This window comes from Haliotis cracherodii, unplaced genomic scaffold, assembly GCF_022045235.1.
Source record: "Haliotis cracherodii isolate W230 unplaced genomic scaffold, xgHalCrac1.p SCAF_19, whole genome shotgun sequence".
NCBI lineage: Eukaryota > Metazoa > Mollusca > Gastropoda > Lepetellida > Haliotidae > Haliotis > Haliotis cracherodii.
In genome coordinates this window covers 11553938-11698116 of record NW_027266274.1, presented here as the reverse complement: position 1 = coordinate 11698116, position 144179 = coordinate 11553938, and the positions used below count along the sequence as shown (strand labels likewise).

The following is a 144179-nucleotide window of genomic DNA, read 5'->3' as shown; positions in this document are numbered from 1 at the left end:
CTGTGACGCTAGCGCTGGTGTTATTAATTGAAAATGGGAAAATTACACACAGTGACAATGCTTTTAAAAACCCACACGAAATTTTCTTTATCTAAAATCCATTCAATTATTTGATGTGATGTTCGCGCTAGGACCCTGTATTGAAAGCAATAGTGCAGGGACGTCACACAATTAAATATATATATGGACTTTTTGTATCGACACTATTTTACTGAATTTCTCAAGTGCCATATCCAGATATTCCATATGAGACGTAGAAGCCATCGATTAGGTTTACACTGCTTTCACATATTTGATACTGATATTTTCGAATGTAAGTGTGGCGGTCCTACCAGTGTATCGAATTAATGCTGCGGGGGTTATTGGTTAGAGTGATGTCATTGATCACTTGTGGCCTCAGCAGTGTGTTAAGAGGCCTCAAATCCTCACCAATCAATGGATGCAGACTTTCGTGGATTAAACAAGATATTGTTGAGGCGAGGGGCGAACTTGTTAGATGAGATGTTAAGTCAGTGAGTGAGTATTGTTTTGTGCCGTTTTTAGCAATATTCCAGAAGGAGGAGGGACACCGGAAATGGGCATCACTCATTGTACCCATGTATTAACATGGGTCTTCGGCACGACGAGCCAGACCGCCTCCGTGGTCTTGTGGTAGAGCGTCCGCCCGGAGAGCGGAAGGTTCGGGGTTCGATCCCCGGCCGCGTCATACCAAGAGACGTTAAAAGATGGCACTTGTTGTTACCCTGTCTGGGGTCGGCATTAAGGGGCTAAAACAAGGACTGGTCGGCTCGGAGTTAGTATACTGTGTCTGAGTGGGGTATTGATGTTAAACTGCGGCATGGTATCTCAGTGAGCTAGCACTATAAATCGGCATCAGTCCGGACTAGTACAAGCAGACACACACACACACACACACACACACGTACATGCACGTCGCTATATAAGTGCAATAATCTTGGACGCGACGTTAAACCCAATTTCACCTCACCTCACCTCACCTCATGACGAGCCAACGCTTTAACCACTTTGTTTGTTTGTTTGTTTGTTGTTTAACGCCGCAATCAGCAATATTCCAGCTATATGACGGTGGTCTGTAAATTATCGAGTCTGCACCAGACGACCCAGTGATTGACAAGATGAACATCGATTCACGCAATTGGGATCGATGACATGGATCAACCAAGTCAGCGAGCCTGACCCCCCGATCCCGTTAGTCGCCTCTTACGACAAGCATAGTCACCTTTTACGGCAAGCATGGGTTGCTGAAGACCTATTATACCCCGGAGTCTTCACGGGTCTGTCACACAATATGCTTTGAAGGACACTGTTGGCACTCCTGGTATCGTCGGAATCGTACAATCGAGACTGCTCTTGGCGGAGATTGCTATGAATATGGAACGAGTTTTGTCGCTTTTAACGGCATCGTCCATATCAGTTCAGACGTTGCTAGCTGACAGTGAATCGTAAAATGCTCACTCAATAATTCCAGAAAGGGATTTCAGGGCTGAATAGGCCCACATCACCCAATCGCTAATGAAAATATGGTGGTTACAATCTGGCTGACTGTCAGCACACAAAACACCCTATTGAGGCAACCGTACCATATAACGCTTACACCGAACACAGGACAATGTTAATCATTACGTGGCAAAAGTAGCATCTTTCAGATGATCGGTACAATGGTTGCCCAATACAGAGCTCCATCACATCAGCTTCTTCTTTGATCCCCCCGATCACAGTCAGCATCATATCAATAGCGGTGGCTTCATCTAACCTTCGTGGTCAGGCTCGCTGATTTGGTTGATACATGTCATCGACCCCAATTGCGTGGATAGATGCTCATGATATCAATCACTGGATTGTCTGGTCCAAACTCGATCTTACAGACCGCCGTCATATAGCTGGAATATTGCTGAGTGCGGCGTTAAACAACAAGCCAATCAACAACCAACCATACCTTGGAAACAATTGTAGGCATGTCTCATATAAAAAAGATATTCATCAGAAGTACATTAAAGTTGTTTCAGAGTGTCGTACAGATTGTCGGTTTTGAGATAGACCGGTTCAGTGACGATGTTTAACGATGATGGGACATGCCCGGTGCGAGTGAGGGACTGAAGTATGGTGCTTTCGAGAACACATGGTGTTATCACTGATTTTCACTGGTCCATTCATATAATTTCCACGGCTATTTGACCTTTACGCCAAGTGGAATGTTTTGGCAGAAAATCTAAGCTGGTTATTCTCTTGCATTGATAGTTTATTATATTTAGCAGTCAGCAGAAGTCAAGGCATTCTCTAAATAACTGGGGGCGGTCGGGTAGCCTAGTGGTTAAAGCGTTCGCTCGTCACGCCGAAGACCCGGGTTCGAATCCCGACATGGGTACAATGTGTGAAGCCCATTTCTGGTGTCCCCCGCCGTGATGTTGCTGGAATATTGCTAAAAGCGGCGTAAAACCATACTCACTCACTCACTCTGAATAACTGAGCCGGGGTCAGACAAACCAATTGTCCAGAGCGGGAGCAACTAACAACGTATGAGGTAACATCATCCAGTCAGTGCCGAGTTTCACAAAGAGATCGTCGGATCTGCAGATGGGTTAGGTCTCTGTCAAAGTATAGGCTATGATCACTTTGTGGACCAAGGTAAAGGCTAAAATTTGATCATGAGGTTCAACCAATCACTATTGTTGATCACGAGGTTCAAACATACACTATTGTTGAAACTCTATCCGCCCATTGTTGCCATACTTGTAGCTTATAAACTTTGTTATCGCTGCTTTATGTCTGCTATAATGCGACGTTAAATTTCAACTCACTGACTCAATTCATCGCAATACTGCGCACACTCAGCTCTTATAATAAATCATGAATGACCCACAGCCTATGGACCATTCAAATATTGGAGACACCTTAAGACCAATGAGGTTGTTGTCGAGTAAAATTGAACCAAAACGTCGGAATGAAGCCAGTTTGAAATATTTGAACCGACTTCCGTTGTTGTGAGCTACAAACGAGCATGCTGTAGTAAAGCATGCTCTTTTCCATCGTCATACGATTCTTGCTCCAAAGTTTTTTATTAAGGTAATAACATTCAATAAATAAAAGCGACTAAACTCGTTCCATATTCATAAGAAATCGCCAAGAGCAGTCTTGATTGTACGATTCCGACGATACCAGGAGTGCCAACAGTGTCCTTCGAAGCATATTGTGTGACAGACCCGTGAAGATTCCGGGGTAGAATAGGTCTTCAGCAACCCATGCTTGCCGTAAAAGGTGACTATGCTTGTCGTAATAGGTTACTATGCTTGCCGTAAAAGGTGACTATGCTTGTCGTAAAAGGCGACTAACGGGATCGGGTGGTCTGACTTGGTTGATACATGTCATCGATCCCAATTGCGTGGATCGATGCTCATGATGTCAATCACTGGATTGTCTGGTCCAGACTCGATTATTTTACAGACCGCCGTCATATAGCTGGAATATAGTGGCTTTAAACAACAAACAAACAAACGTATTGTGTGACAAGATTTCCGAATTGGTTGTTTAAGAATTAACGTAAACGACTGAAATATTAGATAACTCAACCTGAACATTCTCAGTCATACGTCTGATTATGTGGCTCCAAACATCCAAAATGTGAAAAAAAAACATTCCGTATTTATCTCTTGCGTTGTTGTTCCCTGATTTGATGGTGACGTTGCCCTTCGTGAACAGCTGCCAATTTTGATGATTTTCACCTCTTCAGTGTCGTTAGGTCAAAATGCACGTCATTGGCGACCACACTGACTTCATTTTTCCATAATGGTACGGACTAGATGTAACTACACCTGATAGATGAAGGAAGTCGAGCCATGTGATATCGCAGTTGTTCTGTGTACTGACGTCTATGCGCTGGAATTACCATTATTTGAAGACCTGTTTAAATTTAGATGTTGAGCGTTGCTGCTGTCATGTTTGCACACACAGTAGCAAGAAAACCTAAATGTGTATGCACGGAAATATCAAGAATACTATGTGTGGATATATATCTTTCTACCACGACATTGCTAAAGCTCTCAGTTATAAATTAAAACACTAAAAGTTGTCGATTCAGTGAGACGACCTCTAATATCAAAACACATTATTAGGTTTATCTACTAAAAATCCATGCGCAACCCGATTGTCAACGATTTAATTTTGATCTGTAAAAAGAAAGAAAACTGTTGTTTCTTTTTTTACATTTAAATACATATTTAACGAGGAATAAATAAAATACCACACACATCCTCGTTAGGTATCATTTTTAGGAAAGTTTTTTGGGTTTTTTTACGAAAGCGACAAAGGTTGCCCATTTGTTAAAAACTTCTCTTTTAGTGAAATGAGTGTGGTATTTATTTATTCTCGATGTTTTTATGCAGTTCAGCTAACTATACCTAAAATAAACGTGTGGGATATCTAATGTGGATGTTTAAAAAAATCGAATTTTATTTATGGTCAAGAAAAGTACACTTGATCTTTCTCAACTTTGTTGTGATTTACTGCAATTCACTATCATAAATTCACAATCGAACCAGACAGATGTATCACAGTTCCGATTTATCATGCGTTTATTTACCGCTTGTCAAATGAAGCAAGCATTTAGTGTCATGAAACTCCCATCCTGGTCGTGTGGGAGATCATTACCAGTTACAAGCAGAGCCAAGTTTGTGTTAGCAGTGGTCGTAAAACCTGCTGCAAAACGCAAATCTAAGCACCACTTTGGATTCCTTTGAAGTTGAATCCGTAAAGCTAATGAAACAGAACAAGCTGCCATTTCAAGAGAAAACTGTTTTGGATATAAGGTAAAAAGAATATCATGTTTATCATATCTCTATTTTATCTCCAGCGTGAACGCTGGGCAACCTTTTTTATCTGGCGTGAAGGGATGAGTGGGTGAATGATATTAAACACAGCAGTCAGCTATATTCTGATGTTATATGAATATTATACCGTCAACGCCAGACAATAACCAGTCTCGATTATCCGACGAAACAGATTCCATTGGGCGTAAGAGGCAAAAGAGCATCGAAAACTACATGAATGAATTGATCACTGAAACTCAGTGATGACAGCAGGTGTTCGCATAAAGGTTAACCTTGTCCTCCAGTACTGTTCACAGAACACATATCTATTGCACATAACAACATAATTGGCATTAATATTTCACTTTCATCCATACATTGAGCATATATAAAACGTGTCTTCGTGATGTTTACACTCATCAGTGTCCTCAGCCGAGATTCGAGGACCCTGGAAGCCCGACTGGACCAGACAATACAGTGATTGACATCATGAGCATCGATCCACGCAATATGCTGGGATCAATGACATGCATCAACCAAGTCAGCGAGCCTGACCACCCCATCCCGTTAGTCGCCTCTTACGACAAGCATAGTCGCCTTTTACGGCAAGCATGGGTTGCTGAAGACCTATTCTACCGCGGATCTTCACAGGTCTGACCAGAAGAACTTTCCATGGCATTGCTATTGCATGGACACAAAATATCCCCCTAACCAGGATCATCAGTTGAAATCGTACTATGGACTTCAAAGAAATGTGTTGTGTTTGTGAAATAATCGCTTATATTCAATTCTACCATGAATTTGGAATTTACTCGATTCTGATTGGTCAATCAGAGGCTATCAAATCACAATAAACCCCCTCTGATTGAAACAGCTGGTTTGACGGCTGCATCACGGAAGCTTATATTCATAGAATAGTACTATTTTCAGTCATTGCCGGTAGGCATATTTCAATAACTATATCTACAATTACAGGTTACAAAATGCACAGATGCGGTTACTACAATATTCAAAGGATGTGTGGCAGAGCGAAAGCCTTGCAAAGCTTGCTTTGTTTTCTTTAGGGATGCTCACCTCATGTTAGCTTACCAAGTTGCCGTGCTTATATGCTTTCAATGCCTGTCATATGTTCGAGTGAAGTATTACGGTGTAAACAAACTGCTTGAATATAAACAGCACCATATTTTGTTCGGTGATTCCGTAATTCAGATCGATAACCCACTCAAACAACTGAAATCAACCCATGCCGCTTCAGTCAGTATATTTAATTTGCTAACACCAACGCGTTTTATTTAGTCATGGTAGAATGGAGATAAACATGTTGTGTTTTCAATCATGTATAGCTAGGTTACCTGTAGATTAAACAGTCCGGACTGATGCCGATTTATAGTGCTAGCCCACTGAGATACCATGCCACAGTTAAACATGAATATACCCGTCTCAGACACAGTAATACTGAGCACCAGACAGGGTAACAACAAGTACCATCTTTTAACGTCTTCTGGTCTGACGCGGCCTGGGATCGAAACCCAGTCCTTCCGCCCTTATATTGCGACGTGCATGCACGTGTGTGTGTTTGTGTAGCTGCTTTACTAGTCCGGACTGATGCATGAGATACCATGCCACAGTTCAACATGAATACCCCACTCAGACACAGTATACTGACTCCGAGCCGACCAGTCCTTATTTTAGCCCCTCAATGCCGAGCGCCAGACAGGGTAACAACAAGTACCATCTTTTAACGTCTAATGGTTTGACGCGGCCGGGGATCGAACCCGGTCCTTCCGCTGTCCGGGCGGAGGCTCTTCCTCTGGACCACGGAGGCAGTATTCAAAGACTACCAAGTCTTCATGTAAAGGATGAATTTGTCCAAGACTATCCGCAAAAAAATGTTGTGATTGACGGTAAAGCTCACAATAGAGCCTAATAATACATTCAACGACCATTTCTGTTTAGGAAGGAAGTGAGTTGGGTTTAACGCTGCTTTGAACAGTATTTCGGTTATATCACGGCGTGCCGGCTAAATGTGGGAGACGTTTACCACTTCGGTGAATCCCACGAGCACGGGCCTGGTGCTGACGAACCTAGAAACATAATCGCAGCGAACCGATTCGTTTCTAGCGCGCCTAAGGAATACAACTCTACAGGTTACACACAACCAAATGTTTTCCCATAGACTTCTATAGTAACGTTATTTTTTTTTTAATAACTAAGCATTCTATTACCTGTACATGTGTGCACAGTTTGGCCTTAGAGCAGCAATAAAAAAATAAATAATGACTAGCTTAGCCAGCCCTTTTTCCGAGTACCGGAAGCTAAGCACACCACCCCCAGTTTCGCACCAAATGTCACCTACTTGAAAATAGCTGTGGTCATTCAGCATAAGTCATCATGTTGAAAAAGACAGTACTAAATATACAAAAACATGGTCAGTTTTAATAACTGGATGGATGTACATTTGAAAGACATAAAAATCTTACAGAATATCCTCCAATCACAGCCTGCAGATATCTCTCGATCTGCACTGAAACCGCACTGTCCAAACTGGTTCTGATTTAGTGTAGTAGAACCTTCAAAGTAAACTGCGGCGCCCTAGACGACTTGGTCACCCGTGCTCGCGTTTAGCCAGTGGAAGTGAGGTGAGACATGAGGTGAAACTCACAAGTACATCCGTGAGCAGACTGCGGTAGAAAGTCATCATTTCATATTCAACTGCCCTGCATATGAAGATGTGAGACAAATTAACTTTATTTGTGTTTTAAAAATATCCTACCTGATTTTCATTGACCCATTCATATAATTTCCACTGCTATTTTGCCCTTTCCGCCAAATGGAATCGGTGAATTATCAAGACTGGTTATTCTCTTGCATTGGCGTTTTATATTTACCCAATATATTCGGTGATATATACAGAAACAAATTGTATTTTTGTTAAATATTTACCTAGTATATTCGTACCTTGACTTTTTCATGTTATGTGGGTCATGTGGGCTCGAATACAATAAACATCTTGAATCTTGAAGCGTCTTGGATCTTAAATCAAAAGATCATCCAGTGATCTGAAAACAGAAGCCCTCTCACGTGTTGAATTGGACAGCATACAGTAAAGGTCTGTAGTATCGACATTTCGTTTTTGTCCACATAAAACCATTTGAGTTGCATTTACCTACAATTAGCCGTTTGAACTGCCTTAAACCCTATTCATGGAATCGTTTAATAGCTTTGAATAGGGTATTAGTTATCTCACGGCAGTAACGACCACAGGTCCTCGCACGGCAAGTGAGACAAGCTTGAATACCTCAGACCAATGATCCCTGCACGGCAAGTGACGCAAGCTTACATGTCTCAGACCAATGATCCTTGCACGGCAAGTGACGCAAAGCTGCAACGCCTTAGACCTATGATCCTTGCACGGCAAGTGAGGCAAGCTTACATGTCTCAGACCAATGATCCTTGCACGGCAAGTGACGCCAAGCTGCAACGCCTTAGACCTATGATCCCTGCATGGCAAGTGAGGCAAGCTTGAATGCCTCAGACCAATGATCCCTGCACGGCAAGTGATACAACGCAGCAATGCCTTAGATCAGTGATCCTTGCATAGCATGTGACGCAAAGCTGCAACGCCTTAGACCTATGATCCTTGCATGGCAAGTGAGGCAAGCTTGAATGCCTCAGACCAATGATCCCTGCACGGCAAGTGACGCAAAGCTGCAACGCCTTAGACCAATGATCCTTGCATAGCATGTGACGCAAGCTTAAACGCCTCACACAAATTATCCGTGCATGGCAAATGACGCAAAGCATCAATGCCTTAGACCAATCGTCCTTGCACGGCAAGTGACGCAAGCTTACAAGTCTCAGACCAATGATCCTTGCACGGCAAGTGATGCAAAATTGCAACACCTTAGACCAATGATCCGTGTACGGCCAATTTATGTAAGCGCTGACTGTCGTCAAATCCAGATTTTCGTCTAGGCAATATGTCCTCTCAGGGGAACGGGGCTCTGGCCAGAAATCAAAAATCGAATCTGACCTGTTTCCCTATGTCGACCCATTTCTTTTCTGTAATAAGGAAGTACTTTTATCAGAATCACCAATGTAAGGTAACAAGGTAGATTACAAACAAGAGACAGAGCAAATTGTAAGAGAGCTTATGCTACATTGAATCCCAGCAGAGCCTTAATCAAGAGTCGTTTCAGTCAGCCGCTAATTACCCTCTTGTTTAGCGACGAGTGGCAGCTGTGACGGCGTGGCATGTCTGAGATGTCTCTAGATATAAAGATGAATCTGTCGCCGATGCCGTTGTGTTCGTTTTTCTGACACGTGTCTAATTCCCAACAAAAGAGAACCACAGTAGCCCTCGCCCACGTGCCAGTGTGCCAGTTCTTTGATGAATTCAGGTCTTCGTTAACCGAGTTAATTTCCTACCACTAATACCATCGATCCGATCTATGCCACTTTTCACATGCTACAAATGAATCTTTTCCATGAGAGTCATGGTTTTCAGGTGTGCTCACACAAAGCTACCCTTACACTAAGACTATCACAGCGTCCATCCCCACACAAGCTCTCCTAGTCACAGCGTTCCTTTTACTTTGTGGCAGGACATGTGCCAAGAGGCTGTGTGAACGGCTGATACTGTACTGGTGCTGTGTCACTAAAAGTAAAATTGTGGTGGATGAGTTTCTGCTATACAGTGTGTATTTTATTAAATTCTATGAATCTGTAAACACAAAATCGTGCACAGGATGCCCTGCTCTGTGGCATCATGCAACAGACAATTGTACTATTTTCTGCAAATTATGCGAGTGGCGAATGCTACCTGTTGAGCAGAACCTGCTTAACCTTTTCGCGAAAACCCAGTGAAAATCACTCCAGTGACATCACTGATTTTCAGTTATCCATTCATATACATTTCATCCCTCTTTTGCCTTTTAAGCCCAATGGAATCTGTTTCAGCAGATAACTGAGACTGGTTACACTCTGGCGTTGACGTTTGATAGTTACTTGTTACAAAGGTTAATGCACACATTCCTTAAAATGACGGTTTCAGATATTTGCAATGTACTAAAGAAACAATTCTTGTGATACAAACCCCCAAGCCATTAAAAACTCATCAAGATTATTGGAAGTGTTTTATCCAGTGTAGAAAGCTCAGTTATATTCCATCTGTAAGATCAGTGACAACTTTAGAACCTTAACCCTCACTGGTATTCAAAACGAAAATCAAAGAATTGTGGAATCATTGTGTCAGCCATGAGGTCCCTCTATTCTCATTCTTCGGACCAAAACGGTTAAATGAAAGCAACAAAGCCCTTTCCCATGATTGAGGAAATCTCCGACAAAAGCAGTGTCCATTGTACGATTCCGCATAAGAATGTATGTATGGATCACTATCAAATAGCGCTGTTCGCGGAAAGGTGAGCGTACCATGCAATGGTAAATCAACTGTTCACTTGAAAAAATAGGCGTCAAATTTCGATATGGGCTTCACATGTCTTCCATAAAACATTTTGAAAGCTTTACAGAGGCCTTAAATGCTGTAACTTTGGATAAACAACATTTCAACAGAAGACCTATGACGCTCTTGGAAAAATCTTCGTAGAAAGATCACGCTTGAGTGTACCTCTAGTACCGTGAACTGTAGACACCAAAGATAAAGCTGCTGAAAATTGCTTGACATAAAGAGAAACTTGAAGCAATCCCCCTTCTTTGTCGTGTAGGATGTGGAAAAATCAAATGTTTTGAACTTGTTCTTTTCGGAGATTAAAAAACCAAAGCTAATCCGTTGCGTTTGAGAATCAACATACTTACTGTGAAAATGTAGAAAGTCCCTTCATTGGTTGTATTAAGGATTAAGTTAATCTCTGAGACAGGGATTTGGTTGAGCGTTTCCTGGACCCTGCATTATATATCTGTACGGATTACCATGTAGGTTTGGAATCCAGTACAAGAGAGAAACTTGTGCAGAATTTATAGTTAAGTTAAAAGTCGATAGTGCTGATGCATGATTTTGACAGATGTTATCGTTGGTAATAGGGAAGTGACTTGAGATTATATATGTGATCATATAACGAGCATGTTGGCAGCAGTGTGATGAGTCTTGGCAGCCACATGAGTTTACACCATGAGCTGCCAAGTCTACGTTCTCCAACACGTTCCTGTAATTGAACAACTTGGGTGAGATGGTATTTGCATTGGAAAATAATACTGCTGGGGTTTCTTAGCATATAACCTTTAGGGAAACTGATTTAAAGTTTAAAGTTTAAATCTTCAATTACATTATTGCTTTTCTAAATATCAAATTCGAGAGGTCTTTTTACTGATTTAGTGGAGAGTTTCAAAGAAATATCAAGATCTATTGTCTCTTGTTGATACAGTGTGATCGTACTGTCAGTGTATCCATCCATCAGGAACAATTGCAGAATTCTTTCAACGAGACAGGGTACCGTCTTGTTCTTACCGTCTACGGTCCCAGTGGTTGTTGAAAGTTGGTTGGTTGGTTTGTTGTTTAACGCCGCACAAAGCAATATTCCAGCTATATGACGGCGGTCTGTAAATAATCGAGTCTGGACCAGACAATCCAGTGATTAATATCATGAGTATCGATCCACGCAATTGGGATCGATGACATGTATCAACCAAGTCAGCGAGCCTGACCACCCGATCCCGTTAGTCACCTTTTACGACAAGCATAGTCACCTTTTTACGGCAAGCATGGGTTGTTGAAGACCTATACTACCCCGGAATCTTCACGGTTGTTGAAAGAGGGACAACATATCTTCCAAATATTTTTTCAGGAAATCCAATATCCCTTTGTCACTTTGTTCACTTTCCCTGAAAGGAAATCCGCGGAAAAACAGTATCATTCAAATTGATTTTTAAAGTTTGTTTACGTAAAATTAATACTTCTGGAATAATTAAGTCAATAAGGATTCCGGGACATAGATCTACTCAAAACAATGAATTCACCATCAAAATACGCAAAACCTGTGAAGATCTGGGTTAGAAGAGGTCTACAGCAACCCATGCTTGCCATAAAAGGCGACTAACAGGATCGGGTGGCCAAGGTCGCTGACTTTGTTGAGGCAGGTCATCATATATCAATTGCGTAGGCCGATGCGCATGCTGTCAATAACTGGATTGTCTGGTCCAGACTCGATTATTTACATCCCGCAGTAATATAGCTAGAATATTTCTGAGTGCGGCGTCAAACAATAATCAACACCATCAAAAGACGCATTATAAAGACAAGGTGAGGTGAAATGGTGTTTAACGTCGCGTCCAAGATTATTGCACTTATACAGCGACGTGCATGTACGTGTGTGTGTTTGTGTGGCTGCTTGTACTAGTCCGGACTGATGCCGATTTATAGTGCTAGCCCACTGAGATACCATGCCGCAGTTTAACATGAATACCCCACTCAGACACAGTATACTGACTCCGAGCCGACCAGTCCTTGTTTTAGCCTCTTAATGCCGAGCGCCAGACAGGGTAACAACAAGTACCATCTTTTAACGTCTTTTGGTATGACGCGGTCGGGGATCGAACCCCGGGACTTCCGCTCTCCGGGCGGACGCTCTACCACTAGACCACGGAGGCGGTCTCATAAAGACAAAGTGCTATAATAAGAGGCTTATGAAATTATCAATACCTATACAGACAGGTCATACAACAGAAGAATATTCAGTTTCCACAATGAAGGGTTTGGTGCCATGTTATGCAGACTGAAGCCGAATACGACTCAACATAGTATACACAGGCATGCATTTATTGAGATTCATGACTCATGAGTCTTCACGTAAAGAAGAAAGCAGTACGACGGTTGGTCATATTTGAATTTTAATCGAATGAAGAGATTTATGTTCGTTTTATAAACGTCCTCTGCAAGACACTGGTACATTTTGGGAGGGTAACCTTTCAGCAATGCATTTTATCAGAACTTGAAGATGGTGCATTCAGTATACGTATTTATGGCCATAGGTCGTGGCGACATTTCTTCAAACAAACTTTAGTTACATCTGTTAGCTCCATTCAAAGATACGCTGCAACCCATTTGAAAACACGAGTGTGGTTTTAAGTTGAATAGGCACGTTGACTGGACTCTTGTATACCTACCCGATGTATGTTATGTAAAGACGACAGACACACGGGCAAGAAGACTATCGAGTGAATTGACACACTTGAAATGAATAATGGAAACATAAAATTAAATAAAAATTATACCAAGAACTTTCTGGGCAAACTTGTTCGGGATGTAGGTATAGTCATGTTGCCTAAAACAGTATATCTATGTTCCTTATATTGTAGTATTGACGGCTTAAATAAACTCTACCATAGTTTTAAATCACTATAAATAAGAAAGCCACAAAAGATAGATGCAAGTAATATGTATTAAAATCTCGACGAAATCAACGAAACAAATGACAGTCATACACATCTAAAATTGATAAAGCTCATTAACACGTCACATTGATAGCGTGTATGGCCACCCCCTTCTGCAAGATACGCAAACATTCTCCGGCGCACAGAATAAGTAAGTCGACTAATGACGTCACGTGGGATACGTCGCCGTTCTTCTTGGAGGGCTTTGATCAGTTCTCGTCGGTTGTCTGGAGGATGTGGTCACTGTTGGACACGGCGATCAATGACATCCCAGAGGTTTCTATTGGGGACATGTCTGGAGAGCGTGCAGGCCACGGCAAAACGTTGACGTTGTTGGCTGCAAGGAAGTTCTGTACGATTCGGGATGTATGGGATCTGGCGTTAAAGGACACCACTGGCAGCTGTTGTAGAAATGGTAGGACAATCGGACGAAGAATGTCATCCATGTAACGCTGAGCTGTCACATTTCCGTCAACGATGACCACTGGCGTTCTCTCCTGTCCACAAATTCCTCCCCACACCATAACATCCACCATACGGCACGACCTCCTGAACGCAACATGCCGCCGTCCGTTCTCCCCTTCGGCGGTAAACACGATGTCTTACATCAGCTCTGAACAGACAGAAACGGTTTTCATCAGTGAAGACGACCCTCTACCAGTCACGTCGTTGCCAACGACGTACAGTCCGGGCCCATTTCGATCTCTGTTAATAACTGTAAGCCCCTGAGCCATGAGGCATCTTGCCACTGTCGATCACTTAACCATATTCCCAAAGGCATTGGTGGCTGATGACGTCATTGTCGATTCCGGACATGCAAAGTACGCAAGTACCGGTCTTCATTGGGCGTGGTTAACCTGGGTCTGCCTGTTCTTGGCCTGTCTGATGTCTCTCCAGTCTGTCTGTAACGTTGCAACACGGAAGAAACCAAACGTTCTAGAAATGTGGGCATGGATGGCCTCCATCTGCATCATACCCAGGGCCAGCTCGCGTTGTTCGGTTGTCGATCGTAGCATTTTTGTGGGTTTTTTATCAAAGTGAGTGTCTGACATGTTGTTCGTATCATTTATATACCCTTGTTGCACGTGTAATTTCGGCTGCCCAGTCGGCACATATTTTTCATTTTTTTTGCATTTCCTACAAATAAAAAACGTGCCGTAGACGTGTATCACTTTCTGCATAGAGTATTGTTGTGTTTGGACTATGTGTTTTGCATTGATTTAACTTGTGTTTTTAAATGTTTGCAATTTCATTTTTTAAGTGGTAAAGTTTCTTTTAGCTTTCAGTATGTATCCACATCGGTTGTACTGTTTCTATATATGAAAACTCGTATGATTAAAATATCAATAAATTGGTATATCTACACGTATACTTGTATATCTGTGACAAAAAAACATGAGTGTCAAGGTAACAGACCTACATTCAGGGATCAATGTAACATTATAAAGATGACATCTGTTCTCAAAAGGGAGAGATGCCCTCCCTGATTAGAATAGGTCCGAAACGATAATTGATTCTCGCAACGGAAGGTCAGACTCAAAACTTGATTGCCTGGCATAGTACCCCCCGGCATGGGACGTTGCTCTTGCATTCTTATGAAGGAATCTTTCACGGTGTACATACATGTCAATATATACTGTATGTATTTCTCATGAATAACGAAAGTATAAGATAAGAGAAAATACGCCTTCCATAATCGTCCATATAACGATTCCATATAATCCTAAAACCATCGATCCCCGGCCGCGTCATACCAAAAGACGTTCAAAGATGGTAATAGTTGTTACCCTGTCTGGCGCTCGGCATTAAAGGGCTAAAACAAGGACTGGTCGGCTCGGAGTCAGTATACTGTGTCTGAGTGGGGTATTCATGTTAAACTGCGGCATGGTTTCTCAGTGGGCTAGCACTATGAATCGGCATCAGTCCGGACAAGTACAAGCAGCCACACGTGTGTGTGGCTGCTTGTAATAGTCCGGACTGATGCCGATTTATAGTGCTAGCTCACTGAGATACCATGCAGCAGTTTAACATGCATGCACGTCGCTATATAAGTGCAATAATCTTGGACGCGACGTTAAACCCCATTTCACCTCACCTCACCTAAAACCAAAACCTGTATAAACCAAACGGACACACAACCAAGTAACTCAACACTATAAAAATTGTTACAGTAAAACAAATTGCTGAGTCCAAAATTTTCGAACGAACTACAAGCCTTTGTCCAGCATAATAATGATGCCAGATTCTGAAATATTTTGATATCTCTCCGCAAAGAAACTTCATTTAGAGCTCTTGCAAAGAAACACATCATACCCACTGTTACTGCACGTCAGCCTTTGGCATTTTCCTTTTCTGCGTTTTATTAGGGAGCGCGATTGAATCCTATCTAATGAGCATTTGATAACTGTGTAAAGAAAACCCAGCAATCAGTTATAGGTTCCTGTTACTAACCGCTGTGTCATCATTGATTAAGTTGGCGTCAAAACTGATTTTCGGTTTCCATTCATATAATTTTCACCGCTGTTTTGCCTTTACGCCCAATGGGATTTGTTTCGGCAGATTGTCAAGACTTGTTTTTTTCTGACATTTCATATTTAAAAAAAAATTGCAAGTGTCATGATTATGCATAGTGTCAAATAAAAACGACAACCCCATTTCCATAATTCGAAATTGTCATACGATTCATGCCAACATTGTACAAGCAATCACTTCCTGTTAAGTGAATATTTCGAATTGGACAGTCAGGGTTTGACCTTAAACATATCATTGCTTGCTGGAACAGTTTGATTTTAACTATGAACTGTGGGATCCAAAAGGAGAGAAACTTTACGAAGTGTAACGATGCTCTCCTTGTAATGGGGATTGCTGGGGATGGAGAACTATAGTTTACAGAAGCATAATGTTTGTAAAGATGGATATTTCAGCCTTTCGCAATGTGAGTGAGTGAGTTGGGTTTAACGCCGGTTTTAACAGTATTCCAGTTATATCACGGCGTGTCAGCTTAATGTGGGAGGAATGCCCAAAGTGATGCAGGTCTCAGACGTTTACCACTTCGGTTTACCACGAGCACGGGTTTGTGCTGACAAACCTAGAAACATAATCGGGGCGAACCGGGTTTCGAACCCACGATCATAGGTTTCTGGCGTGCCCAAGAGACGCAACTCTGCACAGCGAATTGCGGTGCCTTAGACAACTGGGCCACCCGTGCCCCCTCGCAAATGTGCTGTAAACGTCTCGGTCAATACGGAAGTTGCCACAGTGTTTGAGATTTGGCAAAACACTTCACTGTGGCACCAGCAATCAATATACTTGTTCAATATGAAAACTTCGGAGAGGGGTGAATAAATAAGTTTATCATATGATGGGTAGATTTCTCGGCAGGATAAAGCCAACGGATAAAAACGACCACCGTTGGGGACATAATTTATGCTGATAGAGATGCAAATATCAGTTTAACAACACGAGATGATAAAAGTTTAAACTTCAGAGTCGTATTACTTATCTTTTCATTCGTTAACCTTTTCAGTTTATGCACAATCATAAGCAGTGTTTCAGAGTAAAAAACTACATGTGACCAAGGATGCGTTGTAAAGCGCAAATCGCTTGCAAGCGATGTACAGCGATTCGCCATACAACAGTGCGCTAACTTTCAGCCGCTTGCAAGCGAAACAATCTCTGGCTGAGGTCGCTTCGTTCTCAAACCAAAATGGCGGCTTAATTTGACAGCGGAACAAGAAATGCTTGACTGTATCAACGACGAAATGAACAAAGGCAGCTAACACCCCATCATCCTCAGCCTGCTTTACAGCTTCAAAGAAGTCATAAATTCCATCAGCTCGTCGTCGAGCCACTTCTATTACGTTCTTCATTACGTCAAGGCAGCCAAGCGCTAGTTGCGCCGCCATTTTGGAAGAGTGCGCAAGCGCTTCGAACTGTTGCAGACACCGGATGAGCGATTAATTTGCTTTCGCTTAGCGGTTCGTGGCTTGCAACGCGTCTCAGCTTCAGAGGCAGAGTGGTTATCGATGTCATTTGATGGTGACGCCATGGTAAACGATGACATCACAATGATCGGCAAAACATTGTCATATAATTTCATTGTAGGGATAACTCCAACGCTATCGCCTGATCTCACCCAAGTGATATCTCCTGTGAAATATTTGTGTAATGCATGAAAAGCAATCATGTCTGCCATGTACTATCGACTTTTGTCAGATATTTCTTATGAATAAGGTAAGAGTTGTTTTGCTTTTATATCCATGTTATGCAAGACAATAATAGATCCTTAGCCCCATATGAATAATATGTGGACTTGCAAGAGTCTGTTGATCCAGGCATAAAGAAGACATAAATACGCCGGTGATAAATACTTTTTTTCGCCAAAATAGCATGATTTGTAGCGACATACACTTATAGCTAAAAGAGACTTGTCTGAATTTGCATATCAGCGTGCCCCATTGGCTGGAATCGTTGGTCATATTTTCAGTCACCGGTTTGTTTGGTTCAGACTCGATTATTTCATTTGTTTGTTTGTTTGTTTGTTGTTTAACGCCGCACTCATCAATTTTCCAGCTATATGCTACGGTCTGTAAAAAATCGAGTCTGGACCAAACAAACCAGTGATTGGAATCATGAGCATCGATCTACTCAATTTGGATACGACGACATGCATTAACCATGTCATCGAGCCTGACCATCCGATCCTGTTACGACAAGCATGGTCGCTCGATTATTACACACTGGATTGTCTGGTCCGGACTCGATTATATACAGACCGCCTTATATAGATGTAATATTGATGAGTGCGGCGTTAAACAACACACAAACGAACAAAGGATTATTACAGGTGACGGTGACGTAGCTGTCATAATGCTGGCTGCAGCGTAAAACAACATTCACTCGCTCACTGTTGTAAAGGATTCACATAATATATCCAAAGAGATAAATTGTGCGGTCCCCAATACCATGTTCCAAGTGATGCAAGATCATACAACCTTGACCCTATCCGTCACCATTATACACAACTGTACGGGACGTAGTTGAACGTTTCCTGCGATTATTGATTATTGTGTCAACTCCCACAGCCGTAATTCCGTATTAGAAACGCACTCGCAGAACCCCTTCATCACAGAATCCCCTCCATCACAGAATCCTCTCCATCACAGAATCCTCCCCATCACAGAATCCCCTCCATCACAGAATCCTCTCCATCGCAGAATCCTCTCCATCACAGAATCCCCTCCATCACAGAATTCTCTCCATCACAGAATCCCCTCCATCACAGAATCCTCTCCATCACAGAATCCCCTCCATCACAGAATCCTCTCCATCACAGAATCCCCTCCATCGCAGAATCCTCTCCATCACAGAATCCTCTCCATCACAGAATCCCCTCCATCACAGAATCCTCTCCATCACAGAATCCCCTCCATCACAGAATCCTCTCCATCACAGAATCCTCTCCATCACAGAATCCTCTCCATCACAGAATCAACTGACTCCACAGAACACCCCTGACCAGAGGTTACCAGCAGCATGTCAGCCTACAGGTTTACCCATAGACAGAACTGATGGATTGTGTATGGTTTTACGCCGCTTTAAGACAAAATTCCAGCAATATTACGGAGGGGGACACCAGGAAAGAGCTTCACACATTGTACCCATGTGGGGAATCGAACCCGGGTCTTCGGCGTGACGAGCGAACGCTTTAACCACAAGGCTACTTCTGGGTGCATCGCTGGGGAACAAACACCTATGGTAGAGCAGGACATTCGCACCCTTTTCGCGAAAAAATAGTGTTATCATTGATTTTCATTGATCCATTTATTATTTGGCCTTTTACGAACAATGGAATCTGTTTTACATTTTATAAATATTACCACACACATGTATTCCATAAAATAAAGGTTGCGGGCAGTGTTTGTATTGTACTAACCATATAACGTCAATGCCAAAGAATAACCAGTCTCTATTATCTACCAAGAAACGTTTCCAGTGATACAAGGACCGCCTCCTTGGTCTACTGGTAGATCGTTCGTCCGAAGAGCGGAAGGTCCGGGGTTCGATCCCCGGCCGCGTCATACCAAAAGACGTTAAAAGATGGTACTTGTTGTTACCCTGTCTGACGCTCGGCTTTAAGGGGATAAAACAAGGACTGGTCGGCTCGGGGTCAGTATACTGTATCTGAGTGGGGTATTCATGTTAAACTGCGGCATGGTATCTCAGTGGGGTTGCACTATAAATCGGCATTAGTCCGGACTAGTACAAGCACACACACACACACACACACACACACACACACACACACACACACACACACACACACACACACACACACACACACACACACACACACACACACACGTCGCTATGTGAGTGCAATAATCTTGGACGTGACGTTAAAACCCATTTCATACCACCACACCTCCAGTGCTAGAAGCTCCTAAGCCGTGCAATCGTCATACAGACAGTTGGAAGTGCTTTATTCATGGTAGAATGCGTAGTTACTTTCTATATGCAAGATAATATACATTCATCAACTAGAACCCTCGTTCTCACTGGGTAATCAACATGAAAATATAGAAATTGTGGAATCGTTACGCCTTCTCGATAATGATAAGTTCCCCGTCCTTCGCAAACACATTAACAATAACGACTTTCTCGTATGTGTGTGCGTGCATGGTTGCATGCTTGTGTGTTTATGATTGTATGTGGGTGAGTTCATGGTTGCATGTTTGTGTGTTTATGATTGTATGTGGGTGAGTTCATGGTTGCATGTTTGTGTGTTTATGATTGTATGTGTGTGAGTTCATGGTTGCATGTTTGTGTGTATATGATTGTATGTGTGTGCGTTCATGGTTGCATGTTTGTGTGTTAATGTTTGTATGTTTGTTTTTTATGGATGTGTGTTTGTGTGTTTTATGGTTGTATGTTTGTGCGTTCATGGTTGTATGTTTGTGCGTTCATGGTTGTATGTTTGTGTGTTTATGGTTGTATGTTTGTGTGTTAATGTTTGTATATTTGTTTTAATGGTTGTATGTTTGTGCGTTCATGGTTGCATATTTGTGTGTTTATGATTGTATGTGTGTGCGTTCATGGTTGCATGTTTGTGTGTTTATGATTGTATGTTCGTGCGTTCAGGGTTGCATATTTATCTGTTTATGATTGTATGTTTGTGTGTTTATGATTGTATGTTCGTGCGTTTATGGTTGCATATTTATCTGTTTATGATTGTATGTTTGTGTGTTTATAATAGTATGTTTGTGTGTGTATGGTTGTATGGTTGTGTGTTTATGGTTGTGTGTGTGTGTGTGTGTGTGTGTGTGTGTGTGTGTGTGTGTGTGTGTGTGTGTGTGTGTGTGTGTGTGTGTGTGTGTGTGTGTGTGCACAGACTTCTGTCCAAAGTATATTTTATCACATGATTCATATATTTTAGTCGCCACTTCTTTGCAAATATCAATCATTATTGAAAGGTACATGGGGGTTAAATCGAGGTGATTTGAGGTGAAATGGGGTTTTCCTCTGAAGCATATCTCCAGTTTATCGTTGTCAAGGGTGGAAGCACTCTGGCATTTAACTTGGTAGATATATAGCTATATATAAAACACGGTGTAACATCGATGTGTGTTTGCACATATGTCCATCAGTGAATGCGGATGATAGGAGCTGGTAGTTTTGAAGCTGGCTGTCAATCATATTTTGAAGATTTGTGTACAAATCTAGAATGAATCGTTGTCTTGTAGTTGAAGTTACTGATGAACCACCATTTTCTATTTTCCCATTTTCAATTATTTTGACATCAAGAATTGTAGAGATGTTAAAAATTATTCTCAGTATGCTTCTGGAGAGTGCACAGCGAAAGAAATGAACCAATCATGCTAAAATTGCATCAATTTGCAAATATTGGTTTCTGTCTCCCAACTGAAATGGAGGCATTGTTCGCCACCGAGCTGTTGTGTGGCTGGCATTTCCAAACAAGAGATTGCAGCTGAACTTACATCCAAGCTGCCACTTCTGTAAATGACTTTACAATTCAAGAGAAGCGACGATGTTGGTGCAACGTGTCTGTTCACACAGGCCCTTGACCAGGTCCTCAATCAGTTGTTGTATTACCACTGGGGGCATACTAGCAAGCCCCCAACATTCAGTACGATAATGACCCTTTCTGTCTAACTGGAAATGATAAAATCCTTTTTAAAAATCATAAGAAATCTCGTTTCGTTGTATGATTACGACGACATCACAAGCATGTGTTTATCAATCATTATCAAACAGTGATGACACCAGGTGTTCGGCGCGGTCGGGTAGCCTAGTGGTTAAAGCGTTCGCTCGTCACGCCGAAGACCCGGGTTCGATTCCCGACATGGGTACAATGTGTGAAGCCCATTTCTGGTGTCCCGCGGCGTGATTTTGCTGACATATTGCTAAAAGCGGCGTTAAAACATACTCACTCACTCACTCACTCACTCATTCACTCACTCATTCACGAAGTGTTGATCGTATCATGTCCACCGTTGGCATCCGGCAGAAACACATGCGCGCACCCGAAAAAACACGGAAACAAAACGTTAAGGCAAGAGAATAACCAGTCATAATTTTCTGCCGAAACAGATTCAATTTGGCGTAAAGAGCAAAATAGCTGTGAAATCTGGGATGGTACCAGGTGTTTGCGAAAACACAAGCCAAAGCAGGGAACTGCAGCGGACACTCTCCCGCCACCAACCCCGAAAATGGCCATCACATGTCTACCACCAAACTTCCTGAAAGCCTCAAGAAGCCCCCCCCCCCCCCCCCCCCCCCCCCACCCACCCCCCCCACCCACCCCCACCCACCCCCAAAACGGCAACCCCAATCAAACAACCCTTCAGCAAGACCCGTACGACGTTCCCCGAAGCACCCACACAGAGCACGCCCGAAAGTGACTTTTTATATGATTATTAGGTGTTACTTTAAGCAAGCCTGTAGCATAATTTGAAAGTATAACCAAATGATTACTGTCTGTACCTACGCCCTCATCAATATTTAAAAAAAAATAATCATCTTTTTGGCCTTATCAGTGCATCTCGTGTTTTAAAGCTTCAAACCAAGGATCATTTTACACTTGTCGAAGGGGTACTCAAAGTACGTGATGTAGACTACCAGTTGTCGGACTTTCATTTTTGTGGAAGCCTCGTTGGCTGAATGGGTTAGATCGCTGACTTTGTGTGCCTTTATGTGCTGACTTTAATGTTTCTAGATTTATCAGCGCTGTTATAGTGCAAACTATTTCAATATTATTTTTTTTATTTATATATGAAACTTCATTTATCTAAAATACCTAATTGTTTCGATATGTTTCCAAATTCTTTTCCCATTTGTCTGGTTAATGAAAACAGCAAACATTCGGCGTATCCCCTTTAATCATACCCCCACCCCCACCACCCCCACCTAAGGGTAATGTGTGACGGTGAGGGTTCGGGCGAGGGTTCGGATGTGATTGAACGGATGTCAATGAGGGTTTGGATGTGTCTGAATGAGCGGGTGTGTTTGCGTGGTTTGCGTAAACTGCTGTGAGTGAAGGCCTGGATGTGGGAATGGCCTTGATGTGGGAATGGATGTGCACATAACATTCATCAATAGGGGACGAGTCTTTTGCAGGTTACGGAAAGGGGCGAGTGGTGACGAATGTCTCTACTGTAAACGAATCAAATTCATCCAATGTTCTGAACCCAACCATCGTTGAAATGATGATGAGTGCAGAGGTAAAAAGAAGCATCAGCATCCATACAATTATTGGTTAATGAATCAAGAAAATGTTACTACAAAAACAAGTAACTTTTTTGATAGGCATTTAGAAGTTGGAGTACTAAGTGAGTTAAAGAATTTATGGATGAACAACTTCTTTATTACAATTAAGAGCGATGTTTCGGTGTAGGTTCTAACACCGTTATCAAGCAAGTGATATACAGAGTGTGGTTGACAAGTATATATACAAGTGGGAGGCAATGTTTATACAGTAGAGTAGATATTGTTATACTGGAGCAGAGAAGCATGTTATGTATTTCTTACTTACAAAACAAGTATAGGAAGATGAAATAGAAACGGATGTACATATTTAAACCAGACCAAGAGGACACACGAAATGGACATTGCCGGATCATTCTTTGTAACCAACCAAAACCAGCTTAATGTGTCTCCCGACAATATGGACAAGAACCGATATCGGCAGCATATTCGTGCTTTTGATGCGTCTTGAATACTGGTGTTTTAAATATGCCTCACGATGGATGTCAAATTAAGGACAGCTTAACAAACCTGATCAAAGAAACTGGTAGTGGAGGCAAGTTCAAGTCATCTCTAGATACATTGTCCCTGAGGGCAGAAGTTGATACTATACGGTGCATCGGAAATATTGCAGCCACATTGCGACACATTCCTTTATTCTCTTTTGTGTCTTTGATCTATGCCTGTTGAAATGAGATAGTTTACAGATGTACAAATGATGTGTGTATGGACACACGTCAACAAACAGCAGTGTACAAGTTGGATATAAGGCAATTAAAAGTATGTTATAACGTTCATTTAATATTTTGTACTCAGTGTCGTCCCCTCGGGACAAGAAAGGATGTAACCAATAGCCTCTTAGATTCCATCTTTGTCTGTAACAATTAATATTGACATTTGTCATGCGTGATAAAAGATTACCGTAACTATTGAACGAGTCTGTTCCCAATTAGATGCGCGTTTATTTAGAGACATATACATAGGGATACTTACAGTCGTTCCAACACACACACACACAAAGGCACACACATACATACACAGAGACTGGAGACACACACACGCACACACACACACCTACACACAGAGACACACATACACACACAAACACCTGGACACACCTACACAGAGAGACATACATACACACTCAAACACCTAGACACACCTACACACAGAGAGACACACATACACACACAAACACCTAGACACACCTACACACAGAGAGACACACATACACACACAAACACCTAGACACACCTACACACAGAGACATACATACACACACAAACACCTAGACACACCTACACACAGAGAGACACACATACACACACAAACACCTAGACACACCTACACAGACAGAGGCACACATACACACACAAACACCTAGACACACCTACACACAGAGACACACAAACACCTAGACACACCTACACACAGAGAGACACAAATACACACACAAACACCTAGACACACCTACACACAGAGACATACATATACACACACAAACACCTAGACACACCTACACAGAGAGAGACACACATACACACACAAACACCTAGACACACCTACACACAGAGACACACATACACGCACAAACACCTAGACACACCTACACACAGAGAGACACACATACACACACAAACACCTAGACACACCTACACAGAGAGAGACTCACATACACACACAAACACCTAGACACACCTACACACAGAGACATACATACACACACAAACACCTAGACACACCTACACAGAGAGAGACTCACACACACACAATCTAAACACACACAGTCGTCTAAAGCGCCGCAATTCGCTCTGCAGAGTTGCGTCTCTTGGGCACCCAACTCTCTCATCAAGCAGATATTATTACACGATTCACATCATATCCTGCATATATCCTCTCATCACTTGGTTGCAGTCATTCCAGCAGATTGATAACGGCGTAAGCATCCAAATCGAAACGTCCAGAATGCAATATCCATGAAACTGTGCGTTGTCTCATTTGCTGACCAACTTCTAGAATGCCAATCAAACAAAGACCATTTTTGCTTGTTTAAATGAACTTCCTTCTAGTAAAGTGATTATGACTTTTTATTGTATTTCTACAACGACCAGTACTTTATTACTGAATGTCGTTAGTGACCTTACCTGGAAATCACTTAAATCTAAAATTGTAAAGTAATAATATCAGCAGCGTCGATAAACATAAATAACATTGTAATCTCATATCATCTACCCTTAGGCGCAACATAACCGAATTTTAATCTGTTTGTTTGTGGATTTTCTAGTAATAACGCAACCATTAACTTACTATCAATCCATTATATAGTTTGACAAGGTGATGTCCAAATTGAAACGCACAAGTCTCAGTCGATGACCGCAAAATAATCAAATAATAAAGTCCACGTTAGTCCATCATCTTCTTTATATCAGTTTCATACATAGTACTTTCGCTGTCTCATGACAGCTCTTCAGTGTTACATTTACCTCATTTTTGTATATATATATATATATATATATATATATATATATATATATATATATATAAATATATATATCATACTTAACACACAATTTTAAGTTTACAATAAAAAGTCAACACAATGGGTCACAATACAGGGCAGCATCAATAACTGACAGGGCCAAGAATTATTGTTAGTGGGTTCACGAATGTTCCGAATATTGATACTGTTGAGTATCTTGATAGAGACCAGTCTCCGTTCTTGAATCAGTGATAGTGATATAAGCTGGCAGGTTTTGATGTTATAGGTATCCAAACTGCACATGGTAAGTATATTAGAAACAAGTCTTGCCTTGAATCACTCCTGTGTCTGTTTTATTTAGGTACCGCCAGTCTTCTTGACACAGACCGTCCCTCTCAGAAACTTCTAGAACGATCAAGTCTGTCATGGTCATGTTTACAACAAGGGCGGGTAACTCTAATTCGGATACAAAACCATTCTTCAAAATTCCACTCGCCGCCGCTGACCGTTGTTCAAATCTGGCCACGGCAGGACTTGATATTTTGTTATTAGTTGTTCAGTCCTTTGCTACTACTGACAATTACTGCAATATTTTTACAACGGTCTCTACTGCCAGTTATTTTACTTACAGAGGTGAGGTGAAATGGGGTCATTGGATTATTGCACTCATATAGCGACGTGCATGTACATGTGTGTGTTAGTGTGGCTGCTTGTACTAGTCCGGACTGATGGCGATTTATAGTGCTAGCTCACTGAGATACCATGCCGCAGTTTTAACATGAATACCCCATTCAGACACAGTATACTAACTCCGAGCCGACCAGTCCTTGTTTAGCCCCTTAATGCCGAGCGCCAGACAGGGTGACAACAAGTACCATCTTTTAACGTCTTTTGGTATGACGCGGCCGGGGATCGAACCGCGGACCTTCCGCTCTCCGGGCGGACTCTCTACCATTAGACCACGGAATACGAATACAAAGAGCCATGTTTTCCCGTGAAGATCCGGGGAAGAATAGGTCTTCAGCAACCCATGCTTGTCGTAGAAGGCGACTAACGGGATCGGGTGGTCTGGATCGCTGACTTGTTTGATACATGTCATCGATCCCAATTGCGTGGATCGATGCTCATGATGTCAATCACTGGAGTGTCTGGCCCAGACTCGATTGTTTACAGACCGCTGACATATAACTGGAATATTTCTGAGTGCGGAGTGAAACAACAAACAACGACAACAACGACAAACCAACACCAAATACTAGAAACTCGGAACTAAAAGGAAAATCACTCAATCAGCAACCATTTCAACCGAAATCTTTTTTTAAAAAGGAGTTATATGTATATGCCAAGACATTATCTGAGGAGCGTGCCCTCAGCATTAAAACATTGCCAGCCAAGAAGCACTGGTTTCTCCAGAACGTATGATCAATCGGACATGCTTCCAACCTCTTTTCACATTTCAAAAAGACAAGAATTGATTGATTCGTATTGATGGAATTCCGTCTACATTGCTTACGTTAGTGATTGCACAAGACTATCATCTTAGGTATAAACTGTTCACATATCTATGTATGATAACACGATGGTGCCGGTGAGTCTGGTGTTGTCCTAGTTTACAACGGCAAATGACCGTACAGTGTAATCACATTATTCATAGAAAATATACCATGTCAGCTCAACCCTTTCATGATGGCGCAGCATATTAATATCAATGGACTAGGTATTCGATTTGAAAGGGTACCCATCAATGACATATTACAACTTGCTGGCGCTTCCGAAGAAGCATTGTATGTAACAAGTTCTTAGCAAGAAATTCTCACATTATAAGATTACTGGAATCTTGCAGAGCCATCTCAAAAGACCTTGCTTATGCGTGGGCGAAACACGTTTGGTAAATGCCTTCATGACGAGAAAATTGAGATACGTGTCGCTGTCATACATAAGTCTTCACTGCCAGGTGCATGGTTTGGCCAGACTTGCAGGCCACGGAATATCTTGGCACTTTTTGTTTGATCACAATACAAGTGTGTTCGTTGTTGTTTAACGCCACACTCAGCTACATTCCAGATTTATGACGGCGGTCTGTAAATAATCGAGTCTGACAATCCAGTGATTGGAAGCATGAGCATCGATCTGCGCAATTGGAATGCGATGACATATATCAATCAAGTCAGCGAGCCTGACCACTCCATCCCGTTAGTCGCCTCATCACAAGCATAACTGCTCTTATATTCATGATCTAGTTAGAGTCTCACACTGGACTCTGAATGGTAGAGATTTCTAAATACAATACGACACCTGTATATAAATTGTACATTATATATTCTAAAACTGCATTGTATATATTGTATGTATTGTACCTCTTATCCCACAATCTGTGGCCTTGGCTGCCGTACATGAAAAGTAACTTAACGATTATACGCATGCCTGGGTGCAGAGATCGTTTGGTGAATCGATGCTCATGTTATCAATCACTGGATTGTCTGGTCCAGACTCGATTATTAACAGACCGCCGTCATATAGCTGGAATATTGGTGAGTGCGGCGCTAAACAACAAACAAACAAACAAACATTAATCGTTTGATCAAAGAACTTGGTATACGTGGCATCAACTAATGCCACATATAAGACCAGCGTGTTAACTGATGAAGAAATCTCCCTAAATCCTGCATCAGCACTATCAACGTTTGACTTGATTCTAAAACCGGACATGTCCATTCCTCTTTTGCACTGGATTCCAAAGCGACATAAAAATCCGTGCAAGGAGAGATATATTGCTGAGATTTTTTTATGATTATGAAAATAGTTCTGCCAATTTTATTCACAATTTTCGCAAACTTTCGTTATAAGATGAAAGCCGCATTTACCCCGGGCGATCTGGTGCCGCCTTGTGTGGGATCGACCATTACATCTCGTCGTAGGCCGCAGGTGTTTTACGATTAATACAATCCTCAACTTTGGATAACACAAATGGATTGCTTGACGAAAGCAGGCTCTCTTTTTGTATTATGGATATCCCAAAATAATACTTCAATTCTGGTTATTACAAAACAGCATGTAACGAAACAATTGCGAAACGTATATTTGTGACGCTAAAAATATAATGGTTGGCCTCCTTGTACCCTTAAAAAGGTAGGTTCCAAGTATGGCTAAGTGTTCAGGGTGTAAGAAAAGTCGCTGATTGAATAGAGCCTGCAGTGTAACAAATACGGTAATTGCAGTGTTATGTTTCTTCTGGGTAATGTGAGTTCCCGTGGCCCTGCAATCTGAGAAGATTAGCAATATGTGTTTGTGCAGAGATTCACGAAACATAATCCCGTAGTCATCACTTAGATAAGTAGTTAACATTGATTGAAGTACAGGGACTGCTCACGACGAGAAAATAACATATATGCTTGATATAGTTGGAATCGTACAATCGGAAAGGGTTTTGTCTCTGAATATACTACTCAACTTTTGATAGGGATAACCTTTGTTTGTTGTTTTACGCCGCAAAAAATCCAGCAATATTCCAGCTATATGACAGCGGTCTGCAAATAATCGAGTTTGGACCAGACAAACCAGTGATTGACGTCATGAACATCGATCCACGCAATTGGGTTACGATAACATGCATCAACCAAGTCAGGGGCGCTTATTACGTCGACTACGGTAAATGTCATAGTTGAAACTGATAGATCTGAAATCTGAAATTTTGTAATTTCGTGATGTCAGCAACAGTATTACCTTCGTCACGGCTTCTAAAAACATATGAAAATCATCTCGCTCAGCACAATCGGTTGTTTTTGTCGGCTTACATCAAATGTGATCGATTCGCCAAATTATAACCCTGTGTGAAGCTCACGTGCTTTAATGAGTATCACCTTCATGAGCTGCGATGACAGAAATCTGATTTGAAACTACCGTTATATAAATAACAGAGAGTTGTGAAAAAAGTAAATTTTACGTGGGTGTATATGTTGCAATGGGAACGTTTATGTCAACGTAGGAGGATGATCTAATTAATATCTGTTCTTTTGCCAACACCAAACAAATTGTCAACTGTTGCCAACTTTTATGCGTATATACAGAGTTGAGCGGACGGTGTTTTCTTTTGGTTTCAAGGAGTAAAAACTTTCTGTACAAATTAAATCAAACAAATGTTGCTTCACCCGAAAGTTTTCGGTGAAGTAACTCTCTTCTCATTCAACTTTGATTCGAAAACAACCTGTTTTGTGTTGAAAGACGTTAACAGACTGACTAAAGAACTCACGGAAATGAAAAAAAAATGCTTTTCTCAAATTAAAAATCGACACAAAGTGTTACGTAGCTGTAAATACGAAATAACAAAACAACTCGAAAAGTACTAGTCTGGATTTGCTAGTTTGATCTCAGTGAACAATACAAAATGTACTTTACAGGAGGTAATTTGTCGGCACTTTCAACATTCAAAAATAAAACTAAGTCCAAATTCAGATAGCAGAAACAAACTATAGGCATTATGCACCTGTTCTCACCTGTCGTCAAGGTGTCATAGGTCACCTTGATCTGCTTACACCTGGTTATGCCCTGTTTCACAATAGTCTGTTTTATTCACATTTTTACACACTTTTACGTGTAAAAAGGCATAAAAACATTTGATACGCTGTATTTGTGCCACGGCCCAATTAGTACTAATTTAGTTGTTTGAATATTTACATATTTTGTATATTAACTGCATTTATTTAAGATCTGAGGTCGAAAAAACAGGTTTTTTTCATTTCCGTGAGTACTTTTAATACGTGTGGCTTACACAATTTACATACTTTATTGACACACCTGAGATGTTTTTCATGTGAACGCAGAGTAAATTTACATATACGCACGTATGTATAGTTACACATGTGTAAAATTACTTACGTTAGTAATTGCTGTGCATGCGTAAAAGGCGACTGCTTGTCGTAAAAAGGCGACTAACGGGATCGGGTGATCAGGCTCGCTGACTTGGTTGATACATGTCATCGATCCCAATTGCGTGGATCGGTGCTCATGATGTCAATCACTGGATTGTCTGGTCCAGACTCGACTATTTTACAGACCGCCGTCATATAGCTGGAATATTGCTGAGTGCGGTGTTAAACAACAAACAAACAAACAGCATGTGATCGGGGTATTAATCAAAGAACAATACAAAGACACAAATCCTTCTATTGTAGCAAGCGGGCGGTCGGGTAGCCTAGTGCTTTAAGCGTTCGCTCGTCACGCCGAAGACCCGGGTTCGATTCCCGACATGGGTACAATGTGTGAAGCCCATTTCTGGTGTCCCCCGCCGTGATATCGCTGGAATATTGCTAAAAGCGGCGTATAACCATACTCACTCACTCACTCTATTGTAGCAAAAAAACAGCTATAGGCAACGAACCAGTTCAGAAGTCAAGGCCGTTGAGGACCGACTATTTCTAATAATGAGGTGAGATGTCGATGGGAATAAATCGGTAATGAGATCATTGCTGTGACTTGTAACTGGTATATAAATCTCTCAATTACCCCAGTGTTAATAAACTATCTCGTTGCTGCCAGGCAGCGTTGATGCCATATTCCGTACATTGTTTATCATACCTTGTTAATGACGTGAAGAAGGCGCTGCCAGGAGCCATAAATCGTAGACACAAAGCAGGAATATGGCGGGGGTTAGAAGAACTTGTTCATTACTTGTGGTTGTAAGATCGGCTGCAGACAAGCATACTCAGTTTTTCGACACCAGGTGTCATAGATGTTTTTAACGCCGCACTCAGCAATATTCCAGCTACATGGCGGCGGTCTGTAAATTATATCGAGTCTGGATCAGACAATCCAGTGATTGATATCATGAGCATCAATCTACGCAACTGGGATACGATGACTTGCATCAACCAAGTCAGCGAGCCTGACCGCCCGATCCCGTTAGTCGCCTCTTACTACAAGCATAGTCGCCTTTTTCGGCAAGCATGGGTTGTCAAAGACCTGTTCTACCCCGGATCTTCACAGGTCTCGAAAAGGTAATAATGATTCGTAGCTACATAACCTGATTGTGACACGTACGTAACGTTACGTGATATTATCAATGACAATTAAAGTAGTTTACAAACTTTTAAATTTTTAAAGTGGAATTTACAAGTTTGTATGATGAACAAATGGATAGTTCGAACATGTTTGTTATAATGAATGGTAGTTTCGGTGTAGATACAGACCGCCTCCGTGGTCTAGTGGTTGCCTATTACATGTCATGGCGGAATTAGCGCTAATCGTCTCGCTGTTGGTATGACGCTTTAATGTGCATTTGCCATCATTATTTATTTTGCGCTGAATTAAGGACTGCTGCTCCTGTTTCTACTATCTGGCTCTGATGCTCAAGATGCCACAATGTTTCTATTGTGAGTTATGCTCACATCCAGGAATTGATTTAGTTCGGCGTTGATTAAATTACGTATTTGGTAATTGCTCACGATGAAGAACTTTGACTTTTATTTGATTTATTCCATCGCCTTAGGTCAAACTGTGCAAACTTATTGCTATCCACTTCCTCATAAATATCTTCTCGGTGTTATGATAAGGGTTTAATAACGTTTCTAAAACCTGACATGTCCATTCCTCTTTTGCACTGGATTCCAATGCGACATAAAAATCCGTGCAAGGAGAGATTTTTTTATGATTATGAAAATAGTTCTGCCAATTTTATTCACAATTATCGCAAACTTTCGTTATAAGATGAAAGCCGCATTTACCCTAAGCGATCTGGTGCCGCCTTGTGTGGGATCGACCATTACATCTCGTCGTAGGCCGCAGGTGTTTTACGATTAATACAATCCTCAACTTTGGATAACACAAATGGATTGCTTGACGAAAGAAGGCTCTCTTTTTGTATTATGGATATCCCAAAATAATACTTCAATTCTGGTTATTACAAAACAGCATGTAACGAAACAATTGCGAAACGTATATTTGTGACGCTAAAAATATAATGGTTGGCCTCCTTGTACCCTTAAAAAGGTAGGTTCCAAGTATGGCTAAGTGTTCAGGGTGTAAGAAAAGTCGCTGATTGAATAGAGCCTGCAGTGTAACAAATACGGTAATTGCAGTGTTATGTTTCTTCTGGGTAATGTGAGTTCCCGTGGCCCTGCAATCTGAGAAGATTAGCAATATGTGTTTGTGCAGAGATTCACGAAACATAATCCCGTAGTCATCACTTAGATAAGTAGTTAACATTGATTGAAGTACAGGGACTGCTCACGACGAGAAAATAACATATATGCTTGATATAGTTGGAATCGTACAATCGGAAAGGGTTTTGTCTCTGAATATACTACTCAACTTTTGATAGGGATAACCTTTGTTTGTTGTTTTACGCCGCAAAAAATCCAGTAATATTCCAGCTATGTGACAGCGGTCTGCAAATAATCGAGTTTGGACCAGACAAACCAGTGATTGACGTCATGAACATCGATCCACGCAATTGGGTTACGATAACATGCATCAACCAAGTCAGGGGCGCTTATTACGTCGACTACGGTAAATGTCATAGTTGAAACTGATAGATCTGAAATCTGAAATTTTGTAATTTCGTGATGTCAGCAACAGTATTACCTTCGTCACGGCTTCTAAAAACATATGAAAATCATCTCGCTCAGCACAATCGGTTGTTTTTGTCGGCTTACATCAAATGTGATCGATTCGCCAAATTATAATCCTGTGTGAAGCTCACGTGCTTTAATGAGTATCACCTTCATGAGCTGCGATGACAGAAATCTGATTTGAAACTACCGTTATATAGATAACAGAGAGTTGTGAAAAAAGTAAATTTTACGTGGGTGTATATGTTGCAATGGGAACGTTTATGTCAACGTAGGAGGATGATCTAATTAATATCTGTTCTTTTGCCAACACCAAACAAATTGTCAACTGTTGCCAACTTTTATGCGTATATACAGAGTTGAGCGGACGGTGTTTTCTTTTGGTTTCAAGGAGTAAAAACTTTCTGTACAAATTAAATCAAACAAATGTTGCTTCACCCGAAAGTTTTCGGTGAAGTAACTCTCTTCTCATTCAACTTTGATTCGAAAACAACCTGTTTTGTGTTGAAAGACGTGAACAGACTGACTAAAGAACTCACGGAAATGAAAAAAAAATGCTTTTCTCAAATTAAAAATCGACACAAAGTGTTACGTAGCTGTAAATACGAAATAACAAAACAACTCGAAAAGTACTAGTCTGGATTTGCTAGTTTGATCTCAGTGAACAATACAAAATGTACTTTACAGGAGGTAATTTGTCGGCACTTTCAACATTCAAAAATAAAACTAAGTCCAAATTCAGATAGCAGAAACAAACTATAGGCATTATGCACCTGTTCTCACCTGTCGTCAAGGTGTCATAGGTCACCTTGATCTGCTTACACCTGGTTATGCCCTGTTTCACAATAGTCTGTTTTATTCACATTTTTACACACTTTTACGTGTAAAAAGGCATAAAAACATTTGATACGCTGTATTTGTGCCACGGCCCAATTAGTACTAATTTAGTTGTTTGAATATTTACATATTTTGTATATTAACTGCATTTATTTAAGATCTGAGGTCGAAAAAACAGGTTTTTTTCATTTCCGTGAGTACTTTTAATACGTGTGGCTTACACAATTTACATACTTTATTGACACACCTGAGATGTTTTTCATGTGAACGCAGAGTAAATTTACATATACGTACGTATGTATAGTTACACATGTGTAAAATTACTTACGTTAGTAATTGCTGTGCATGCGTAAAAGGCGACTGCTTGTCGTAAAAAGGCGACTAACGGGATCGGGTGATCAGGCTCGCTGACTTGGTTGATACATGTCATCGATCCCAATTGCGTGGATCGGTGCTCATGATGTCAATCACTGGATTGTCTGGTCCAGACTCGATTATTTTACAGACCGCCGTCATATAGCTGGAATATTGCTGAGTGCGGTGTTAAACAACAAACAAACAAACAGCATGTGATCGGGGTATTAATCAAAGAACAATACAAAGACACAAATCCTTCTATTGTAGCAAGCGGGCGGTCGGGTAGCCTAGTGCTTTAAGCGTTCGCTCGTCACGCCGAAGACCCGGGTTCGATTCCCGACATGGGTACAATGTGTGAAGCCCATTTCTGGTGTCCCCCGCCGTGATATCGCTGGAATATTGCTAAAAGCGGCGTATAACCATACTCACTCACTCACTCTATTGTAGCAAAAAAACAGCTATAGGCAACGAACCAGTTCAGAAGTCAAGGCCGTTGAGGACCGACTATTTCTAATAATGAAGTGAGATGTCGATGGGAATAAATCGGTAATGAGATCATTGCTGTGACTTGTAACTGGTATATAAATCTCTCAATTACCCCAGTGTTAATAAACTATCTCGTTGCTGCCAGGCAGCGTTGATGCCATATTCCGTACATTGTTTATCATACCTTGTTAATGACGTGAAGAAGGCGCTGCCAGGAGCCATAAATCGTAGACACAAAGCAGGAATATGGCGGGGGTTAGAAGAACTTGTTCATTACTTGTGGTTGTAAGATCGGCTGCAGACAAGCATACTCAGTTTTTCGACACCAGGTGTCATAGATGTTTTTAACGCCGCACTCAGCAATATTCCAGCTACATGGCGGCGGTCTGTAAATTATATCGAGTCTGGATCAGACAATCCAGTGATTGATATCATGAGCATCAATCTACGCAACTGGGATACGATGACTTGCATCAACCAAGTCAGCGAGCCTGACCGCCCGATCCCGTTAGTCGCCTCTTACTACAAGCATAGTCGCCTTTTTCGGCAAGCATGGGTTGTCAAAGACCTGTTCTACCCCGGATCTTCACAGGTCTCGAAAAGGTAATAATGATTCGTAGCTACATAACCTGATTGTGACACGTACGTAACGTTACGTGATATTATCAATGACAATTAAAGTAGTTTACAAACTTTTAAATTTTTAAAGTGGAATTTACAAGTTTGTATGATGAACAAATGGATAGTTCGAACATGTTTGTTATAATGAATGGTAGTTTCGGTGTAGATACAGACCGCCTCCGTGGTCTAGTGGTTGCCTATTACATGTCATGGCGGAATTAGCGCTAATCGTCTCGCTGTTGGTATGACGCTTTAATGTGCATTTGCCATCATTATTTATTTTGCGCTGAATTAAGGACTGCTGCTCCTGTTTCTACTATCTGGCTCTGATGCTCAAGATGCCACAATGTTTCTATTGTGAGTTATGCTCACATCCAGGAATTGATTTAGTTCGGCGTTGATTAAATTACGTATTTGGTAATTGCTCACGATGAAGAACTTTGACTTTTATTTGATTTATTCCATCGCCTTAGGTCAAACTGTGCAAACTTATTGCTATCCACTTCCTCATAAATATCTTCTCGGTGTTATGAAAAGGGTTTAATAACGTTTCTAAAACCTGACATGTCCATTCCTCTTTTGCACTGGATTCCAATGCGACATAAAAATCCGTGCAAGGAGAGATTTTTTTATGATTATGAAAATAGTTCTGCCAATTTTATTCACAATTATCGCAAACTTTCGTTATAAGATGAAAGCCGCATTTACCCTAAGCGATCTGGTGCCGCCTTGTGTGGGATCGACCATTACATCTCGTCGTAGGCCGCAGGTGTTTTACGATTAATACAATCCTCAACTTTGGATAACACAAATGGATTGCTTGACGAAAGAAGGCTCTCTTTTTGTATTATGGATATCCCAAAATAATACTTCAATTCTGGTTATTACAAAACAGCATGTAACGAAACAATTGCGAAACGTATATTTGTGACGCTAAAAATATAATGGTTGGCCTCCTTGTACCCTTAAAAAGGTAGGTTCCAAGTATGGCTAAGTGTTCAGGGTGTAAGAAAAGTCGCTGATTGAATAGAGCCTGCAGTGTAACAAATACGGTAATTGCAGTGTTATGTTTCTTCTGGGTAATGTGAGTTCCCGTGGCCCTGCAATCTGAGAAGATTAGCAATATGTGTTTGTGCAGAGATTCACGAAACATAATCCCGTAGTCATCACTTAGATAAGTAGTTAACATTGATTGAAGTACAGGGACTGCTCACGACGAGAAAATAACATATATGCTTGATATAGTTGGAATCGTACAATCGGAAAGGGTTTTGTCTCTGAATATACTACTCAACTTTTGATAGGGATAACCTTTGTTTGTTGTTTTACGCCGCAAAAAATCCAGTAATATTCCAGCTATATGACAGCGGTCTGCAAATAATCGAGTTTGGACCAGACAAACCAGTGATTGACGTCATGAACATCGATCCACGCAATTGGGTTACGATAACATGCATCAACCAAGTCAGGGGCGCTTATTACGTCGACTACGGTAAATGTCATAGTTGAAACTGATAGATCTGAAATCTGAAATTTTGTAATTTCGTGATGTCAGCAACAGTATTACCTTCGTCACGGCTTCTAAAAACATATGAAAATCATCTCGCTCAGCACAATCGGTTGTTTTTGTCGGCTTACATCAAATGTGATCGATTCGCCAAATTATAATCCTGTGTGAAGCTCACGTGCTTTAATGAGTATCACCTTCATGAGCTGCGATGACAGAAATCTGATTTGAAACTACCGTTATATAGATAACAGAGAGTTGTGAAAAAAGTAAATTTTACGTGGGTGTATATGTTGCAATGGGAACGTTTATGTCAACGTAGGAGGATGATCTAATTAATATCTGTTCTTTTGCCAACACCAAACAAATTGTCAACTGTTGCCAACTTTTATGCGTATATACAGAGTTGAGCGGACGGTGTTTTCTTTTGGTTTCAAGGAGTAAAAACTTTCTGTACAAATTAAATCAAACAAATGTTGCTTCACCCGAAAGTTTTCGGTGAAGTAACTCTCTTCTCATTCAACTTTGATTCGAAAACAACCTGTTTTGTGTTGAAAGACGTGAACAGACTGACTAAAGAACTCACGGAAATGAAAAAAAATGCTTTTCTCAAATTAAAAATCGACACAAAGTGTTACGTAGCTGTAAATACGAAATAACAAAACAACTCGAAAAGTACTAGTCTGGATTTGCTAGTTTGATCTCAGTGAACAATACAAAATGTACTTTACAGGAGGTAATTTGTCGGCACTTTCAACATTCAAAAATAAAACTAAGTCCAAATTCAGATAGCAGAAACAAACTATAGGCATTATGCACCTGTTCTCACCTGTCGTCAAGGTGTCATAGGTCACCTTGATCTGCTTACACCTGGTTATGCCCTGTTTCACAATAGTCTGTTTTATTCACATTTTTACACACTTTTACGTGTAAAAAGGCATAAAAACATTTGATACGCTGTATTTGTGCCACGGCCCAATTAGTACTAATTTAGTTGTTTGAATATTTACATATTTTGTATATTAACTGCATTTATTTAAGATCTGAGGTCGAAAAAACAGGTTTTTTTCATTTCCGTGAGTACTTTTAATACGTGTGGCTTACACAATTTACATACTTTATTGACACACCTGAGATGTTTTTCATGTGAACGCAGAGTAAATTTACATATACGTACGTATGTATAGTTACACATGTGTAAAATTACTTACGTTAGTAATTGCTGTGCATGCGTAAAAGGCGACTGCTTGTCGTAAAAAGGCGACTAACGGGATCGGGTGATCAGGCTCGCTGACTTGGTTGATACATGTCATCGATCCCAATTGCGTGGATCGGTGCTCATGATGTCAATCACTGGATTGTCTGGTCCAGACTCGATTATTTTACAGACCGCCGTCATATAGCTGGAATATTGCTGAGTGCGGTGTTAAACAACAAACAAACAAACAGCATGTGATCGGGGTATTAATCAAAGAACAATACAAAGACACAAATCCTTCTATTGTAGCAAGCGGGCGGTCGGGTAGCCTAGTGCTTTAAGCGTTCGCTCGTCACGCCGAAGACCCGGGTTCGATTCCCGACATGGGTACAATGTGTGAAGCCCATTTCTGGTGTCCCCCGCCGTGATATCGCTGGAATATTGCTAAAAGCGGCGTATAACCATACTCACTCACTCACTCTATTGTAGCAAAAAAACAGCTATAGGCAACGAACCAGTTCAGAAGTCAAGGCCGTTGAGGACCGACTATTTCTAATAATGAAGTGAGATGTCGATGGGAATAAATCGGTAATGAGATCATTGCTGTGACTTGTAACTGGTATATAAATCTCTCAATTACCCCAGTGTTAATAAACTATCTCGTTGCTGCCAGGCAGCGTTGATGCCATATTCCGTACATTGTTTATCATACCTTGTTAATGACGTGAAGAAGGCGCTGCCAGGAGCCATAAATCGTAGACACAAAGCAGGAATATGGCGGGGGTTAGAAGAACTTGTTCATTACTTGTGGTTGTAAGATCGGCTGCAGACAAGCATACTCAGTTTTTCGACACCAGGTGTCATAGATGTTTTTAACGCCGCACTCAGCAATATTCCAGCTACATGGCGGCGGTCTGTAAATTATATCGAGTCTGGATCAGACAATCCAGTGATTGATATCATGAGCATCAATCTACGCAACTGGGATACGATGACTTGCATCAACCAAGTCAGCGAGCCTGACCGCCCGATCCCGTTAGTCGCCTCTTACTACAAGCATAGTCGCCTTTTTCGGCAAGCATGGGTTGTCAAAGACCTGTTCTACCCCGGATCTTCACAGGTCTCGAAAAGGTAATAATGATTCGTAGCTACATAACCTGATTGTGACACGTACGTAACGTTACGTGATATTATCAATGACAATTAAAGTAGTTTACAAACTTTTAAATTTTTAAAGTGGAATTTACAAGTTTGTATGATGAACAAATGGATAGTTCGAACATGTTTGTTATAATGAATGGTAGTTTCGGTGTAGATACAGACCGCCTCCGTGGTCTAGTGGTTGCCTATTACATGTCATGGCGGAATTAGCGCTAATCGTCTCGCTGTTGGTATGACGCTTTAATGTGCATTTGCCATCATTATTTATTTTGCGCTGAATTAAGGACTGCTGCTCCTGTTTCTACTATCTGGCTCTGATGCTCAAGATGCCACAATGTTTCTATTGTGAGTTATGCTCACATCCAGGAATTGATTTAGTTCGGCGTTGATTAAATTACGTATTTGGTAATTGCTCACGATGAAGAACTTTGACTTTTATTTGATTTATTCCATCGCCTTAGGTCAAACTGTGCAAACTTATTGCTATCCACTTCCTCATAAATATCTTCTCGGTGTAATGAAAAGGGTTTAATAACGTTTCTAAAACCTGACATGTCCATTCCTCTTTTGCACTGGATTCCAATGCGACATAAAAATCCGTGCAAGGAGAGATTTTTTTATGATTATGAAAATAGTTCTGCCAATTTTATTCACAATTATCGCAAACTTTCGTTATAAGATGAAAGCTGCATTTACCCTAAGCGATCTGGTGCCGCCTTGTGTGGGATCGACCATTACATCTCGTCGTAGGCCGCAGGTGTTTTACGATTAATACAATCCTCAACTTTGGATAACACAAATGGATTGCTTGACGAAAGAAGGCTCTCTTTTTGTATTATGGATATCCCAAAATAATACTTCAATTCTGGTTATTACAAAACAGCATGTAACGAAACAATTGCGAAACGTATATTTGTGACGCTAAAAATATAATGGTTGGCCTCCTTGTACCCTTAAAAAGGTAGGTTCCAAGTATGGCTAAGTGTTCAGGGTGTAAGAAAAGTCGCTGATTGAATAGAGCCTGCAGTGTAACAAATACGGTAATTGCAGTGTTATGTTTCTTCTGGGTAATGTGAGTTCCCGTGGCCCTGCAATCTGAGAAGATTAGCAATATGTGTTTGTGCAGAGATTCACGAAACATAATCCCGTAGTCATCACTTAGATAAGTAGTTAACATTGATTGAAGTACAGGGACTGCTCACGACGAGAAAATAACATATATGCTTGATATAGTTGGAATCGTACAATCGGAAAGGGTTTTGTCTCTGAATATACTACTCAACTTTTGATAGGGATAACCTTTGTTTGTTGTTTTACGCCGCAAAAAATCCAGCAATATTCCAGCTATATGACAGCGGTCTGCAAATAATCGAGTTTGGACCAGACAAACCAGTGATTGACGTCATGAACATCGATCCACGCAATTGGGTTACGATAACATGCATCAACCAAGTCAGGGGCGCTTATTACGTCGACTACGGTAAATGTCATAGTTGAAACTGATAGATCTGAAATCTGAAATTTTGTAATTTCGTGATGTCAGCAACAGTATTACCTTCGTCACGGCTTCTAAAAACATATGAAAATCATCTCGCTCAGCACAATCGGTTGTTTTTGTCGGCTTACATCAAATGTGATCGATTCGCCAAATTATAATCCTGTGTGAAGCTCACGTGCTTTAATGAGTATCACCTTCATGAGCTGCGATGACAGAAATCTGATTTGAAACTACCGTTATATAGATAACAGAGAGTTGTGAAAAAAGTAAATTTTACGTGGGTGTATATGTTGCAATGGGAACGTTTATGTCAACGTAGGAGGATGATCTAATTAATATCTGTTCTTTTGCCAACACCAAACAAATTGTCAACTGTTGCCAACTTTTATGCGTATATACAGAGTTGAGCGGACGGTGTTTTCTTTTGGTTTCAAGGAGTAAAAACTTTCTGTACAAATTAAATCAAACAAATGTTGCTTCACCCGAAAGTTTTCGGTGAAGTAACTCTCTTCTCATTCAACTTTGATTCGAAAACAACCTGTTTTGTGTTGAAAGACGTGAACAGACTGACTAAAGAACTCACGGAAATGAAAAAAAAATGCTTTTCTCAAATTAAAAATCGACACAAAGTGTTACGTAGCTGTAAATACGAAATAACAAAACAACTCGAAAAGTACTAGTCTGGATTTGCTAGTTTGATCTCACTGAACAATACAAAATGAACTTTACAGGAGGTAATTTGTCGGCACTTTCAACATTCAAAAATAAAACTAAGTCCAAATTCAGATAGCAGAAACAAACTATAGGCATTATGCACCTGTTCTCACCTGTCGTCAAGGTGTCATAGGTCACCTTGATCTACTTACACCTGGTTATGCCCTGTTTCACAATAGTCTGTTTTATTCACATTTTTACACACTTTTACGTGTAAAAAGGCATAAAAACATTTGATACGCTGTATTTGTGCCACGGCCCAATTAGTACTAATTTAGTTGTTTGAATATTTACATATTTTGTATATTAACTGCATTTATTTAAGATCTGAGGTCGAAAAAACAGGTTTTTTTCATTTCCGTGAGTACTTTTAATACGTGTGGCTTACACAATTTACATACTTTATTGACACACCTGAGATGTTTTTCATGTGAACGCAGAGTAAATTTACATATACGTACGTATGTATAGTTACACATGTGTAAAATTACTTACGTTAGTAATTGCTGTGCATGCGTAAAAGGCGTCCATGCTTGTCGTAAAAAGGCGACTAACGGGATCGGGTGGTCAGGCTCGCTGACTTGGTTGATACATGTCATCGATCCCAATTGCGTGGATCGGTGCTCATGATGTCAATCACTGGATTGTCTGGTCCAGACTCGATTATTTTACAGACCGCCGTCATATAGCTGGAATATTGCTGAGTGCGGTGTTAAACAACAAACAAACAAACAGCATGTGATTGGGGTATTAATCAAAGAACAATACAAAGACACAAATCCTTCTATTGTAGCAAACGGGCGGTCGGGTAGCCTAGTGCTTTAAGCGTTCGCTCGTCACGCCGAAGACCCGGGTTCGATTCCCGACATGGGTACAATGTGTGAAGCCCATTTCTGGTGTCCCCCGCCGTGATATCGCTGGAATATTGCTAAAAGCGGCGTATAACCATACTCACTCACTCACTCTATTGTAGCAAAAAAACAGCTATAGGCAACGAACCAGTTCAGAAGTCAAGGCCGTTGAGGACCGACTATTTCTAATAATGAGGTGAGATGTCGATGGGAATAAATCGGTAATGAGATCATTGCTGTGACTTGTAACTGGTATATAAATCTCTCAATTACCCCAGTGTTAATAAACTATCTCGTTGCTGCCAGGCAGCGTTGATGCCATATTCCGTACATTGTTTATCATACCTTGTTAATGACGTGAAGAAGGCGCTGCCAGGAGCCATAAATCGTAGACACAAAGCAGGAATATGGCGGGGGTTAGAAGAACTTGTTCATTACTTGTGGTTGTAAGATCGGCTGCAGACAAGCATACTCAGTTTTTCGACACCAGGTGTCATAGATGTTTTTAACGCCGCACTCAGCAATATTCCAGCTACATGGCGGCGGTCTGTAAATTATATCGAGTCTGGATCAGACAATCCAGTGATTGATATCATGAGCATCAATCTACGCAACTGGGATACGATGACTTGCATCAACCAAGTCAGCGAGCCTGACCGCCCGATCCCGTTAGTCGCCTCTTACTACAAGCATAGTCGCCTTTTTCGGCAAGCATGGGTTGTCAAAGACCTGTTCTACCCCGGATCTTCACAGGTCTCGAAAAGGTAATAATGATTCGTAGCTACATAACCTGATTGTGACACGTACGTAACGTTACGTGATATTATCAATGACAATTAAAGTAGTTTACAAACTTTTAAATTTTTAAAGTGGAATTTACAAGTTTGTATGATGAACAAATGGATAGTTCGAACATGTTTGTTATAATGAATGGTAGTTTCGGTGTAGATACAGACCGCCTCCGTGGTCTAGTGGTTGAGCGTCCGCCCGGAGAGCGGAAGGTCCAGGGTTTGATCCCCAGCCGCGTCACACCAAAAGACCTTAAAAGATGGTACTTGTTGTTACCCTGTCTGGCGCTCGGTATTAAAGAGCTAAAACAAGGACTGGTCGGCTCGGAGTCAGTATACTGTGTCTGAGTTGTGTATTCATGTTAAACTGCGGCATGGTATCTCAGTGTGCTAGCACTATAAATCGGCATCAGTCCGGACTAGTACAAGCAGCCACACACACACGTTCATACACGTCGCTATAAATTATAAGTGCAATAATCTTGGACGCGACGTTAAACCCCATTTCACCTCATCACCTCCAGTGTAGATACCAACGATGTTCTGTAAATAATCGAGTCTGGACCAGACAACCCAAGGGTTGATATTATGAACATTGCGCCACGCAGCCCGGATACGACGGCACTTATCCACCAAGTCAACTCTTTATAGAAGTGTCATAGCGACTGATTCACGACTACCATTGTCTGAAGTACATTTGACTCCAAAGGCAAATTACCCTGTAGCCATGTCTCCATAACTTAATTATCATTAAGTTTTAGTCGCTAATACCCGTTGTTAATCCTCACCAACATATCATTGTATATTGCCTGACAGCCATCCTGGGCTGCTATATCACTTTCCGTTCATTACTGTTATTAATAGTATGACACACACACACACCACCACCACCCCACCCCCACCCCACACACACACACCCCCACCAACCCACCCACCCCCACACCCCCCACCCACCCACCCACCCACACCCACCCACCCCCACCCCCAAGTTCCATGTCCAGAGCAACGTCATTGTCGTTCCATTGTTGTTCAATTACTATATATGTGCAACCAGTGCACTGTTACTGGGGTGTTAGGCAAGCTTGGTATTCCGAGTGCTGGCGTAGGGACGATGTGGGGCAGGATGTGCAGCTCGTATGAAACGCTCACCTCTTGTATGCCTGAGCTGGAAGGTCCCCTCATGGCTGTGTTTGTGTTGTCAGAGCAGGTATTCTGCTCATTGTGCAATTGTTGTTTACTGTTTACATGTTGTGCATAAAGCGTTCCGGGACAGTGATTATTCCCCGAAGAGCTAATTCCCAGTCAACATGCGCGTTGACAGAAGCATAGCTTGCTGGGCCCACTTGCACAAAGCGCTCTTAGCACTACGACTATCGTAAGTCAAGGTGGGGGCACGGGTGGCCCAGTCGTCTAAGGCGCTGCAATTCGCTGTGCAGAGTTGCGTCCCTTGGGCACGAAGTATGTCATGTGACAGTCACGTGAACGAAACTAGTTCCAATATAGCCGAAATGACGTCCAGAGTGCCTTTCCGGCATGTCGAAAATTATGACGAAAAAATGACGCCATTATTCTCTGGCGTTTTATATTACACGATGTTTTATAATCGTAAGAACAGAACCAATAGTTTGCAGTGACAAACTTGCCTATTACATGTCATGGCGGAATTAGCGCTAATCGTTTCGCTGTTGGTATGACGCTTTAATGTGCATTTGCCATCATTATTTATTTTGCGCTGAATTAAGGACTGCTGCTCCTGTTTCTACTATCTGGCTCTGATGCTCAAGATGCCACAATGTTTCTATTGTGAGTTATGCTCACATCCAGGAATTGATTTAGTTCGGCGTTGATTAAATAACGTATTTGGTAATTGCTCACGATGAAGAACTTTGACTTTTATTTGATTTATTCCATCGCCTTAGGTCAAACTGTGCAAACTTATTGCTATCCACTTCCTCATAAATATCTTCTCGGTGTTATGAAAAGGGTTTAATAACGTTTTACAAAAAATGTCAACAATTTCAAACGCTGTCTATCCGAAAAAAAAACTAAACTGGTGTAAATGTTATAAATTCCTATAAACACCATCTGAGCGAGTGAATGATGTTTTACGCAGAATGAATCAACTGGTCATGTTTGGCGTTGCGTTAAATACAAGGTTGATAGGATTTGGAGAAATTTACTGAACTTGAGACGTCATGTACGACGGGGACCTCCACTGTGGGCGCCTCTTCATCGGCCTCGGCGAGAAGTACTGTTCACACACTTGGTGCAGTTGGCTTTGGGACGTGCTGATCTGTCTTTCCAGGCTGGATCACGAAACGATTCACGTCCTGGTGTCAGGTGTCTTTGCTTGGGTTGTTTGTTTGTTGTTTAACGCTGCACCTACCAATATTCCAGCTATATGACTGCGGTCTGTAAACAATCAGTGTAAATAATCCAGTGATTGATATCATGAGCATCGATCTATGCAGTTGTGATAAGATGACATGTATCAATCAAGTCAACGAGTCTGACCACCCGATCCTGTTAGTCGCCTCTTACGGCAAGCATGGGTTGCTGAAGACCTATTCTATACCCCGGGTCCTCACGAGCATATTCAGGATAAAGGAGTCGTGTGGTCAGGATGGGTCTCTGACGCATGTTTCAAACCTCGAGTTCCCACCCCTCCCGTCAGGCCCGGACGCACGTCGGTGGGACGACATCCAGCGAGGTACGCATGGTCATTTTTTATCCAGGGGAAGAGAGAAGCAACGAGATCTCCTCCCTTTCTAGGTGAGGAGGCACCCTGATTGGATCCCACTGTTTAACGTCCGGGAACTTCCGAGAACGTCCGAGAACGTCCGGGAACTTCCGAGAACGTCCGAGAACGTCCGGGAGCTTCCGAGAACGTCCGAGAACGTCCGGGAGGTTTCATCAGACGTCCGGGAGTTAAATGATGCAATGCAGTCAGTACTAAAAACATGTCGTTCTCAGTCTGGTTCGATCGTGAGAATATGTCCTGCTAATGGAGTAACATAGAGATATTAATACCAGCATGATTGACAGAATTCTTGTATTTCCCGAGCGAGAGCCAAGGAACGTAGGAGTGAGTGAGTGATTTGGGTTTAACGCCGCTTTTAACAGTTTTACAGTCATATCACGGCGTGTCAGCTTAATGTGGGAGGAAAGCCCGAAGTGATGCAGGTCTCAGACGTTTACCACTTCGGTGTAACCCACGAGCACGGGTATGGTGCTGACAAACCTCGAACCGGGATTCGAACCCACAATCATAGGTTTCTGGCGTGCCCAAGGGACGGAACTCTGCACAGCGAATCGCGGCGCCTTAGACGACTGGGTCATCATATATAAGATAATTAATAATTAATAATCAATGTTCATCATATCTAAATTTGCCTAACCTATTGTCCTCTCGGGACATGGATTATTTGAAATTGCTACTTTATTAGAGTGAACATCTTTGCAGTTTTAATCCTTTTTAGTTGTCCTAGCTTTTTGGCTGTCTGTGATCACTTTGAAATGTAACTAAAGCAGATTTAAATTGCTAGCCTTTGATAGCAAATTATACATAGCTTTTACATAACTTAGGTGTCGAAATCTTCAGGGACTTGCAGAGTACCGTGTCATCAGTGTTTAACAAGTGCATCATTTTAATATACCAATATTAATACCATCATAATAATTATACGGCAAAAATGCTTCTACATCAAAGAAAAGTGAGTGAGTGAGTTTGATATTACGCCGCTTTTAGCAATATTCCAGCAATATCACGGCGGGGAACACCAGAAATGGGCTTCACATATTGTACCCATCTCGGGAATCGAATCAAAGAAAAGAGCAAATAGCAGAGGTGACAGGTTTTCTCCTTGAAGAACACCATTGTCACAGTTAGAAAATCCAGACATTTGACCATTTAAACTGACTGACTGACTGAGTATGGTTTTACGCCGCTTTTAGCAATATTCCAGCAATATAACGGCGGGGGATACCAGAAATGGGCTTCACACATTGTACCCATGTCGGGAATCGAACCCGGGTCTTCGGCGTGACGAGCGAACGCTTTAACCACTAGGCTACCCCATCGCCCGACCATTTAAACAAATACATAACTTTATATCATTATGCATATTATGCATTATCTTATTAGTGTAAATACTTTTCCTGAGACGCCATAGGATATTAATAGGCCATATCTCAACACGTCGTCAAGCATATTTTGCTAGACTCTGTGGACTTTGCAATCGCAAGAGAGTCACGTTACCAAACAATAAATCTTAAAGATCAATTTTCCCGTGTAAGCGTGCATCTCTTTCTCAGCTACTTGAAAGAAAATAATCGGTATGATCAATTTGAAATATGTAAGTGAATAACAATTTGCTTTTTTTTTAATTTGGCGCGATAACAAAGATTATTGAAGACTCTGCCAAGGTTAAGTTCCGTAAAATGGTAGTCCCCCCGTGTGACACATTATTCCTATCGTAATCAATGTAACTATCATCAACCAGTGTTATAAGTCAAATCATTTCTGAGCATCTTTTTTCATATTGGCTAGTATTTTGCACAACCACCAGTAGCTAAGATGATGACGGAAATCCTGCTGGGGTATCAAGCATGACGCTCAGGCACCGTGAGTCCACGTGATCCCCGGGAGGTAGCCAAGCTTTGGTTACTGGTGACCTCAACCTTCAATAGTCAACTTCCCCTTTATGTAGAGCAATATTCCGAAGCTCCAGCCTTTGGTGTTTACATTTCACAACTTTTGAGATACAATCAAGCATGCTTTTTCTACCAAGAGGGGGCACGGGTGGCCCAGTCGTCTAAGGCGCCGCGATTCGCTGTGCAGAGTTGCGTCCCTTAGGCACGCCAGAAACCTATGATAGTGGGCTCGAATCCCGGTTCGCCCCGATTATGTTTCTAGGTTTGTCAGCACCATACCCGTGCTCGTGGGTTTCACCAAAGTGGTAAACGTCTGAGACTGCATCACTTCGGGCTTTCTTCCCACATTAAGCTGACACGCCGCGATATAAATGGAATACTGTTAAAAGCAGCGTTAAACCCAACTCACTCACTGACACTCTTCTACCAAGATTTCAAAGAACGTTTTTAGACTTTTGCTAAGGTTACAACATTCAAGGCCCCGGTGAAGCTTTCAATGGTAGGCATGTGGAGGACATTTCCAAATTTGACTTATCAGTGATAAAATGATGTCCAATGCAATTCACTATTTGAATAGTGTTTTGTTTGTTTTGGGGTTTTTTTTCAGATGAACAATTGACTTGCCTTTGCACGCGTGACGGGTGCCCCGTTCGGCCAGGATCCTCTCACCTTTTCGCGAATACCTGGTATTATCACTGTTTGATAGTGATTCATAAACACATGCTCATGATATAGTCGGAATCGTACAATCGACTCTGCTTTTAGCAGAGATTTCTGCTGAATATGGAAAGGGTTTTGTCGCTTTTAATGAAACAGTTGTAGATAATATTGTTACACCCAAATATATACAGATTTGACTCAATTGTATATTATATTATTGTTCTCGTCGCTAAAAGGTTGAAATAATACCGATGCAACTTTAAAGTTTAACTCACTTATTTACCTATCTCTCAACACATTATTGAAACTCTTTTTTTAAAATCGACAAAGACAAAGGATAATTTCTGACCTGAGGATTTCAATTTTTCAATAATGCCATTTAGAGCTACAGCCTTGTCAACAGAATAGTGAGGTGAGGTGAAATGGGGTTAACGTCGCGTCCAAGATTATTGCACTCATAAGCGATGTACGTGTGTGTGTTAGTTTGGCTGCTTGTACTAGTCCGGACTGATGCCGATTTATAGTGCTAGATCACTGAGATACCATGCCGCAGTTGAACATGAATACCCCACTCAGACACGGTATACTGACTCCGAGCCGACCAGTCCTTGTTTTATCTCCTTAATGCCGAGCGTCAGACAGTGTAACAACAAGTATCATCTTTTAAGGTCTTTTGGTATGACGCGGCCGGAGCTCAAACCCCGGACCTTCCGCTCTTCGGACGGACGATCTACCAGTAGACCACGGAGGCGGTCCTTGTATCACTGGAAACGTTTCTTGGTAGATAATCGAGACTGGTTATTCTTTGGCATTGTGGTTATATGCTTAGTACAATACAAACACTGCCCGTAATATTTGTAAAATGTAAGACAGATTCCATTGGTCGTAAAAGGCCAAATAATAAGAATGTCCTGCTCCACCAAAGGTGTTTGTTCCCCAGCGATGCACCTAGCAGTAGCCTTGTGGTTAAAGCGTTCGTTCGTCACGCCGAAGACCCGGGTTCGATTCCCCACATGGGTACAATGTGTGAAGCTCATTCCTGGTGTCCCCCTTCCGTAATATTGCTGGTATTTTCTTTGAAAGCGGCGTAAAACCATACTCAATCAATCAATTTTGTCTGTTGGGAAACCTATAGGCTGACATGCTGCTGGTAACCTCTGGTCAGGGGTGTTCTGTGGAGTCAGTTGATTCTGTGATGGAGGGTTCTGTGATGGAGAGGTTCTGTGATGGAGGGGATTCTGTGATGGAGGGGATTCTGTGACAGAGAGGATTCTGTGATGGAGAGGATTCTGTGATGGAGGGGATTCTGTGATGGAGGGGATTCTGTGATGGAGAGGATCCTGTGATGGAGGGGATTCTGTGATGGAGGGGATTCTGTGATGGAGGGGATTCTGTGACAGAGAGGATTCTGTGATGGACAGGATTCTGTGATGGAGGGGATTCTGTGATGGAGAGGATTCTGTGATGGAGAGGATTCTATGAAGGAGAGGATTCTGTGATGGAGGGGATTCTGTGATGGAGAGGATTCTGCGATGGAGGGGATTCTGTGATGGAGGGGATTCTGTGATGGAGAGGATCCTGTGATGGAGGGGATTCTGTGATGGAGGGAATTCTGTGACAGAGAGGATTCTGTCTTTTGGTATGACGCGGCTGGGAATCGAACCCCGGACCTTCTGCTCTCCGGGCAGACGCTCTACCACTAGACCACAGAGGCGGTCTCAGCAGGATAGTATCCTTTATTCAGGTTCGTTTCAGACTTTTGTTCTGGACTGTCTTTTGGTCCTAGATGCTTTTGGTGAAGTGAGTGATTTGGGTGTAACACCGCTTTTAACAGTATTCCAGTTATATCACGTCGTGTCAGCTTAATGTGGGAGGAAAGCCTGAAGTGATGCGGGTCTCAGACGTTTGCTTGAAGTACCCCAAGCCTCTGGGAAAGGCTATTAAACTCCTCCTTAGATAGATGTTTGCAGAAGATCTAGAACACACACTCCAGCGGTTCCCTTCCTCTCTCCATTTCTTCAAGGATTAACATTATGCAACTCATGAAAAATGTTCAAATGCTTCTTGAGACGCCTTGGACTTATCTGTAATTAGGGGGAAGGAGGGGGGGGGTCTTAACCTATTTTGTTTTCGTCAAATGTCTTGACTTTTTTTGCTTAGTTTTCACAGCAGGCACTCTCAATCTGTCATTACATAAGAACGTATATATAACAGCATTAGCCTATATCTACTGCCACATCAACAATTTGAACTACTTTTTATCATGGAATTAAAGACCCAAATTTGCCAAATTGACCTTATTACGTGCCACAATTTTAAACTGCGGTCATCATCACATTACTTGTGCAAGCACTATTATCCTGACTTTGCTACAGCCAGGGCAGAACATTCTGACATTTTCTCAGAACAGATGATGTCATTACTCGAATTTCCAATTTTTGGTGGGTACAAGTTGATGGTGGGTACTTGTCATTGCGTTTGGACTCAAATGACAAGGGGCAGTCGGGTAGCCTAGTGGTTAAAGCGTTCACTCGTCACGCGGAATACCCGGGTTCGATTCCCGACATGGGCACAATGTGTGAAGCCCATTTCTGGTGTCCCCCGCTGTGATATTGCTGGAATATTGCTAAAAGCGGCGTAAAAACCATACTCACTCACTCACTCACTCACTCACTCAAATGACAGGTGCTGACGTTACCAATTCAAACAAACTACCAAAACTGTTTCTGTGTCATTGTGTCCTTGTTTGAGTGAGTGAGTGAGTAAACGCACACTTGATTCCAGTTATATCAGGGCGTGTCCGCTTGATGTGGGGGGTGAGTGAGTGAGTTGGATTTAACGCCGCTTTTAACATTATTCCAGTCATATCGTGGCGTGTTAGCTTAATGTGGGAGGAAAGCCCAAAGTGATGCAGGTCTGAGACGTTTACCACTTCGGTGTAACCCACGAGCACAGGTATCTGGCTAACAAACCTAGAAACATAATCGGGGCGAACCGGGATTCGAACCCACAATCATAGGTTTCTGGCGTGCCCAAGGGACGCAGCTCTGCACAGAGAATCGCGGCGCCATTGACGACTAGCATTATTCCAGCCATAAAGCTAAGAGTAATGTGGGATAAAACCCCAATGTGATGCAGGTCTCAGATAGTCACCACGTTGGTGAACCTCACGAGCACCAATATGGTGCTGTCAAACCTAGAAACATCATCTTGCGAATTCGAACCCATAATCATAGGCAACTGCACAGAAATTGCGTGCCTACTATCCTTGTTTGAAACAATGTGACATCAAGATACCTCTAAAATAAACAGCTTCAATGTTTCAGTATGTAATTGAGTAAAACAAATGTCGAAAATTAAAGCATGTTTTATTGAAGAAACAGTCAAAGCCAACAGAACGAGTTCCTGGACTTTTACCACAATATAATTTGAAACACTTACTGTATCATACACGCAGTCAACAAAATAGTCTTTTGTACTTGATACAGCATTCATTAACAAGTCCATAATAAAATTATATATTATTTTGTCAGAAAATAACAGAATTTGCTTCCAAAAGCAAATGGTTCTTCACAACATGTGATTCAACAATTATGACATTGACGAACATTTCTTCCATGCAAAGAGAGGTTAATTATTTGACATGTTAATTATTTATGAAGTAAATGTGAGAAGGAAAATCAGTGTTACTTATATATTCCCATAACCAGATTAACTTTCATAAAAATATAATGCAGAGAGTTGTGTAGATTGGTGTTTTCTAGTTCACTACTATTCTTATAACTTCTTTGATAGGTGTTTAGAAGTTGCAGTACTAGGTAAGGATAAGAATTTATGGATGAACAACTTCTTTATTACAATTAAGAGCGAAGCCACAGCATCCAGTGGGAGAGAGTCACAACCCTCGCCACCAACCTCAAAGACTTCAAGATCAGGAAGCTACAAGAAGCCATCAACATCAAAAGACTTCAGCCCTCAATCAACCGTGACCAAGGCTATTACATACCCCCCGGCGTACCATCAACTCATCAAAGACCCCAATCATCCATAATCCCGTTGTTTACATAACTGGCTTCATCCTTTGTTTATGGCACTGACTTCACCGATGATTGTCATCACTTCCCTTCTCTACTCCAGCATAACAATATCTACTCTACTGTACAAACATTGCCCCCTACTTGTATATATACTTGCTTACTACACTCTGTAAATCAGTTGCTTGATAACGATGTTAGAACCTAGACCGAAACGTCGCTCTTAATTGTAATAAAGAAGTTGTTCATCCATAAATTCTTATCCTTACTTACTATTCTTATATTTACAGTCTGAGACTTTCGCCACTTGTCCGTCTGGCTAAATCTTTTTCGGGCAAGTAATCTTTGCTAATAAATATCCATGCATTAATACTAAGATCTACTGAAAATGATAACAAGTGACGGTTTAGGTTAGTAGACTCAAATGCTTTTGGCAAAGACTGCTAATGAAAGAGGTACGACAAGGATATACCTTTACACTCATTAATAATACTTCCAGTAAATTGGCTCTTCATAAATATATAAAAGATGCATCAAGCTTAATTTACCTGCATCTCGTCTATGAAAGGTGAACACTAATTTGTAATAAATGCATAAGTTTTCTTTAACGTCCGCAGGTACAATCATAGGTAGGAATTTGGTACATGGCAGTGGCTAAACATGTATGTGTCCGGACACATAGCAGGAAGATTTAGACATCCAGACAAGAAGCAGGAACATGTACACATCCAGACAAGAAGCAGGAACATGTACACGTCCAGACAAGAAGCAGGAACATGTACACATCCAGACAAGCAGCAGCAGCATGTACACATCCAGACAAGCAGCAGCAGGAACATGTACACATCCAGACAAGCAGAGCAGGAACATGTACACATCCAGACAAGCAGCAGCAGCATGTACACATCCAGACAAGCAGCAGCAGGAACATGTACACATCCAGACAAGCAGCAGCAGGAACATGTACACATCCAGACAAGCAGAGCAGGAACATGTACACATCCAGACAAGAAGCATGAACATGTACACATCCAGACAAGCAGCAGGAACATGTACACATCCAGACAAGCAGTAGGAACATGTACACATCCAGACAAGCAGCAGGAACATGTACACATCCAGACAAGCAGCAGGAACATGTACACATCCAGAACAGGAACATGTACACATCCAGACAAGCAGCAGCAGGAACATGTACACATCCAGACAAGCAGAGCAGGAACATGTACACATCCAGACAAGCAGCAGCAGCATGTACACATCCAGACAAGCAGCAGGAACATGTGCACATCCAGAACAGGAACATGTACACATCCAGAACAGGAACATGTACACATCCAGACAAGCAGCAGGAACATGTGCACATACAGACAAGCAGCAGGAACATGTACACATCCAGACAAGCAGCAGCAGCATGTACACATCCAGACAAGCAGAGCAGGAACATGTACACATCCAGACAAGCAGCAGGAACATTAAAGAATCTTCAGGAATGACGACAAGCATCACAGTATTAGTTGCAGGTCGCAATGACTTCTGCCGAGAATGATGGAATACACAGTCTCACAGTCTATTTTAGGCAGGTCAGCCTGAACTATTCTAGGCCAAACACTACAATACTATTGACGTCTGATGCAAAAATAAACATAGATAACTCCATGGGTTACAAGGATTGGTTATTTGTTGCATTAACTGGATTGAGCAAGAGGGTGCTAGCATTGCAATACTGAATCATACAGAATAATAGGATATGTTTTTCAAAGAAAAAATCTCCCTACATTAACTGAAAGATAGGTGATCGTATTCCAACCCCAATCAGGTCAGATTCAGAGCACCAGGTACTTACTCTCAGTTAACATTGGATGTTCAACTACAGAGTACAAGAGGGGAAATAAAATCAAGCAAAACAAGAGTTGTCCAAATAAGACAAATTGGACAATATATCCAACAGCAATAATAATACTGACCTACCATAAGACATGAAGACAAAGTATAATGGTACCATACAAGCCATGTGGGCCATGAACCAGTGTTGGGTGTACCAAGCATATCATCATTATGAAATCGCAATATTGGAAGCTTGACAGCTAACTTTTTCAACAAGTAAAATTTGGGATTACACTTTCCTTGTAATAATAGTATTTTTCCTTTTTTCCAGGATTCGAACCCACACTTCTCAGAGTGGGTTAGGTTTGCAGACTTTGTGTGCTGGCAATTAGTTGCCTTACTCTGAGAAGTGTGGGTTCGGATCTTGGTTGAGACTCCACCAAAAAAGTACTAGAGTGAGTGAGTGAGTTTGGTTTAACGCCGCTTTAACAGTATTCCAGTTATATCACAGCGTGTCAGCTTAATGCGGGAGGAAAGCACGAGGTGATGCAGGTCTCAGATGCACTAGAATTTGTACTTTACTATGAATATGTAATCCCAAATATATGTTACATCTGACCACTTTCTAAGAGGGATGACTTTGCATGTTCTTTTCATGAAGGAATGAGAGCAGGCACGTAGTATGAAACATTCTGGGGTGAGATACTGACAGGCAAAAGCAGAATAACATGTATCACCTGTCACATCCTTAAACTGTATCAATGTGATGTGCTCAGTCTCAGAGTGGATATGATGCCTCCTACCAATGGCCAGTTGTTACGGTTACCTGAAATTAACAGCTTTATTACCTATGGCAGTCATCAACAGTGCAACCAGCTCAGGACTGTCCCTATGACACACCTTCCACAGGGATGTAGCTCTGTCAGGACATCCTGCTAAGTCATGAACCGGTGACCAACCAGTGATCCTCGGCGCGACCAGCTCAGGACTGTCCCTATGACACACATCTTCCGCAGGGATGTAACTCTGTCAGGACATCCTGCAAAGTCATGAACCGGTGACCAACCAGTGATCCACGGCGCAACCAGCTCAGGACTGTCCCTTTTACAAATGTAGCTAACAAGAGTCAGACCAAGCTTAGATATATAGAAGATTAAAATAAACTCCCATTATGCATACATCAACCGTTTGGCCACCACATTTAGATTAAGACGTCAAGAGGGAAACGTGTCCTGGTTCGAATATACAAGTTGGGAGTAAAATTAAGATAATTACACTCAATAAATCACACTTTTCAGGACATGGGACAGAGATGCACGTCTCAAGCATTTACCACTTTTGTGAAACCACAAGCATAGATATGGTGTAGACAGACCTAGAAATATAACCTGACTTGGCATATAGTGATTACGGCATGTCAATTATCAATAAATCACTGAACAATTGTAACCATCTGATTACAAATCGTGAACTCCATTAGTATAAAAATGATTAAAAAATGCATCATATAAAATATATTTTCTGGAAACCCATCTTTGTAAGCACCCAACTCGGATGACGTGACACCCCGGCAAGCATGACTACAGTATGCATGAGAGACACTGTACGATGAGTCAAACATGTGGAATTGTCAGTCTCCTTTATACACTCAAATACAGTCCATGGACCAAAGTGAAGTCTGATACAGTGAAGCAACAGGTGGATGAGAAACAAATTAACCCTGTAAGAGTTATGTCCCTTTAATTGTAACGCTACACTCGAAAGGGAAGCAAATTTTTACAGAGCTTAAGGTTTGGTTTGGTTTGGTTTGTTTTTTAAGCCGCAATGAGAAATATTCAAGCTATACGGCAGTCCGGACCAGACAATCCAGTGATTCACATCATGAACATCAATCCACGCAATTGGTTTTTGATGCCATATATCAACCAAGTAAGCGAGCCTGACCACCCGGTCCCATCTGTCGCCTTTTACGACGTGCATAGTCGCCTTTTACGGCAAGCATGGGTTGCTGAAGACCTATTCTACCCCGGATAGAGCTTATAGAACTCCTAGTGTAGGTATGCATTCAGCAGATTGATATGCATATTATCAAATACACTACTCAGCATTTTCTAAGGATGATAATTGTCATCTTTACTCAAAGGTGTTGTCCTTGGCAAATGATGAGGAATATAACTACATGAAAAATCTATGGAAACCAACCCATATCTCTGGTACCACTGCTGACAATGGAATATTTTATGATGCTTCAACCACTGTCATCGTCACAATTAGGACCAGTTCGAATGTATAAATTTTAAAGGGGGGAAATTGGGTTTAACGTCGCGTCCAAGATTATTGCACTTATATAGCGACGTGCATGTACGTGTGTGTGTTTGCGTGGCTGCTTGTACTAGTTCGGACTGATGCCGATTTATAGTGCTAGCTCACTGAGATACCATGCGGCAGTTTAACATGAATACCCAACTTAGACACAGTATACTAACTCAGAGCCGACCAGTCCTTGTTTTAGCCCCTTAATGCCGAGCGCCAGACAGGGTAACAACAAGTACCATCTTTTAACTTCTTTTTGTATGACGCGGCCAGGGATCGAACCCCGGACCTTCCTCTCTCCGGGCGGACGCTCTACCACTAGACCACGGAGGCAGTCTATAAAATTTTTAAAAGTATTTTACAGTATTCATTTAGAAAACCCAGTGGTAGTTACTCTCCATCTGCCCCACTTCGCCTAATGATAAAGAGTAAATAACCTCCACTGAATAATGTCGATATTTTAATAAAACGATGTGAACAGCCATGTCGGGGTGGCAGTCGCAACAGTTTTTGGACTGGACGCCACAGGAAACAAAGAATGGCAATTCGTATCACGTGAGGATTGTGGGACGTCTTCTGATCGAGATATCAGAACCAACGCCTCACTAAACACAGAACAAAACAAATCTCAGTGTTGGAGTGAGTGACTGAGTTGGGTATTACGCCGCTTTTAACAGTATTCCAGTTATAGCATGGCGTGTCAGCTTAATGTGGGAGGAAGCCCGAAGTGATGCAGGTCTCAGACGTTTACCACTTCGATGAAACCCACGAGCATGTGTATGGTGCTGACAAACCTAGAAACATAATTGGGGCGAACCGGGATTCGAACCCACAATCATAGGTTTCTGGCGTGCCAAAGGGACGCAACTCTGCACAGCGAATCGCGGCACCTTAGACGACTAGGCCACCCGTGCCCCCTCTCAGTGTTGGAACATCATCATCAATGCAACATATCACTTTCTGTAGACCCTTTCTGTAAATATGGGCCTCTGAGAAACACTAACCTGTTGACCCTGCACAATTTCAACACACACAAAACATTTTTCAGTTTGCAAAAATATATTGTAAAATTCCCTTACTTATAGAATAAAACTTATAATGCCCGGCAAATGTAACACAATCTTAAATTCACACTGCAGCATGTTAGTGCACACGTAAAAACATGCATAGCAAAGGTAAGCTTCATACCATCTTCCTGAGGCAAGGGCATTAACTGACTACAAAAGTCCAGTTCCCACCCTTGCTGAACTAGGCTGGTATTCCGGAATTGCATTTTGGCTTGACTAATGGGTCTATGCATAGTCCAATCAAAATCGCGAAACAAACTACATGGCTTTCAACGTGCAGATTTCGGTCAACTGAAGGATTTGCAAAGCTTGTGTACCGCCAATTGGACACCTACAGATATTTTGCAAATCTTTTCATGTTTTCATTCAAGGTGCTCAAGTGATTTGATGCACTTCACAGTGTAAGACCCGTTTTATTACAAAATAGATCTTGATTATTGATCATATCGTTTTGACTGGGGGCCGCCATTTTGCTTCAAGCAAATGCAAGTGATATGAATGATGGCATCTGATTGGTCAATAGGAGGTCATAGAAGGGACAAAACTCGGAATAGCCACTGGTGACCCAACAACTGAGCTGGGAAATTCCAGACTAGTTCAGCAAGCCTGGGAACTGAACTTTTGTAGTCACTTAACTCTCTTGCCTCGGGAAGATGGCTTCATGCTGATTCATGAAAGACAAGATCTGACTTCATTATTTTACCTTAATGTTAAGTAATTCACATATGTATCGTTAATTACTGCAAGAAATTTCCCAATATTTTTGTTACTTCGTGTCACCATATAATAATTTCAATCTATACAAGATGATATGAGAAGGCTTGGAGCCATGCATATCTAAGTTGTTGGTATTCTAACATGTCCCATACCGTCGACAGTGAGTTGGGCTTAACGCCGCTTTTAACATTAGTCCAGTTACATCACAGAGTGTCAGCTTAATGTGGGAGGAAAGCCCGAAGTGATGCAGGTCTCAGACGTTTACCACTTCGGTGAAACCCACAAGCACGGGTATGGTGCTGACAAACCTAGAAACATAATTGGGGCGAACCGGGATTCAAACCCACAATCATAGTTTTCTGGCGTGCCCAAGGGACGCAACTCTGCACAGCGAATCGTGGCGCCTTAGACGAATAGGCCACCCATGCCCCCACATACAGTGGATAAGCCGACCCCTTTCTACAGAATCTATTTCTGGTCCTCAAAATTCGGCTTATCTGCGGACATTTACAGTATATATTGGCCTGTGTTTCTGGAGTCATCTTACACAACTTGGCCGACTTCAGTTCAGTAACATGTTGACCCTCGGAGGTACCCTACTTCTTGGCATCAAAATGGATAAAACTTGAGTGGTCACATTTTGTACCCTGAAGGTCACCTGGAGATGAGATGGAACAAGATTACTGAACTGAACGGGACCAAGTTGAGAATAATTAAGCTCACAAGCTATGTAAGCTGGGCTCAAAACTCTCATATCATCATTCCAAAGTCTAAGCCACTACATTATACGTACTTCAGAACATACCTTTGACTGCAAATTCAGCATAAGAAAACCCTTACAAAAATCAACTTTAAATTTGACTTTTTTATCTTAAGTTCTATCAATATTCTGTACAGGTAAATATAGTCAAACTACATTTTTTTATAGAATATGTAAATGAAGCAATTTTTATGTTGAAATTCACTTGAACTTAAAATATCTTTGGTCTGTATAACTTCCGGTGAGTGAGTGAGTGGGTGAGTGAGTGAGTGAGTGAGTGGGTGGGTGGGTGAGTGAGTGAGTGAGTGAGTGAGTGAGAGTGAGTGAGTGAGTGAGCAAGCAGGGCTATACGCCTCTTACAGCAGTAATCCAGCAGTATCATAACACAGATCCACCCCCAGGAGAACCTGAAAACATGTTACCCATATCGGGAATAGAACTCAGGTCATTTGGCATGAGAAGCAAGCACTTCCACCACAGGGCTACCAAGTCAAGGATGAAAGGGTTAACGTGACTGATCACGACAGTACACATGGGTGGATTCAGCAATCTTCAGGCGCGATATTTGTAAACACAGAGGACTTAGGGTTAAACACAGGAGCCCTATTATTCCATTCTGAACAACAAAACACAGGGATGTTTCTGGCCAAAACAGTGACAACATGATGAGGAATATATAAAAAAATCACCACTTCAAAACATATCCTTGTTAGGCTACAAGAATTTATATCTGAACCTAAAATAATAAATTTTCTCTTCACAAGTTAGTCCACAAATTACGTTTGAGTTTAAGCACTAAGACTATGGCAACTCCATAACATGAACATTGGCTCACAATAGGTATTGTGTTATGGTTGTTTTATGCAACAGGACCCTTAGGTTTGGAAGAGAGCCCATTTGGAAGAGACTGTCGGTCTGGCTATGCCTCTAATTCCACTGCTCTTGGAGACAGTAGTTTCTCAATGTCCACATTGTAATGTATAAGACTGTTCGGCTGGGACGGGTAATTCGGGTTCCCGGGTCAGGTGGGTACTGAATAGGACCCGGGTACCCACAGGACTACCCGGACCCGTCGTTAGTCATGTGATATATTGTTTAATGACAAAAATTATCTAGAACTCTATGGTTACACTACAAGTCACTAATGTTCACATTCCTTTCTGACTATGCACCCATTCCTTCTGATTTTTCATATGGTTGAATAAAGATGTAACTTAATTCAGCTTCAGTGTATGAATGGCCATATTGTTTAATACATGTATCTAAATACGTTTTGCCAGGGCTATGCTAAAATGTTCCCAATCGGACATTTTGAGACATCTCCTGAGACCTACAGTGGGTACCCGGGTAGGGTCAGATGATAGGGTGGTGGGTACCCGGGTAGTGAATTTGGAATCGTCCCAGCCCTAGAAGACTGATAAAGTTCATCTACAGCTACTAACTCAAGCTTCTGTTAATAAGTTTGCTGTTTCATGCATGAAGATTTGTCACATCAATCTCACATGGACGTTTTCGTTTTTCATCTTGGAAAATAAGAATTGTAAAACTTTCATCAAATATCTGAGGACAATGTTTGTAACACTTCTAACATCATACAGTCATACATGACACAATGCCATTCAGAATAATCCCTGTTTATCACAAACCTCAACAAAACATGCACAGCATCAAGATGAAAAGATACAACACTGCTTAAAATGAGCAGAGTCAGTTCGGTGGTAGAGCAGTCTTCTGCTTGACACTAAAAAAAAGCCAGCAGCTCATTTCAAAATCTGTCAACATAATTATCTGTCAGAACTGATAAGAAAACAAACAAAATATATTCACTAATTGTAATATATTTTAGTTCAGAAACTGACAGTCTTCAATGCAACTGAACAAACATTTGTAAAAATAAAACATATTCTCATTGAAAAGCCATAATATTCAGTTTCACTCAGAAGCCCGGGATAAAATCACTCAAAGATGTCTGCAAGGAACACGGTACAAAGTCATAAAAATATTGAGATACAAATTAACCAATCAACAGTCTTCACAAACATAACAACATGGCCGCTGATCAGAGCCTCATTGTGAAGTACTCTTGCCAAAAATAAACATCCAAGCTCCACAGCTCTTACAACTCCAAGCAGCTCCACATGTTTTTCTCAAATTGATTTTCCATAAGGCAGTATGTGTCTTTTTCTTTTCTGCATGGAAGTACAAAATATATACAGACAGAAAAAAACACTTTGAGCATCCAAATATGACATGATTAACTATCATATAAAAAGAAAATAGTTCTTAAACTTTTTTTGAGTAGTATATTGACAATCTTACACAGACTCCAACATTAAAACAACATTTCCTTTTTACTGGACTGCAACCGAAAATGTTATTTCAGTGTCTGAAAAAAGTTTCACAAGTTTTATATTACACTGAAAAAGTTCTGACATCAAAAGTTAACTAACAAGATACAATTGTTTGGGTCGTTGACGTACTTCAGGTTTGTAAAACAGATTCTCGAAGTAAACCTCACAGTGTATTAAATCAGCCAAATTGAAATGTTCATATGATAAATGGCAAAATATAATCACCCTGCAAAATATGTACATGTCCTCGTAATACCATCTCAGTTGCTGCCTCGTCAAGTCAATGCTGTAACGATGCAGCAGTGTCACATTGCCACACACATCTTCCCGAGGCAAGCGAGTTAACTGACTATCAAAGTCTATTTTCCACCCTTTCCGAACTAGGCTGGTATTACAGAGTTACATTTAGGCTGGACTAACGAGTCTATGCATAGTCCCATCAAAATCGCGCAACGAAATCGAAATCCGGTTCATAAACTGTCGTGCAGATTTCGGTTGATTGCAGGATTTGCAAAGTATATGCAACGCCAACTCGTTGTCAACAGATATTTTACAAATCTTTTTATGTTTTTAATCAAGGTGATGTAAGACCCGTTTTTTCTCAATATAGATCTTGAGTTTTGATCAGATCATCTTGACCGCCATTTTGTTTGAAGCAAATCCGAGTGATACGAGAGGTGGAATTTGAATGGTCCATAAGAGATGCTTAGAAGGGACATTACTCGTAATAACCACTGGTGGCGCTACGATCGAGCCCAGAAATTCCAGCCTAATTCGGCAAGGGTGGGAACTGGACTTTTAAAGTCCGTTAACTCTCTTGCCTCGGGAAGATGGGTCACACAAGACCTTGTGCTTGATTCAGGTGACACAGATGGTGGTCAGGACAAATATTAAATCAGAAAGATATCAAAGCAAGAGGTTAAAATATTAAAATAAAATAAAACAATAAACCCAGTGATTTTCAAATTACCTTCATCTAAATCGAGATTAGACTCAGCGATTTGTCCCCAGAGGGCTGATTCCTGAATCTGTTAGCTTAAGCTTAAGCTTAACTTTTAAACCTCCAGGAACGTCATCCTATTGTTCTCCAGTCGGGTTAAATCTCGTAAACAGGGACGTTGTAATGTCCCTGGTATTTTATATAATGTCCCGCAGATGTTATTGATACAACTTCTGATTAGGTTGTGACATAGCAATCTTTCTCGCTAGAAATTTATTCTGCATATGAAACAAAATATAATGAAATGTAAAATCAAATGACAAATGTTTTCTTTATAATCCCGAGGATCGAACACACAACCCTTATTGTGAGCGTACCAATAGGCTACAGAGGCGCTGATAAAACACAATACTTCTAAGAATGTCTCTTTCAAGTACCGTACGCCAGCAACAGATATTTTACGCCCGTTTCCTAAGGTTCATGAAAAGTATGTTTGAAACATGAAAATGTTGATAAATGTTGTTTTAAGTTTATAGTCTTTTTTCGGTTCATAAGTTAGATAAAATACTTCCTCTCGGGTTCTTCAGATATTTAAAAGCCTTATCTTTGGAAAAAAAACTTGGTTTAAACCCTGCTGATGCGGATTTTTTTATCCTGAAAAACTCCGGGATGTGCTTTATCCTACACATGAAGCAGTAGAGGGGGCTGCAGATGATGGACTCAACTCATCATCTACCCGGTCATGTTGACAATGTTTATAAGGGAGGTCTCATTATTAATTAGTTGTTATTAGTAATCTGAAAGTTATCCGTCAGTGTTTAAACTACCGCCTGACCAACAGTCCGAGACAGTCTATGTTGCTGACGGACGGTCAGTTGAAAGTTGCAGGCCCGATGGTCGAGGGTTAAAGTCACTAAGTTGACAATCCACCAGTTTATTGTTATTTTCTGAGAACTAACATGAAACAGTACTGTTCTTATGTTTACCCTTTTGTTTGTTAGTCTAGAAAATTCTGGACTGGCAACATTTTATCTGGTCTGGTAACTTTGCAATGTTGCCAGTCTGGTGGACTGACTGAAATTTTTGGACATTTTACACACTGCTATCAGTCCGTGGGATGAAATTGAGATTGGATTTTATTTAGTGGGAATAAAAAATAATTTCCTCCCGCTTTAGACAAGATCAAAATAATCATAAAAAGCCCTGCAGCATCTAAGATCATGCATTTTGGGAGATCCGTGTACCGTGATGTTTTGTACAGTGTAGGCTTGAAGAAGGCATCATGACAAAGTGTATCGTTACAGCTCTACCAACGTCTTCCTTTGTTTCAGCAATGTGGTAACATATACAAATATACAAAATACAGACAAAAGCACCACCTGTATGATGCGATAGATCAATTATGTCGTGAATTCAAATACTGATATCCTGACTCCAGTCCACAAAAGTGTTCATGGTAAATAACTACTGTAAAGCGATACACAACATTCACATCCACACAGTTCAATATGATTGGCTTGACAAAATGACTGCGTCCTAACAAGGCACACGCAAAGAAACACTGTTAATCTGGACGTTGGTGTTCTCAGTGAACGTTTAAACCCATGTGAAACCCTAAGATCTCCCATGAACCTATGTGAAACCCCAATATCCCCTGTAACCCCATGTGAAACACCAAGATCTCCAGTGAACCTATGTGAAACCCCAAGATCCCTTGTAAACCCTTGTGAAATGCCAAGATCCCTTATAAACCCATGGGAAATCCCAAGAACTCCCGTGAGCCTATGTGAAACCCCAAGATTTCCTGTGAACATATGTGAAACCCCAAGATCTCCCATAAAAATACTTCTGGAGGAGTGTTTCTACGGGACTGCTGTGACTGACTGTTGTCTATTCACCCCAAGGAACCCTCAATACTCCAAGACATGGCACAGAAATACAGGTGGTGCTTCTCACACAATCAGATACACAGCATGAGAGATAGCACACGCCACCAGGTACAACCAGACAGCAGTGAGGTCAGCAATACTACTCAACGTTTCATAGGGATCGGTTTATTCCTATCTTACAAACATCAAGCTGCAACTGCTTTAAATGTGTACTTCATAGCTTGCAACTGTGTTGGCCCGATACATCATCTTCCTGCAATCAGACACCTTCAAGTAAAGTTCGTAGAATAGGCCTTCAGCAACCCATGCTTGCCGTAAAAGGCGACATGCTTGTTGTCAGAGGCGACTATTGGGATCGGGTGTCAGACTCGCTGACTTGGTTGATGCCTGTCTTCGTATCCCAATTGCGTAAATCGATGCTTATGATGTCAATCATTGGACCGTCTGGTCCAGACTCGATTATTTACACACCGCGGCCATATAGCAGGAATATTGCCGCGAGGGGCATTAAACAACAACCACACAGCGTCAGTCCCTGTCAAACGTTGGGTAGTATATAATTATTAACACACGTACCAGTGAGTGTGTACAGGATGAAATCAGGGAGCTACAGAGGAGGTAATGGTAGATGATGAGGCAGGGCAAGCAGATACAAATATATAGAACTATTTCATCACTTCAAACAGCTACATATGTCACTTCAATAAATACAAGAAAATAGGCAGTCAGTGGGTTGGTTATACTACAGGCTTAAAAAATAGTTTATAAAAAATTATTCTCCAGTGAAGTGAAAATGTTCAACTGGGAGAATTATTTTCAGCTAGGTTGTCTGAGATAACAGTCCAGGATGTCCAAATTCAAAAACCAAATATCCATATACTGAACTAACAAATTTGGGATCATGAACAATCTCATTAAAAACAGATCTTAGTTCTCGCTACCGCTAAACAAAGATCTGAGGACATTCCATTACAGGTCACGTCAGACCGACCTTGCACGAACTTTGACCGACCAATGGATTGACCAATCAGAAGGCAGCTTTCTCATGCTTTACGGCACAAATTCAAATTGGTGACTACGCTTCGAAACATATTTTGACAAATTACAAATTACAAATTTGAAACCTGAACAAAAGAACATTCTGGAATGGCTAATAGATGGTCTAGATTGTATGGATTTAGTCGTTAAACCCGGAACTTGAGTTTGCATTATCAGAACTCACATTCCGAATGTCACTTTCATGATCTGGTAAGCAACGCTATGATCGGTCAGATTGAAGGTCCATCTGACGTGACCCCTAAAGGTATGTCCTCAGATCTTTGTTTGGTGGTAGTGAGAACCAAGATCTGATTTCAATGAGATTGGGATGATGAATATTTTGGGGTGCATTTTCCTGAAACTATGTCCTCCACTACAAAATAAATATCCTCAAATATAGTCATGAGCCGTACATGTTTTTGTTCAGCAGAGGCACAAACGTTTGTACAGATTCTTTGATATTGAGAATATTTTCAGTGTGCAGGTACATACTCTTGTTTCTCAAGCTACCAAAACTCCATTTCCCAGCACGGAACCATCATACCTCTCTAGGATTCATTCCTTGGAATGTTTACTCATGGAATCAGGACAACTCAGCACAATGCACATTCACAATATCCCAAACTTGGCAAAAAACTGAAAAAATCTTCCAAAAGCAAACTCCTTACAATTGTGAAAAAAAAGTAAGAAAAAAAGTTCACAGTCAAGGTCTAACTTTCATCTACATTTCCTCTACGGCTGGGACGGTTAACTCGGGTACTCGGGTACTTGGGTACCAGGGTTGGGTGGGTACTGAGTAGGACCCGGGTACCCACAAGACTACCAGGACAAATGGTTAGTCACCTGATATATGACAATGACAAAAATTATATAGAACTCTATGGTTACACTACAAGTCACTAATGTTCTCAATTCTTTCTGACTATGCACCCATTACTTCTGACTCGTATATGTTTAAATAAAGATAAAACTTCATGAAGAAAACTCTATTGTGTGAATGACCTGATCGTTTTATACGTGCATCTGAATACATTTTGCAAGGGCAAACTTTTCCCATCGGACAGTTTGTACCTATCTCTTGAGACCTACAGCGGGTACCTGGGTAGGGTCGGGTAATAGGGGTGGGGGTACCCGGGAAGTACATTTGGACTCGTCCCAGCCCTAATTTCTTCCAGGTGCAGCATATTGACATCTCTGACAACATACAGCCGTAATAGAAAATATGGCTGTATTTCGCTCTTATATGACACCAAGGATAGACCATGCAGGTTTCAGACGGCTGGTGGTTCATTGTTTATTTGATTGAACCTCATTGCTGAACCATTTGGAAATGTCTAAGTCTATTCCATACAGAATCCCAAATGTTTGAAATCATCTTGACATTCACAGTCAACATTTACTAACATTTGCAAAGGACCAAAACAGTCATCTTCAGTCAGGTTGTGATCCTTAGCCAATGTTGAGTAGCATAGTACATTTAAATAACTCACACTGTTTCCATGCCAACACTTTATGAATAATTACAGCATGAGATAGCATTATCACTCTCAAAATACCAGGGCTGATTCCACAAAGTGATCGTAACGCTAAGATGATCGTAACTCCCATGCTTTAACATAAACTTACGACAGTCGTAGCGCCATGATCGCCTTGTGGGATGGGCCCCGAGCGTTAAACATGTGACAAAACGATACAAGCTTGTAGATGAAAGGCCTGGATTATGACCACACATATTATAAGAAAATACCTCAAAATACAAGGTGTTATTATCTCCAGATGCCCTTATCACGAGGCTAACAAGCTTACAAGACTCGCGCTAACTTCAATCAACTCTTTTTATCAATCAGGTGTTTCGAACTGTGATCCATGTTCTGGGGATGAGCTACCATGAATTTTGCAAAATCATAAAAGTGATGTTTTTGATTGAAATAATAAGAATCACAATTCCCTACTTGTCAGTAGTTTTGGCGGTGATTCAATATTCTGTTGTTGATGTTGTTTATTTCTTTAGGTGGGGAGAATAAAAACTCATATATTTAATTCTAATGATAGTAATCATCAAATAGAATCACAAAAATATAACTGCGGTGACAGTGACAGATCAAAGGTGATGGCTTTCTGGTATTTTGTGATAATGACGCTAGGACAAAACAACAAAAACCCAGTGAAAATAACCACATTTTCAATCAAATACACCACTTCAAAAAAGAAAAATAGGATTTGTTTGCTTCTACAAATTTCAGGGACTCATCGCCAGAACAGAAAAGACAAAATAATTTGGCCGAACTGCAAGTTACAAATCTTCATATCCATCCATAGCACACACACAATAGGTAAATGAATGCCAGATCATATTTACAATAAAGACTATATAGAACACTCACCATAAAAATAGAACCTTCAAATTGTACACAGCCAATCAAGAAAAACACTTAGCAGTCTCTTTTCCTATTATGAGAATATATAAAACCCTTCACTGGAACATTTCGGTCACAAAAACACTGATAGACATAAACTGAGACCTGCCTACTAATGCACAGAGCCATTAATGGGGCGCGTTCTCAGTTGCATAGGGGTCTCTTTAGACGAGGACTTGTCGCCAGCCTTTACGTCGTCATTATGCTCAATCTTGGGGACGTCATTCTTCACATCCCTCTTCACATAAAACTTCCACGCAGTCCAGCTGACAAGACACACAAAGCCAGCGAGCCAGAACGAGGCGATGAGCTGGGGAACTGGCTTCACAACAAGTTGCCAGTCGAACTTAAGCGTAATGAGGCACTCCGTGATGATGATTGCCGCGATGATCCACGACTGGCGGCCGAACTTCTTGCATTTCCTGAAAACACAGAAAAAACATTTTCTGACTTATGTCCACAACATTATTGATGCCTTTTTCCTGACGCTCAAAAGAAACCACAATCAGTTAATAATTTAGTAGACACGATTTGTAGTGAAACAACTCACATGAGTGAGTTAGTGAGTATGGTTTTACGCGGCTTTTAGCAATATTCCAGCAATATCATGGCGGGGGACACCAGAAATGGGCTTCACACATTGTACCCATGTCGGGAATCGAACCCGGGTCTTCAGCGTGACGAGCGAATGCTTTAACCAGTAGGCTACCCGACCGCCCCGAAACGACTCACGAGTCATCTAAATACTGAAATGCTGCTGTAGTACAGAATTCCATATCATTTATATACATCCTTTTGTTCTTCGGACTTGTTCAAACAGTGGAAAGCCCACAAACTCAGTCGTTGTCGAGAATGCCCTCTACTTTCTATCTTAACTGAGTTACAGCACCCATGATTCATAAAACATCCTTTTAATATGCATCTAATGTTGATTTTTGACTGGTCATGAAAATTCCATGAATCGGAGCTGCAACCTCACATATCCTGTTTAGTATTGTAACCCACTGTTTCCTCACTGAGCCAATTGGGGTGATGCAATGGTGTTCAACCTTAACAGTCATGACTTCAGTTGTCTGCATGCTGCACATGGTCTTTCTTTCTCCTGCTGTCATCAAATACGTTTTATACAACAACTCCTGTATTTTTTCACTGACGTGTTTTCACTCTTTCTGGTAGTTCTTGCATTTAGATTTTTCAGGCTTTTCCCTCACTTGTGTTTCTTACATTTTCCACCAAAACCTCAGTCATGTGTTAACTGTAATGTCGCTACTCACGGGTCATCTAAATACTGAAATGTTTCCCGCATCGCTGCAGCTCCCATGAAAAGGAAGAATACCAAACGACCAAGGCACAGGTAGTGTTCTGGGGGGATCCACAGGACGAACTTCAGGTAAAACGTGTTCAACTCCGCCAGCAGGAACTGGAAGAACAAGAGGAACATCAGCAAGGAAGCACAGGACCACCTACACTTTACGACGCTGTTCAGGGTAAAAGCAGTTGGTACAAGAGTTATTGCCTGGATGGAAGCCAACTGGAAGGAAGCAAACTCAGTTGTCTCCCCTTGGCTTCGTTCACATCACATGTGGAGCCTGGGGCCGATGTGACCCCGGTACTCCATTCTCGTACCCCAAGACATCCATTACCCCATTGAATGAGTCCCCATTGAGGTTTCAGAGCAGAATTGATCCAAAGTGAACCAATCTTGTGCCACCATTGAGGTTTCAAGCAGAAACTGTCCGAAGAGCCCCATTTCTTTGCCCAACAAAGATATGTTGTTGTTCTCTTGTCATAGTTTTGACACAGATTAAGAACCCAATACCTCACAAATTTGCGCATGTTGGGTTTCTATGCAGACTTGATACCCAACACGTATGTACCTACACATTCACTAAATGACTGGATAGAAAAGAACCACCTGGGTTTCACAGATTTCCAAGCCATTCTCTGTATGATTCAATTCCCATACACACACTTCCCAATGTTATTAAAATCAGATCCTGTTCTCGCTATCGCTAAAGAAAGATCTGAGGACATCCCATTACGGGTCACGTCAGACCGACCTTGCGCGAACTTTGACCGACCAATGGAATGACCATCAGAAGGCAGCTTTCTTGTGCTTTACGGCACAAAATTTCAAATTGGCGACTACGCTTCGAAACATATTTTGAAAAATTCTCGATAACAAATTTGAAACCTGAACAAAAAAACATTCTGGAATGGTTAATCGATGGTCTAGATTGTAAGGATTCAATCGTTAAACCCGTAACTATCGTTCAGATTACCCCATGTTAAAGTTTTCGAGATTGCATGATTAGAAATCCCATTCCTACTGTCACTTTCAAAATCTGGTAAGCGACACACTGAATGGTTGGATGAAAGGTTGTTCTGACGTGACCGGTAATGGGATGTCTTCAGATCTTTATTTAGTGGTAGCGAGAAATAAGGTCTGATCTTAATGAGATTGCACACTTCCATCTCCCCAGTGTACTCACTATAGCGATGACTCCACACATGGCACACCAGCGCTTGAGACTGGCCGTGGGCTTCCAGTCGAAGTCCGTCCAGCTGTAAGGTGTGAACTGGGCAGCAACACGCCGCAACTTGCCGCTGGCGAAATATACCAAAAACATACTCAAGCAATGGAACACTGAATCACCTAACAGGCACTCACTAAATGGCTTGTCCGAACTGGACAGTGAGTGAGTGAGTGAGTATGGTTTTACGCTGCTTTTAGCAATATTCCAGCAATATCACGGCGGGGGACACCAGAAATAGGCTTCACACATTGTACCCATGTCGGGAATCAAACCCGGGTCTTCAGCGTGATGAGCAAATGCTTTAACCACTAGGCTACCCGACCGCCCCCGAACTGGACAGACTCCACTGAACTATGTCACTTACCTGTAGGTTGGGATGTCCCACATGCCCCTCCAATGGTACGGCTTCATGGTGAGATAGCGCAGGGTCTTCATGCCCAGATAAATACCAAACCCATTACATACAAGGGCATCCATCACCCACTGAAACGGAGAAGGAAAAAACATAACCAATAAGGAAGAACTCATAAAACATCATCTGTCAACTGTGTTCATGAAGACCTGTGTTGTTTGTTTGTTTGTTGCTTAATGTCGCACACAACAATATTCCACCTACACAAATAATCGAGTCTGGACCAGACAATCCAGTGATTGATATCATGAGCATCAATCCACGCAACTGGGATACAATGACATGCTTTAACCAAGTCAGCAAGCCTGACCCCGAGTCCTGTTAGTGGCCTCTTACAACAAGCAAAGTTGCTTTTTACAGCAAGCATGGGTTGCTGAAGACCAATTGAACCCCGGGATCTTCAAGAGTGAAATATAATATTAGCTAATAGTATTACACTTGTGTCTGTGCGTATGACTGGCTGCTTTGCTTGTACCATGACTAAAGCCTGTTTTATAGTGCTAGCCCTCTGAGATACCCTGAACTTCAACATGGACCCGAGACAACCAATAACTGTTCAAGTTGCCACTGTTTGCTCTTGTCTTCAGACCTGTGGAGATCTGATGCAGAATAGGACATCAGCAATCCATGCTTGCCCAAAAGGGCAACTATGCTTGTCCTAAGAGGTGACAGGATTGGGGTTAGACTTGCTAACTTGGTTGATGCATGTCCAATCGTGTGGATCGTTGCTACTGATGTCAATCACTAGACTGTCGGGTCCAGACTCGAATATTTACAGCCCACTGTCATATAGCTAGAATAATGCTGAGTGTGGCATTAAACAACAAACAAACAAAAAATCCTTGTCTTTAAATCAAACTGTCTACCTATTTTCTTCCTGTCTTTAAATGAAGCCAACATATTGTACAACCTAAATGCACACAGGTTATGATGACATCAAGCAATATCACTACTTAATTGCTGCTTGAGGTATTACACATGAAGCAGATTTACACAGTGGACCCAAGTGAGTTATGCCCAGAGTTGTCTCCCTTCGTAGAGTTACCTCCCTTGTCATGCTGTACTCTAAGCTCCCTTCCAGCATGTGACACCTTTGTTACATTCTCAGTAACATCACTGCCGTCAGTATGGAAGCGGCCATTACAAGAATTTTGAAATTTGCCCTCTTAACTCCAATTGTGGTAACGTTTATACTTTTGTTTATGTCTTTGCGAATGCCATCATAGTTAATTTTGAAAAGGTTTACAACTTACAATATTTCCCAGATGAATTTACCTTTTTGTTTGTTTGATCAGATTGGTTTGAGATTGAAGATGAATGGAAAATCACCCAATTCCCCTTACATTCTAACTATACCAATTACATGATAGTTGAAATGAAATAAAAATTCAAATTGACAAACAAAGAAAATAATTTAGCAAGAGCATTCGGCGTCACGGCAGTCATCACTTGTTTGTAAACATAACGGTCAGTCGGTTGTGAATTCAACTCCATGCATGGCTGTGGCCACCTATCACAGTGGGGAGCTTTGACTAGTGGCAGCAATAGCAGTGTTCGAAATACCCGCCTGCCCGACCGTCCGAGACGGGTTGATTTCAACTTGGGCTGCCAGATTTTCAAATCCCCTACCTGACAGTCGGGTTATATTTCATATGTAAAAAGATTCTAAATATTTCCCGATGATAAGCATTATTTACATGATATATTCTAGGATATCAAATACAAATCTGACCTTAAAAGTGTTTGCTATTTCTTTTCTTGCATTACTTCATGTTCAATGAATTCGATTTAAAGTTTTAATTAAATTATCCTGAGAAACATATGATCATAGTGGGCAGGCAGGTTTTGGTCAGGGCTAGCCAGTCCTGTGGTCTGGCTGAAAATTTTGGGAGTTTCATACCCTGGCAATAGTATAGAGACCTGCGTGCACGGGCTATTGCTGTGAGGAGCTTGGCTGTACTCACGTGATCCCACCAACATTCACTGAAGTTGGGCAGCTGGTGCTCCAGGGTATACTCCAGCAGCTCGAACATTATGCTGAGCACCGTACACAGCCACCAGTCCCGCAGTATCAGGGTCTGAAACAGAGGCACACACAGGCTGTCCAGTCACTCCAAGTCCTAAACACACATTTACAGTAAATCTGGAAATCAATGCATCTCGAAATTAATACGACTGCTGACCTTGCCAAAAATGTGACTCAATATCAATGCAACCCCAGCAGTGAAAACTCACCGGATGCCAATTATGTAATTTCTATTCTTACAATTGCTGCTCAATAAACCAATATGTGGAATATGTAGTTTTTGTGTTGATATTCAAGATGGTATTCCCACTATCCAAAGTGTGTAGTGAGGCCGTCTCATTGTTGATAGTCATTTTGGAGACATAAATTTGAATTTTAGGTAATGTGAGTGAGTGAGTGAGTGAGTGATAGAGTGAGTGAGTGAGTTGGGTTTTACGCTGTTTTTAACAATATTCCAGTTATATCGCACCATTTCAGCTTAATGTGGGAGGAAAGCCCGAAGTGATGCAGGATGCAGTGACGCGGCTGGGGATCGAACCCCGGACCTTCCGCTCTCCTGGCGGACGCTCTACCACTAGACCACGGAGGCGGTTCAAATGAATGAACAGTTAATATCTAGTCATTGAATGGCATTTAGAAGTGATACACATAACGATGAGAATTTATGGATGTCAACTTTTTTTGAGGAACACAACGTTTTGCCAATGACATCAGGAGACACAGGACAGCCAGGAACCTTGACCAGGGAACCTATCTCCCTAGTGCTTGGGACTTATTGCTTTGATAATTGTCTATGCTCATTATCCAGCCGGCTTCCATTTGTCCATTGCCATTTCTATTGCTATTACCAATCAGTGCTAATTTAAGTCCTGGCTTCCAGTTGTCCATCGCTGTCATCTATCGGCACTAAATAACTATTAAGTGTTGGCTTCCTTTAGTCAATTTCTAAACACCTATCAGTGCCAAGTATCTGTTTGCTTCCCTTGATAATTTTCCACCTTTGTCATCTTATTACTTTTGTTGTCCTTACAGGTAAATACATATATATATATATATAGTCATATGTTCTCTGCTCGCCTCAGACTCGGTCACAAAAAGCACTATGACAAGGTTTGTTCATCTTGCAATCAGGCTGAAACCATTGCTCACATGTTACAAGAACGTCAAGACCATGTCCCAGCCCAGGCTAGGTTAAAACAAGAATTGCAGTTAGATCCGCTATCTGTCATAGATCTCCTAAAGCCAAGAGATGCAATAGCGAAGGCCAAACTAACTGAAGGGGTAGGTATATACTCCGGCGGATGTGTTCCTCATGATAAAGAAGTTGACATCCATACATTCTGTTCCTTCAGTTACTATCTACATCATACCTTCAGCCACCAGCCGAAGAAGTGGGTGGGGACAAAGCCATCTACTTTGTCCTGAAATGTCACAAAATAGAGAGTTATCTTCTGGCTGTCATGGTACAGAAGCAGTGCCTTCATAGTTACACCATTTAGCTTCAATCTGCTCAACTTAGCTTCAATCTGCTCAACATAGCTTCAATCTGCTCAACTTAGCTTCAATCAGCTCAACTTAGCTTCAATCAGCTCAACTTAGCTTCAATCAGCTCAACTTAGCTTCAATCTGCTCAACTTAGCTTCAATCAGCTCAACTTAGCTTCAACATGCTCAACTTACCTTCAATCTGCTCAACCTAGCTTCAATCTGCTCAACTCAGCTTCAATCAGATCAACGTAGCTTCGATCTGCTCAACCTAGCTTCTATTTGCTCAACTTAGCTTCAATCTGCTCAACTTAGCTTCAATCTGCTCAACCTAGCTTCAATCTGCTCAACTTAACTTCATCTGCTCAACCTAGCTTCTATTTGCTCAACTTGGCTTCAGTTTGCTCAACTTAGCTTCAACATGCTCAACTTAGCTTCAATCTGCTCAACTTAGCTTCAATCTGCTCAACTTAGCTTCAATCTGCTCAACTCAGCTTCAAACAGATCAACGTAGCTTCAATCAGATCAACGTAGCTTCAATCAGCTCAACTCAGCTTCAATCAGCTCAACTTATCTTCAAGCAGCTCAACTAGCTTCAATTAACCCAACTAAGCTTCAATTAACCCAACTAAGCTCAATCAGCTCAGGTAAGTTAACATGTATTATGAGTATAAGTAAAGGTACCCAAGTCTTGAATGAGATGAGCCAAGCATCTTACCCATATATTGTGCAATGGATCTGTGTGGTTTGCATCATACAAAAAGCAGTTTCCACCATATGCTTTTTCTGGTAATGGCTTCCCTAATTCTTCATCAAAATGTTTTAACAACAGTCTTGCATCCTCTACTCTCTGTGAGAAAATATAAACAATGAATTCAAGATGAAGTTTTCTTAAACATCTTATTTTAATTCATTACCGACAAGCGTTAATTCATTGCTGTCAGAATAATACTTCTCTGTGTGAAAAAAACAAAACTATACATAAATAACAATTCAAGACCCCATTCCATGAAGCAGTCTTAGCGCTAAGATGATCATATTTTAACCTAGACTTGTTACAGTCATAGTGCTAAGATCGCTCAGCGGAACGGGCCCCAGCTTTGCAAACTTGCAGTTTTGCTTAGTGAAAATAATTCTTGAATAGATTTTTGAGAATATTTCTTTTTAAATCAACTGTTTATATCCCAGAAGTACATTTCAAACAACTTACCTGGAATAACAAAAATACTAAGGCAAGTTCATATGTTATACTCAGGCACAGGATAAGTCTCCAAAATGCTGAAAAGTAAGACAAAAATATGTGGCTATAGTATATACTGTAATGTTATCCACAATTATCAAGTATACATTACATAGGAAATTCCTTCTTTGTTCAGATTTTTAAGGTCATTATTGTTTCTACGGTCACAAAAAAGCAGATGATGAACTCTCAATTTTTTTTTTAATTTCATTATTTCTCTTTTAAACAGAAATTGAAATGATCAACGAACCCATTAAACATGGGTTCTTCACTCACACAAACTTCAAAAATGAGCTTTTCTGATTAAATGTCTTCATACTTATCTGACACCACACCTATAACACTCTGTAGCATGAGGAAAGGTAAAACTTTAGCTTTTTCAATTGAAGTTTGAATAAAAACAATGACTGAAAGGGAGGTAACTCCTGACCTGGATGTGGTCTGACGAAAGGTCCATCAGGAGTCTGGGTCACTCCGAACAGTAGAAAGGCTAGCACCACTGCCATCAGTCCTCTGTGAAATAGCATCCAATAGCAGACCATTATCAAATATCCCTTGTCCCTTAAGGAAGTACATTTACATTGTGCAGATCTCACACACTTCCAAGGATGGGGGAGTTAAAACCACTTTGAACAGTATTCCAGTTACATCACAGTGTGTCAGCTTAATGTGTCAGGGAAGGCTAAAGTGAGGTTGTAGAGGATCGCCACTTTGGTGAAATCCTTGGGAACAGTAGGGTGTTGACAAACCAAGAACCACTTGCACAAAGAGATCTTAGCGCTTAGATGATCGTAACTCCCATACTTTAACATACCACAACCACAATTAGTAGACCGTTGCACAGCAAAGGGACACAAGTCTGCACGTTAGAACTAATGTTAGAACTGATGTTAGAACTGATGTTAGATTTGACTTTTACATCTGTGGCGAGTGTAAGTCTCAGTTTAAAAGTTGACACAAATATGACGTCCGTCCTCATGTGCATCCTCACCGTTTGGCATTGTAGTCTCGGTCCGGGACGACGTCTTCAAACAGAGCCACATAGAACAGGATGATGATGAAGATGAACAGCACGGTGATGGTGTGAGCGCGCCTGCAACACAAACACACATAAACAGTTGGGGAAGGGAAGGGTTGGGGAGTCTCCTATACTTTCTGTACCTACAAAGAAGGCAGTGGGAATGAGTGATTTGCCATAAAACATCAATCCAATGACGGGATAGACACAGATACTTGTCCATTGGTCCAAGCCTAAAAATACTCCTAGGGAGATTAGTTGTTTTCTCCACCTTCTATACAGGTTAGAGTTGTGCCACTCACCTGAAGACAAGACTGGGTACTGGGGACCTACTCCACCTTCTATACAGGTGAGAGTTGTGCCACTCACCTGAAGACAAGACTGGGTACTGGGGACCTACTCCACCTTCTATACAGGTGAGAGTTGTGCCACTCACCAGAAGACAAGACTGGGGTACTGGGGACCTACTCCACCTTCTACACCAGTGAGTGTTGTGCCACTCACCAGAAGACAAGCCTGGGGTACTGGGGACCTACTCCACCTTCTACACCAGTGAGAGTTGTGCCACTCACCAGAAGACAAGTCTGGGTACTGGGGTCCTGTGCCACTCACCAGAAGACAAGTCTGGGTACTGGGGTCCTGTGCCACTCACCAGAAGACAAGTCTGGGTACTGGGGTCTACTCCACCTTCTATACAGGTGAGAGTTGTGCCACTCACCAGAAGACAAGTCTGGGTACTGGGGTCCTGTGCCACTCACCAGAAGACAAGTCTGGGTACTGGGGACCTACTCCACCTTCTATACAGGTGAGAGTTGTGCCACTCACCAGAAGACAAGCCTGGGTACTGGGGTCCTGTGCCACTCACCAGAAGACAAGCCTGGGTACTGGGGTCCTGTGCCACTCACCAGAAGAAAGACATGGTTCCATCATCGTAGAGTTGGGAGTTTTTGTGTTTGCGTTTCTCCTCCTCCCAGTCGTGAGCTGTCATGTTGTGTATCTTCAGCTGCTCCGTGTCTTGCCGAGCAGACGCCATCTTGGCCACCTCACGACTCAAGCCTTGGTTACCTCTCGGGGGAATCACCGTGGCCACAGCAAGCACTCATAGACGACTTAGTCGCTTCTGCGACTGCTGCAACAAAAACATCCTTCATCACAAACCTAAACTTTACATCACAACCCCTTGTGCACAGGAGGGGAAAACGACTCACCCTAATAGTGATAAAAACCACAGGACACTTCTGAAAATAGTTCATTTTCACTCACCCTAGGGACACTTTTAGCATGTGTCCAATGTTCCAGTGAGGAAAGTGGGTTCTTCAGCTGGGAAAGTGCCTACTATTACCTTCAGAAAGGAGGTTAATTTTCAGTAGGGCTGCAACGAATAACCTATGAGGCAAATACGATTCGTATCACGAATATAGGGTAATGAATACGAATATTAATCCACGAATACAATAATAAGTCAGCAGTTGATGTATTATTTGTCATATTATTTGTCAACAACAACATAAATTATTTGACATGGTTTGTTAATTTTCTATATTATACATTTATATGCTGCACTTGTCCAGGTACTTAGTCTTAGTATCTACTCAAATGCTACAATGACCAGTGACCAAATTCCTGTCAAATTAAATATTATAAGAGTGTTGTCTTTAAGGAAACCTATGCATATAATATGTTCTTATGGACATTTTAGGTACAGGGTATGTAAATGCACATGATTGCATATTCATAAATATTCGATTCTAGTGGCAAGGAATAACGAATTCAATTCATGAATGGATACGGTTCGATTCACCGAAAATGCGAGTGAATCGCAACGGCCCTAATTTTTAATTACTTTTGTCAACTTTTCTCTGCGAAACTAGCAGAGATGTGTTCAGTTAAATACTTTCCAATCAGTTTAACAAAGTCATAGAGATTTAGACCACATAACCGCCTTCAGGTTTAGGTATCTACAGGATTAAGAACCATCCATGCAAGGTGTTAAAACTTCAGTTGACACAATGGAGAGAACTAGACACTTGTGAAGACATTGGTCAGCCTACCAGTTTTACCATGGCTACACACACACAAGGCAATCCAATCAACAGTTAGCTGCCTTGGAAAACAAGTATGGGTGCAACTGGGATAAGCAGTAACTCGTATACTCTAACTTAAACTTGCAACAGCCGTAGCACTAAGATTGTTATACTAAACTGGCCCCAAGCCCCATTCGACAAAGCAATCTTAGTGCTCTGGCTGTCGTAAGTCAGTGTTAAAGAATGGGAGTTACAATTGTTTCGCCGATAAGATACTAATAACTTTCGAAAAATATTTGAATCAGCAGATCAGAGGTTTCAAATTAAACATGTACGTGGCATGTTTGAACAACTTCCTCTGTTTACAAAGCTCAGTGAATGCTTTGACTGTAATTATGATAAATTAGTAATGGTAGAGAAATGTTTGGGTAGACGACTTTATTAGCATTGAAGGACACTGCCTAATTGAAGATTTATGTTGACTACATTTCCAAGAGCAGTTAATTATGATGGATTGAAATTTGGTAACATTTGGCATGTTGGTTTTAATAAGGAATCTATCCAATTCCAGTGCTCGTGTTAATTTCACATTTGTCTGTGGAAATCATTACAGTGAAACCACCCCTTAACCATGCTGTCTCCCATCTTAATTTGCTAGTTCTCAGGGTCGATATACGAATCCTGGTCACAAATGGTAATTTGTCCAATATCAAGGCCTTAAAAGGTGGGTGAGCATAATACAGTATGGGTGGGCATTGTAAAGGATGGGCGTTGTACAGGGTTGGTGGGTGTTGTACAGGGTGGGTGGGTGTTGTACAGGGTGGGTTGGTGTTGTACAGTGTGGGTGTTGTACAGGGTGGGTTGGTGTTGTACAGGGTGGGTGTTGTACAGGGTGGGTGGGTGTTGTACAGGGTCGGTGGGTGTTGTACAGGGTGGGTTGGTGTTGTACAGTGTGGGTGTTGTACAGGGTGGGTGGGTGTTGTACAGGGTGGGTGGGTGTTGTACAGGGTGGGTGGGTGTTGTACAGGGTGGGTTGGTGTTGTACAGGGTGGGTGGGTGTTGTACAGGGTGGGTGGGTGTTGTACAGTATGGGTGGGTGTTGTACAGTGTGGGTGTTGTACAGGGTGGGTGGGTGTTGTACAGGGTGGGTGGGTGTTGTACAGGGTGGGTGTTGTACAGGGTGGGGGGGGGGTGTTGTACAGGGTGGGTGGGTGTTGTACAGGGTGGGTGGGTGTTGTACAGGGTGGGTTGGTGTTGTACAGGGTGGGTGGGTGTTGTACAGGGTGGGTGGGTGTTGTACAGGGTGGGTGTTGTACAGGGTGGGGGGGGGTGTTGTACAGGGTGGGTGGGTGTTGTACAGGGTGGGGGGGGTGTTGTACAGGGTGGGTGTTGTACAGGGTGGGTGGGTGTTGTACAGTATGGGTGGGTGTTGTACAGGGTGGGTGGGTGTTGTACAGGGTCGGTGGGTGTTGTACAGGGTGGGTTGGTTTTGTACAGTGTGGGTGTTGTACAGGGTGGGTTGGTGTTGTACAGGGTGGGTGGGTGTTGTACAGGGTGGGTGGGTGTTGTACAGGGTGGGTGTTGTACAGGGTGGGTTGGTGTTGTACAGGGTGGGTGGGTGTTGTACAGGGTGGGTGTTGTACAGTGTGGGTGGGTGTTGTACAGTGTGGGTGGGTGTTGTACAGTGTGGGTGTTGTACAGGGTGGGTGGGTGTTGTACAGGGTCGGTGGGTGTTGTACAGTATGGGTGGGTGTTGTACAGGGTGGGTTGTGTTGTACAGGGTTGGTGGGTGTTGTACAAGGTTGGTGGGTGTTGTACAGGGTGGGTGGGTGTTGTACAGGGTGGGTGGGTGTTGTACAGGGTGGGTGGGTGTTGTACAGGGTTGGTGGGTGTTGTACAGGGTTGGTGGGTGTTGTACAGTATGGGTGGGTGTTGTACAGGGTGGGTGGGTGTTGTACAGTGTGGGTGTTGTACAGGGTGGGTGGGTGTTGTACAGTGTGGGTGTTGTACAGGGTGGGTGGGTGTTGTACAGGGTGGGCGTTGTACAGGGTCGGTGGGTGTTGTTCAGTGTGGGTGGGTGTTGTACAGGGTGGGTGTTGTACAGGGTGGGTTGGCTTTGTACAGTGTGGGTGGGTGTTGTACAGGGTGGGTGTTGTACAGGGTGGGTGTTGTACAGGGTGGGTTGGCTTTGTACAGTGTGGGTGGGTGTTGTACAGGGTGAGTGGGTGTTGTACAGGGTGGGGGGGTGTTGTACAGGGTGGGGGGGGTGTTGTTTAGGTTGGGCCGGCTTTGTACAGGATGGGTTGGCTTTGTACAGGATGGGTTGGCATTGTACAGGGTGGGTTGGCATTGTACAGGGTGGGTTGGCACTAGACAGGATGGGTTGGCATTGTACAGGATAGGTTGGCATTGTACAGGGTGGGTTGGCATTGTACAGGGTGGGTTGGCATTGTACAGGATGGGTTGGCATTGTACAGGATGGGTTGGCATTGTACAGGGTGGGTTGGCATTGTACAGGGTGGGTTGGCATTGTACAGGGTGGGTTGGCACTAGACAGGATGGGTTGGCATTGTACAGGATGGGTTGGCATTGTACAGGGTGGGTTGGCATTGTACAGGATAGGTTGGCATTGTACAGGATGGGTTGGCATTGTACAGGGTGGGTTGACATTGTACAGGGTGGGTTGGCATTGTACAGGATGGGTTGGCATTGTACAGGATGGGTTGGCATTGTACAGGGTGGGTTGGCATTGTACAGGGTGGGTTGGCATTGTACAGGGTGGGTTGGCACTAGACAGGATGGGTTGGCATTGTACAGGATGGGTTGGCATTGTACAGGGTGGGTTGGCATTGTACAGGATAGGTTGGCATTGTACAGGATGGGTTGGCATTGTACAGGGTGGGTTGGCATTGTACAGGATAGGTTGGCATTGTACAGGGTGGGTTGGCATTGTACAGGGTGGGTTGGCATTGTACAGGGTGGGTAGGCTTTGTACAGGGTGGGTTGGCACTAGACAGGATGGGTTGGCATTGTACAGGGCGGGTTGGCAATGTACAGGGTGGGTTGGCTTTGTACAGGGTGGGTTGGCATTGTACAGGATGGGTTGGCTTTGTACAGGGTGGGTTGGCTTTGTACAGGGTGGGTTGGCATTGTACAGGGTGGGTTGGCATTGTACAGGGTGGGTTGGCATTGTACAGGGTGGGTTGGCTTTGTACAGGATGGGTTGGCATTGTACAGGGTGGGTTGGCATTGTACAGGGTGGGTTGGCTTTGTACAGGGTGGGTTGGCATTGTACCGGGTGGGTTGGCATTGTACAGGGTGGGTAGGCTTTGTACAGGGTAAGTTGGCATTGTACAGGGTGGGTTGGCTTTGTACAGGGTGGGTTGGCATTGTACAGGGTGGGTTGGCTTTGTACAGGGTAAGTTGGCATTGTACAGGGTGGGTTGGCTTTGTACAGGGTGGGTTGGCATTGTACAGGGTGGGTAGGCTTTGTACAGGGTAAGTTGGCATTGTACAGGGTGGGTTGGCTTTGTACAGGGTGGGTTGGCATTGTACAGGGTGGGTTGGCTTTGTACAGGGTAAGTTGGCATTGTACAGGGTGGGTTGGCTTTGTACAGGGTGGGTTGGCATTGTACAGGGTGGGTTGGCATTGTACAGGGCGGGTTGGCATTGTACAGGGTGGGTTGGCTTTGTACAGGGTGGGTTGGCATTGTACCGGGTGGGTTGGCATTGTACAGGGCGGGTTGGCATTGTACAGGGCGGGTTGGAACTAGACAGGGGGAGATTGGAATGACAGGTAGGTGGTACTGCATATATGATAGTAGCCTAGCAAGTCTGAACCAGACAAACCAGTGATTGATATTTATAATGACCAACTTCAAACACTAGACAGGGTACTATGACATGCTATAAACCAAGTCACCATCAAAGACTAACACACATAAAATACTATCATTTAAAGAACATCTAGGTCACAAAGCTTGTAACACTACCGAATTGTTATCCATTGTTAACCATAGAAACTGACTTACCTACAAAATGAATTCAGGAAAATATTACAAAATAGGTTCTGGTACCTCAGAACTCGCTTCTCTTCCTCCACGCGACTGCAGCTATGCGTGTTGCTATGTATAATTCAGTGCAATCCAGCTGCAAGTTGCACAGCCCTGGAACAATGCATGGATAATGCACCATCCTCCCTTTGAAACTTGACTTGCATGATTTGTAGTGAATTAACAATTAAGGCAGAGACTATGTCTGTTGATCCGAAAGTGAAATTAGTCACGTAAATACCAGTATTTGAACAGTATAATACTGCTAGTACTGGTAGACATAGTGGAGGATGACACATAAGGACTGTCTTCGGCCAACTGAACGTTTCATGGCGTATCTGTGTGTCAGTGTCAACAGTCAACCGAGTCCTTCAAGGATAAACACAAATTACTAACTGACTAACATTGTTAATGTTAGTATGACTACAATTTCATCAATGGCAAAGATAGTAAAGTGTCATTTTATGTAAAATACATGTCAGATAAATCACACACACTAGGTAGCGGCCATTTTGGCAGCCAAAAGTGGCTTAAATCTACGACTCGGCGACCTAAACTTTCCCACTGATGGCCACTTGGCTACCTAAAGGTAAACATATCTGGTGATAATATCTGTTTAAGATATCTGTTGGCTCCTAAAAACTTAGATTTGGCTCCTAAAATATTCATGTTCGGAGCTGCTTGGCTCCCTAAAAGAAAGACAAACTTAGATGTCATAAAATGTCATAAAATGGCTGTCAGCTCAAACAGTCAAACAGTAAGAGTTATGTCTACAGAGTTTAATAGATTTAAAGCTTTTAGATAAATACAAGCCTAAGTTAACAAGATCGCATCTCCCAGACATAATATCCAATAAGACGGAAGATATCTCTACATAGTCTTATAGATTGCCTTGAACTATTTTATTTCAGTAAATCTGTCATCTATATTTGAATAACATTCAGCAATTACTTCAATTTAGACTCATTAAGGATTAGCCCCCACACAAGCTCGTCGATACCATAATCCCTTTCCAAGCACCCAGTAGATATGTCAACAAGATTAGTGCCAGTCCAACAGGATTAACAGGATTAAGTATTCCCCTCTGTCTAGCCATTCATTAACTATAGGGCACACCCCATCATGTATCAACCAGTCATATTCCTTTTCATTGTTCTAAGTTTTGTTAAATACATACTGAAGCAAAATTTTAACCAGAAGAGATTTGTCGCTCTAACAAGCAGATCTTTCTCCCACAGCCTAGAGGGTTGTACCGACTCTCTGTAGCACCCTCAGCTATAGTTAAGATATAGTTCATTGTTAATTTTTCTTGTAAATAAAATTGTGATTAGCCTCCTGTGACTTCAGCTCTTTGCTGACTAATTCCCCAAAGAAAACCAGCACGTCATTTGGAAGGTTTTGTTCATCTGAAAAGAACTATAATAGAAGTATTCTTGGGTTGGTTTTGCCTTACATATCTAGCATTAGAAATTGGCACTTGTCCTATAGTCCTTGTCAAATTGCCCAATAGTAAAGTATTGTCCTAGCGACTGATTTACGACACGTATTGTCTGAGGAACATTTAATTGCAAAGGCTCATTACCCTGGAGCCATGACATCTATATGCCTTGAAACACTTTAATTGCTGTTATTTATAAGATGCTAATCCTAACTGTTAATCCCCATTTTTGGGTACAAAGACCATCTACCATCCTGAACGAGATGTGGAAGTATGTCACTGATGAATTACTGTTTATATTTATATTTATTACTTACTAAATGTCAGGTGACCTTGGCTATATAAGCCTTGGTCCAGAGAGATTGAGAAGAAGGAAGAAAGAAAGGTCTTACCCTTAGCCTAGCTAGGGTTAGGCTGGGTGCTCCGGGGCACCTCGACAACAACCACAACCACTATGTGCTGACCTGGCACATAGTGTCTTTGGTATGTATATATCTACATGTATAAAGTAAAACTGTATATACCGCAAGCCATCGTCTCCAAGTTGTCACTTCCTACTGAGAACCATACGTCGGCCCCTTGCATATACGAGTATGCAAATTATTCATTAACAACGTAAGACCAACACGCGTTGTTAGTATCATAAATACCAGTAGAAATTTGCCATTTTTAAGGGGATTGCTGTATGTTGTCATCATAAAGACGCGTGGACTAATAATGTTAGTTTCCACCACTGACATGTTATGTCAGCAACAGCTGATACCAACAGCTGACAGCCAGGCTTCCATCCATCACTCTCTGCACCAATGTTCTGTAGATCTCCAGCTGAGATATGTGGCACTGCCATTTCTTGGTAATCGGAATGGACTGATACACCTCTACCCTACTGGAGACACTGTTATAATTAGCAGATAACATATGCGTTTTCAATTTAGAGTTCTTACCTGTAGATTTAACAGCACACAGAGCTACAGATAAGCTGTGTATCTGCGTAAAATACGCATCAGAAATGCAGAAATATGCAGTAAAATAAAATCCAAGCGTATCAAATACGCAACGAACATTACAGATACGCTACAAAAATAAAACTTGTGCGTATCATCAAAATATTGTGAAGTAACCCTGCGTATTCGATTAGCAAATCAGCAACTTATTTTGAAATTATAAACGGGCATTCCGTCAACCTTGACAAACTCCACGATGACAGTTACATCATGATCATTTGCCATCACACTTTCTTGTGGAAGTATCGTGGTATTTTTGAGTCCTATAAAGCTCTCTAAACCACACGACACCAGTTTGCAGGGACTAGATGAATAGTGTTTTTAAATATTTAACTTAAATACCCACATGTGTAACAACTAGTGGGTAACAGAAATTTGAATACCCAGATAGAATTACTGATACCCAATGATTTTAAAATGCATGGGTAAAATACCCACAACACCAAAAGCTTATCTGGAGTTCTGGCACAAAATGTTATTTGGAATGGAACACGCAGGACTTGGTTTCAAATGTTAAATATAGCGTGGTAAGATTTACAGGTAACCAAGCACTACATACAAAATACAGCATGTTTATACAGCCATTCCACATGACAAAATAAAATGTAAGCTCTTTGAATGTCACTGCAGATACTGATGCTGCATTTGTCTAATTCAGTGTTTTGAGTGGGATTACGTCGGTTGGGTAGCCTAGTGGTTAAAGCGATATTTGCTAATATATGACTCGTGAATAATCCCAATTAGCACCCTTTCAGATTGATCAATGTACACAATACTTATTCATTTGCGTATAATACACACTCGTGTGTTAAATGCACCCTTAATTATGGGCAATTAAATTCTGGAAAAATATATCTCTCGTATATAAACATTTCAGGCTGTCAGCATAAACCACGGAATTTATCTTTCAACTCAGTTTTTTTCGACAAAATAATATTCTAATGAGAGCCCCTATTTCTAATTTTGAGAGCCCCCTTGGCGCCTATTACTTCGAATACGGTAGTCGATATATATCTAGTATACTTTCCATCATCTAATGCCACACATATTTCTGATATCACAGTAACCGAAACTCCAGCTTCCACTGTGATCCAGTAGTCAAATTAGCTGTTCAAATCAGAAGTGGTTACGGTGATTTGAAACCTCTGATTGACCAACAGAATCGATGCCTTTCAAAGACCAGAATCAAGTATTTTCCAAATGCATGGTAGTATTTAGGTTATTGACAGAGAGCAATGGTACTGTCATGCAGTAATCAAATCAGCTGTTTAAATCAGAAGTGGTTACTGTGATTTGAAACCTCTGATTGACCAACAGAAGCAAGTATTTTCCAAATGCATGGTAGTTTGGCAGAGAGCAATGGTACTGTCATGCAGTAATCAAATCAGCTGTTTAAATCAGAAGTGGTTACGGTGATTTGAAACCTCTGATTGACCAACAAAATCTAGTATTTTCCGAATACATGGTAGAATTTAGGTTATTGGCAGAGATCAATGGTACTGTCATGATTTTACCAAATTTGTGATCATGCTGATAAATTAAACATACTTATTTTTTACTGTCAGTTTCTTTGAAATTCCTTCAAACATTTTTAAATCGATCTGTCAGTGTCCTATGAAATGGACCAAAATGAAAGCCTGCAACTTGAGAATACAATTTTCAAGACATAGGAATCTTCAACATAAAGGCTACTCATTGAAAATGACCTCTAACCATGCTAACTAACCCAATATTTCTTTGTTGTAAATTCAGATATTATATAAGAATGTCGGTATTTGTAAAATACATCACAGATGACACATGTACACCCATATTCATATATATCCAATACATATGTAAAAGAGATTTATCTAGGATTCTAAAGTAAGTTCCATTAGCAGGCAAATTGGAAAAAAATTGTAATATTGTTCAAAAATGGTAATTTTTTAACATTCATATTTTCGTAAAATTCTGAATTGGGAATTTTTTGTTTCAAGCTGGGAATTTTACTGTCATTTGCTGCACACTTGAGCCTCTCAGCAGATCGAGATAACCCCCTGAATGCCCAATACAGAAACAATGTGTTAATAGAAAAACTGAAAACTATCCAATATCAGCAGCCTTCACAAATAATCAATACCCTGTACTTCCCAAAGTGGACGAAAGACACACACAGAACAATAACACATGTAATGACTCTATTTACCCACACAGAAATAACAGATTGAGCTAAGCCTGAAATAGACCCTCTAGCCCATATAGATGTAAAATGACAGGACAACGTGAGAGAAAGATATTAAAAGTAAGCAATTTATCTATCCATACCTTCTCAAAGGCTGATATTCGACTCCAAATCAGCAGCAAATGTCAGTAAAAATTCCCAAATTGGAATAAAAAAAATCCCAAATTCATGTCATTATGATTATAACCTATGCCAAGGGGACTTGTCTATCTATGATAGATGGTCCAATTAAAAAGAGTCTTTAATGCCTACCTTTACATTTACATCTACATTTTGAACAAAATAATGTGTTTTTTCCCAATCTGCTTCCAAAGGCTTCTTGTTTGACATCGGAGATACATCACTGTGTGAGATCCAGGGAGAGACAGGGGGAGAGGGAGAGGCTGGGAGAGGCAGGGAGAGACATGAGAGACAGGATAGACTTCAAGGGGCTGGGAGAGACATGGAGAGGTTGGGACACATTGGGAGACAGGAGAGGTTGGGAGAGACAGGGAGAGGCTAGGAGAGACAGGGAGACATTGGGAGAGGCTAGGAGAGACAGGGAGAGGCTAGGAGAGACAGGGAGACATTGGGAGAGGCTAGGAGAGAAAGGGAGAGGCTAGGAGAGACAGGGAGACATTGGGAGAGACAGGAGAGATGGAGAGGTTGGGAGAGACAAGGAGACAGGAGAGACAGGGAGAGGCTAGGACAGACATGGAAAGCCTGGGAGAGACAGGAGAGGTTGGGAGAGACAGGAGAGACAGGTAGAGGCTGGGAGAGACAGGAGAGATGGAGAGGTTGGGAGAGGCAGGAGAGATGGAGAGGTTGGGAGAGGCAGGGAGACAGGAGAGACAGGGAGAGGCTAGGACAGACATGGAAAGCCTGGGAGAGACAGGAGAGGTTGGGAGAGACAGGAGAGACAGGTAGAGGCTGGAGAGACAGGAGAGATGGAGAGGTTGGGAGAGGCAGGGAGACAGGAGAGACAGGGAGAGGCTGGGAGAGGTTGGGAGAGACAGGAGAGACAGGTAGAGGCTGGAGAGACGGAGAGGCAGGGAGACAGGAGAGACAGGAGAGACAGAGACAGGAGAGACAGGAGAGACAGGGAGAGGCAGGGAGACAGGAGAGACAGGGAGAGGTTGGGAGAGACAGGAGAGACAGGTAGAGGCTGGAGAGACAGGAGAGATGGAGAGGTTGGGAGTGGCAGGGAGACAGGAGAGACAGGGAGAGGCTGGGAGAGACAGGGAGACAGGAGAGGCTGGGAGAGACAGGGAGAGGCTAGGAGAGAGGGAGAGGCTGGGAGAGACAGGAGGCTGGGAGAGAGGAGAGGTTGGGAGAGACAGGAGAGACAGGGGAGACAGGGAGAGACAGGGAGAGGCTAGGAGAGACAGGGAGAGGCTGGGAGAGACAGGAACAGGCTGGGAGAGACAGGGGAGACTGGATTGAGTGACATGGAGAGCCTTGGAGTGACAGACAGGGAGAGGCTGGGAGAGACAGGGAGAGCTTGGGAGAGACAGGAGAGACTGGGGAGACAGGGAGAGGCAGAGAGACAGGAGAGACAGGGAAAGGCTAGGAGAGACAGGAACAGGCTGGGAGAGACAGGGGAGACAGGGAGAGGCTAGGAGAGACAGGGAGACAGGGAGAGGCTAGGAGAGACAGGGAGAGGCTAGGAGAGACAGGGAGAGGCTAGGAGAGACAGGGGGAGGTTGGGAGAGACAGGGAGCCAGGAGGGACAGGGAGAGACAGGGAGAGGCTAGGAGAGACAGGAACAGGCTGCGAGAGACAAGGGAGACAGGATCGAGTGACATGGAGAGCCTGGGAGAGACAGACAGGGAGAGGTTGGGAGAGACAGGAGAGACTGGGGAGACTGGGAGAGGCAGAGACACATGAGAGACAGGGAGAGGTTGTGAGAGACAGGGAGAGGCTCGAGAGACAGAGAGGCTGGGAGAGACAGGGATAGCCTGGGAGAGACATGAAAATCATTGGAGAGACAGACAGGGAGAGGCTGGAGAGACAGGGAGAGGCTGGGAGAGACAGGGAGAGGCTGGGAGAGACGGAGAGGCTGGGAGAGACAGGGAGAGGCTGGAGAGACAGAGAGGCTGGGAGAGACAGGGAGAGGCTGGAGAGACAGAGAGGCTGGGAGAGACAGGGTGAGACTGGGAGAGACAGGGTGAGACTGGAGAGACAAGAATAGACTGGGAGAGACAGGAGAGGCTGGGAGAGTGAGACAGGGAGAGGCTGGGAGAGACAAGAATAGACTGGAAGAGACAGGGAGGGCATAAAGGGCAAATGAGTCAGTGAGTGGGGGCAGTTATGTAACAGCTATTTTCAGCACTCGTCCCCTGGACACAGTGGCATACTTATCAACCAAATTGCCACTGATATTTATTGGGCTGCCATTTCCACAGGATTGTGTTTAGTCTGGTTAAAAATATATATGGTGGCTATTTCAGGTTGCCTGCCCTTGCCACACTTGGGTGTGTGGGTTAGGCAAGATAATTACTTATTCTCATTTTCACCATTCTGATATATATAGGCCCCAAACTATAAATCACATATTCCATGTAAAGAGATAACATCAGGCTTGGGGAAATACATTTGTTTCTCATGACCACTAGTGCTGGGACGATACACCAACTGTACGGTCTCATACGTATCACAATACCTTACTCATGATCCGATACGTATCGCGATACTTATATGTGGTCATATCTGTAGTGCGTAAGCCATCATTTTCATAGACAGGATAGTCAAATACCTGGCTCACTGACGATTTACAGTTGGAAGTGTCAAGTATGGCGCAATGGATGAAAATATTTACTTTTTCACAACTAATTTTCACTATTAATTAGCGTTAGGTGTAACATTTATTAAAGAATACACTTAAGATAAGAATCGATATTTTTTACTTAGAGTGCAACTGTTATCGATACTTGTATCGAGAAGTGAAATATCGCGATCTACCGATGCATCGGTGTATCGTTCCACCACAACTAGTCCTCATAACGATACATGTAGCAAACCCTTAAAAATGGCACACTTCTACTCGTCCTTATGATACTTTAACTATTGGGCAGTTTGGCAAGGACTACAGGGCTACTGCTTATTTCTAAAGCTGACCAGTCCTAACAAGTGTAATACATTTGCCAGGGTTCATGCAGAAACAATGAAAAAGGTGAAGCATCTGAAAAAACTACCCTCATTTGGTTGAGATTTAGGAAAATTCAAAAGTTCCAGAACATAAAACTTTTTTCCAGCACTTTTTGATATGCATGCCTGGGGTAGAATAGGTCTTCAGCAACCCATTCTTGTCATAAAAGACGACTATGCATGTCGTAAGAGGTGACTAATGGGATCGGGTGGTCGGGATTGATGACTTGGTTGATGCATGTCATCGTATCCCAATAGCATGGATGGATGCTCATGATGTCAGTCACTGGATTGTCTGGACAGACTTGATTATTTACAGACAGCCGTCATATAGCTGGAATATTGCTGATTGCGGCGTAAATCAGGCATCACTTCCAAATGCCTTTCAAAGACTAGATTCATTAAATGTTTGAAACTAATTGTCTGATTTTTAATTGTCCATCTGTACATGGTAATCTCAAAACATGTAAATGTTTCGGTGACAGTGAATTATTGACTTGGTATCCATATTCATAACTTTATATCGATACAGTATCAACAGAAAAATGACCAATACATCAATATACAATGACATCCACAACACAACTTAAGCCTCATCTCTGAAACACCTCCACTGTGTAACGATATCCTGTTCAGATCACAGACACAACATCAACAACCTGCCTGCATGTGCATCCCACTCCCTATGCATTCAACAACCTGCCTGCACGTGCATCCCACTCCCTATGCATGCAACAACCTGTCTGCACGTGCATCCAACTCCCTGTACATGCAACAACCTGCCTGCACGTGCATCCAACTCCCTATGCATGCAACAACCTGCCTGCACGTGCATCCCACTCCCTGTACATGCAACAATCTGCCTGCACGTGCATCCCACTCCCTATGCATGCAACAACCTGCCTGCACGTGCATCCCACTCCCTGTACATGCAACAACCTGCCTGCACGTGCATCCCACTCCCTGTGCATGCATGCAACAACCTGCCTGCACGTGCATCCCACTCCCTATGCATGCAACAACCTGTCTGCACGTGCATCCCACTCCCTGTACATGCAACAACCTGCCTGCATGTGCATCCCACTCCCTATGCATGCAACAACCTGCCTGCACGTGCATCCCACTCCCTGTGCATGCAACAACCTGCCTGCACGTGCATCCCACTCCCTATGCATTCAACAACCTGCCTGCACGTGCATCCCACTCCCTGTACATGCAACAACCTGCCTGCACATGCATCCCACTCCCTATACATGCAACAACCTGCCTGCACATGCATCCCACTCCCTGTACATGCAACAACCTGCCTGCACGTGCATCCCACACACTGTATATGCAACAACCTGCCTGCACGTGCATCCCACACACTGTACATGCAACAACCTGTCTGCACGTGCATCCCACATGGCCTGGTGATGAAGCAAGCGGCACAGAGACCTACATGAGGCACTGAGTGTATTGTGATGGGTAACACTGATGAACACAAGGGGGCTGTACACATAGACAGAAATAGACACAGATACAGTCTGCAGGCTAAATCTAACCCCTGGAACTGACTTACTCATTTCAATGGCTTTCCCTTTATAAGTTTATCTTCCTCCTAGGCCGACAAATACGCAAATGAAGACAATGCCAGTAAACTGTAGATCTGATTTTAACAACAGAGGGGTCAAGAAGGGTACTTTCACCTATTAAACATGTTTAATCCATTTCTTGGAGTTTGAACTTGAGTATGATATTGTTTTGGTGGTTATACTCGGTGGAATATAAACAGTGCTTTTTCAAATCTATTTTTTTTCACTTGAAATATTTTTAAGGATATGAAAAATGTGTAAACCAGTTTTGTTTAAACTTGTCACAAAACAGAATGTGAATCTTGCCTAAAAGGAGAATGTTAGTTTCCTTATTCTATCTACCTATCAAATAAATGAAAGGTCACTGAATTTAGAGAGAATGTGTGTGAAAACTACATAATGTTTCAGACTGTGTAGTAGCTGCAGGAAGTATTACTACAGTGAACACCATTAACATGATTAATCCAGACAGTACAGTACATGCTACAGAGAGTATTACTACAGCAGAACCCCATTAATGCAGACAGTCCATGCTACAGAGAGTATTACTACAGCAGAACCCCATTAATGCAGACAGTACAGTCCATGCTACAGAGAGTATTATTACAGCAGAACCCCATTAATGCAGACAGTACAGTCCATGCTACAGAAAGTATTACTACAGCAAAACCCCATTAATGCAGACAGTACAGTCCATGCTACAGAGAGTATTACTACAGCAGAACCCCATTAATGCAGACAGTTCAGTCCATGCTACAGAAAGTATTACTACAGCAGAACCTCATTAATCCAGACAGTACAGTCCATGCTACAGAAAGTATTACTACAGCAGAACCCCATTAATGCAGACAGTATAGTCCAAGCTACAGAAAGTATTACTACAGCAGAACCCCATTAATGCAGACAGTATAGTCCAATTGCTACAGAAAATATTACTACAGCAAAACCCCATTAATCCAGACAGTACAGTAAGTGCTACAGAAAGTATTACTACAGCAGAACCCCATTTAGCCAGACAGCTTAGTCCAATTGCTACAGTACATATTACTACAGCAGAACCCCATTTAGCTAAACAGCATAGTTCAATTGCTACAGAAAATATTACTACAGCAGAACCCCATTTAGCTAAACAGCATAGTTCAATTGCTACAGAAAATATTACTACAGCAGAACCCCATTTAGCCAGACAGCATAGTCCTATTGCTACAGAAAATATTACTACAGCAGAACCCCATTTAGCCAGACAGCATAGTCCTATTGCTACAGAAAATATTACTACAGCAGAGCCCCATTTAGCAAGACAGCATAGTCCTATTGCTACAGAAAATATTACTACAGCAGAACCCCATTTAGCCAGACAGCATAGTCCTATTGCTACAGAAAATATTACTACAGCAGAACCCCATTTAGCAAGACAGAATAGTCCATAACTCCTTTGACAGGCATTTAGAAGTTGGAGTACTAAGTAAGGATAAGAATTTATGGATGATCAACTTCTTTATTACAATTAAGAGCGACATTTCGGTGTAGGTTCTAATACCGGTATCGATGCTACAGAAGCCAGCAGTTTTTGTGAGACTCTTGCAAACAGTGTCCAGACTAGAAGGGTTGCACTGTACAAGGCATGGCCACATTGCTGCTTTGTTGTCTGGTGAGTCAACTAACTGTTCTCATCACCATCCTGAACGCAGATGTCGCCTAAGCTGAATCAGTTCTGGAGGTGAGGAATGACTTCTGGTAAAACTGCAACACTGCCCAGCTGTTGTTTATTAATCATTCATGGTTCAAATATCATCAAGAGATAACTCAGATTACGATGATTATTAAAAAACTATTACATTACAAAAATCATATCAGATATTCAGGGTTAGCTGTAACAGCAATGGAGTATGTGGTTGGAATGTAACATCTACGTGGCAACGTGACATGTAAATGACGGTGAATATCGTCTGGTGCCGACAACAAGCCTGACTGAACCACATGATCTAGAATATTCCCACATTCACTATCTTTGAAAAGCCCTCAAGCCATCAACACAAGGCTGTTCCTGTGGTTCTAATACCCCTCAGTCCCTCTATCACTCCATCTACACAAGGCTGTTCCAGTGGTACTAATACCTCTCAGTCCCTCTATCACTCCATCTACACAAGGCTGTTCTGATGGTACTAATACCTCTCAGTCCCTCTATCACTCCATCTACACAAGGCTGTTCCAGTGGTACTAATACCTCTCAGTCCCTCTATCACTCCATCTACACAAGGCTGTTCTGATGGTACTAATACCTCTCAGTCCCTCTATCACACCATCTACAAAAGGCTGTTCCTGTGGTACGAATACCCCTCAGTCCCTCTATCACACCATCTACAAAAGGCTGTTCTAATGGTACTAATACCCCTCAGTCCCTCTATCACTCCATCTACACAAGGCTGTTCTAATGGTACTAATACCCCTCAGTCCCTCTATCACTCCATCTACACAAGGCTGTTCTGATGGTACTAATACCCCTCAGTCCCTCTATCACTCCATCCACACAAGACTATTCCAGTGGTACTAATACCTCTCAGTCCCTCTATCACTCCATCCACAGAAGGCTGTTCTAATGGCACTAATTCCCCTCAGTCCCTCTATCACTCCATCCACACAAGGCTGTTCCAGTGGTACTAATACCCCTCAGTCCCTCTATCACTCCATCCACACAAGGCTGTTCCAGTGGCACTAATACCCCTCAGTCCCTCTATCACTCCATCAACATCAGAATGTATGTTATCCAATCCAATCAACCCTAATGCATTTCTGGCGAGAAATAAAACTGTTTTAATCTATTTTGTGCGCCATAATCAATATGTGATGTATATATTTCATTAGTGCATCCAAAGCATGAAGTTGCTCCACAATGAAGTTAACCCTCTGTACACAATGATACGGCAGCATCATTTATTGCAGTGCAACAATCATCATGATCATGGAGCCTGGACAATATGGTCTTTCATCAGTACATTACAGCCGCCCTACACACATATACACCTCCTAGGACAATATAGCACGGGACCGTTATTCCACAGAGTTTCTGTCATTTTCAATATTTATCTGATGTTCCTAGTCCTCAAGAGTGAGTGGGTAAGTAAGGTTTTACACCGCTTTTAGCAATATTCCAGCAATATCACAGCGGGGGACAGCAGAAATGGGCTTCACACATTGTACCCATGTCAGGATTCGAACCCGGGTCTTCGTCATGACAAGCGAACACTTTAACAACTAGGCTACCCCACCACCCCTAGTCAACAAGGGAGGCTCTGTTAAAATTAATGAAATTTATGATGATCATGATGATAGGATAGTAGATTTGTGGCATTACCATTATACCGGTATGCCACGTTTTGAAATACAGTCAAACACCATTGTGTTGACATTATGGTTGTGTCAAAGTAAATACTTGGTCCCTGCGTATTCCTTCTCATTAATCACATTTGGTTGTGTCGAACCTCGGATAACGCAAAGTATTTACGTTGGTCCGGCGTTTGAGTGTACTAATGAATGAATATTAGGGCTGTTACAATTCACTCGCGTATTCGGTGAATCGAACCATATACATTCATGCATTGAATTCGTTATTCGTGACCAATAAAATCAAATATTTATGAATATGCAGTCATGTTCATTTACATACCCTGTACCTAAAAATATCCATAAGAACATGTTATATGATTTCTTCAAAGACAACACTCTTATAATATTTAATTTGACAGTAATGTGGTCACTGATCATTGTTGCATTTGAGCAGATACTAGTACCTGGGTAAGTGAAGTATATAAATGTATAATATGTTAATTAACAAACCATGTCAAAAAATTTGTGTTGCTTTTGTTTCATTGAATATAACAAATAACACATCAACTGCTGACTTGTTATTGTATTCGTGAATTAATATTCATATTCGTTACACTATATTCGTGATACAAATCGTATTCACCTCATTGTGTATTCGTTGCAGCCCTAATGAATATACAATTATCCCAAATATAACATTTGTTACATTCATGAATTTCAAAATCATGCCTATTTTTTATCTTGTTGGCAAAGTTTACATAAGTGACAAGTCAAATTGAACGCAACTGATAAAAAATATTTGTGAACTCTGTATATAAAGCATTGTGATTATTGTAACATCTAACAAAATGGCGGACGACTATGAAGTTGTAAAAAGTGGGGGGTTGGAGAATTTGATGCACAGGTCCATTTTTATTGAGGTCCATGAACAATTACAGATGAAAGAACTCCTGCAATATACTGTGGCACATATTGCAATACATGAATCGTTATCAAAATATATGGCAATATGAAAGCCAGGCCAATACCTAACACAGTATGAAAATTGATGAACCTCTTAAAGAACCAGAGTGACTTTCCATAACAGAAAATAATCAGTTGATTGCTGATGTGCATGATTCAGCACAATTCTCTAAGTTCTATCTGATAAGCCTTGGTTGTACACGACATTCTGACAGGACCAGCCTCAGGCCACACCATTAACAAAACTTGGTTCACAAGTCCAGAGACTTCAAAAAACTGAAATGTGAAAAAATGGAAACTAGTTTTTCTAATATTCTGAAACCAGAAGGAAGCAAAACGTTTAAAAAAAATCATTTGCTGTCGTCAATCCAGGCTAAAATTTGTTTCTTTCCCTATTCCCCAAATCTTTCTTCCAACCTACACTTTTTGAGGAAATAAAAAAATAAAATTGAAATTGGATTTTTTTTTATTGCAGTGGTTCTATAAAGCGATTCCCTGTACACGACTAAGGTTTGTATGAAAACACAAAAAGCAGAATACACAGGATGTCAAGAACAACAGAAAGATAATGGTGCCTCAGTGAGTGAGTGAGTGAGTGAGTTGGGTTTAGCGCCGTTTTTAACAGTATTCCAGTTATATCACTGCGTGTCAGCTTAATGTGGGAGGAAAGTCTGAAGTGATGCAAGTTTTGGACGTTCACCAAACTAAAAATAACCAAAATGCTACCTTCATCATCATTATTCATTTTAAATGTCTATACAAAAAACAGCAACTAAAATATCACGATATTAGAAAATATTCTTCCTGGTTCATTAATAGTTTCAGACATATTCTTCCAACCTTTGCATTATAATTCTTTGAAGTCATATTGGGTGCCTGTTCTATGCAGGTAGACACTAGGCAGGTACAAGCTCCAATGTATATATTTTTAGATATATGAATGGCTTCTTTCAGGGGAACAAATTCAGTAAATGAAAGTATAAATATCTCCATATGAGTCTTACTGGGATGCCTTGTGTGACTGATGAAGCCTTGGGAACAAAATGTCCTGGCAAAACATATGTTCAACCATAGATAAAACACTCTTATCTTGCCTACACTGAAGGTCACTGACTTTTTATCATTACGAAAAAAATAAGGAATGTGTGCTAAGTCAGCAAAAAATGTCTGCATGCAAACTTATTAGTTATTTGTGTTTGTTGTTTAATGCTGCACTCAGCAATATTCCAGCTATATGAAAGCGGTCTGTGACATCATGAGCCTCTATCTACGCAATTGGGATACTTTGACATGCATCAACCAACAACGACAAGTATAGTTGCCAGTTTCTGCAAGCATGGGTTGCTAAAGACCTATTCTACCCCGGATCTTCTCGGGGAGACTTTCAGTGGAACCATGAACAATTTGTTTTAATATTACAGCCATTAAACAACATATCACGTGCCAAACCACTAGTCCGGGGAGTCCTGGGGGTACCCAGGTGCTAATCAGGAACCATCCAACCCAGGTCCTACTCAGGAGCCATCCAACCCAGGTCCTACTCAGGAACCATGACTAACCCAGGTCCTCCTCAGGAACCATCCAACCCAGGGCCTACTCAGGAACCATGACTAACCCAGGTCCTACTCAGGAACTATGACCAACCCAGGGCCTACTCAGGAACCATCCAACCCAGGTCCTACTCAGGAACCATCCAACCCAGGTCCTGCTCAGGAGCCATGACCAACCCAGGTCCTACTCAGGAACCATGACCAACCCAGGTCCTACTCAGGAACTATGACCAACCCAGGGCCTACTCAGGAACCATCCAACCCAGGTCCTACTCAGGAACCATCCAACCCAGGTCCTACTCAGGAACCATGACCAACCCAGGTCCTACTCAGGAACCATCCAACCCAGGTCCTACTCAGGAACATTCCAACCCAGGTCCTACTCAGGAACATTCCAACCCAGGTCCTACTCAGGAACCATGACCAACCCAGGGCCTACTCAGGAACCATGACCAACCCAGGTCCTACTCAGGAACCATGACCAACCCAGGTCCTACTCAGGAACTATGACCAACCCAGGGCCTACTCAGGAACCATGACCAACCCAGGTCCTACTCAGGAACCATCCAACCCAGGTCCTACTCAGGAACATTCCAACCCAGGTCCTACTCAGGAACCATGACTAACCCAGGTCCTACTCAGGAACCATCCAACCCAGGTCCTACTCAAGAACCATCCAACCCAGGTCCTACTCTGGAACCATCCAACCCAGGTCCTACTCTGGAACCATCCAACCCAGGTCCTACTCAGGAACATTCCAACCCAGGTCCTACTCAGGAACCATCCAACCCAGGTCCTACTCAGGAACCATCCAACCCAGGTCCTACTCAGGAACCATCCAACCCAGGTCCTACTCAGGAACCATCCAACCCAGGTCGTACTCAGGAACCATCCAACCCAGGTCCTACTCTGGAACCATCCAACCCAGGTCCTACTCAGGAACCATCCAACCCAGGTCCTACTCAGGAACCATCCAACCCAGGTCCTACTCAGGAACCATCCAACCCAGGTCCTACTCAGGAACCATCCAACCCAGGTCCTCCTCAGGAACCATCCAACCCAGGTCCTACTCAGGAACCATCCAACCCAGGTCCTACTCAGGAGCCATCCAACCCAGGTCTTACTCAGGAACCATCCAACCCAGGTCCTACTCAGGAACCATCCAACCCAGGTCCTACTCTGGAACCATCCAACCCAGGTCCTACTCAGGAACCATCCAACCCAGGTCCTACTCAGGAACCATCCAACCCAGGTCATACTCTGGAACCATCCAACCCAGGTCCTACTCAGGAACCATCCAACCCAGGTCCTACTCAGGAGCCATCCAACCCAGGTCTTACTCAGGAACCATCCAACCCAGGTCCTACTCAGGAACCATCCAACCCAGGTCTTACTCAGGAACCATGACCAACCCGGGTCCTACTCAGGAACCATGACCAACACAGGTCGTACTCAGGAACCATCCAACCCAGGTCCTACTCAGGAACCATGACCAACCCAGGTCTTACTCAGGAACCATGACCAACACAGGTCGTACTCAGGAACCATCCAACCCAGGTCCTACTCAGGAACCATGACCAACCCAGGTCCACCTCAGGAACCATCCAACCCATGTATCTGAGTTACCCGTCCCAGCCCCAGCTGATGAGTTGCCAGTATTCTGTAGGTGTTCCAATTAAAACAACTGTCACACACAACATGCACCTGACACAACACACCTAGCACAACTCAATAAATCCTGGGTCATCAGTGAATACAATTATTCTCATATTTCAGCTGCACAACAAACATGGCTGAGCACATTTTAGCCAAAGCATTCCAATTTTAGAGACAATTTCAGACATCTGTTTCGACGTATATTAAATCATTTATCAAAATTTGTAAGAATTCTTCTTACAAATTATTTGCCATGTTAGCAAACATTTCAGACACAAGGATCGACTATAGTAACATGTTTAATTAAAAAATTGTTGTATACATGTCTCTGATTTTGAGTTCATAGGACACAAGGGATGTATATTGTATAATGCTGTAACAATACACAATTGTGCATGGTTACACTAGAAGTCACTTAATAAGTTCATATGCAGTCATTTCTTTATAATTTTTTAATTTGACGTTTACACGATATACAGCTTTTCCATTGGACCAGAGGAAATTGAGGTTCAAAAGTGTATGAACGACACAATTTGATGTTACTACGTTTTTCACGAGACGGTGTTCAAGAAATGACGTAAACACTGAAGGACTAATTCCACATTCCTGGGGAAACCCCTGGGAATTCCCTAGCACGAAAACATACCTAAGTGTTCTTTCTGATCATTTAGAACCTTTATTCTTGGTCTCAGCGTTTCAGTATACATTGAGAAATGCAGAGAGCTTGACTGCATGATTGTTCAGAAATATCCTCGCTACGGCCCATCCTAATGCACAAACGAAGAAAAGCCCATCCAAACTATAGAAGTATCAACTGGATCCGTGTCTAGGCTGACAGTGACCATCTTCAGCAATCTGTGATCTTACCTTAGTGTCTGTTTCACACATCTTTCATCACCTTTCAATGATCAGCCAGTTGATCAATGACGACTAACACATGTAACCGCCACAGGTTCATTAACATCCTCAGAAATCTCTCCCGTCACGTTAATCGTGCCAGCCATTTTGACATCTTGTACTTGTAAATGTATTACGACTCACTGTCATTGTGACTGACTTACTGAGGTAGTTCTTTACAGGCCTTTCTCATCGCAAGCTCCGAGGTTCATACAGTTTGGCCCTCACTCTATGAAGGTCATACTCCAATGAACTCACATAAAAGTGAAGGTCAATTCTTAAATAACTGTGCACACATTCCTAATGTCTGAATACAAAGCATGAAACACCAAATCCAGCAGCATCTCTGGTCAACCCGTGAAGATGCGGGGTAGAATAGGTCTACAGCAACCCATGCTTGCCGTTAAAGGTGACTATGCTTGTGGTAAGAGGCAACTAACGGGATCGGGTGGTCAGACTCACTGACTTGTTTGATGCATCAAGTGTTTGACAGTCTTTCATCACCTGATGAAGGAGTAAGCATATACTCCCAAACGTTTTGTTCCTCATAATCTGATAATAAAGAAGTTGACAAATTCTCCTCCTTTTGGTTAATGCAGGTTCACCCAGCTATGGAGCAAGATTCACCCTGCTATGGAGACAGGTTCTCCCCGCTATGGAGACAGGTTCTCCCCGCTATGGAGACAGGTTCTCCCTGCTGTAGAGACAGGTTCTCCCTGCTATGGAGCAAGATTCACCCTGCTATGGAGACAGGTTCTCCCCGCTATGGAGACAGGTTCACCCTGCTATAGAGCAAGATTCACCCTGCTATGGAGACAGGTTCTCAATGCTATGGAGCAAGATTCACCCCACTATGGAGACAGGTTCTCCCTGCTGTAGAGACAGGTTCTCCCTGCTATGGAGACAGGTTCTCCCCGCTATGGAGACAGGTTCTCCCTGCTATGGAGACAGGTTCTCCCTGCTATGGAGACAGGTTCTCCCCGCTATGGAGCAAGATTCACCCTGCTATGGAGCAAGATTCACCCTGCTATGGAGACAGGTTCTCCCTGCTGTAGAGACAGGTTCTCCCTGCTATGGAGACAGGTTCTCCCTGCTGTAGAGACAGGTTCTCCCTGCTATGGAGCAAGATTCACCCTGCTATGGAGACAGGTTCTCCCTGCTATGGAGACAGGTTCTCCCTGCTATGGAGACAGGTTCACCCTGCTATGGAGCAAGATTCACCCTGCTATGGAGACAGGTTCTCCCTGCTATGGAGACAGGTTCTCCCTGCTATGGAGACAGGTTCACCCTGCTATAGAGCAAGATTCACCCTGCTATGGAGACAGGTTCACCCTGCTATGGAGCAAGATTCACCCTGCTATGGAGACAGGTTCTCCCTACTGTAGAGACAGGTTCTCCCCGCTATAGAGCAAGATTCACCCTGCTATGGAGACAGGTTCACCCTGCTATGGAGACAGGTTCTCCCTGCTGTAGGGACAGGTTCTCCCTGCTGTAGAGACAGACTTACCATGTTACATCCAGGTTCTTTACATCCAGGCTGTGAAGGCGGTGGCATCATGCAACTCCAGCCATGGTGACATGGAATACAGCTCACACATGCTGCATTATTAATCAGCGCTATATGTCAGACCTCATCACAACATAGCCTTTGCTTTACATAAATCCTGGCAATCATTTTAAAACAGACAAAATGAACACTTCGAGATTTAAATCAGAGAAAGACTCTGCTTCTTGTCTTCAGGTCTTTAGACTTTTTCCTATTTTTGTCTAACAATTTCTAACAGTTAAATATCTAAGCACTGAAAATGATATTGGGAAGTTCAAGTACCGATTATAGTTTCAACTGAGGAAGGCAAAGCTTTTTTTTAAAAAAAATATTTTCCACATGTGTCCCAGTGCTAACAACCACGACCAATAGATGCTTGGACTTTTTGTTGAAGAATAATTACCATATTCGAAGTAATAAGCGCCCTGCTCTAATAAGCGCCCATGGCGATATTTACTCATATATTTGCGGGTATATATCCCAATTAGCACCCCTTCCGATTGATCAATGAACAAAAGACTTATTTATTCGCATATAATACGCAATTAAATTCGGGGAAAATATATCTGTCGAATATATACATTCAGGCTGTCAGCATAAACCACGTAATTTATCTTTCAAAGCTGTTTTTTTTCACCAAAATAACATTCTATTAAAAGCCCCCCATTTCTAATTTTGAGAGCGCCCTGGGCGCTTATTACGTCGAATACCGTACTTTCTCAAAACACTGGGAAAGAAGAACTTTGGATCTGAAGTTTTACCACAAGAACAAAAATCTTTCACTGGTGATGCCAGATGTCCTGAAAAAACATGTGAAAAAAACCACTTTGGCTCTTTTCAGAGAAAAGAGCAGAAAGCAATTAGTCATAATGTTCCCCACACCTCCCCCATTCAGTATAAATGATCGGTACCTCTGTCTGTGGTTGAAATCCAGGATCGATTGGTCCCTATGCCAGTGATGGAAGATCAGGATCAATGTTGCTGTTATCAGTGGTGATCACATCACTATCAGTGGGATATGTATGGATCTATTTCATCATACGATACAGCCTGTTATACAACATGTTGACTGCCCCACTATCAACATGACCAGGTGGTCAAGTGTCAACCAAAGGTCTTTCAACATTCTGACTGTGGTTAGACAGTTAGTGAGTGAGTGAGTGAGTGAGTGAGTATGATTTTACGCCGCTTTTAGCAATATTCCAGCAATATCACCAGAAATGGGCTTCACACATTGTACCCATGTCGGGAATCGAACCCAGGTCTTCAACGTGACGAGCGAACGCTTTAACCACTAGGCTACCCGACTGCCCCATTAGACAGTTAGTGAGTGAGTGAGTATGATTTTACGCCGCTTTTAGCAATATTCCAGCAATATCACGGCGGGGGACACCAGAAATGGGCTTCACACATTGTACCCATGTCGGGAATCGAACCCGGGTCTTCAACATGACGAGGGAACGCTTTAACCATTAGCCTACCCGACCGTCCCTATTTACACAGATAGAAATGGGTACTAGTCCTATACCTTGCCAAACTGCCCACTTCTGGCAATTCGGAATTTTCCTAAATTTTTATCTTCTGCTTTTCCGGGGCAACCAAATGAGGTAGTTTTTTTCAGGTGCTACACCTTTCCTTGTTTCTGCATGAAACCTGGCAAATGTACTACCCTGGTTAGGAGTGGTCAGCGGTAGAAATTAGCAGTAGCCCAGTAGTCCTTGCCAAACTGCCAAATAGTTAATAGAGTTGTGACGATTAATCGATATGTATTCGAATCACAATCTCTAGGTATCCAATACGATATATCGATATGGTTTCTATGTATCGATACAATAACGATACATTTCATTGAATAAATGAATCTGTTCTGAAACAAAATATTTACTCATACAACCGGAAACGCTGTCTCATGTTTGAGGTTGCTATGCAATGTTTAATCTTGTCTAGTCTCGCTAGTTTAAAGATTTGATTTTCTTAAAAACAGGCATGTTCAGCAGTAAATTGTGTATCATGATACATATCGAATCGAATTGTATCATAAAGCAAATATGGCGATACGTATCATATCGGTTTCCATGTGTATCGTCACAACTCTGATAGTTAAGGTATCATAAGGACGAGTAGAAGTGTGTCATTTTGAAGGGTTTTGCTATATGTTATCATTATAAGGACTAGTGGACTAAAACAGTTAGTTTCTATCGCTGGAGTGAGCTCAGTTTCAGAACATATTTCACCTCACACATTAGTTTCACGTGGAAGGATATCCCAGAGGTCTTACATTCACACCATTTTGGTAAAACCCAAGAACAGATGAACTTGTCCCATATTAAAGGTTCGAGTTATAGCGAATCTTAAGCATTTTTAAGAGGGTTGATATCCGCCTTTGAAATTCACACAAGTGCGCTCACCCAAAATACTAAATAGTGCTGTGGACAAATAATACCCCAATAATTGTAGTCCTACTTATTGACTGACCCGTGAAGATTCCGGGGTAGGATAGGTATTCAGGACCTATGCTTGCCGTAAAAGGTGACTATGCTTGTCGTAAAAGGCGACTAACAGGATCGGGTGGTCAGGCTCGCTGACTTGGTTGATGCATGTCATCGATCCCAATTGCGTGGATCGATGCTCATGATATCAATCACTGGATTGTCTGGTCCAGACTGGATTATTTACAGACCGCCGTCATATAGCTGGAATATTGCTGAGTGCGGCGTTAACAAGCCTGACTACCCGATCCCATTAGTCGCCTCTGACAACAAGCATGGGTTACTGAATACCTCTTCTAGCCCGGATCTTCACAGGTTTCTATTGCTTGTGAAACACAAAACATCTTTTGTGTTACAAAACATATATATTTCTTATCTCTATCATCGGATCATGAAAAGTTAAATTTACCCACAACAGCAATAATAATTATTATTACAGCTATTGAAATGTTTAACAAAACATCAATCTATCATAACAGTTGTCAATATTTTAATTTTTTTTATCAGATTTTTGCCAGAAATTTATCAAGTTAATGCAACACCTAATTACAAGACACATTTACCTGGGAACGTCTGTTGGTGTTGAAGGCAGCGGCACAAGAAGCATGCATATAAGCTCTGTGTTCCCGTGCACAAACTAGAAGAATCTGTTATCTAATCACCTGAGGTCAACACAAGTCCTCACACCATCAGGTCTGGCAATTTCCATTCACAAGCATAATTTTTCCCTAACGTGATTGACTGAGTGAGCACAGGTGTGAGTGAGTGAGTGAGTGAGTGAGTGAGTGAGTGAGTGAGTGAGTGTGTGAGTGAGTGAGTGAGTGAGAACAGGAGCATGCAAAGGAAGGAAGTAAAAGAATGAATGAAGGAGTGAGCAAGTGAAGGAACGAGTGAAGAATTTAGAGAAGAAATGAGTGAAAGAGTGAGCAAAGGAATGAGTGAAGAATTCAGTAAAGGAATGAGTGAAGGGATGAATGGAGAAGTTGGTAAAGGAATGAGTGAAGAATTCAGTAAAGGAAGGAGTGAAGGGATCAACGGAGGAGTTGGTAAAGGAATGAGTCAAGGAGTTGGTAAAAGAAATGAGTCAAGGAGTTGGTAAAGGAATGAGTGAAGATTTCAGTATAAGAAGGGCTAAAGGAATGAGTCAAGGAGTTGGTAAAGGAATGAGTCAATATTTCAGTAAAGGAATGAGTGAAGGGATGAACAGAGGAGTTGGTAAAGGAATGAGTCAAGGGGTTGGTAAAGGAATGAGTCAAGATTTCAGTATAAGAATGGGTAAAGGGATGAATGAATGAGCCCAGCAGGGAGAAAGTGAAGGAATGAGTAATGGAGTGAGTGAGGGAGCTAGTGAAGCAGTGAGAGAGTGAAGGAATGAGTAAAGGAGTGAGTGAGGAAGACAGTGAAGCAGGGAGAAAGTGAAGGAATGAGTAAAGGAGTGAGCGAGGAAGACAGTGAAGCAGAGAGTGAAGGAATGAGTAAAGGAGTGAGCGAGGAAGACAGTGAAGCAGAAAGAGTGAAGGAATGAGTAAAGGAGTGAGCGAGGAAGACAGTGAAGCAGAAAGAGTGAAGGAATGAGTAAAGGAGTGAGCGAGGAAGACAGTGAAGCAGAGAGAGTGAAGGAATGAGTAAAGGAGTGAGCGAGGAAGACAGTGAAGCAGAGAGTGAAGGAATGAGTAAAGGAGTGAGCGAGGAAGACAGTGAAGCAGAGAGAGTGAAGGAATGAGTAAAGGAGTGAGCGAGGAAGACAGTGAAGCAGAGAGTGAAGGAATGAGTAAAGGAGTGAGCGAGGAAGACTGTGAAGCAGAGAGAGTGAAGGGATGAGTAAAGGAGTGAGCGAAGAAGACAGTGAAGCAGAGAGAGTGAAGGAATGAGTAATGGAGTGAGTGAGGGAGTTAGTGAAGCAGTGAGAGAGTGAAGTCGTGTGTGCAGGTATAATATACACAGAAAACAATGAAATGTGCACACACTAGGACCTCACAACATGAACTCACCAACGTGGAACCGTCACAGATGCTGACATCAAAGAAACCCAGCAATGGAATTTACTATGAATAAACTGATAATGACAATGTTTTCTCTGATACCATGCATTATCAGCTTTGTTGTTCATGGGATGTTGCTGATTTGTCACTTCGTAGTTCACAGTTCCTAATATTGATTACTGAAATCATTGCACCGGAACAAATGGACAAGAATCAGCTGTGAATCCATCAAATATAAGTGTCATTGAAACAAAACTGCAGCCATTCAGTAACAAATAATTGATTGCCAACAACAGTGGCACAAAGCCACATTCAACAGCTTATTTGTCTGTTACGATCGTCTTAGGGCAACAACAGTGGTAAGTAAACTTACGTTAAAGTATGGGAGTTACGATCGTCTTAGCGCAACAATAGTAGTAAGTAAACTTACGTTAAAGTATGGGAGTTACGATCGTCTTAGCGCAACAATAGTAGTAAGTTTATGTTAAAGTATGGGAGTTACGATCGTCTTAGCGCAACAACAGTAGTAAGTCTATGTTAAAGTATGGGAGTTACGATCGTCTTAGTGCAACAACAGTAGTAAGTCTATGTTAAAGTATGGAAGTTACGATCATCTTAGTGCAACAACAGTAGTAAGTCTATGTTAAAGTATGGAAGTTACGATCGTCTTAGTGCAACAACAGTGGTAAGTTTATGTTAAAGTATGGGAGTTACGATCATCTTAGCACTACAACAATAGTAAGTTTATGTTAAAGTATGGGAGTTACGATCATCTTAGTGCAACAACAGTGGAAGACTCTGTTAAAGTATGGGAGTTACGATCGTCTTAGCTCAACAATAGTAGTAAGTCTATGTTAAAGTATGGGAGTTACGATCATCTTAGCAACAGTAGTAAGTTTATTATGTTAAAGTATGGGAGTTACGATCATCTTAGTGCAACAACAGTAGTAAGTTTATTATGTTAAAGTATGGGAGTTACGATCATCTTAGTGCAACAACAGTAGTAAGTTTATTATGTTAAAGTATGGGAGTTACGATCATCTTAGTGCAACAACAGTAGTAAGTCTCTGTTAAAGTATGGGAGTTACGATCATCTTAGTGCAACAACAGTAGTAAGTTTATTATGTTAAAGTATGGGAGCTACAACACTTGGGCCAAGTATGTGGCTCTTCCCTCACGACCCTCAGGAATTGTCTAGGTTACACAATACAAACAAATCACAACAGGTATCCTAAAAAAACTTCCCATTACATTACCACTTAGTTCGCCATCAATCACACACAACACTAGGCAAACATACATAAACCGTCCATACACACTTCAAAGATCAATACACATTTCAACAATCCATATCAATCAATAAACTTTGAATGACATGTACACTTTGCAACTTGAGTTTCCTTTCAATCAAACATCATACCCTACATCCAAGATTGATACACATTTCAAGCATCCAGATCAATCAACTGACCAAATATCTGATCAATCAATCAATCCGTCGTCAGAATGACCTTGATGACACGGCATGACAGCCACATCCAGCCATGCATGACATCTAATCTAGTCTTGTCCAGATGCAAAACCTACTTGGAGCTCCACTTAAACAACGATACAACATAACTCCTACAGTATTCTCAACATCACAGTGGGGTCATGGTGACCTAACTTTACGATGCTTTGATCTTAGTGAACAGTAGTTTGAAAACTAGTACACACAATGCTTCATCACATTAATAATACATTGTATTTCCTGGTAAAAAATAAATGGCATTCCAATGGCCTTGAGTGCGGTTCCTTTCAGAGGAAATGGGTGGTAATGAGTGACGACTGTTAAAGCAATGGACTCATTTAGACTTTTAATTATATCCCGGTTCAGTGGTGGGCATTGACATGCCTCAAAGTTAAAACATAAACATCTAAAGTTTAATTTAAATCATTCAATGATGATGATGAGGAGGAGGAGGGGAGGGAGGAGGATTGTTCCAGGATCACCGAAACCCTCTTTGCCGCATTTTTAATAATGCCGTATTCGACGTAATAAAGGCCCTGCTCTAATAAGCGACCACGGTGAAATTTGCTAATATATTGGCTAGTGAACAATCTCAATTAGCACCCCTTCCAATTGATTAATGTACACAAGACTTATTTATTTGTGTATAATACGCACTCGTGTGTTATATGCACCCTTAATTATGGGCAATTAAATCCTGGAAAAATGTCTGTCGTCTATAAACATTTCAGGCTGTCAGCATAAACCACAAAATTTACAATCTTTCAACCCAAATAATATTCTATTAAGAGCCCCTATTTCTAATTTTGAGACCGCCCTGGGGGCTTATTACGTCAAATAATAATAATAATAATAATGATAATAATGCCTGGTAACTCAAACACTTGATGAATACCTTCATTATGTTCATCACTAGGCTAATTAAGGGATTGCAAATTTGTGTCAATCCAGGATCCTATGATCGAGGGTTCGAATCCCAGATGCGCCCTAGTTTTGATTATTAATTTGTCAGCACTATATCCGTGGGTATCCATTAAGTAAAACCATTATGAGGATTTCATGCCAGTCTTCTTGCACTTTACTCTGAGCCAGGAATTAGCTGTCCATTCTAAACCTGCACTTCAACAAGTAAAACCGACGCAGATGTATGTCATAATGCAAAATCGAAAAGAAATCATATATCGACCATATCATTGTTTAAATCAGAGAAATCACTAAAATCTGAGGATTCTGAGAGTGGAATCAATAAGCCCTGAAGCTACTTCTAAATTCGAGAAATTTCTCCATCATGTAACTAACACTGCTGTGACACACAAGGACGATTAGGAACATCAATATTGTTTCACCATGTTCACTAATCATTGTCAACACTGAACAGCCCAAAGGCTGCCATATATCTCCCCATCCGAAACAAACAAGGATCCTCATCCATGCCCATGTGCTATTAACGAGATCAAACACGATCCCATGAGAGTCTCACCAAATAAGAGGAAACGTCAGGAAGACAGAATGATATTAAATGTCCGGACACATGCTGCCCCTGTAGCTTTGAATGATGACTCCACCACTGAGTCACACTTCCCCAATGTTTTCCCACCTCCGACTATAAAACATGATGAAGACTCCATTCTCCAAGGGAGCTATTCATCATGTCCAAAAACATGATAGGACATCACTGCTTAAAACAAAAACACAGCTCGGAAAATATTCCCACCAGGATTCTCATTTAAGGGAGTGATTTTAGGACAGAAGCATGCATGTATAGACAGGCAATAAGCAAGGAATGTTTGTTTGTTTCTTTGTTTCTTTGTTTCTTTGTTTGTTTGTTTGTTTGTCCCTGCAGCTACATGACAGCAGTTGGTAAATAATCGAGTCCAGATCAGACAATCCACTGATTCATATTGTGAACAACAAACCACACTGTTGGGGTGACAATGACATCTATCAACCAAGTCACCAAAGCCTGAAACTCGGTCTATTTGGTTGCCTCTTGCCACCAGCAGAGACCTCCAGGGCCCACTTGCACAAAGCCATCTTAGCGCTAAGATTATCATAAGCCTATGTCAAAGTATGGGAGTTACGATCATCTTAGCGCTAAGATCGCTTAATACAAGTGGGCCCTGTTCTAACCCGGGCTCCTCACAGAGCAGGTCACAGGGATAGAGTGAGGAGTTGAGACTAGGCTCCATTCACCAATATTCCAACAGTGACTCCGGGACACCAGAGCCCCGTTCCTCAAAGCGATCTTATCGCTACGATGATCGTAAACCTATGTTAAAGTATGGGACTTACGATCACCTTAGCGCTAAGATCGCTTTGTGGAACGGGGCCCAGGAGTGGTCATCACGCACTGTACCCATGCGGGGAATCAAACCTGGGTGACAAGCAAACACGTCAACTACCACACTGCCCCAACGTCCCATGTCACTGGGGGATGCTAGACATCAATACAGCACAATACCTCCACAGGGACATCATTTAGTCCAAGAAATAAATCCCATATTTTTAAATATTTATTGTGAAATGAAAATTATAAAATCCAAATGGAGCCCAGAACACTGCTAATTTCAAGAACTGAGAATTGACAAATCATTCTGGACTCGAGAGGGAATCCTTTTTGAATTTATTCTCTTGGTTCTGAGAGAGACTACGGCCCACTTGCACAAATCGATCTTAGCGCTAAGATGATCATAACTCCCATACTTTGACATAGGCTTACAACAATCTTAGCACTAAGATGGCTTTGTGAAAGTGGGCCTTGGAGGTCTAGATACCAGACACGAAAAATGGCCACGAGGCCTGGCCCTTATTAACAGGCAATCATTTTCAATTTGCTTTCCCTTCACGAACCATGTGCTGACCTACTCAGTCCAGCCATACACTGATCGCAAGTGGTATGTCGAGTGACACGTTACTGTGACACTTACTGATATCGGGGGTTAACCAGTGCAGTATTCACCTCTACTGGTATAGAAGGTTGACCAGTGCAGTCTTCATCTCTACTGGTATAGAGGGTTAAACAGTGCAGCCTTCATCTCTACTGGTATAGAGGGTTGACCAGTGCAGTCTTCATCTCTACTGGTATCGAGGGTTAACCAGTGCAGCCTTCATCTCTACTGGTATAGAGGGTTAAACAGTGCAGTCTTCATCCCTACTGGTATCGAGGGTTAACCAGTGCAGTCTTCATCTCTACTGGTATAGAGGGTTAAACAGTGCAGCCTTCACCTCTACTGGTATAGAGGGTTAACCAGTGCAGCCTTCACCTCTACTGGTATAGAGGGGTAACCAGTGCAGCCTTCATCTCTACTGGTATAGACATGATAGAGGGTTAACCAGTGCAGCCTTCACCTCTACTGGTATAGAGGGTTAACCAGTGCAGCCTTCACCTCTACTGGTATAGAGGGGTAACCAGTGCAGCCTTCACCTCTACTGGTATAGACATGATAGAGGGTTAACCAGTGCAGCCTTCACCTCTACTGGTATAGAGGGGTAACCAGTGCAGCCTTCATCTCTACTGGTATAGAGGGTTAAACAGTGCAGTCTTCATCTCTACTGGTATCGAGGGTTAACCAGTGCAGCCTTCATCTCTACTGGTATAGAGGGTTAAACAGTGCAGTCTTCATCCCTACTGGTATCGAGGGTTAACCAGTGCAGTCTTCATCTCTACTGGTATAGAGGGTTAAACAGTGCAGCCTTCACCTCTACTGGTATAGAGGGTTAACCAGTGCAGCCTTCACCTCTACTGGTATAGAGGGGTAACCAGTGCAGCCTTCATCTCTACTGGTATAGACATGATAGAGGGTTAACCAGTGCAGCCTTCACCTCTACTGGTATAGAGGGGTAACCAGTGCAGCCTTCACCTCTCCTGGTATAGAGGGTTAACCAGTGCAGCCTTGACCGCTTCTGGTAACGCCTGCACAGGTGTAAACAATGATTTATCAACATTGTGATGTCCTGAAGTAAACTCTGTAAACATGATCATTCAGTGCTATGTCACGGCGAACAATTTGGGACACCCTTCGTCTCAATGAACATTTAATTCCAAAGGCTAATTATTGCCATTATAAATAACTTATAAGATCAACTGTTAGACCTATTGTATCGTATATTGACTGTCAGCCATCCCGAACGAGATGTGCAACTATGTCAATGATTAAATACTGTTGTTAATATTTATGACTAAATCAGATGACCTTGGCTGTAAGCCTTAGCCCAGAGATGCAAGAAAGGGAGAGAAGGTTGCACCTTCAGCCTAGCTAAGGTTAGATGAGGTGCTCCGGGGCACCAAGACAACAACCGCCCCACCATGAGCTGACCTGGCACATAGTGCTTCTTGTGTATATATAACTACCTGTATAAAGTAAACTTGTCTAGACTGAAAACCATGGACTTGAAGTTATCACTTCCAACAGAGAACTGTAGCCAACCAGTTGCATATAGGAATACGCAGATAATCATAAATCAAGTCACATCAATGTGTTGTCAGCTACATCAGGGATGACCATTGCAGCTGTACATTATAATTCTAAACAAAATGGTGGCCATTAGCAGCTTCCATTCCCATACCGGCGTTAGAAATTGGCACTAGACCCATAGTCTTTGCCAAACTGCCAATAGTTGAGACATCCAAAGCACGAGTCGAAATTTGCCCTTTTTAGGGTTTTGCTATATATAATTATAAGGACTAGTGGACTAAACCTGTTAGTTTCTATCGCCGCATACAATGATATCAAAAGCTTACATTCCCATACAATGATACACGTACCGTATTCGACGTAATAAGCACCCCGCTCTAATAAGCGCCCACGGCAATATTTGCTAATGTATTGGCTAGTGAACAAACCCAATTAGCACCCCTTCCGATTGATCAATGTATACAAGACTTATTTATTCGCGTATTATACGCACTTGTGTGTTATATACACCCTTAATTATGGGCAAATAAATTCTTGAAAAATATATCTGTCGTATATAAACATTTCAGGCTGTCAGCATAAACCAAGAAATTTATCTTTTAACTATGTTTTTTTCACCAAAATAAAATTCAAATAAGAGCTCCCTATTTCTAATTTTGAGAGCGCCCTGGGCACTAATTACGTCGAATACGGTGTGTGAAATATTAGTTAAGTATTCGTGGCCATCGGTAGTGTCTTTTGATGTATCTCAAATTTATAGTTGGGTTCTATATAATCAAGACCAACATATATATTCTACTCCTTGTGTGCAACGCGTATTTTTTATCCTTCCATCTATTTCCAAATAAAAATATAATGTATTGATAAAAAAAGGACCCGAGGGACCTTGTTTTCGCACAATTACCTCGTCAAAAGAACCGTGTATATCCGGGTAGAGAATAGGTCTTCACAAACCCTTGCTTGTCGTAAGAGGCGACCACGTTTGTCTTAAGAGCAAACCAACGGGATCGGGTGGTCCGATTAGGTGAGGTGAGGTGAAATTGGGTTTAATGTCACGTCCAAGATTATTGCACTTATATAGCGACGTGCATGCACGTGTGTGTGTGTGTGTGTGTGTGTGTGTGTGTGTGTGTGTGTGTGTGTGTGTGTGTGTGTGTGTATGTGTGTGTGTGTGTGTGTGTGTGTGTGTGTGACTAACGGGATCGGATGGTCAGGCTCACTGACTTGGTTCATGCATGTCATCGTATCCCAATTGCGTGGATCGATGTTCATGATGTCAATCACTGGACTGTCTGACCCAGACTTGATTATTTACAGACCGCCGTCATATAGCTGGAATATTGCTGAGTGTGGCGTTAAACAACAAACAAAGGACAAAGGATTACATGCTCAGGGCTAAGGGCTACAGGTATTTGAGTAGCTACTCGCCTGTTATCATTCCCATTGGTATTTCATCATTTCTTCCAATTTGGGATATCACGATATCAGTAGTATCATCAGTCTGTATCGTGATACGAATCGTATAACAAGATACAAGTGATACTCAGCTCTACTATTGGGTTTCGTAAACCAATGACAGTACCATTATAAAAAAATAATTCTGCTTGATACTGTTTCAGGTGACTTTGAATTTGTATCTGTCGATGTGATGCCCCAATATGTCACACATGAAATCTACCTGGATTACGTCATTAAAGAGGCACTCCGGCATCTACGTGGCAGTCTAACACTGCCAGGTAGGGTTCACCAGCTGCTGCGAGTTGATTTGCTCGCTAACACAACTGAGCAAGACAATAGACTGGCTTCCGTCTGTAAGGACAGCGTAAATATACTCTGAGGCAATACACACATTTCTGAAAAATGATTGGTTAGAAGATTTCGATATTACAAAGCATGCATGTTAATTAATTTATTCAACCTGAACAATCAGACAAAAAGAACATGGAGGCTCATCGATTGTCTTTATTTGGAAATACCCCTCATGGTTTAATAAAAAAAAAAGTATCCCTGCAGTGAAAGCATTTTCGGATTTCGGATTGTGTTGATAATACTATGACTGAGATTGATTTTGATCCTTTTTCTGTGTTTCATAGCTTGATATTTAACCATGCTGTGTTTATAGACCATTCACATTTGGCATTTAAGATATTTTAACTCCCCTGGGCCTAGTCTATTGGATAGTGCTGTAACAATTCACCGGTACAGATGATATCGATACTTAGGTACACACGATACTTAAATTTCAGTTTGTGAAAACGCAAAATGCTATAAATAGAACAGGAACTAATAGAGTTACCTCCCATAATGACAGAACTAGAATAGTGCCACCTGTAAGCATGGCAGAACACAAGGATTAGGTACAGGTAGCTGAGGACTCATCGAATAACCATCCCTTCATTTAAAACTGTTTTAGTCAGGTGGTTTTCTTTATTAAAGTTTTTAAGATAACAATGGATAAATGTATAAAGAAAGACCATCTAGAGCTGTATTTCAGTGATTTCATCATTTTTTCCTATTTGAAGTGGGGTATCATGATACCAGTAGTATTGGTCCGTAACGTGATACGCATCCTATCGCAAGATACCAGGCGATACTCAGCTCTACTATTGGGTTTCGTAAGCAAATGACAGAACCATTATAAAACATAATTCTGCTTTATACTGTTTCAGGTGACTTTGAATTTTATCTATCGATGTGATGCCCCAATATGTCACACATGAAATCTACCTCGATTACGTCATTAAGGGGGCACTCCGGCATCTACCTGGCGGTCTAACACTGCCAGGTAGGGCTCACTAGCTGCCGCAACTGAGTGACATCTGTTGATGACATGCCCCAGCGAAATATGCCTAAGTTATTATAAGCCAGATGAAGCACTTTTTCGCATTATTCACTGCAATAGAGTTCATGTATATATGATGCCACACATGGCATAAGCTCATACCAGCAATACATGTCTAAGTTATTTATAAGCCAGATGCAGCATTTTTTTGCATTATTCAGAGTCCAAGTATGTGTGGTGCCTGAAATCAATCAGTTAAAAAAGTTCTGTAGACATACAGGTACGCAAGCTGAAAAGTCTACACTCAGCGTTAAAAATTGGTACTAGTCCTATAGTCCTTACCAAACTGCCCAATAGTAAAGATATCCTAAGGACTAGTAGAAATTGGCCCATTTTAAGGGTTTTGCTATATGTTATCATTATAAGGAGTAGTGGACAAAAACTGTTAGTTTCTAACCCTGTACACCAAGTGATTCATCTTCCCGAGGCAAGAGAGTTAACTGACTATAAAAGTCCAGTTTTCACCCTTGCTGAACTAGGCTGGAATTCCGGAGTTACATTTTTGGATGGACTAACGACTCTATGCATAGTCCAATCAAAATCGTGCACCGAAATCAAAATCCGGTTCGTAAACTGTCGTTCAGATTTCGGTTGAATGCAGGATTTGCAAAGCATGTGCACTACTATGTTTTTTGTCATACTATTTTTATAATGTTTTTCATACAAGCGACTCAAAGTAAATTTGGTTATGGTGATTAATTTTTTGCATTTTATTTAAATACAACTTACATTTATTTCTGTTTACCCTGGGATGGTCAAATGACCATATTTTGTCAATTCAATTGTGATAATGTCTCACCATGCGAGACGAGGCAATCAGGCAAAACTTTGTTACCATCACGAGATTACAAGCCCCTCCATTACCGTCAAGTTAAAAATAGAATCTAAGATGCACCACATGATCAGTCACATGACAGGAAGTTTACAAACAGCAGCCAATAGATGATCAATGGATACGATCGTTAAAGAAACATGAATATCATGAAAATAGTCGTCACGTGTGCTATCTCAACTGATCAATGAGACTTGACACCTATGCAAAACACCTGAAACAAACTTCCATCATCAGTAGAGAAACGAACACGAGACTTAATATCCTGAAATGCTATATATATTTTAAATAGTTTGATTGTTACAAAGGCATGTGACATCTAGAAGTCTCTTTGTTCAAAAGTTCAAAAGGGCTGAAAACATCACAGCTGACAAATTATGCCACAGACATAGAAGCGAAAAAAACATAGAAATGTACATTGACTTTCATTTTCTTTTAATCCCGTCAATTTTACTAGGTGATGACAGTAAAAATCACAATGTTTGGAATTCGTTATCACAAAAAACTAAATGGACAGATTTTTCAGTCAATTTGTAAAATAACTGAAAATTTGGACATTTAAAAAATTGAAATTATTAGCTGTTTTACACACTGACTGTAACATAAACACACAATAAGATAAGCAATGCTCAGGCGAACTGTCTAATTTGTGTTACAAGTCAAAATAGGGAAAATGACAAACGCGCTATACCAAGCATGTGACTCATTAAATCTTTGTCACCATTACTGATGCTACCCCCAAAGATACTGTACCTATATCTGACTATTATTTTCAAGACAAAACTATATTTTATTTTGATGATCAATGTGACAATTCGCCCTTATACTATCAATAAAATAGACAAATGCACTTACGTTTGGCGCAGCACAGGTCACGAACGAATAAAGATTTCTGGGATATTATCAGTGTATACGCAGGAAAACAACAATAACAAAGGCAACAACCAGTCCTGGTGAATTGTCAGAGAGCAGTGCCCCTTTAAGTGTGTGGTTACGTATATTTTAGGGGCTTGAAAAGAGGTGTCTCAAAAACATGTCTCATAGGGATACTTCATACAATGATACATTCTATATTTGAAGAATACCATCCTTTAAGGGTTGACTTTGAAGTCCTGCTAATGTGTTTGTCCTTTGGGTATTCATTATCAATACATGCAGGTACATGATGACACAGTTGAAACATGCCAATAGGTCGTGTCAAAAATCAATTGTAACAGCATGGAGATTGTTGGAATATGTAAAATTTCGGGAATTCTAACAAAAGGTACTTCCTTTTGTGTTCAATGAAAAGGTAGGCCTATATAAAATATGAATTATAACAACAATCGTTCCGTAGAGGAAGCATGAATTAGCACATATGTAGATCTACCATTAAATATGTCAAAGTTATTAACAACCTGTTACACTGACTCATCGCAAAGCTATTGATCGAGATAGTGCGAGATCTGCTATATAGTACAACATACTGAATAAATGTCATTTAATATACATACACCGTATATTCTAGACAGACGTGACAAAATTACAATACAACGGTCAATAGGCCTATAGGTTATCAACGCACGTTGCAAATGATACATGACAGCTACCTGAGATAACTACGGTCAAAGTCATCCAAAACATATTTATAATCTGAAAAAAATATCCAGCAAGTGTCAAGCGTAAATATCATAAAAAATTATCAACTTTTCTGCATATGAGTTGTTAACTTACAAACAGGTTCCACTATTCCCAAGACGAAGATAGGCGGACCCCAAAACATGCGTCTAACTGCTGACTGTCGCTCAGCACAGGTGTCTATAAAATTACCAACCAAAACAAACAACGAAACTTGTTTTCTATCATACAAAACAATCATATAACTTTGAATAGATGCTCGGAATAAACATGTGTGTTATGTATTTATGCCTTGTTTTATCAAAATAATTAACGATGGGAGGTATATAATAATTCCTGGTAAAAATCATTGAGTTTTTTTCATAGGAATCACAATTAACTGACACCGGCCACATACGATGCAATTCACGTTTCGTATGTAAAAATACCAATATATTGGATGTAAAACTATTTTATGTATTTACAGACAGTTCTAAATTTAAATTCTACCGATATCTTATCTTTAAGTATCATGTGTGCTTTTGATTGAGTTTTATATTATTCTCATATGTTTTAAATAAACAGCCTAGCTCTGCATTGACATGTCTGTGTGTCGCTTCGGAGGATCCTGAAGTTTCGCGAAGATCGTGATCGTTTCATTTCTTCTCATAGGAATTCTTAAAAATACGGTATTTGTAGTGATAGGTTCTTGTTATAGTCATGATTAAGTTATTCTCACTAAAACAACAAAAGAAAGATGGTGAAAGTACCACAGCAGAAAGAGGGAAGAAAGCGTCCGCTGCGCAACTCAGAATTCAGAAAGGTTTGTGGTGCACCTATAAATAGATTTTTGTCATAAGTTCTGAGAAAAGAATTTGTTTTGTTATACGATATACATTTAGGGAAAATCGGGATAAAGTAATTCACAAGAATGAAATGGAAACGACTCAAGAACCTGTTCATTAAACATTTTGAACATGAAATAATTTCACATGACAAGGAGGCGGACTAAACGTTATACAATGAACAAGATGAACTGGTACTAGTCAGTCTAGTGATAGCAATGGCATTAGGAATTGTACTCGTATTAAGTGGAGCATACCCTTTATCCTTCCAAACAGGTAGTACTTATATTTTTTAAGGACATTTGGTACTGTGTCCGCAAATGCCTAGAAGTATGGACCAATCTTAGTTTGAGCTAGTTGAGCAATATGAAGGAATATAAACAGTGTATGTTGTGAACAAGTATGTTTATGATCATGATGATTATTATGGGAAACAACACACATCAATAACACTTCATTTCAGTGAAACATGACCCTGTGTTGTATACCCTCCACTAGGAGACATAGATAAACAGTGAGTGAGACATAGTGAGAGAGATTTGGGTTTGACGCCACTTTGAACCGTATTCAAGTTAAATCACGTCATGACAGCTTGAAGTGGAAGGATGATGCAGATCTTAACGTTTACTACTTAGGGGAAATCACAAGCACAGGTATGGTGCTGACATACCTAGAAACATAATCAGGGCGAACAAGGATTCAAGTTCAACCCACAATCATTGTTTTCTGGCATGCCCAGTTTGAGCTAGTTGAGCAATGTGAAGGAATATAAACAGTGTATGGTGTGAACAAGGATGTTTATGATCATGATGATTATTATGGGAAACAACACGCATCAATATACCTAGAAACATAATCAGGGCGAACAAGGATTCAAGTTCAACCCACAATCATTGTTTTCTGGCATGCCCAGTTTGAGCTAGTTGTAGCTGCTTAGACGACTGGGCCACCCGTGCCCCTAATAATGGCAGAGAGTACTTATACTGTACAGTTGCATTTGACTGTGAGACATACACTGTTGAAGTACCTTTAGAACTGAGTACCACATCTTCTCATGAGGACCATCTCTGCCATAATCACAAGTCACTGAGACAAGCAACCCTTATTTCTGAGGATCTGTCCGACTCCAACACACGACAATTGGAGGAGCACCTTCAGAATTCAGTGCCACACCTTCTCATGAGGACCATCTCTGCCATAGGTCACATGTCACATAGGGAAGCAGCCATTTTTTCTGAGAATCTGTGTGCATTGATATATGCAATTGGAATATCGTGACATGCATTAACCAAGTCAGTGAACCTGCTCACCCAATCCCGTCGCCTCTTACAACAAGCGGAGTCGTTGTAGTTGTCTTAAGGCAAGCTTGGATTGCTGAAGACCTATTCTCAAACCGGATTTTCACGGGTTTGATCACCTACAGAGGTTTTCGAGTAGGCATATTGTCTCGTAATTTCACTTACTATGGTTGTGAGAAGGCATTGTGTCTCATGACTTCACCTACTTAGGTCGCAAGTAGGCATTGTGTCTCATGACTTCCCCTACTTAGGTTGCAAGTAGGCAGTGTGGCTCATGACTTCACCTACTTAGGTTGCAAGTAGGCAGTGTGTCTCATGACTTCCCCTACTTAGGTTGCAAGTAGGCAGTGTGTCTCATGACTTCCCCTACTTAGGTTGCAAGTAGGCAGTGTGGCTCATGACTTCACCTACTTAGGTTGCAAGTAGGCAGTGTGGCTCATGACTTCACCATCTTAGGTTGCAAGTAGGCAGTGTGGCTCATGACTTCACCATCTTAGGTTGCAAGTAGGCAGTGTGGCTCATGACTTCACCATCTTAGGTTGCAAGTAGGCAGTGTGGCTCATGACTTCTCTTACAAGGGTTGCGAGTAGGCATGATGTCTCGTGACTTTGATCTACAGACACTTATGAGTGATCCTGATGCCATTTGGCGCACTTGTCCCTTTCCGTAATCTACAAGATACTTTGTGGTGAGGAATTAGCCGATATGGCATGAGCTGAAAACGTCTCCGGCTTGTCATACCAAAAGAAGTAAATAAGATGTTGCTACCCTGCTTGGTGCTCGGCATTAAAGGTCTAAAACAAGGACTGGTCGGCTCGGAGTTAGTATACTGTGTCTGAGTTTGGTATTCATGTTAAACTGCGGCATGGTATCTCAGTGGGCTAGCACTATAAAATCGGCATTAGTCCGGACTAGTACACACATACACACGCATATGAGAGAGAGAGAGTTATCACTTATGCTAAACAAGATCTGAGGACGTCCCATTACGGGTCACAACAGAACAATCTTTCATCCAGAGTGTCGCTTACCAGATCAGGAAAGTGATTGGCTATGTCAACTTCTTGTTAGCCATTGGTCGGTCAAAGTTTGCAAAGGGTCGTTCTGATGTGAACTGTCATCTCAGATCTTTAAGTAGTAGCAAGAACTGAGATCTGATTTCAATGAGAATGGAAACATAGGTACACTCGATAGGCAACCCTGTGTCTACACTGTCTAGGCTGATGTCACTGGGAACTATTTTGCCACTGTATCTTGCAACACAATTTCACAAATTACATCAGGGTTTTGGCTTTAAAATGTATGTAGTCCTGAATTCTAAAGGTAGGCCACACTATTAAAATCTGTCACCTGTTTAGTGCTGGTTGTCATGGTTATTGCCCTGAATAAATGTATGGTCCATCATCATAATCATGATAATCAGTTCTCAAATTGATTATTGCTTGACTGTGGTCCTGCTTATTCTCTAACCACCAAGACATACATTGATATTTTACGTATGCAAAGATAAATCAGTGGCAAGAATAGTGTCCAACATGTCCAACACCAATTACATCATATGTTTTCGTAATTTCACTAGCTTAGGGTTAATGAGATGGTGAAATGATACTGTGAAAAGTAGTTCCTTTATTTTCATGTAATCTTCTGTTACAGATATCAATGAACTAAATCTGCCCAAGACTTGTCAAGTGGACTTCCCTGATCCAGATGATCTACTCAGCTTCAAACTCATCATTTCCCCAGACGAAGTAACATTTTAAATTCGATCATCCCATTACCTGTATCCAATGCTTGTGGGTGGTGGGGTAGCCTAGGGGTTCAAGTGTCCTGCTTGTCACACCGAAGACCCGGTGTACCAGGCTAAACATTCCCCTGACCAGTGATTTCCCGAGGAAACTTGGCCAAGGTCACCTCTTCCCTGGGTATGAAATAGCCTATGCTAAACCCTCCCTGGGGAAGGAATATTCCAGGCCAGTTCTTCCCCAACCCTGACCAGATCTTTCCCCCTCAAATTTTAAGCTTACCCTCCCTACCTTTCAATTTGAGGGTGGAAAGTCTGGCCAGGGATGGGGAAGACCTGGCCTAGGCTGAACCCTCCCTACCTTTCAATTCGAGGGTGGAAAGTCTGGCCAGGGATGGGGAAGACCTGGCCTAGGCTGAACCCTCCCTACCTTTCAATTCGAGGGTGGAAAGTCTGGCCAGGGATGGGGAAGACCTGGCCTAGGCTGAACCCTCCCTACCTTTCAATTCGAGAGTGGAAAGTCTGGCCAGGGGTGTGAAAGAATTGGCCAGGGGGATGTTTCAGGCTGATACACCAGGTATAATTCCCCACATGGGTACAATGTGTGAAGCCCATTTCTCGTGTCGCCGGCTGGAATATTGCTAATAGTGGTGTATAGACCATACACACTTAGTCACCCTATGCTTGTAGTAAGTACTTGCTAAACTGGGGGACTGAAGTTGCCCTCTATGTACATTGTGTGTCATTTCAATCAACTTGTATGGATCATTGCCTTCAACTATCGGTTTTCTGGTCAACAAGTTACATTGTTTGACATGTTGCGGGCAACAATTTAAAACATTCATATTCCAATGTTTAGTGACTTAGGTCACACAAAGATTGTACTCATTCATTTACAGGTACATTTTGGGCAGCTACGATGCGGTGTTACATAACTGACACATATCTTGTACTTAACACATATTTTCTTTCCCTTCAAGATCATCAAAACCATTATCCACCCCTTTTGACTTCAGATGTCCCCACAATATATGTACCGTATTTGACGTAATAAGCGCCCACGGTGCAAGTGAACAATCCCAATAAGCACCCCTTCCGACTGATCAATGTACACAAGACTTATTTATTCGTGTATAATACACACTCATGTGTTATATGCAGCCTTAATTATGGGCAATTAAATTCTGGAAATATATATCTGTCGTATATAAACAGTCAGGCCGTTAGCATAAACCTTGAAATTTATCTTTCAACTCTGTTTTTTCCACCAAAATAATATTCTAATAAGAGCCCCCTATTTCTAATTTTGAGAGCGCCCTAGGCGCTTATTACGTTGAATACAGTAATTCAAATAAATATTTTCAAGACGACACCATTTACTAGGGGTGACTATTGGTTTGGAAATCACTAATTTATGCGATAACTATTGATATTGAAAGATACTATTATAACTGTTGATATTGCAAGCAACTATTGCGATAAATATCGATAGTTTCAGTGTATCATTTTAGATGGATTTTCGAGTTGAATTAAACCTTGGACTTGAAGTTTCCTTTGAATGTGTTAACCATAACAATAGATAAAAAGTAAAGTTTGAGATATGACTCATTTGTTTTTTTCTTTACCTTAATAATTAAAGAAAAAGAAACTTCCACATTACCATGTGGAAATTACTACCACTCATGATCAAAAGAAAAACAAATTTGAACAGCATTGCATGTATTTTATCACGTTTATTGAAACTGTGAAAAATACTATCGAAACTATCGATATTCCTAAGTGAAGTCAATACTATTGATCAGAACCTGATTTAACAATCGATTTATTGACTTTAAGTGCTGACCAATAGCAATATATCGATATTTCAATTTATTGTGGCACCTTTACTGTTTACAAATTCAACTTAATTGAAGTGATGTAATCTGTCATGTTCATGATGTTTGTACCTATTGTTTTGTTTGCTTCATATGTTGAGAGATTGTAAATCTTAAGAATCTGTGTGGGTTTTTTAATACTGGTCATTGAGATGGTGACATTGTGTTATGTCTTTCAGGGTTTTTACCGAGGTGGCAAGTTTATATTCAGCTTTAAAGTAGGGCCCGGCTATCCTCATGATCCTCCGAAGGTGAAGTGCGAGACCATGGTGTACCACCCCAACATAGACCTAGAGGGCAACGTCTGTCTCAACATTCTTAGGTAACAACACTTCAGTAACCCATCAACTGTCTTGCCATTTTCCAGTGAGTTTTTTGCCTGGCTGGACTAAAGTCAGAGCATCGCCCAGAGAGCAGAAGGTCGGTGGTTTGAGCATCGGTCGCATCTACCAAGAGACATTTAAAGATGGTACCTTTTGTTACCATGCCTGCCATTCGGCATTAAGGGGGAAAACTCACAAATAAGCAAGGCAATTTGTTTCCTAAAACACTTACCTTGAAGCATATGTTGATATATTTTCTATCATCATCTTTCTCTCTCCTTATCAGGTTGAAATTATCAAGAGGGTGTGGTTTTTGGCTAATAAAAAGAAAAATTTGATAAGTAAATATATTGTTGCACAATTTATTTTATCATCCAAAACTGGCACCCACCGGAGATATCGCTTGGATTAGATCAAGCGATATCTACACTGTAGATATCGCTGCAATGAAATTACATCACAATGCTTTGCAGACCATTGTGACGTCAGTGGTTACCATGATGTCACAATCAAATGACATCACTAATGGCTCTGCTACTGAAGCTGAAAGCAGTACTTTTTACACTGAAGACCCTGCTAATTACTGTCTACAAATTGAAAAAGTTGGAAGAATGATGTTGGATGATAAATAAAATCTCAACCTCGTGTCTTTTGATATCAAATATATCAACACTCGTTGATAAAAGTGGCAAAAATCCTCGGCAAGCCTCGGAATGTTTCCACTTTTATCAACTCATGTTGATATATTTGATATCAAAAGGCACTCAGGTGAGATTTTCTATATACAAGTACTTGTATTTGAAGGCAAGAAGTGTTTAAGTTTGATTGGTTGGTTGGTTTGTTGTTTAACGCCGCACTCAGCAATATTCCAGCTATATAATGGCAGTCTGTAATTAATCGAGTCTGGACCAGACAATCCAGTGATTAATATCATGAGCATCGACCCACACAATTGGGATCGATGACATGCATCAACCAAGTCAGCGAGCCTGACCACCCGATCCCGTTAGTCGCCTTTTACAACAAGCAGACTCGCCTTTTACGGCAAAGATGGGTTGCTGAAGACCTATTCTACCCCGGATCTTCACGGGTATGAAGTGTTTAAGGAGGTGAATCATGTTGCATTTTGTCATAAGTTCATTAATTGCAATGTGGATTTGGATTAGAGATCATTTGGGAAGACACTATGGAACAGCCCAGAGCTTAACAATATAAAAATCGTTTCTAGGGAGCATCACCGAGATACAGTTACCGCAGCTAGCTGCAGTCACATTGTACGTGTTCTATGAGGACTAGTATTGACACAGATCAGAAAACTACCCCAATGACGAATGTTTATTTTAAAAACTGAAATCCCTGTGTGTTATAAGAAAGAGAATTTGTGGATGTCAACTTCTTTATTAAGACGAAACCCAACGTTTCGGAGTATATGCTTACTCCTTCATCAGGTGTAGTGTGTTATGTGACTGACATCATATCATCTGTGGTTATTTTTGCGATCAGAAAGGATTCGCCCAATCTCATTAAAATCAGATCTTAGTTCTCGCTGTCACTAAACAAAGATCTGAGGACATCCCATTACAGGTCACGTCAGAACGACCTTTGATCCGACCAATCAAAGCATTGCTTACCAGATCGTGAAAGTGACATTCGGAATGTGTTTCCTAATCATGCAACCTCGAAAACGTTAACACGGAGTATTCCGAACGACAGTTACGGTCCGTACGACTGATTCTCTCTCTCTCTCGCTTCCGTGGGATAAACATTTGAACGGAGGAGGCTTTGCACAGTACGTGGGAAGCACTGCCATACAATCTCAATATCGTATATTAGACATTCCGGTATGTTCGTTGGTTCAGTTTTCAAAATTTTAATCGAGTATTGTGTAAACATATTTTTCAAGCGTAGTCTGAAATGGAAGTCGCCAGGTTGAAACAAGTGCCATAAAGCTTGAGAAAGCTGCTTTCTAATTGGCTGATGTCGACTTCTTGTTAGTCATTTCAGTGATCAGTCAAAGTTCGCGAAAGTGTCGTTCTGATGAAACCATAAATGATATGTCCTCAGATCTTTGTTTAGCGGCAGCGAGAACTTAGATCTGATTTTAATGAGATTGGGATTCCCCCCACATTTTTGGTGTACCTCATGCGTCTATTGGTGGTGTCCTCCGACTTCTTTTGAGTAGTATACATGTTGCCTTGTTCTCAGTGTTTGTAATGGATGTTATTATTTGTTTCAGAGAAGATTGGAAGCCTGTTTTAACTATCAACTCTATAGTTTATGGATTACAGTACTTGTTTTTGGTAAGATCCTCTTTAGCTTACTTCTTTATGTAACAGTAGATGGTCATGTGACTGTTATCCATCTAGGGCCTTACAGCAGGGGTTGATCTAACTGCTAGCTCGCTGGCCCATGGCCAGTTAAAAGTTTAAAAGGCTTGATGAAACATAAAGTAGATGGCCTGTCTGGCTAGTCAAAATTTCACCCATTCTCTCTGTATGTTTAGTTTTTTTATTTGGACATGAATCATGTAATTGAGATGAGAAAATATTTAGGGGGAATCTTGGTAGAATGACCCAACCGGCGGCCATTTTGTAATGTTCTGTACAACAACATCTTTATTTGATCATAAAATCGTCATGAAATGAGGCAAATGGAAGCAAGGTTTTAATCTGCAAATGACGTTTTTGGGGTGGGGAGGGAGGAGCCGCCTGGGTATCTCAGTCATGGCCTCTAACATTCAGTTTTTTGCCAGTTAGTTTGCAGAAGGGCATGTAACTTTTGAAAGCAGCAAGTCCTGCTAGCTACATACGAACCACTGGATTGTCTGGTCCAAGCTCAATTATTTACAGACCGCCATCCCATAGCTGGAATACTGCTGAGTTCGGCATTAAAACTTCAAGAAACAAAGAAAAACAAAGAACTGTATGGATGACGTTGCCTCCTTTACAGCATGTGGGGGCACGGGTGGCCCAGTCGTCTAAGGCGCCGCGATTCGCTGTGCAGAGTTGCGTCCCTTGGGCACGCCAGAAACCTATGATTGTGGGTTCCAGTCCCGGTTCGCCCTGATTATGTTTCTAGGTTTGTCAGCGCCATACCCGTGCTCGTGGGTTTCACCGAAGTGGTAAACGTCTGAGACCTGCATCACTTCGGGCTTTCCTCCTACATTAAGCTGACACGCCATGATATAACTGGAATACTGTTAAAAGCGGCGTTAAACTCTAGTCACTCACTCACTCACTCGTGGTCTCATGGTGTCTTGTGTTGTGTTTGCAGGAACCAAACCCCGAGGATCCTTTAAACAAGGAAGCTGCCGAGGTGTTACAGTCAAATAGGAGGCTGTTTGAACAGAACGTTTCTAAATCTATGCGAGGAGGCTATGTAGGATCTGTACTTTTCGAAAGGTGCTTAAAATGAGGATGGTTGCTATGGCGACGCGACGGAGTAATTTGTTGTCCAGAGACCTGAAGGGTAGTGCCTTGCTCTACCTTACGTTCATGCACTATGCGTTGTCGGAATTCTTACCAGCTCCAACGTATTGTGACATTTTGTGATCACTGACACCCCATGTCCTGCATGGTATGGTGTGGTTTGAACAAGTGCTGGGAAGCTGTTTGTATTTTACTGAAAGGGAAGCCAGTCAATATGCCATTTTCTACTTCTCCCAACAACTGTGTCTATGAACTTATTTATGTATTTGAGGAGTCAACTTGAAAAGTTTCCAAGATAAACGCCACATTTTCTTCAGTAAAATACAAACAGGGGTATCATTATTTTGCCTCTTTGCATATATCGTCCTTGTCAATTTTATGACAGGTGTATAGGGATTGTGTCAAAATATTTATATCATTTCATGATAATGACTTCTGTGTGAAATATGAATTCCTGCATTTCCTGTTTGTTGGCAGTAGATAATCTGTGAAGCAAGTTGTTGTTGAGAATGATGTTAAAACTTTTGACATGGTCCCCACTATTGAGATGCATTGTACTGAGGCTGTATCTAGAAATATATGAATACTGTCCTATTCATCTCTTTAATAAAGAAAACAGCGTGTATACTCTGTTCTGCAACTATTTTATTCTGTACGCAACAAGATTAAAATTATATCAAGAATATCGGATTACAGGTTTCTAGCTTGAAAAACAAATGAGTGAATACCTATCGTGATTAATGTTTTTAGCAAGTCATGGGTTCTTCATTTCCTCATAAATATTACAGTGGTTTGTTTTGTCTGTAACCATGGTAACAATACAGGTACATCAATTTCAGTTCATATGTGACATTATCAAGGAATATTTTTGTATTGTTCTTTGTTTTGTGGTAAAAACATTAAAAGATTGGATGTCATGAAAAGCATTAATATTATCATGATTATCATGATATTACAGTGAAACCTTGTTAACTCCGATTTCGGTACATAATACTGCCAATCTCATTAAAATCAGATCCTAGTTTTCACTACTGCTGAACAAAGATCTGAGGACATCCCTTTACGGGTCACGTCAGAACGACCTTTCGCGAGTTTTGACCGACCAATGAAATGATTGACAAGAAATCGACATGAGCCAATCAGAAGGCAGCTTTCTCGAGCTTTACGACACTAGTTTCAATCTGGCAACGACGCTTCGAAACATATTTTGACATATTCTCGATTAAAAGAATTAAAAACGATAAGAAGAACATTCTGGAATGGTTTATAGATGGCCTAGATTGCATGGATATAATCATAAAATCCATAACTGTTGTTCGGAATACCGTGTGTTAAATATTGCATGATTAGAAAACACATTCCGACGGTTACTTTCATGATCTGGTAAGCGACGCACTGATTGGTTGGATGAAAGGTCGTTCTGACGTGACCCGTAATGGGATGTCCTCAGATCTTTGTTTAGCAGTAGCGAGAACTAAGATCTGATTTTAATGAGATTGTAATACTGCTTGATGCTAAAGACAGTTTCCTGTCAAGATATACTACTCAACATTGTATAGGGATATTTTGAGTGTCAAGGAGAGGACGGGTGGCCCAGTCCTCTAAGATGCCGCGAGTTGCATCCCTTGGACACGCCAGAAACCTATGATGGGTTCGAATCCCGTTTCGCCCCGATTGTGTTTCTAGGTTTGTCAGTACCATACCCGTGCTCGTGGCTTTCACCGGGCATCACTTCGGGCTTTCCTCCCACATTAAGCCGACACGCCGTGATATAATTGAAATAATGTTAAAAGCAGTGTTAAACCCAACTCACTCACCCACTCACGCTGAGTGTCCAGATGGGCGTAGTCTGAGTGGATGTTTGGAGGTGTCATACGAATAGGATATTGAAGAACTATGAACTCTCCTGTAGGAAATAATGCAAAAAAGTTCTACATATTGCTTGTATGTATTCTTATTTGACATGTGACACGTTAGAGTCATCACATGCAAGGGCGGATCCACTGTTTTTAAAAGGGAGGGGTCCAAAATATCAAAATCCTGTCTCAGATAATTTTACTGCCTTCAACATACTACATCTGGTTTTCAAAGAGGGGGGTCCATATCCCCTGGACGTCTGGACCCCCTGCCCTCAGGATCCCTTATGACATGGACAGAAAAGAATAGAAATGCCCAAAAGACTGGATCCAAAGGAGTGAAAATGTCCCGATTAGTAAAAGTAAACGGTCAACACCCAAAGCGAATGATATAAAGTCTGTAAATACTCGATGGCTCAAGGATTTATTTGGAGCCATGTTGTAAATCTACCTTACTGTATGCACAAACAAGGTGTCCGATGTAATGTTTCGCTTTAGTTTACATATACACTTTGATTGTGCCTGATCTATAGATTTGGTCATGAATGTAGCGTGAATGGGTTGGTCAGTGGTCTGGGCACCACAATTCCTGTGCCGAGTTGTGTCCCTTTATAGCTTTCATTTCAAGCTCCTTACCCACTTGCACCATCACACTCCCAGGGTCATTGCTGTCACCAGTGTAATAGCAGAATTGCAAGAATCTAAACTATCTCCCCTCTAACCCCAAATGTAGTGGCATTTATGTTTTGGGGTATGTCTTTAGGAATACCATCATGGCGAATTGGGAAAATTAACAGCTGAATATTTCCCGATTGAATTTGTTTTCAAATCCCAAGTCCCAAGCTGGTGGAGCTAACAAGGTTTCACTACATCATGCATGTCTGCAGTTATTGCTAACAATTAGTATAACGGGAAGAAAATATTACGTTTTCTGTGTTCCACGTTTTGTTGAACTCTTTTCACATATACCTGCTTCCTTGGTTCATGTCCGTCATTTCATTCGATTATGTATTTAACTGTTTGTGTCTTTCTTGATGATAATCATTATAAGCATTAAAAGACTAATTTACATAAATTGCTAGGTACTCTTGTCTGTGAACATGGGGAATAACATCAAGGTTTGAACTTATAAATCCACTAGTCTGTCAAAACCTATCTGAAGGAGGGGCTGGCAACATTTTACAATTAGTTAGAAGCTGATGAAGCAGTTTGGACAAATTAGAATGAAAACTAATCGCATGTCATTTCAATTCATTTGTGGGGGCACGGGTGGCCCAATCGTCTAAGGCGCCCAGATTCGCTGTGCAGAGTTGCCTCCCTTAGGCACGCCAGAAACCTATGATTGTGGGTACGAATCCCGGTTCGCCCCAAGTATGTTTCTAGGTTTGTCAGCACCATTCCCGTGCTCGTGGGTTTCACCGAAGTGGTAAACATCTGAGACCTGCATCACTTCGGGCTTCCTCGCACATTAAGCAGACATGCCGCGATATAACTGGAATACTGTTAAAAGCGGCGTTAACCCCAATTCACTCACTCACTGTTAAAAGCAGAGTTAAATCAAACTCACTCACTCACTCCAATCATTTGCCCTTTTTTCAGATATATATGGGGACAATCATTTTCTGCCTAAGGTAGTTTTGATGACTTTGTATAGGTGAGATAGTTCGGTGGAGGACGACTGCTTTAAGGCTGCCAAGTACTTTTTAGCTCCTTTTGCAAGCCCTTCTTTCTGAAAACAGCATGATCAGCTTTGATATTCCACATGAGCTTCTTTACCCAACTGTTGACTTGTATTGCTAAGGTTGTACCTCCTGTCTGTATTATGTTGAGCTGAAACAGGTTGAGAGAGTTATCTGTTCTTGGCTGAATACTTACTCAATATTTTGACAATTTAACAACTCATTCAATAGGTACCAAATGAAATGTAATGTTTATTCAAATGGATTATATACAGATTGGCTTCTAGACTTCTCCATTCAATTTGCCCTTTAGAATATTACCATAGGCTAGCGGGCTCACATGGATTTTTAATGCTATTGTGATTCTAACAATTCGGAAGCATCAAGTTTGGTTCCTAATGTAGACCCTACAATTCATGGCTAGTGTTATCAGGTTATTCTTTCACATCTCTGTATTTTCAATTACTGTATTCGACGTAATAAGCCCCCTGTGCGCTGTCAAAATTAGAAATAGGGGCTCTTATAAGAATGTTACTTTGGTGAAAAAAACACCCAAGTTGAAAGATAAATTTCTTGGTTTATGCTGACAGCCTGAAATGTTCATATACGACAGATATATTTTTCCAGAATTAAATTGTCCATAAGTAAGGTTGCATTTAACACACGAGTGCGTATTATACGCGAATAAATGTCTTTTGTACATTGATCAAGCGGAAGGGGTGCTTATTGGGATTGTTCACTAGCCAATATATCAGTAAATATCGCCATGGGTACTTATTAGAGCGAGGCGCTTATTACGTCGAATACGGTAGTTTCTGTTATTCCGAACGATTTTGTTTTATTGGATTTAAGCATTTTTGACAATATTGACAGAAGTTCTGATGACTGTCTGTGCACCTCCATGTTAAGTGGCTTTCATATTCTTAGGTGACAGGCAGTGTTCAAAATAAGCACCTACCTGTAGCCCGTGGCAAGTAGATCTCATATCGTGGCCGTAGTTTCGAATTTGTAGGGGTCCTCAAGGGCTGCAGTAAATTTACATGTTTATTGATTTGACACAATATGCTGCAGTTTTTTAAATGAGGGCCTGAAGAATTTAGTCTTGGCTGCAGCTTATAAAGTGTGGGTCCTGATGGCAGTTTGGCAGTTTATTTATTTCAAACACTGGTGAAAGGATTGGTGTCATATAATGCAACACAATGATTTACAGACATGCTGAGGGAGCCCGGGTGGTCCAGTCGTCTAAGGTGTCGCGATTCGCTGTGCAGAGTTGCGTCCCTAGGGCAGGCAGAAACCAATGATTGTAGGTTCGAATCCCGGTTCGCCCCGATTATGTTTCTAGGTTTGTCAGCACCATACCCGTGCTCATGGGTTTCACCGAAGTGGTAAACGTCTGAGACCTGCATCACTTCGGGCTTTCCTCCCACATTAAGCTGTGAAATAACTGGAATACTGTTAAAAGCGGCGTTAAACCGAACTCACTCACTCACTCACTCACAGACATGCTAAAGTCAAGTTTCTTATTAATTCAAGGTATGGTATTTGAATCAAAAAGTTAATTTGTAGAGTTTTAAACTTTTCATTCCTGTATCAACTTCATTTTCCCATTGTCAATCATTTCACAGTTGAAGTTGGGAGTCAAATGGCAACAGATTGTATTACTGTTACAAACATTCATGACCTGTTCATTGTTTTGTTGAAAAGTTGAGTGAATCCTGTATTAAATATGCATGATGTACATCAGATATGGAGCACAGTTCTAAGACCATGGAAACTTTGATCAACTCACAGAACTATGGGGAAAAGACATTTGTGCTGGTACTGCTGTTTTTCTACCCAAGGGGTGCTCCTTTAAATGATGGGTCTCAATCAAAGACCTTTGACTATATAGCTCTGTAAAATGTTCATATGATCAACCATACAGATGATAACTAGGATTAAAATATCCTTACTACCAAGGGTGTTATGTTTCATTGTGGGTGCCTGTGCAAAGTTGTGTCCCCTGTTATGCAAGGATCTGCTGATTATCGATTCCAATATCTGATTTGCCCTGATTGTGAGGTTTGTTTAGTCAGCACCATGTCATGGGTTTCACCATGGTGGAAGACATCTATGGCCTGTGTCCATTGGGCTTTTGTCAAACATAAGCTGACAGGCCTTCATTTTACTGAAATGTGTTCAAAAGTGTTGAACATGATTCACTGATTTCACTGGACACATTCATGTCCAAGTTGACCCGACTGGACACACTTGGTAAATGCTACAGTTCTGACACTCTCCTATTCAACCTTTGGGGGGCACGGGTGGCCCAGTTGCCTAAGGCGCCACGATTCGCTTGCAGAGTTACGTCCCTTGGACATGCCAGAAACCTATGATTGTAGGTTCAAATCCAGGTTCGCCCCGATTACGTTTCTAGGTTTGTCAGCACCATACCCGTGCTCGTGGGTTTCACCGAAATGGTAAACCTCTGAGACCTGCATCAGTTCGGGCTTTCCTCCCACATAAGGCTGACACGCCGTGATATAACTGGAATACTGTTAAAAGCGGCATTAAACCCAACTCACTCACTTTTCATCCTTTGTGGGCAGAAGGTGCTAAAGGAAGAATCATCTGATGGATATATATTCCCAGGTGAAGATCAGTCCGTTTGTTTTGTTCACAAATTGAATGCTCTGTCACAGCAGTGAATAACAAGTCAAAGATCAAACTGGCCAGGGTGCTACCTTGCACTAACACATCCCACAGCAAAGATTACTAGTCATCATTTCAGGAGCCTACTGGTTAAAGCACTCGCTCGCCACACCGAAGACCCGGGTTCGATTCCTGACATGGGTGCAAGGTGTGAAGCCCATTTCTGGTGACCCAGCGTGATATTGCAAGAATATTGCTTAAAAAATGGCGTAAAACCATACTCGCTCACTCACTCACTCAAACTTAGGGGTAAAAAAGGCATTGACAGGCAGGATGGGGGGTTCGAATATTCCTGGCCCAATAGAAAACTAGCCATGATAGGGGTTAGGCAGCTATTTCATTGTGTGACATCAGCAATCTACAGGTGATGGGGATAGAGTGGGGATAGTGTGGAGGACATCCCACTGTGGACATAGGGTATTTGTATGAAATACATTGATCATATAATAAAGTTGAATATTGATTTTATTCTGTATTGAAGTTGACCCACTCATATAGTCAAGTTACATTGCCAAAATGATCATTGATATGTATCGAATGGAAAATGGTGGTATGGTAAATGTGTGAAAAAAAGCAAAAATACATAATTATTATATGTGTATATTAAATATTAATGTGAATATACTAAATTGTCAAAATGTGAAAATCAGAGTGAAAAGGAAATGGAACATTGGGTCAAGACGTGGCATGACCTACTGTGCCCCTGGTGGAGCCTCGGAACTTCATCCAACCATCCAGAAGTCCTCTATATACAAGTATGATACATGAATAAGTGATATTTGTAATTAATATTGTACATGATGTCTTTGCTGTAACAGTCATGTATTTTTGATTAATTTGAATAAACATGTTTATGTTTTATCTGCATGTTTGTTTCCCCCTGACCACTTAACCTCGTCCCTGTTAACATCAGGGTTAGGGAAACAGGGTCCCAGTCGTCTAAGGCGCCGCGATTCACTGTGCAGAGTTGCGTCCCTTGGGCATGCCAGAAACATATAATTGTGGGTTCGAATCCTGGTTTGCCCTGATTATGTTTCTAGGTTTGTCAGCACCATACCTCTGCTCGTGGGTTTCACTGAAGAGGTAAATGTCTGAGACCTGCATCACTTTGGGCTTTCCTCCCACATTGCGCTGACACACCGTGATATAACTGGAATACTGTAAAAAATGTTGTTAAACCCAACTCACTAAGAACAGGGTTAGAATTGGTCTTCAGCTACCCATGGATGTGGTAAGAGGTTTCTAAAGGCATCAGGTGGTCAGGCTTCCTGAAATGGTTGCTCCATGTATTCCAATTTCCTAAATCAATTCTTGTGATGTCTGGATTTCCTGGTCCAGAGTTGATCATTTGCAGGTCCTTATATACCTGGAATATTGCTGAATGCAGCTTAAACAACAAACAAAACACACTTCACTTGGTCCCCAGGAAACACTGCTGCCAAATCCCCACCACCAACTTTGTATGCAGGTCAAGGTCACTGTGAAGACTTCTTTGACATCTTAGTCCAGGGCCAACTTGCACAAAGCAATCTTAGCACCAAGATGATCGTAACTCCCATACTTTAAGGTAGGCTTTCAGTAGTTGTAGAGCTAAGATTGCTTTGTGCAAGTGGGCCCAGGAAATAGTTTCGGTGTAAGTAATGAAACGAAAACCATCAAGAAAATGAACATATATTTATTTACACATACTTAAGAGGCAGAATGTCTGCAACCATGAAAAGCTAAAAACATGTTTGTTATATCTCCATTAGTTATCATCAATTAAAACAATTGGAAACAGGGCTGGTGGGTCCAAGGATGGCATGAAGTCCAGAGGGCATCTCACTACTTGCAGTTCCAACTGGGTAAGGCAGGTAACTCCGCACAGAGAATTGCAGCACCTTAAAGGACTGGGCCACCCCATGTTACCGAGGCAAGGGAGTTAACTGGCTTTAAAAAGTCCAGTTTCCACCCTTGCCGAACTAGGCTGGAATAACTTCGGTCGTTCGTAGCGCCACCAGTGGCTATTACCAGTTATGTCCCTTCTAAGACTCTCCTATGGACCAATCAGATGCCACCTCTCGTATCACTTGCATTTGCTTCACATAAAGTGGTGGCGTCCGGTCAGGACGATCTGATCGATAATCAAGATCTATATTGTGATAAAACGGGTCTTACATCGCGAAATGCATCAAATCACGTGAGCACCTTGATTAAAAGCATGAAAAGATTTGGAAAATATCCGCTGACAACGAGTTGGCGGTGCACATGCTTAGCAAATCCTGCAATCGACTAAATTTGCACGACAGTGCATGAACCGGATTTCGATTTCGAAGCGCGATTTTGATTGGACTATGCGTAGAGTCGTTAGTCCAGCCAAAATATAACTCCACAATACCAGCCTAGTTCGGCAAGGGTGGAAACTGGACTTTAATAGTCAGTTAACTCTCTTGCCTCGGGAAGATTGGGCCACCCATGCTCGAGCTGCAAGATTGGTATGGAAAATCTCGGGACTTTTAATAGTTCTCACTATCGCAAAACAAAGATCTGAGGACATCCCATTACGGGCCACGTCAGAACTACCTTTCATCCGACAAATCAAAGCATCGCTTACCAGATCATGAAAGTGACAGTCGGAATGTGATTTCTAATCATGCAACCTCGAAAACGTTAACACGGGGTATTCCGAACGACAGTGACGGTCCGTACGACTGATTCCGTCAAAATGATCGTCTATCTCTCGCTTCCATGGGATAAACATTTGAACGGAAGAGGCGTTGCACAGTACATTGGAAGCACTGTCATACAATCCCAACCACATATTAGACATTCCGGAATGTTCGTTTGTTCAGTTTTACAAAATTTTAATCGAGAATTGTGTAAACATATTTTTCAAGCGTAGTCTGTAATGGATGTCGCCAGTTTGATACGAGTGCCGTAAAGCTCGTGAAAGCTGCTTTCTAATTGGCTGATGTCGACTTCTTGTTAGTCGTTTCAGTGGTCGGTCAAAGTTCGCAAAAATGTCGTTCTGACCTGACCCGTCATGGCATGTCCTCAGATCTTTGTTTAGCGGCAGCGAGAACTTAGATTTGATTTTAATGAGATTGGATCTCAACTGAAGCTGTATAGCTGTGTACCAGACGTGGATATGCGCCATCTTGAATGCTGGTCTTCAATCCACAAATGTCGTGATTTGACATCAGTAAAGCATCTCTCTCAGAACAGTTTATAACCCATGCTTGCCGTAAAAGGCGACTGCTTGTCGTAAAAGGCGATTAACGGGATCGGGTGGTCAGGCTTGCTGACTTGATTGATGCATGCCATCGATCACAATTGCGTGGACCGATGCTCATTATGTCAATAACTGGATTGTCTGGTCCAGACTCGATTATTTACAGACCGCCGTCATATAGCTGGAATATTGCTGATTGCGGCGTTAAACAAGAAACCAACCAACCAGACAGTTTGCGCACACTCTGGTACCCTGCAGGGCATGGTTGTGGGTGTATCGTCCTGGCGATATGGGGAACAAACTGCTATCCTGAAAACAGTTCAGTCAGAAAATGAAGACGCTTTGAGAAATTGGATCTAGTCTATGGCGTCGCTGTAGTCACGTCGTGGTCGTGGTCGTGGTCGTGGTCGTGCACGTGCACGTGGACATACGTCAGGTAGAAGACAGCGCCGAGGAGGGCGCCGAGGAGGATGAAGAAGATGCCGAGAGTGATGGCCACAATGGATAGGTCCTTGGCGTTCTTGCCCTGCTCGGCCGCTACTTGCATGTCTCCACGTCTCTTGGCTGATCGGCTCTGTCAACACACAACACTGATTTAAAAGCTCCATTCAAAGAAAAACAGTGATCACTTCCTTCCTCGCATTTTATTGAATACACTTCCGTTTACATCATAGTGCCCTGTCCACAACAACTACAACGTGACTTGAAATATACAGGTATAAAATATGCATACTGACAAGACCAAGGGAGATAACTTGCGAATGGTTTAAATACATTGACACGTAAGGATGGTGGAATCGAACCTGAGACTTCATTGTGTTCCGGGAGTGATTGAACCACAAGACTAACCAGCGTCCCTTTAAGACTAGAACTTCCATTGGAGATAATTATTGGAAACTGTGAATAGGGCTTAACGCCGTGTTGAATAGTATTTCCGATGTACCACATCGTGTCCGTTTAATATGTGGTCATAGATGTGTACTTTGGTGGTGGGGGGGGGGGGGGGGTGGTGGGTGACGGGGAGGGGGGGGGGGGGGGGGGGGTTCTAGGTGTGTCCTGTTTGGAAGACGAACATGTGCTTTGTATGTGAGATCAATTCCGAACACAAAACTCAGAGCGGTGGGGGGTAGCCTATTGGTTACAGCGTTCGTCTGTCAAAGCCCGGGTTCGATCCCCTTCAAGGGTACAACGTATGAAGCCCATATCTGGTGTCCCCTGCCGTGATATTGATGGATTATTACTAATAGCGGCGTAAAACCATACTCACTCACTAAAAACAAACTCATTCACACTTGGTATACCGCAAATTGAGCTCCTGTCTATTCTTTATTTCCGTCTCGGTTATAAATGGCGGGTATATGTAATCTACGTCTATTTATGTACGATATACCTGTTGAAAGGACCCACTGCGTGATGGACAATTATTCCCAACAGTACACAACCCCTGTAGGCGTGCGATAACGCCCTACATTACATATTCACATACCCTGCAGGCGTATACAAGCGCCGTGATGCCAGCCGGGGTGAAGCAGCAGAAACAAGCAAACAGCGCCAGCTTGAAGTGGCTTGTCGGTCTCTCCGAGAACATGGGTTCGTTTCCGTGTATGTCCTGTCAAGAAATAACGGTACATTGTATAAGCTTTAACTCAAACGACTAACTTTTTGACTTGCTGTGATTTAATGCGGTAATATGCTGTATACGATATACTCAGCAATATTCCAGCTATATGGCATGTAAACCAATCTGGACCAGACAAACGAGTGGCTGATAAGTGGCTGTAGATTGATGCTCCTGATGTCAATCATTGGATTATTTTGTCCATACTTAATTATTTACAGACCGCTGGAATAAAATTCCGAGTGCGGCGTTAAGCAAAAAGAATTGCTTGAAGCAAATGCAAGTGATATGAGAGTTTGAATCTGATTGGTCAATAGGAGGGACATAGAAGGGACATAATTCGTAATGGCTAATGGTGGCGCTACGATCGAGCCTGAGAATACCAGCCTAGTTCGGCAAGGGTGGAAACTAGACTTCTATAGTCAGTTAACGTATTTTTATAGTCAGTCAGGGAGCTAAACCAACTCCCTGGCTCAGTCACATCTCCTACTCACCAGCCGCACCGCAGGCTCATCCAGGGGCTTGGGGGTGTAGGAGGCCAGGTACGCCCCATTGTAGACGGTGTAGGGGGTGGGGATGTCAGATGCTGGAACAGGATAGCAGGTTAATACAACGAAGCATAGCAACCATGACCTATATTGTCTATTACAGAATATACTCACCGCCAAAAGAAACGCGAACAATAGACACATATGGAGAAGTGTGTAAGATAAGAAGAGATGTTTCCAATGTGTACCAATTAATGACAAAACTAACAATCAGTGAAGTGTTACCGCAATGACTTTATTCTTATCACGATATGCGGCACGTGATTTCCTTACTTTACACGCTAATCATGCACGAGACAAATGGTGCAACTCGAGTCATGGATCTATGACGTCACATGTGATGCGTTCATGGGCATCAATTCACACAAAATACCAGTATGTTGGTTTGTGCATCGAACCAGTCTAACATCTCTTGAATATGGGGAAGTCTTCATATATCAATCAACATGTATGGTATTTGCTTTTCTTTTGTCGGTGAGTATATAAACTGCGAGCCAAAAAAAGAATCCACTTGAACATTAAATTTAACCAAATAATTAATGAACAAACGTTATCAAAACGTACTGGGCAAAAGAAAGTCGCCGAAACACTGCCAAATTGAGGTCCAAAATACAACCATGACAGACGTATAAAACACGCCATCAAGAATAACCATGTCTTGTTTGTTTCATTTCTAGCACCATTAAACATAGGTGTGTATTTTCTTTTGTCCGGTAGTATATGTGTGCAGCAAAAGACGGAGGTGTCGTTTTGTTTTTGTACAGTTGGTCCTGATATGTAAGGTCGTCTGGGCTTCAGTTCGAATCCCAAATATGCCCTGATTATGTTCCTTGGTGCGTCAGCATCACGCCCGTGGGAGACGTGTAAAACCTGCGTCACCTTAATATCTTGAAATTTCAACTTAATATATAGAAATTTCAACTTAATATCTAGAAATTTCAACTTCTGTATCTTGAAATTTCAACTTAATATCTAGAAATTTCAACTTCTGTATCTTGAAATTTCAAGATAGTATTCTGAAATTTCAACTTCTGTATCTTGAAATTTCAACTTAGTTTCTTGAAATTTCAGAATACTATCTTGAAATTTCACAATAGTATTTTGAAATTTCAACTTCTGTATCTTGAAATTTCAACTTAGTATCTTGAAATTTCAACTTCTGTATCTTGAAATTTCAACTTAGTATCTTGAAATTTCAAGATAGTATCGAAACAAATGAATAAATAAATGGCAAAGGCTTCCGTAAAAATCAAAACGTCCAAACATATTTCATCCCAAAGTGAGATCCAAGTTAAACATCATGTACCAGCCTTATTATCCTTCAGTCACTGTACACGTCCAACTAAAACTTTATCCATGGGCACTTTTTTAATCATTGTCCATCTATCATTCCGAGGTTTGCACGTTCTGCTTGGCGAGCAGGTTCACCCGAGGCCACCTGACAGTGTCATCTGACACCGACCCGCCAATCAATCACTCGGCAACACCCAGTCACCACTCGTGCAACTTATAAAGCAATATAGCAATTAGCCTTGCTCCAAGGCTGTACTGAATGTTCATGGGTGTTTAGTAATTCTATCCTTATAATAGGCAAGTCTAGATATGTGGTCTGAGAACGCCAGTCTCTTATAGGGACACCTTGTTCTCATTATTTATATAATCAAGAAATTATGATTTGAACTAACAATTGTTGCCTTAGAGACTTGTGCAAGTCTATATACCGATCTATGTATAATCGACAACATTCGACCTGACGCCATCACTTGGAACAGAGGAAATAGATTAATTAAAACGACAGACGTGTGTCACAACCCAAGTTCCTGTGTTCCTTTCACGATTCAAACATTTGAGTGAGTGAGTGAGTTGGGTTTAACGCCGCTTTTAACAGTATTCCAGTTATATCGCGGCGTGTCAGCTTAATGTGGGAGGAAAGCCCGAAGTCATGCAGGTCTCAGACGTTTACCACTTCGGTGAAACCCACGAGCACAGGTATGGTGTTGACAAACCTAGAGACATAATCGGGGCGAACCGGGATTGGAACCCACAATCATAGGTTTCTGGCGTGCCTAAGGGACGCAACTCTGCACAGCGAATCGCGGCGCCTTAGACGACTGGGCCACCCGTGCCCCCCTTCAAACATTTGAATAAAATATACCACTTTAAAGAAGTTTATGTCTATAGTTAATCTGTTATGTCACCTGATCTTTTCATATGGCTGTAGTTACTCTCATGACAGATTAACTGTAGTCATATGACAAACTGATCCGTGAAGATTCGGGGTAGAATAGGTCTCCAGCAACCCATGCGTACAAGGCGACTATGCTTGTCGTAAGAGGCGACTAACGGGATCGGGTGGTCAGGCTAGATGACTTGGCTGATGCATGCCATCGATCCCAATTGCGTGAATCATACCGCCGTCATATAGCTGGAATACTGCTGAGTGCGGCGTTAAACAACAAACCAACCAACCATATGACAAACATCCGGTGTTCTTTTGACTAGTATATGTTCTCAGCAGTAAAAAATCTTCTGAATATAGAAACTTTCATGCACTTATATCCCCCGCCAATATGACATGTCCGGTCCTCCGGAAACGAGAACGACTGCCATTTACAGTCTAAGTCAAAGTCGTTGCCATGGAAACTCGAAAAATAATTTTTCCAAAATCCCAAACTATCAAAAGGCACCAGTTCCGCACTAGACTTATTTATGTGCCAAGTTTGGTTAAGATATCTCACATGAATTTTTAGTTCTGCTCCGGAAACGAAACGTGACAGACGGACAGACAGACGGAAGGAGAGCACCCATTCCTAAAAATGACAGTGATCACAGGCAAGCCGTTTTCACATTTATTACGGAATTACAGATATCTTCAATTGTTTTAAAAATATCCTGAATTCAATTGAAGATATCTTCAATTGAATTGAAGATATCGTGAATGGAATTGAAGATATCTTAAATACAGATAATTGTAGATATCTGCAATAAAATTTAAGATATAACGAAATTAATTAAGGATTTGGTGAAGCGTATTACTGATATCTTGAAAGGAATTGCCGATATCTTAAATTCAATTATTGATAACAATATATGATTTAAAGATATCAAAATGTCATGTTTTGATATGATGTCAATAATTCAGTTCCTGATATCTTGAAACTAAATACAGATATCAATAATTAATTATTGATATCTTCAATTGTTGCCATTATTAAAGACGTTACTTTAATAATGTTACTTAAATTAGATAACTGATATCTATAATTGATATAAAGATGTCATCAAAGTTATTAATTATACTTCAATTGGATTTTTGATATCAGTAACGGTCAGAATTGATATCTTGAATTTAATTAAAGATATCTCTAATTGAATTATAGATATCTAAAAAGAAATTGTGATATCTGTAATGCATTTGTGGATATGTATAACTTATTTCAAGATATCTTGAATTTATTTCTAAAATATTTATGTACAGTAGGATGGTAATTGTTTAATGATATCTTAAATACATTCAGAGATATCACAAACTAATTTGTTGATATCACCGTAACATTTTAAGATATCAGTAATTTTATTATCTAGACATTTCATAATGTGTGTAGAACACAACAACAGCTCGACAGAATTTGAAGTTGAAAGTTTGAAAGCCGATCTCACCTCCCGTGCTCCTTAATTCTTTAAAGAAATACTTTTTAAGTCACAAACATGATCACAGTCACGTGTTTTTGTATATTTCATGAAATGACAGTTTGATATTAACTTCAGACTTCACGCGATGAAATATACATCGTATTTATCAATGAGCGTCCATTTTTCCCATCGGAAAGAGGACTAAAATCATTTTTTTTTCAAGTTAACCAATCGATAATTTATCTGCAGCAACAAATGAGTATTTCAATGTTTAATACCCAAGATACTTAATTGCACGGTAGTCGCTACATTACACACACCTCTGGCGGCACATGAATGTGCTTTGTTGTAATTTCCCGTATGCATTCTATACATACAAGTAGATTTACGCTCGGTCAATTAAAATGCATTATTGGTACTTTTTCTGATAAATGAAATTGAATAATACTTACTTATTTTGGTCATGATTGCGTCCTATTTCGTACGGCGGATGTGCACGCGTGATCACTCCTGTATCCTGCAGCAGTGGGATGACGTCAGATCCTAAAAAAACTAACTCAATACACGACCTGACAATACACGTGGTTGTCGCTAAATGTTTCAGTGTTTCTTTAAATTATGTCGAAAGTATGTAACATTCTTCATAATTTTATTCCCAAGACGTTGTCAGTTAACAAACAAAAAACAATTAAGTCAGAATAAACTCTCACCGTTAAGTTTTCTATTCATCCATCGCACACCTTAAAACCGTATTTCCAGAAAGGCGGATTTTCTTACAAATAGATCAATTCTTAATTTTTAAGAGAGGTCCTTCTCAGCCGTGTATCGTTTTCTGCATCCAATGCTAACTCGATCTGAGTGTCATGCCCTCACCCCAGAGCTGCCGAGCCCCTACCCCCGGGCCGAAGTGACGTGAGTGATATATGCGTGCATGATCGCACCTTGAGGTGAGTAATTAGTCAGACGCCGGCGCATTACCTGATCATATCTTACCTGTACAACAACGCGGGCTTAATTGATTTATTATGTACGCGATTCTTCCTGGGTGTCGCAGGATGCCATAACTGCCACCAAGAGGACATTCTTGTATCAGCTGCTGTATTGTTATGTAAGACGGTCAAGTTGTAAGGTAATCGCATTAGGAAGAGGACCTCGTTGAGTCGGAATGTGCCTATGGCGATTCCTGGACAGACTGCCTCAAGGCTCAAGGGGATGTTTGTGATTAAAGACGATGGAGATGATCGGGGGGTCTAATATGGATTTAGATGATAATATGGATGATAATATGGATTAATATGAACGCCGCTTTAAACAGTATTCCAGTTCTATCACGGCGTGTCAGCTTAATGTGGGAGGAAAGCCCGAAGTGATGAAGGTCATGGACGTTGACCTCTTCGTCGAAACCCACGAGCACGGTATGGTGCTGACCATTCGTCACCACTCGCCCCTTTCCGTAACCTGCATGAAGACTTGTCCCGGAATAACACCAGTTGGTCACGAATGGGTGCTGACAACTCGAGAAACATAATCGGGTCGAACCGGGATTCGAACCCATGATCAAAGGTTTCTGGCGTGCCCAAAGGACGCAACTCTGCATAGCGAATTTCGGCGCCTTATACCACTGTGAGTCCTGTGCCCACTCAACAGTGGAGTATTAAGTTAGGGTGTGGCGGGGATACGCCTGTATAAGGATCTATACAGAAACGTCGCTATGATAGTATAATAAAGAAGTTGTTATCCATAAATTATGTCTACCTTGGTTATTACAGTGTCGGACCGTGAAGATCCGGGGTAGAATAGGTCTTCAGCAACCCATGCTTGCCGTAAAAGGCGTCTATGCTTGTCGTAAGAGGCGACTAACGGGATCTGGTGGTCAGGCTCGCTGACTTGGTTGATGCATGTCATCGTATCCTCATTGCGTGGATCGATGCTCATGATGTCAATCACTGGTTTGTCTGGTCCATTTTTGATTATT

The 144179-nt window shown here is 41.6% G+C and overlaps 7 protein-coding genes across 8 annotated transcripts; 3 read left to right on the top strand and 4 right to left on the bottom strand.

Moving 5' to 3' along the window:
• Positions 1-49448: 49448 nt before the first annotated feature.
• Positions 49449-52933, bottom strand: LOC139466949 (uncharacterized). The gene is made up of 2 exons (XM_071248669.1): positions 52928-52933; positions 49449-49940 (listed from the first exon to the last, which is right to left on the bottom strand). The coding sequence occupies exons 1-2, from the start codon at positions 52931-52933 to the stop codon at positions 49449-49451; spliced, it is 498 nt and encodes a 165-aa protein (XP_071104770.1).
• On the bottom strand, positions 51695-54762 carry LOC139466761 (prestalk protein-like). Its single transcript, XM_071248426.1, has one exon. The coding sequence runs from the start codon at positions 53801-53803 to the stop codon at positions 53003-53005; it is 801 nt and encodes a 266-aa protein (XP_071104527.1). The 5' UTR covers positions 53804-54762; the 3' UTR covers positions 51695-53002.
• A 10893-nt stretch (positions 54763-65655) lies between these two features.
• On the bottom strand, positions 65656-117662 carry LOC139467111 (phosphatidylserine synthase 2-like). Of its 2 annotated transcripts, none has more exons than XM_071248829.1 (12): positions 117577-117662; positions 77321-77544; positions 76389-76490; positions 75828-75910; positions 75368-75435; positions 74876-75007; positions 74044-74094; positions 72612-72725; positions 70600-70718; positions 70191-70305; positions 68973-69118; positions 65656-68120 (listed from the first exon to the last, which is right to left on the bottom strand). In XM_071248829.1, the coding sequence occupies exons 2-12, from the start codon at positions 77446-77448 to the stop codon at positions 67811-67813; spliced, it is 1368 nt and encodes a 455-aa protein (XP_071104930.1). In that variant the 5' UTR covers positions 77449-77544; positions 117577-117662; the 3' UTR covers positions 65656-67810. The 2 variants fall into 2 exon arrangements, with proteins under 2 accessions (XP_071104930.1, XP_071104931.1); XM_071248830.1 differs by having other exon boundaries at positions 77321-77541; positions 117577-117589.
• On the top strand, positions 88081-88512 carry LOC139466948 (octapeptide-repeat protein T2-like). The gene has a single exon (XM_071248668.1). The coding sequence runs from the start codon at positions 88081-88083 to the stop codon at positions 88510-88512; it is 432 nt and encodes a 143-aa protein (XP_071104769.1).
• LOC139466947 (sporozoite surface protein 2-like) lies at positions 98313-99101 on the top strand. Its single transcript, XM_071248667.1, has one exon. The coding sequence runs from the start codon at positions 98313-98315 to the stop codon at positions 99099-99101; it is 789 nt and encodes a 262-aa protein (XP_071104768.1).
• A 406-nt stretch (positions 117663-118068) lies between the features above and the next one.
• LOC139466760 (NEDD8-conjugating enzyme Ubc12) lies at positions 118069-127598 on the top strand. Its single transcript, XM_071248425.1, has 5 exons — positions 118069-118282; positions 121256-121350; positions 123397-123539; positions 125777-125840; positions 126814-127598. The coding sequence occupies exons 1-5, from the start codon at positions 118180-118182 to the stop codon at positions 126952-126954; spliced, it is 546 nt and encodes a 181-aa protein (XP_071104526.1). The 5' UTR covers positions 118069-118179; the 3' UTR covers positions 126955-127598.
• Positions 127599-136766: 9168 nt separating this feature from the next.
• Positions 136767-142669, bottom strand: LOC139466856 (trafficking regulator of GLUT4 1-like). The gene is made up of 4 exons (XM_071248597.1): positions 142657-142669; positions 138518-138609; positions 137892-138014; positions 136767-136979 (listed from the first exon to the last, which is right to left on the bottom strand). The coding sequence occupies exons 1-4, from the start codon at positions 142667-142669 to the stop codon at positions 136767-136769; spliced, it is 441 nt and encodes a 146-aa protein (XP_071104698.1).
• Positions 142670-144179: the final 1510 nt, after the last annotated feature.

Bases quoted from the DNA above. Each gene is read 5' to 3' on its own strand.
- LOC139466760 (XM_071248425.1), top strand. From the start codon at position 118,180: ATGATTAAGTTATTCTCACTAAAACAACAAAAGAAAGATGGTGAAAGT. The intron at 118,283-121,255 runs GTTTGTGGTGCA...CTTCTGTTACAG, and splicing joins GCAACTCAGAATTCAGAAAG to ATATCAATGAACTAAATCTG. The intron at 123,540-125,776 runs GTAACAACACTT...TATTTGTTTCAG, and splicing joins GTCTGTCTCAACATTCTTAG to AGAAGATTGGAAGCCTGTTT.
- LOC139466761 (XM_071248426.1), bottom strand. From the start codon at position 53,803: ATGTGTACATGCTGCTGCTGCTTGTCTGGATGTGTACATGTTCCTGCT.
- LOC139467111 (XM_071248829.1), bottom strand. From the start codon at position 77,448: ATGGCGTCTGCTCGGCAAGACACGGAGCAGCTGAAGATACACAACATG. The intron at 75,911-76,388 runs GTGAGGATGCAC...GCTATTTCACAG, and splicing joins CGAGACTACAATGCCAAACG to AGGACTGATGGCAGTGGTGC. The intron at 68,121-68,972 runs GTGAGTAGCGAC...CTGTGTTTTCAG, and splicing joins TTTCAGTATTTAGATGACCC to GAAATGCAAGAAGTTCGGCC.
- LOC139466856 (XM_071248597.1), bottom strand. The intron at 138,015-138,517 runs GTGAGTAGGAGA...ATTTCTTGACAG, and splicing joins ATGAGCCTGCGGTGCGGCTG to GACATACACGGAAACGAACC. The intron at 136,980-137,891 runs GTATGTGAATAT...GTGTGTTGACAG, and splicing joins CGCTTGTATACGCCTGCAGG to AGCCGATCAGCCAAGAGACG.
- LOC139466947 (XM_071248667.1), top strand. From the start codon at position 98,313: ATGACTAACCCAGGTCCTACTCAGGAACCATCCAACCCAGGTCCTACT.
- LOC139466948 (XM_071248668.1), top strand. From the start codon at position 88,081: ATGGAGAGGTTGGGAGAGGCAGGGAGACAGGAGAGACAGGGAGAGGCT.